We start from the raw sequence: 139897 nt of genomic DNA, 5'->3' as shown, positions 1-139897 counted from the left end.
CGTAAGTATATTGTTTACCATATGCGTGCAAGCGGTCAACCTTCATTATTTTCCCATCAGACTGCGAACTGTCTTCCGTTGTTTTCTTAATTAAATTTTTGAGATGATAAACTTGCGTCATATTGTGATAAATATATATTTGTTTAAATCTTGTCCGTCTAATAACAATAAATTCTTATGAAATATTAAAATATTACAATAATTAACATTGAAAAATGATGGTCTAATGTAAATCGAATATTTCAATAAAGAACATCATTTGATATATTTTAAATATTTTAAATGTTAATTATTGTAATATATTAATATTTAATAAGAATTTATTGTGATTAGACGGACAAGATTTAAAATATATATTTATTATATCACAATATGACACAACTTTACCATCTCATTTTATTTATTGTTATGGTTTGATGCTAACAAAATTGAAGAAAGTGTTTTCAATTTATTGATCTGACGTGATAAGATTACAATACAAAATATTTTATTCTCTTGTAAAATGCGGTCATTAAAATAGTCTGACTTAAATGGAAACTGATATGGCACAACAATTTATTACGAAATCATGAAACGTCAAACTCGATAAAACTTCGTTCGTCCATTATCGAGCTATTTCATGTGGAAGGAATAACGCACGGCTTAGACGCACGTAACACCACATAATTTGCCAAGAAAGATTAAAAGAAACCCCATGAACCTGGTCTCCAGGCTCAGATTTGAATGTAGGATCTCCCAAACATGAAGCAGGAATCATATTTGGCTGTGATACTTAATAATTCCTTGTTACGTCATCTCTCTCAGGTTTACATAATCCCCTCAGAACTTCATTTTTGGTATGTTCTTCCTTCACTGATATAAAGCAACAGTTAAGTAATGTGTAGGTAAAATATTTTAAGTACCAGTAGAGTTGACCGCACGTAAAGTTAATAAATGAAGGTGCCGAAAGCTCGTAAGACCTTAAATGCTCGTCAGTCAAACTCTTTGCATACCTGAACCTCAACTAATTTTCTCGAAACACCTTATTTACCTGGCCACCATTTCTTTCTCCTTCAAAGATGCGGCCCCTACGTTGCTGGCAGCAGTTGCCGCAGAGACGAAGTAATTTCTGTGAGTGCCAAAATATTTTTCCATCGATGGGAGCACTACCTGTAAAAGAAGATGAACAATTTTTTATTTATGAGATGGTAAAGTTGCGTCATATCGTGATATAATAAATATATATTTTAAATCTTCTTATTAAATATTAAAATATTTAAAATTTATCAAATGATGTTCTTTATCGAAATATTCGATTTACATTAGACCATCATTTTTTCCACGACATGTTTCAGTTCCTAAAAGAACTATCTTCAGGTGAATATAATTATATAAAGATTCAAATCAATAATAACTTAAATACAATTTCTATATATTCTTTAGCGTACATTTTTATCAGATTTTTATCAGACATCGAACGATGTTCTTTTCCAGATTTATTCCATTTTAATAATATACTCGATGTTGTTCTGTGTATGTACATCATGTTCGATATGACTTTATTCACCTGAAGATAGTTCCTTTGGAACTGACACATGTCGTGGAAAAAATGATGGTCTAATGTAAATCGAATATTTCGATAAAGAACATCATTTGATATATTTTGAATGTTAATTATTGTAATATTTTAATATTTAATAAGAATTTATTGTGATTAGACGGGACAAGTTTTAAAATATAAATTTATATTTAAATTACACATACAAATGATGTACAGTTACCAAGATAATGAACAGAATGAAAAACATTTAGTTACATAAATTTTATTTTTCAACTGAAATTGAATTAATCATATCAGATATCAGTTTTGCTGACATACATTTATGTCAGATATTTAATTAAATGGATATATAAAAGTCACATGCACGAGTATATAACGATACGCACATAAAATGATAATTTTAATTAAACTTTATAGCCCGGAATAGATTCTAATATTCTCCGTCAAATCTTTACTACCTCTTTGTTTAGTAACCTCGCTGCATGCGTTAGAGTACGACATTGACTGGACACTGTAGCGCGGTGCTTCATGGTTAATAAATCCTGCATTTCAATTTCAGCCCCGAATTTCAAAATATTAAAGACAGATGACTGCCTCCTCCCACGTCGTACGTAATTCACAATAACCACACCATTTACGCTACGAAACAAATAACTGAGAAGACACTTTTTAACGTAACATTATAGAAACAAGGCAGTACAGAACCTCATGACTTACGCGGATTAGTTAGGGCACGTACCGAATGTGATATCCACGATTAATATCAATGCAAAGAGCAAAACATTGTTATAGACATACAATTGATTTTTCTAAAAATATTCTTCATATTAAAATCCACTGTGCCAGTCATTTACCATCAGCTGGCTGAATTTTCTTGCTAAAACTTTGTGTAACCCTGGAACTGGGACATTTAAGGCTATTAGAAACCAATGTCTGCCGCTGTGAAAGAGAACTGTTTCGCTGTGTAGTCGAATCCTCTCGTTAGATACTATATAATCGAAGCTATTGAAAATATTAATAATTTGTAGGTACAAGTATCTTTTATACGATTATTAAGTACCTTTGAGAAAAATTTAATGTCTCTAGTGGACGTTTTGAAGCTGTGTCCAGGTACTGAATAAGTTTCTACAGAAGCAGCAGCCTGCTCTGGATTCAGTTCCACCACCAACGGATTGGCCTCAACAGAAGAATCATTTGAGATATTAACGTCATATAATTTTTTTTACAAGATATAAACAGAATTTAAGAATTTATTTTTAAAAAACGACGACGACTGTTTGTGTAATATCATATTCGTTTCGAGGAACGAAATAACTCGAAGTCTCTCTTACTATTACAGTTTAAATGATTAAGAAAAGTCCTCACGAAACGCTGTTTTCTTTCGGACAACATTTCAATGTGAGATTGAAAAAAAAGTATTTCCAATTTGATATCTGAGATTTTGGATGTCATAAGAATATGGAACGCGATCTTCTGGATTACATTACAGCGCAGTCTACGTTAGGTTACCAATGTTCAGAGATAGAAGGCAATCGTCGTGCTAACGTAGCTTTATTACATTTATTGAAACGAATTTATCAATAACGTCGTAAACATTTTTCTATGCATTGCCAACAAAACAGCGCATGACAATTTTCATGTGTTTTTAGGATTTATGTGGTGGTACACTGGTAAAGAGAATTACTGTGGAATGACATTTCTTCCGACACGTCGTGCCACGTTCCACCCAAAGGAGACTGAGTGGTGTTGGCGATTTATAAACCTTAGTGACATTCTTATTTTCTCGGACCCTTATAAATGATTGGTGACTAGAAAGAGAAATTTTAAAGAAAAAGGAAAACAGACAGGGAATTTCTTTATTAGTTCAGAAAACTGTTAGCTTCTCAAGAAGCCCTTTGCTCCGTAGCAGTGAGACGTGCGTCATCTTCGCAAGTGGATAATTACATGAAAGTTTCTGTTACGAAAGTAACTTGCTGGTAATGGAGCATCAAGATGATAAACTCCACGTCCATAAGTCACCTTCTAATTCAGTTATTTTTAATAGTTTCACGCACGTTATACAAAAATATTAATTTTCGACAAAAATATTCCTCTTATATACACAAAAAATACTTGGGAGAGGTTAATTTCAGTCTCACACAATAATTCTAAGTAATAAATACCTAATTCTATGCAAGCCTGAAAGTAAGGTGGAGAAAGGTGGTAATATTCCAGATTAAGTTCAGTGAATTACTTACGTATGTAACTTACAGCCTTGGTACTTCAGAAATTCCTGTGAACGCTCTGTCCTTTTCCTTCTCCTTGTCAGTCAGTAAATCATACGGCCCCTCCTATTATTATTATTCAGTGTTCTGTCTTACGACTGGTCCATTGCTCCGCCCAAAAAGAGCTCTCCAGTTTTCCCTATTCTCAGCTTCTCGTTTAAATTCCTGGAACTTCATCTCCTGTACGGCAGCAAAATTATTTATTTAGTTCATTCATTCATTTCATTAGGATTTAAAAGCTGAGACTAGATATAATAAAAAATGATATATTTTTTCTGTCCGTGTAGCAAATGAATATCTTGAATTTAGGTTTATTCTACGGTGATAAATATATTTGCAGAACAGGTTGAACAAAGATCTTGAATCTCTCGCATAATGCCTAAAATTTTATTTAAAGTCTTTTATTTCGAGACTTGTCGGAACAAAAGTTTCAAGGCTAATTTACACAAGTGGCTTTACGTGCAAGTTGCATCCTCAAAATTATAATTTGGATAGTAATTTTGAAAACAGAGTCACAGTGCATTCCTGTTGGATATTTCTGATTCTCAGTTTATTTCTCAGCTGTACAGGTTATGGGATAATGAGTACCTATAACGAGTCGAGGAGGAGGAGGATATGGAAGAAAGCGAATGTGGCCGATTTTAAGGCAACTGTCACAGGATTCAACTGGAAGGACTACAGAACTTCAAGAAAATATAAATACGTAAGAACAGTCTGACCTCAGGCATTTAAACCCAGAATCTTCAAACACAAATATAAATAAAAGTACCAAATACTTAACAGTATTTGATTTATGATTTACGGAGTAAGATATTAAATATATAACATTTAATACTGCGACAGTTAGTAAATAAAACAGTTATAGTAAGAGACAACTACAGTTCTAAGTTTGAAAAAAAAGTTAATGAAATACTAAGATTTCCATGTATCTGTGTCAATTCAGAAAAAATAATATCAAGTTATGGTAGGCGACATACAGAAAAATTACATTCTTTTATGTCCAAGAAGAACAAATTTTTAATAAGATGATAATGTTGCGTCATATTGTGTTGAGATATATACTTGTTCAATTTTATCAGTCTAAACACAATAAAATATTATTATTAAATATTAAAATATTATTACAATTAACATTTAAATACCATTCGATTTGCAACACGTTACATTACAGGCAAATGTTACAAGTCAGTCGCCACCTTATAAGAAGCTTCTAACCTGTGGGTTACAAGATATGTTGCTGTACCAATTGCTTTGAGAAACGTTTCATATGCCTTTACTTTTCAACTTTCCCTTGCAGATATCAATCACTATGTTTTTTTCATCACAAAAAATTCTTCTTAACCTTGTCTCAAAACTATGGTGTACTGTATAACCACTTACTTTATCATAAAAGCTGTTTCTTTCAAGATGCTTTCTGGTCATTGTCTTCCACTTGCAAAGTATTGGCAGCCTTCTATTACGTTTCGTTTGATTTCGATTGTACAATTAATCTGTAATACTTCTATTTAGTTTCTAAGCATATTTTTCTGTGGTATTCCTGAAATAAATAAATACAAATACCATAATAAATGTTTAACACTGGCTATAAGTACCACGCCATACTATAAAGCTGTCAGGGGTATGGCAGATATTTTGCAAAACTTGTCTGTGAGACAGGACAGCAGATATATCAGACCATAAATGATGAGATCACTGATATTTTTAAAACTTCCAGTAACATTATGATAACCTCTTATACATTAGTTATCATGCTCCAAGGTAAAGATGCAATTAAAATAAGGAACCTACAGCACATGTAGATGACACTAAACCAGCAGAGAAAATGTACCAAGTTTATGAAGATTGGAAAAAGCAGTGTGAAACCAAGAAATAAAATACAATACTTTTATTTTCCGTCGTTACACAAGCTTGTTGTTAAAAATCATATAAAATTTCACATAAAATTGTTACATTTTAAAATTGACGACATGTTTCGATATACAATTCTATCATCGTCAGGTCTATCAAAATTAAAATTAAAATCTGGTGTATCTGTTGCTCTGCTTATATTGCTTTTGTTTTTATCCGTTTTTATTACATCTCAGGCTTCTTCCATTTAATTTTGGAGACGCGCCTGGGTGCCTATATCGGGTTGTGTGTGAGGTGCAACTCTGTTGCTGTCTGCCATTCAATAACAACGGACACGCACCTCACACACAACCCGATATAGGCACCCAGGCGCGTCTCCAAAATTAAATGGAAGAAGCCTGAGATGTAATAAAAACGGATAAAAACAAAAGCAATATAAGCAGAGCAACAGATACACCAGATTTTAATTTTAATTTTGATAGACCTGACGATGATAGAATTGTATATCGAAACATGTCGTCAATTTTAAAATGTAACAATTTTATGTGAAATTTTATATGATTTTTAACAACAAGCTTGTGTAACGACGGAAAATAAAAGTATTGTATTGAGGAACACAAGCATGATGCAATTAAGATATAAAGAAATAAAATGTTTCTAATCCAGTAGAAACATTTAATTTGTCCAAATCAATTAGCCAAGAAATTAAGAGTATTTCTCCCTATATGGAACGTCATTTATAGAACAATTTTCAACTAAACTAGAATGTCAATTCCTTTATAAGGAAAATTACAGATATGAGATCACCATCAACTTCTGAATAGGTTTAAAATTCTTTTACAAAACTTTATATGATCAGTCACTGGATGCCATCACAGCCTTACACCTTAATTTCCTACAATCAGTAATAACATCCACATACAATCACTCTGAAGGTGGAAAGTGCTTGCCAAAAAGCTGGAAGATCTTTAACAACTGAGGCAGGTTGTGCCCAAAAGTCAAAGTTACACATTGAACTTCATTCTCAAATGTCTGTCATCTGGGATGTGCTGTATAGTCTGGTAGATACTGACATTTCAGAGGTGCTTACTACTTCCAGGGTACAGCCATATTCATGTTCGTCACCATCAGAATCTTTATCTCGCAAATGGATTGTGTTTTCTCAAACATTTCTTTTCACATACCTTACAGTTCTGCAATTCAAAATTCCATTTCCTATGACACTTCTTTCCTTAGCCTGAAGCACTGAGACCAAGTCTAAATGCAATTTCAACCATATTTTGTGGGGCAGAGTCATGGTAACACACATAAACCTCCCTTGGATGAGGGGTAAAGGAGAGTCGTCTGGAACAAGAAAATAATTCCTTATTGTATAATTCTTACTTCATGTTATCATGAGATGAGGCATAAAAGGGTTGATAATAATAAAATGGATCATAAAGAACCAGGGTTTTTGACTATGTGTTGAATTGAACTGTCTCAGGACAGAATCCAGTGGCAGGCTCTAGTAATAAACTTTCAGGTCAGGAATTTCTTGATCTGCTAAGTGCCATCAGCTTCTCAAAGAAGACTGTTCCATGGAGTTGGTCAGGGTATACACAATGCCTACAGCATGACTCTCACTATGCTACCCTTCACATATATGAAAGCAGTCATTAACAAATTATTTACAAAATGGTCCTAAGAACTTCCATTCAATGTCAAATTTACAACTCCACAAAGCAGTACACAGGGGTCATTAAGGCTTTCCATACTATTTAAATACCGTACAGATTTACTTCATTTCCAAACATATGAATTTTAAAAAACTACATTAACAAAACAACCTAAACATTTTTGATGACAAAATTTGTTTTGGGCATTGTCTGTCATCTTAAGATTTATAACTACATTTCAGAAACTGGATCTGTTTCTGCCATCAGGTAATACAGCCCAAAGGTTCCTACTCAGTTAAAGCCCTTGATCCCTGGGTGATCCAGAGCTATGCCACTGTATCATGTGTTGGACACACAAGACTCACCGCAGCCAATTATTTAAGAAAAACTACTTATGTAAATCGCAGTTTATAAAAGTAAATATTTTTAGTTTCCCATTTGTGAATTAGCCACTGAGCCATGTGTGAACTATTTCTCACCACTGAATTGAACCAAAATATTCATTCACTCCACACAATTTGCTTCTTATAGGTTAAATATTAACTCACCCAACAACCCAATATGTAAGTGGTACAGACTTTTTGGTGCACTCTCCGTCATTTGTTGTGCACTCAAAAAGAACTCCATGCTCTTTAATTGCAACCAAAGACTTGTTAATTAAAGACTTGGATACTTCTTGGCCCATAAGCTTCTGAAATGAAGTAAGATAGTGTAATTGCGTCATATTGTGAATATTCTAACAATTATTTAGTTTAATCCGTCTTATCACAATATTTTAAAATTTCTTATAATTAAGATAATAAAATATCATTGATGTTCCATATCGATTGATCGATTTACATTTTGGAACATTTTACACGACATGTTTCAGTTTTTATAAAACCATCATCAGGTGTAAAATATCTACGAACTTAAAACTCAAATATGATTCCATTTGGTGATGTTTTCATTACGTTTGTTTTTTCATTTTTGGGCGAGGTGTTGTCTTTTCTTAAATTTTATCAGATGTACATATCGGTCAAAGATGTAGGAGTGATTGTTCCAATATGTCCAGAAGTACTACTGTCTTCATATAGGTATTGATGATGGTTTTATAAAAACTGAAACATGTTGTGTAAAAGATGTTCCAAAATGTAAATCGATCAATCGATATGGAACATCAATGATATTTTATTATCTTAATTATAAGAAATTTTAAATATTGTGATAAGATGGATTAAAGTAAACAATTGTTCTGAAATGAATCATAGTTACAATATGTTTATAAACAACAGTATCCAGAAATTTATATGGAATAGCACATTATAGCCTTGAAAATTATTACAAATCAGATTTATTCTATACAGAAGAACTTTCTTGAGAGCCAGTGCAGCAACTGTTTCTTGAAGATGTCTAAAATGTCCTCAACAGTTCCTGCTTGCAACTCTGCACAAATGTGGGAAGATCAATCGCAGTACAAGTATTGGTGAATCAAAATACAAGTTGTCAACGTACATTCTATAAAAGCATTTTTTTTATGGAAACGAAAATGCATTTTCAGGTTTAAATTTGAATTCTGTGATGCATTCAGAATACAATACAAACAGTAATCAGATTTCTACGCAGACAATACAGCAGGTCATGTATCGCTTGACAACTGCGTCTGAAGTTACGAAGGATCTCTTGCAACCTCTCTGACTGCACCTACTCTCTGCTTGGACTGTATACCATTCAACGCACAAAGTAATCCATGCCCACTGATCTTACAATTAGGCCACCATACATGTTTGAACCCTCGATCTAGGCATATAGATGACCTGTGTTATACCTCGGCTCATCTGTAGACCTGCAAAGAAACTGCAATAACTTTGGAATTATCCAAGATTAAGGTTCCCACAGCAGTGAAGATGTGTCAACTGTGCCATGTATTTTTGTATACTTTTTTTATGAATCTCATGCTACTTGGAATGGAGACACTGACATAATTATTTTATGATGTGGAATTCACAAAATTTATAAGTTAAATTTGAGGTGAAATGCCTCGAAACAGTTTTCAAGACACAGAACAACTTCACGACCTCGGCACAAATCAGTGGTGTCGTTTATTTTTTTTTTGGTGGCCTTGATACTGCTAACTGGGCAAGAGTTTGTAATGAGCATTCTGTAGAACCTCTGTAGTACTGGATTTATGAAGGACCTGTCTACGCTTGCACTGAACAGTAAAGTAGCTTTTTCCTCTATGTCTGAACTATGGCAATCTGAATTTCAGATTATGAAACTTCCCCTGTGATGAGTTGTACACTATGTATGCAACATGTACTGTTATGCAAGATCTGTACTATTTTAATCCCCTTTCCCTTCCAATCAGGGATGATTCTATATTTTAATCACTAAAGCCTACCTCTCCCAAGGTGTGGTTATAGTTAACTGCACATCTTGGTTCAATATTACACTCCATTTTGATTTCTCGGCCACCACTTTCAAATCATGAAATGATATGATGTAACAGAAATGTCCTTTTTATCTTTCCAATCCAGGACATGCACTTACTTTGAAGGTAATATATCACTGATGTCATTAAGCAAAGACTGTCCCATGTCAGACAAGTCAAACTGGCTATTCAGAGTCCACCGTAAAATTAGACAAAATTATTAAATTATTTTTAGTAACATTACTACTGAAGACAGTGATCAAGTTCCAAGTAGAAAGAACACTGTCAATGTCAGGCGCACAAACAACCAAAATGCAAATTAGAACTCAAAATTAAAAACAGCTAACAATGACAGGAAGCTGACTAACAACTGAATTCTCAAGGCAAGTAGAATCCATTAACCTTAGAATTTTGTTCTGTGGCAATAAAACAAAAAATTAAATTTCATACATGCCTGTTACGGCTTCTGCTCAATTTATTTCAACAATAAACACGTTAAAATCAGATTGTTCCAAAAATTAATCAAGACCATTTTACTGAAACACTTCACAAAACCAAAAAACAATTAATCTTAGCAACATCAGTGCTAAAAAGTAATTTCATATCAGAATAGCAAATTGAAAGATTTCATGGACAGAATTAAGTTCAAACAGCAATTTTAGTATAAGTCCACAAATAAAGAAGTTTATCTGCACAAGTACTGCAATCCTTGTGCAACTGTGGCTGTAATCACTACACACCTGCCGCAGCTCCCAGTCTGAATCTGAGTTGTCAGATCGTTCTGAATGTGAGCGTGGCACTTGTATCACTACCACGGCGACTACCCTGCTCTCTCTCTCTGCTCGTCGACCTAGTATAGGAACAGCCTCTTCACTCACTACACTGGTCGCCTGGCTGGCTGAATCCTCCGAAGTTGAGCCTTGTACATGTCAGCATCTTAACAGTCTTTCATATTAAGTCCATTTTATTTTCATTAAACTAGGAATCATCGTGACTTAAGTATTTCCTATGTTCAAGCATCTTCAGATGAAGTTATATGAACATGGAGATAAAAGTTCCATACCAATAGTGAGGCGTGAGTGATCAAGTTCACACTCCATCTAATTTATAACTGAAAAAAGAGCACCTAATACATACTAGATAAACTAGATCAGTAAGTGCAAATACCTGAAGGAGTGAATACCAGTCCTCTGTCCGATGCTCGAGTATTGATGTCACTTCCACTGGTTTCTTGCCATAAGGAGAACCAAGAGATATAGAACTACCACCTACAGAGAAAACAGATTACTAATAAAAGTAGCTGATTCTACAGTTTCTAGAGAGATGGAATTAAGAGGCAAACCTTCTACACATTTTTCTCAATTTCTCCCTTAGGAGCCATGACCAGTTTCTTTCACATTTTTTCCAATTCATCATTCACAGATCATCCTGGTATCTGAAACTACATAACCTAACAAGTTAAAAATATGGCATTAAATAAAATGGGATTCAAACTCTAACCCTCATGAATGGAGAGAAACGACAAGAGTTAAGAACAGTGTGAGATACTGAAACCACAAACAAGAAATTTAATGGTGGAGCAAGAGAGAAATTTCACCTCTAAAATAGCAGACACAAAAAAAGTACGTAAAACAATATCAATTTTACACTGTACGTGTGTGTGTTTTTGCACTGTTTGTACTATAAATTTATCACAAAATGTTTATCTTGGAGCCAGGAAAAGTCATAGTAAAGTCAAAGTAAAGAAATTCTCACATAAGGTTCCTCTATCACAGTAATATGAGCTGTAAAATGAGCAAAACTTTAAACAAAAGATATTCCAAAACTGAGAGAATTCAGTTGCAATCCCTAGAAGAAAGCCTTTACACTGAAGCAGGTCCCACTGTAATTAAACTGCAGTATATATTAGTATAATTACAAAATTCAACTTAATGTTTTTCTACTTGTAGTACATTACATAACAAAATAGACTGGATGAGAATGAGTCATGGGGTAATTAATATAAGATACTACTTTATGATTAAACCAATTTTCATACAAATGTGGATAAAGATAAATAACTGTACACTCACTCACTAGTGATGCATGTTTAGATGGAGTTGATGGATCAGCAGACCGAACAAACTCAAGAAAATTGGGTGATGTTTTGCGCACAGGAACCATTTCAGGCTGTATCACCTGTGGACGTGGCCCTGATGCCAACCTAAATATTTTTTTTTATATTATGTGGTAACACTGTCAGTAATTACTTATGGACTGTCAACTCCTGCCTGTTTTATCCACTTATTACCAAGAATGTTTAAAATGGAAATCAATTAAAATAATTATGAAAAATAAATCTCCAACAGGCTACTTCTTTCCATGTAAAACTCTGATGAGCCATTGCTTGGTTATTATTATTAAGTGTTCTGTCTTACGACAGGTCCATTGCTCTGCCCAAAAAGAGCTTTCCAGTTGTCCCTATTCTCGGCTTCTCGCTTTAATTCCTGGAACGTCATCTTCTTTCCTTGTTTAAGGTCGTCGGTTAGCTGTATCAGTCTTCTTCCCAGTCCTCGCTTTCCTTCAACCTGGCCTTCGATGATATCACTCATTAATCCATTCCTTCTCATAATATGTCCCAGCCAGTTAGCTTTCCTTCGTGTAATCTTTGCTCGTTGACTCTCCTCAATACTTCTTCGTTGGTCACTCGATCCGTCCACCTGATCTTCTCTATTCTTCTCCAACACCACATTTCAAAACTCTCCAGGTATTTCTGTTCCTTCTTCCTGAGTGTCCAAGTCTCTGCTCCATACAGCGCGACACTCCATACGTAACACTTCACTAGTTTCTTCCATTTCTTGGTGGCAGACATAAAATTAGGCAAGTAGTACTGACGCAAATTTTCCCATCTAAAGATTCTGTATTATATAAAAGCCAATATGATATATATAAATATTTATTTTGATGTTTTTCTGTGAATAAAGGTTGCTCTCAAAGAGCGAAGAGGTGCAGACTTTGTTGAAAATGTTCAACAAGTACCATAGTTATAACACTGATACATGAAGTTCTCAGTAATGTTATTAAAGTGCATATTTATTTAACATCATTGTTTACCATTTGACAGCTACAGCTGGAATACCAAGCTTTTGAATATGTGCAAGTGTGTCTTGAGCCTGTTCAACATAACATACATCTGGTCCAGTGCATCCTTCCAATCTGTAACAGAACCATAACAATCACAGTTCACTAATATGCATCACGAAGAATTAATCATACATGCTGGAAATTCAATAGCATGAGAACTATGTTTCTTCCAAATTTGAGAATGAATTTGTTGAAACACAAACTATTTTAACCTGCTTAATCTACAGCCTACTGTATCTCTACAGTCATTCCTTTCATACACTGGGAACAGAATATCGTATCACTTTGTTAATAAATATTAAAGAGAGTTCAGAAAGTCACTCACGAAAAGAGTTTTAGGCGTCTCAATTTTTTAACTAAATACACACTGAAGAAACAGAATATTGAAATGAAAATTTAACCAAAAGCTTGAGCCAATTACAAAGTAATGTGTTCCTGCATCAGACTTACATACATGATGATATGCTTTGGTACAAAAGGACAGCCCACAAGTGAAATCACAATGCATGCTGTGGTTAACTGAATTTAAGTCTGTTACTAGCAGGGCTGTGGAGTCGGTACTAAAATCTGTGATTCCGACTCTGACCTCCTTCATAAAAGATCAATATGTATTAATAAGGGTAAACTTACTAAAATGGTAAATGACACCATAACAGATTTCATCACCACCATGTGTATCATCAGCCTACGTTTTAGACTTATAACCTATATTTATATACATGTCTAATGGCCATTGCAGAAATCAGTTGATTTGTAGACAGATTGTATTCTTAAGGTATCGGAGCCAAAGTTACAAAGCATTATTCCCACATCACGTGGCTGAACGCGACGTTGAATCTCCCTAAGTGTGAGGCCGCCTGCGGCTCACATGGTATAGAAATTGTTCATAAGATTTTATATCGAGATTGGAGTCCTTGTTACTAGTGTGCAAATGAACATTTTGGCAAACATACCACCAAGATCCACCTAGCAGCAAAAACAAAACTGGACGAGAGATTGGTACGAGAAATCTGAACAAATGAGTAATGGCATGCCTACAAAAAGGTCAACAAAGCATTCAAAGAAGATATCAAATAAGACAGCCGTTATATAACTGCAAATACCAAAACCAACAATACACTCAGTCTTACACAAAGATTTTGATTGCAATGCCTAGAAATTGCAGTTTGTGTGGTGTGGCATATGGGGCTACGAAGTACCACGTACCCGTGAAATGGGCAAGTGGCCAACTTAGATTACTCAGTTGCTGAAACAATAACTCCAGCGATGCTGCTGAATGTAAGGGCTGAAATCAGTTATTAACTAGAGGCTACAAAACAGACATGTAAAAAATTTACTAATACATTCTTTCTCAGCATTTGTTCCTTAATATGTTCTAAGTGTTAAGAGTTTCTAGACTTCTAAAACCACAGTGACTTTCAGGTCATCCTGCATAGCAAAATGTAAAGTCAACAAAGTTTTGTGGACTGTAAAATCATATTTGTCAGTTAAAGAAATGAAAAATCAATGAACAGAAACAAATTATATGCAATGATCACTAAAAATCACTGACCATTCTTTGCAACTGATGCCAGTGTTCTAAGAAGCACATGCCTCATGGATATCCATCACTGTTCTCATATTTCCCTATGACCTGTAAATGCAATTTCTCTTTCTTTTTAACCAGCACACATTTCATGGAATCATGTCGCACTGCCCATATGAATGACCAGAGGATTTTGCTTGCTCACACAACAGTCCTGAACAATGAAAGGTTTTGAATCTGTTATTCTTATAGAACAGATTTAGCAGACTCACTATATCTGTGTATATTTGTATATTGTATTTTTTGTATATCGAGTATGTTTGTGCATGAAAGTTAAAGTATCCTGTACATACCTAACTGTGCATCCTCCAGATTCCAACAGAACCACCAGCATTTCTTGTCCCTTTAATAAAAGTTAAGTATCAGAATATAAAATATATGGTTCTACCAATTATTATTCAAATAAGACCAAATTAAGGGTAACATCACATCTCCATAAGCTTTTGTAAAACATTACACCAAAATAGGATGCAAAAAACAGATATTAAACATCTCTGGTTATCTTATTTTGATAGTCATAAGTATACATTAAATATGAAGATAACCAACTACAGAGGAATCTGATGATACAGTGTCTACCATAAGATAATGAATCTTGCCAGGGACATACATACATAATCCAGCCCCTTAACACTTTCCTGTCCAAAAAAAGATAAGACCTACAATTAACTATGCTACAACCAGACTACACAGCGCAGTAACCCAGAAGACACAAATCTTCATACTCACCATTTGTTAAAAACTCAAATCTTACAAATATCAGTTCATTTATCATCTCCAGTTCGTACACTTTCCCCAGGGATATTCTGTATAATAAATAAGGGTAGCAACTGTTGATTATACTTACCGTGAAAGGGTCTGATAGTTGAACTGTAAGCTGTGCACCAAATCAGCTGTTACTTGCACAGCTTCACGCAAGGGACACCTATAAGAAACATTTCAAAAGCACAAAATAAAAGTTGAATTACTAACTTTCAAGTCCAGTCAAGCACTGACTCAGAGGTGAAACTGGCACTATTTAACGAAAAGGAATCTTTCCTAAGTCACTATATAAATTATTCTACTGCTTATAGTATTAGTTTAGTATACAAAAGATCCTAGGTTCAGTAGTAAGTGCTGTCATTAATCTTGAAACAGAGAAATAATAAAAAACCTGTCAATATTTTGACTTGAAGAAAAGGTGACTTTATTTTCTGAAAATAGTAGACTTTTCCCAAACACCACAAAAATCTTATCTTCGGGGTCGTGACTCCATGCAGTATCATCGGTCACATACAATCCAGAACACTACTGATTCAACTGACACCTTCACCACTATGAGATACCCAAATCTCAGATAAAATAACAACATTTCTGAATGCAAGATATGTAATATGACCAACCTGCTATGTGCCAGTGTGCAAGAAGCATGACTTCCTTCCCTTGAGCTGTGCACACTACATGAGTTAACTCACCACGCAGCAGAACAGTTGAACTGGAACAAATAAAATGGAACAACATTTTCTGACATCATTCTAATTTACTTATTGTTGTCTATAATTTTAAAGAATTTAAGTTTTATTAATGTCAAAACTATATGAATAAACTAAGAAATTGTAAGTTTCCAAGCACAACTACTTTCACAGTCTTTTGTTGTAGTGTTTCAGAACACGTAACTGCCCCACACTTGTCAGGGGAGCAATAAATTTTCATAAACTATTACAACTGGGCTATATACGAGGCGCGTCCACAAAGTAGGTTTCCCTGGGGCCGTTTACAGAAACAAAACACAATTTCATGGAAATATTTATTGCAACAGATACAGCAGGTGTCCAGCTATTTTTCAACATATTCGCCACCGGAATTGAGACATTGGTCATACCGTGGGACCAACTTTTGAATACCTGTGTCGTAGAAGTCTGCCGCCTGCGATTGGAACCACTGTGTGACAACCATCTCCGCCTCTCTGTCATTCTCAAAACGCTGACGCTGACCGGACAGGGATTTCTTGAGGTGTAGGAAAAGATGGAAATCACTGGGAGCGAGGTCCGGGCTGTAGGGTGGATGATTAAACACCTCCCAGCTGAACTCCTGCAGGAGACTTGCTGTCCGTCGAGCCGTGTGCGGCCTAGCGTTATCACTGACCGCACTTCACAGTCGGCGGGAGCTGGAATAAGAACCTCCATCTTCAACAGCTGCAACGATGCTACTGTGAGAACGCGGGAAGTGCCGTTAGTGCATGCGCCATGCTGCGTCATTGCTCTATCACGTACGCACAGTCGCTTCGCGCAATATAAGGTTTGCTAGCTGTGGGACGAGTGGGAAACTTACTTTTGGGACGCGCCTCGTATATTAAATTAAATGGACGGATTTAAAAAGTTAAATGTCCTTGTGATTAAGCATCAAGCCACGAAGGCATGAAAGGAAGTAAATATGTAACTCGTGCTTTCTTAATCTTGGCAATGGAACTTCACATTATGGCTGCTTTACCCACTACCCATTAGATAAGAGGTCAGTAAGTGGACCCCAGAGCCAATATGAACATGGTGACAAAGAGAGAAATCCTTGCCCATGCTTAAGGCTGACTATCCAGTCCACGGCCAGTCACTTTATTAACTGAGCTATCCTGGCTATCTGAAGGGACATAGCAGGTGATACTAATAAAACACATACTTAGTAGGAACACACACTTGGTGTTTAATACGATGAGAAGATAAAAATTAATGCTGAGTATATAAGAATATGGAAATATGCAATTGTGGTCTATTTGAAGTTACTACCCTGACATTACCAAGAATGAGAAAAAAAAAATAAAAATGTAGTAAGATTTCAGGTATTCACAGTGGCAAGTATGAAGAAGGCTGTCTTCTGGGTTGCTGAATCATTGTCCTGATGACAGAGACAGTGTGCACCTCTGAAACATCAGTAAACTTCTACCAGACCACACAGTGAAACAGCCCAGACGACAGCCATCTTCATTAAAAATGTTAATCGGGATAACAAGTAACAGAGTGTAATATTCGAAGTGGGCACCAAATGTACACAAGTCTAAAATGATACCAGTACCAAATATGCTTGGTTCCTCTTCAAGGATGTTCCCACCTCAGTAGTGGATTACGTCTCTTAAACAGGAGCCAGGATAAAAGGAGTGAGGGAGGGAGGGAAGGCCAGAAATACCAAAAATGGTAAGGAAGAAATAATTCTCTCACTTACTACTGAACTTCAATATAGTTGATTGCTGCAGTATGGACATTCACCTCACTGGCGGAGATGGGGCCACATCAGGAAGAAGATGCTGCAATGTAATGAAGGCTCCTCGTGCAGAACACAGCGTATTGCTCTGCATAGGAGCTGGGTAGCAATACAGAACACCCTGGTTCTCAGGACCTCCTTCAGTAAGACCTTCTTGTGTGAGGTATAACACTCCTACTGGGAGTTCCTGTAGAACACAGCTCAGTTCACCAGCACCAGTGGTCCCTAATAGCTGTTTCACCAAATCTGACTGCTGGATTCCCTGCATGTAATAGTAAGTTTCGGTTTCGTGATTAAAATACATACATAAAAGTGTGCAGATGTTTGTAGCAGTACATAACAAATTTTGTATACATTTATGTGCCACCTTCAAAAATTAAGAGCCTCGACGGAAATCAAATATAAACGCTGAAAGTAATTATTTTGCTCCAAAATTATAAAATGCAGTCTTTCCACAGAAATTACACACTACTGCAAGATATATTTTCGAACAAGTTCTTACACAAGTCCAGTACTATTTTTACTAGTGGTATGTGACTCAAGATGAAATGGAAAAGGCTTTGACCTCTTAATATGGATTGAAGTACATGTGCAAAAAACTGTTCAGCAAATATTTGGAGCAATGTGTTTACAACAGCCACCATAAAGGGACAATACAAGATCCAATAATAAACAACAAGACAGATGTTTCTGTGTAGCAATTAGTAATGCTGGTGAGCTGGAACCTGCTGCTATCACATGACTGCATCATTCAGAAGTTGTCTGTCTTAGAAATTGTTAGTTTTCTGGCTGAAGTCTGTATTGGCATAGTGCCTTGTTTCTTTATGAAAAAGTATGGATGATAAACTGTTAGAACAGAGCATCAAATTTTTTTTTTGTAAAAAAATACTGACTACTTCTAAGAATTCAGTCTACCAGTACAACCCAGAAACCAAACTCCAAATTTCCAAATATCAAAACCATGTTCAACTGCTTGCTTTACTGACATCAAACAAATGACTCATTACAAATCTCCTGCTTCAAAAATTCAATTAAGTATTCTACCTTCAAGTTCTGAAATGCTTATGGCAGCACATTCACTGATAAATACCAGTCTCAGTCTCCCACACAACACTTATATTAAAATTATTTTTGGCCAAAGACAAATACATGCATTGGGATATGTACCGAGTTTGACACATGCAACTTTTCATGTTTCCAACACATCTGTTTCTCTCTCATTATGAATCACTTGGGAACATCTTGCACAGACGACGTAACTAATACTTGTATCTGGCACTCACATTTTCAGAAAAACAGTTTTATCAACAGTACTGGGCACTCTGATCAAATTAAGGACGAGATACAAGATGAAATTGAACACGTAGCACATAAAAGAAATAAATAATTCATACAAAATATTAGTCAGAAAGAATAAGGAATAAACCTTCTGAAAAATACAGGCCTAGATGGAATGGTAAAGTTAGAATGGAACTTCAAGAAACGGTGTGAAGAGAATTCCTCTAGCTCACCATCACAGTGACAGGTCCTTGTAAACATCCAGGTTCCATAAAGGTAGTAAATTTCTTGACTAGCTGAGCAACTATCAGTCCTCAAAGAGGACTCTGGTCCATGAATGTTAATTTCAAAGCCCTGTATGCAATACTCTTCCAAAATGTTACAATGCCTGAGCATATAAGATACAAACCTTGGGCGGGCTTTCAACTGACAACTGTGCTGTAACATCACGACCTGCAACTCGCTGCAACTTCAGCTCTACCTGTAAGGGAAACATGAACTGTTAACATAAATTAACATCAGATTCTTAGCAGTTCCACATGCTATACAAAACACTACAGCTTGCCTTACCAGGAGTGCTGAGATTTGTTAGAACTGAGTCGATGGTTTGGAATGTAACTTCACGTCCATCCACACTACGCAACCGATCACCTACACATCATATGAAATTATTACTACTTTCAATATACATTATATTTACTTATCACTTCTCAATTATACACCTAAAGGTTATGAAACTCAGACATTATCTATCAAAAAATCTGACCACACTATATGAAGGCCTATCAAAAGTCCTGGTCCAATAACACATGCAATATAAGTCCTGACACACTACTGGAATTTTCTCACTTCAAAATAGTCTCTCTGCAACTGAACAGATAAATTCCAATGATCCTACCATGTTTGGCTACTCCACAAAATAGATTAAAATTGCAAAGAAAGAATCAAATGCATACAAAACAATAAAATGAAATAAGATATGACATTAAAGTTTTATGAAATGGTGGCGATATCAAATGAATAATATGGTGTGTGAAGGTATCAAAAACAACACTAATATTGTACTTCATCACATAATTCACATTCTCATTTTTATGTTAAAGCAACACCAAAATTGAAAAGTAATACTCTTTGGAAGACACAAAGGTTCCAAAGGTGTACTCTACACCACACACTGCTTAACATTATCTCCTTAATCATATATAGGAATAGTAATTGATCCTTCCATTTGCTATAACTATTCTTTTCACACACACTCATATTTATCGTCTTAATCCACAAAAGTGATACAGTTACGGATTACACCACAGAAATACTATACTTAATTTTTAAAAAGCTCACTAATTCACTTCCATCCACAGAAGATACTTTCTTCTGATGTCACTATAACAACAAATTAACCTAATACATTACGCTGGGCTGCCAAGCCACTGACAGTTTGCAGCTTAAATAATTCATATTACTGATATTAGTATAGACAATTATGTCATCGGTGCTGCTATGGACATCATAACAAATAATTCATGTGACCACTGATAGGAGGCAGCATGAGGAGTTTGTTTGATCACTGATCACATAAATGCCATCGTGGCTTAACAGCATCTTGAGACAGGACCATCCTCCTACTTTGTGACTTCAACCATTCATCAGGTTCATAATACTCATTACAAGAACGTGTATTGTACGAATATGAAATGGCCTTAATCATAATTCACTCCATGACAAATTATGATCAGAACATAAAAGTTCATTCAATAAGAGATACATGGAACAATGATCTTTGCTAAAAAACATGCCATACAGATGCCCACAAATTCAACTTCAAGGACAAGATTGGGTTTGGGTTAGACCATGGACTGAAGCTTGGTGAGAAAGCCCAAGGGCATCCTCAGGGGGAGTACACCCCACAGGTTCTCCACAACTTTCCAGCTGATTAGATGTGTGAGCACACATAATGTCCAGATCTGGGGTACCAAAAAGCCACACGCTATTTATCCAGAACAAAGGTTTATGGTCAGATCTTTTTTTGCAGAAGGCACAATTACAGGCATCATGTATCTCATCAAATTGCAACAGTGGTTAATGCCACAACTGTCAGAAGATTTTCCACAACAGGATTCTTAGTTCCAGCAGGATTGTGTACTGCAACTCTGGCGTTTGGAAGTCGGTGACTACCTTTATGAAAACCTGCCTTGCACGTGGCCTCCCAGAACCCCTGACCCGACACTAATGGGGTTACGCAAGGGATGCAGTTTACTAACCTCCTCGGCCAACACATTCTTCATGAATTAAATACACATATCCAAATTCAGTGGAAGTTGTGACACCTTGGACAAAGTGACGCAAGAACTTAAAATAATTCTTTTATGTTTGCCATGTGGCAAATGGCTTCCATATCGTAAACCTCTACCTTGATGCAAACTAGAAGGTTACCTTTTTCATCTGTATGTCGTTTCATTGTGTGTCACTTGTAGTATTTGTTCAATAAATTTATGAAATGGTGTCCAACATACAAATAGTCCAATATAGGTAAGAAAATATTGGCACAATGAATGTGTTTTGTGCTCCTCATTACACAACACTTTCTTAATTGCACAGTTTATATAGAGAATATAGTGCTTAATGAGGAGATAAAGACTTTTGAATTGTGAAGGATGTGGAAGTAACCAGTCATGGCCTTGTCTTAAAACACTATCCCAGCACTTACCTGGAGAAGTTGAAGAGAATTACTAAAATCTCAAACCACAATAGCTAGGCCTTGGACCAAGAACCTCCCAAATATTCAGCAGAAGTACTAATCACCCAATTTTGACGTCTGGTGCGTGAGTTTCATTTTATGAACATGATAACTAAATGTGTGTTCATGTCATGTACAAAGCAAAAATTCAGATTGCAAGACATACTGGAAGTAATTTAACAAAATAAAGAAAACAATATCAGCTACAGTAAGAAAGACAACCAAGATAACATACCATGTCCATTATTTTTTGTTTTCTCGTATCAGTGCTTGTTGCAGTATGCCTTATCATTGCAGAAGTCTGTCTGTTACTCACACAACTGTAAAAAAAGAACTGCATTTCAATGCATGATCAGAGCAGATTCATAATATCATGAAATTTATCAATGCATGTTCATGTAAATTACAGGTTTCAAGCAAAGTGAAATCATTTAATTATATGCCCAAAACGTAAATCTTAAAAAAATACTGCTTTCCAAGAGTATCCCAAATAAAATTCTGCTTATATTTCTTGCTTCCCCAACAAATCTACTTTTCAGCCCCCTGTAACCAGTGCCTTCTTTGTGGCAGCATGCACCAGTAAGGAATACCAGCAATTTTGCTTTAAAATATAAAAAATAAAGATTGTCAAAACATGTTAAAATTGTCAGACATGCCATAAAAGCACTGCCAATTCTTTCTAGAAATATGTCCTGGTTTTAACTAACCTAACAATACAGAAACTCTATAAATCATTGTATAACTCAGTTCACAAATCACTAAATATATTTTTCTTACATCTGATACTCTTAGAACTCTGTTTTTAAATATTTGAAATTAAGCACTGTAAATATGAGTAAAAAAACACAAACACATGCAAAATAAGTAAATTAATTCTTTATAATCTAAACCTTCCAGTGATTTGAGAAACAGACTGAGAGACCAAGCATGAGGACAGACTAAGTAAATTAAGACATACAGATACAAGAGGAGAGCGAAGAATGGAGAAGGCTTTGTTATAAGACAGTCCACACCAATGAGAGGAAATCCAAGGAAGAATCAAATACAATAAATGGAAAAACAAAATTTACCATCTGTATGGAAAGGAAAATTCCCTTCTACTACATAAAATGACAATAATGTCAGCTGTATTAAGAAACAGTCCAAATACAGTCACGGAGTAATCAGTCCCACCCTGTTCTATAGGGGCTGATTTACAGTGCATAAAGAACCATACATCTATTCAAAATAAGGTTTCTTACAGTGTAAGACTGTAATCTTGAGACTTGCGGTGTGGGGAATTGAGGTGGAGGAGGAAAAATGGCGTCAGCCTTTAACACTTCGGACTTCCTGCATTCCTTGCAAGTCTCAAGATTACAGTCGCGTACTCTACCTCTGGTGGAAGATATACTGGCTTTTCTCTCTTAAGTGAACCAACATGAAGGCATGGAAGAAGTGGAAATCTCAGTTGTATACGCTTGACATGGGCAAAATAATCTTGAACTGATATCCTTTGACCATCATCCAACTGAAATCTTTATAATCAAAAAACATTACATGTAAAGCAAAATATTCCTATAACATCATAAAATATACTCATAATGCAATCTCAGGGAAACTGAATTTTTACCACTTTAAAGAATTTTCTGTTTAACACAGATACCTATTTCCAGGGAAAAAATTCAAAGAGATTTCAGCAGATGGTAGAAATTATGAAGGCAAACTTGTAGCTAACATATTCCTCATTTCATATAACTGCACATGTGAAGTCAGAAACATGCCTGTACATTCAAAGCTATCTACTGATGAAAAACATGTAGCTCACAAAAGATTGAACGTACCGTAATTTTGCTGGACATTCAGCAATTGCGTTTACCCTGAATGTTCGCTTGCTGGTTGGGTTGTTAGTGATCGTGTAATCAACCTTTAAGTCTGAAACAAACAAAATTGAAGACCGACAACCTGTATACTTTTAGACTGTTACACATACAATGAAAATAAACTCCCCACCACACACAATGAAGGCACTTGACAGGACAGGACATAAAGCTGGTATTTGTCCTTGACCTCTGCATTACATGGGAATGATTTGTTCAGCGGCATGCCCTATCCAAGCTTTACCCCTGCAGAAAGGCCTATCTACTACCCACGCGAAAGAAGTCTGGGTGGGCTGGTCTGGATGCAGGGACTTGTAGAAAAATCCTCTGCCTCTGCTGGGAATCTAACACTAGTCATCCAGTCCATAGTCATACTGAGCTAACTGGCTATATTAATTTCTAAAATAAGTTTCTTTTAATAGAAGCCTCTGACTGCAGGTTCATTAAGCTTTTAGAAATGCTATTTAAACTAGAAGTCAAAACCTTCATGCACAAAGGAAATAACTCCTATGGATCAAATCATGTTGCTGGTTAGTAGGACTTAAGATTTTCAAGGTGATGAGCATGAAGATGACTGTCTTCTGGGTTATAGTGCCATGCAGTCTGGCAGAAGTTCCCAGAAAACAGCCATCTTCATGTTATGTTATTCAAATAGCTAAACCAACAGTCAGATGTTATAGTGTGAGGACACAAATCTGTATGTACGTTAACAAAATATAAATAAATTAACAATAGGCCTACACACAATGCTGAATATTTAAAATAACTTTGTCCCTCCTGAGAAAAGTATATAATGTCACTTCTCCTCTTATGCCCACAATTTAAAAGACCAGCATATAGTTAGCACAGACCCCATAGTTCAAACACCTTACTTGAAAAGGCCACATTTGAAAACCTTACGAAGTGAATTTTAAAGGGACATAATGGTCCCTGATCAACAGAGTTTTCAACCATATTATTTTCTTCATAACGTTAAGTCTTTGAAGTTCAGTGTTAACTACATGTTCCACCTTTTTTAACAATCAATAACTTTTATAATTTGCATTTATGGTTTTCATGATTCTCAGAATAAACAGCAATTATTTCCTTAAACAGCGTTATCCATCTGATCTCTGTAATGCTTTTGCTGTGAATAACAATGCTGACAATGAATTTGTTGTGGTTTCCTACCAACTTGTATTAATTGTGTTCATAACTTTTTCATCTTTGAAGAACATTATTTTATATGTGAAAATTCAATGTTAATTTGAAAATGTATTTTGCAAAACGAAAGTTTTACTTGCTTTTAACAGCTCATATACGAACACAGTTCTCTTGAAAGTTTAAACTACATTTCCAAAGAAAAATATATCTCTTAACTACAGGTCTTCCTTTTCAAACAAAATGGCTTCGCAGTCTTATGGCAGAGTTCCATGTACTGGCTCGGTACTAAAAGGGATAATGCAGTGTTTCAGTAACTATTCTCAACCTTACCACTGATATAGCTCTTGAAATCCTCCTTCTGATTGTAGTTCAACTCACAGTCATACTTCAGTATTCATACTCTTCAACTGATTTCACAGTTCCACTGAAGGGTTCTACATACCAGATGGCCCATTTTTAAAAATGTACGTGACTATAAATTATTTTATTTTACACAACTCTGCAAACTTTATCAATCTTCTCAAAATGAGTATTACACAAGTAATACATATATCCCATACACATCTACAACTTTTATTTCAAATCTTTTTTCAATATGATATAATTTTAATTCAATACAAGGAAAAATAATTTACAACATTACGCAGAAAACCTGTAATGTAATTAAAAAATCATGCCAAGTTCCGTATTCAGAGCTGAAATCTGGACCACCAGCCCAAAGCTTTTGATAAAAAAATGCCTTATTTCTGCTTAACCCCTTTGGTGACAAATTATTTTAAAGCAATTGTACAAACTAATGATAATGAGAATGATTTGAGGTTTTCACAGTGGTGAGTATGAAGATTTCCGTCTTCTGGATAATGAATTTCAGCATTGGAAACAAATTTATGGCCTGGATTATTTAAAAATAAAGTGATAGAACTTTTTCACAATTAACTTTTATGAAATAAAATGGTCTCACAATAACAAACAAAAATGAAAAAGAGAACAAATACCAATAATTGATAAGAATGGAAAAAATATTGCTCGTTTTTCATAAAAACCTCATATATATTCTGTTTTCAATGCCTGATGTATTTTGTTTCCCAGAGAATGTTCAGCGGCCCGTAGTACACATGACCCATTAACAAAATCCATTACCATAAATCTTGGCACACCTCATCTGAGGCAAACAGAAAAGTGTCTTTTTCAGTACCTGGTTATGTATTTTGGTGCACATGTGATTCTGATTATAGTTGACATTTAACTTTCAAATATGCCTACTGACAATATCTGCAATAAATATTTCAGGGGTTTGAGGAATGTTGTCCAACTAAACAAGGTACCTAAAAATATAGAGGGTAATGCTAACACTAAGACAAGCCCCTGTATTAAGTACCAAGTATTACCAACCATTAAATATACTGACCATCAATGTTCACAAATGGCTTCCAGCCCAAAGTGGCACTTTGGAACACTCCATACCACATTTCTAGTCCATCACCCAGTTTCAAAATACTACCGCTTGGAGGAGTATAGAATGAGCGTCCAACTTGCACAAACCTAACAAAATAAACATTAATACCATTATCTTATCAAACACAGAAAAACAGTCTCAAATTAAATTCTTCATGCACCTCAACAAAACAGTGACATGCAATAAAATCATCACTAAAGTAAACTTCAGGGCTGAAGTCCCAACAGGTATGAGACTGATAATATCCTGCATAGTCACACACTGCACTGATATTATGGAACACTGTTTAATCAATAACTGACAGGATACGACAAAAGAACTCAGAAAAAACCAACTCCAGTAACACTTTATCCACCATAAATCCCATGCAGACCAAGCCTCCATAACGAAAAGACAGCATTCTACTTTCAAAGTGAAACACAGAATTATCTTCATGCTAAATGCCTCATGAACTGCACATGTTAGACAGCGTTCAGTGAAAGAATTAAGGAAATTTGGAAGTAGTAGTTCTGGCATATTTTAATGCATTATATCAGAATTTTGGTGGAGAAACTCAGGAAAACCGCAAATAACTTAGTAAGAAACCAGGCTAAAGACTCATTATGAACTCACTTCAAACTCTAATGGATTTATTTATTTCTCATACTCCTGCACTTCACGACTACCGCACAATTTACAGAATTATACTGCGATCACATCATGAATTGTAGATGATTAATAGGAAGCACTAAGGCCCTATTTTTAAGTACCTTGTTGAGAAAATGAAAGAAAAATATTAATGACACGCCAATAATAAGCTGATTTCTGGTACTTCGTGCAATTCTTGTTTCTAGTTTGACATCCGAAAAAGCAGAGCTAAATTTTAGAACATAAATTTAAGCCTTACACTTATATGCTAAAACTAAATTCAAACAAAATTATACTCCAAGATAAAACTGACATATAGCTGAAGCAAGGAACAAATAAACAGAAAAATTAGCAGTTTGCAAATACACTTCAAAAAAGGGAATCTCCTTTCAGAATTCTAATAATATATAGTCACATAAGATTTGGAGAGATAAAACAGTTTATAACTGGTCTAGCCAATGTGTATGCCATGGACCCCAGAGTTCAAGCCCAGGGCGCAAGCACACACAACTAAGCTGTAAAACGCAGGTATCCACATGCATATACCTGCTACTCCTTTGAAAAACCCAAGTACTGAGCAGTTATTTTCCCGGAATCTTTCAGTAAAAAGAGGGTAGGGAAGTGGCAACTTGTAGAAACAGTCCCAAACACTTGGGAATAACGGAGTTGCAAAGTGGCCTAGTTGGCAGCAATCCGAGAAATTAGAGTGGATTCATTCTCTTCGTAAAGCTGCCTGTGTTCTTTCTGATAAACATTGTGTTGTACGTACGAGAATCATCTTCATCAACATTAATAAACCATATACTATATAGTATATACCAGTGTTAACAACTGTGGCAAAACTTGACACTCCTGCAACCTCACCACTTCACAGCAATTGTCTACAATCCAGCTGGTGATCATCCATGTTAACCCTGACAGGAAAAGAGATCTCACCAGTAACCCCTTTTCACCCAAACATACCTACCAAAGACCCATCCGACCCTGCACAAACAGCACTGTTGTAAGTTAAAAATTAACAACTCGTCGCTAATTCATAAAAAATGTACTGATCACAGTAAAAATACTTTGGACAGAATCAATTTCAATTTTATATCACAGACTATTATTTAAAAATGCCATAAAAATTTGGGATGAAAAAGTCCAGTTTTATCATCCAGTAGATTAACCCTTAAACCAAAAAATCTCTCTGCCAATAACATCTAAATACATGCAGAGTTTTTACAATACTCATATCCATTTTAATCAACATTCATAATTATTTTTAAGTTTAAAAATTAACGAACAATTATCATGTCACAATCCTCCTCAAGATCATGATCAAATCTCAGCCAGGTTTTCTGGTTACCATGATTCAGTGCTTTCTAGGTCTTCCTTGGTCCCTGCAGGCAACACCAGTGAGAATCTTGAAGTAGACATCTTTCAAGACTTTACATACTTTCATTTCATTATCTACCCACTTCATTTGACACTACACAATCTCTGTAACTGACACAGTATTGATGAATACCTTACAGACCAATCAGATGTTTCTGGTACACCAAGAGTCACAAAATAGCTAATTAACTACGTACCCATGAAAAGATGGTGCATTGCACAGCACAATATATACAACTGAATAAAAATTTACTTGGATATTATCCATCGTCTAGTAAATATAAAACGTAAAACGACGTTTCGGACATGGGACTCTATCTCCGTCTTCAGGTTCCTACACAGTTGGGCCCACTAGATAGAGCTAATCCCTATCTCCGGACAAAGTAAAAAAGTGAAAGTCCCGGAATAAAAAGGCATTAACACACCATCCATCCGTGGGACGTAAAAGAATAGAAGTAGAAATCAAAATTCATTGAACACGATAAAGCCAAAAAACAAAAACTCACAAAAGGTGGGAATAAATACACAAGAATATTAACTTGAAACTCAATGCCCAACTTGGATTTCTTCAGAGATGACAGGTATCCAAATAGGAGATAAATCCAAACTAGGCTGGCTGATAGGATTGGCGAGTAGTGCCATGTGTGCCGCCTCCTTGTATTTTCTGTAGATGGTATTGGGTTCTGTTAATAATACTCTGGCTCCTATTTGGATACCTGTCATCTCTGAAGAAATCCAAGTTGGGCATCGAGTTTCGAAGTAATATTCATGTGTATTTATTCCCACCTTTTGTGAGTTTTTTTTATCGTGTTCAATGAATTTTGATTTCTACTTCTATTCTTTTACGTCCCACGGATGGATGGTGTGTTAATGCCTTTTTATTCCGGGACTTTTACTTTTTTACTTTGTCCGGAGATAGGGATTAGCTCTATCTAGTGGGCCCAACTGTGTAGGAACCTGAAGACGGAGATAGAGTCCCATCTCCGAAACGTTGTTTTACGTTTTATATTTACTAGACGATGGATAATATCCAAGTAAATTTTTATTCAATTGACTCTTCACCATCGTCAAGAAGTTTTAGATTTGAATTACAATATCTACAGCCTGAATACATTTCTGTGGGATTTCCAGTGTACGTTCACTGCTCATGCATGTAGAGAGGGATCCAAAATCAACTTGGGGTGTGTATTTGATGGTAATCTCACACTCTTTAACCCTAACAGATTCATCATCATGCACCATGAGACTTTCAGTTTTCTGAAGAAAAAAACACTTTAGTTCTTTGCTACAGAGTATCACAGTATCACTTTCAATAGCTGTATGTACCATAATGTTCAGAACTGAACACTTATAAATTTTACAACACATACACTGGAAGACAAAGTTACAGTGATACAAAGGGAAACTAACTTTTTAAATTAACTCTGACATGGCAAAACTTGAGACTTTCACAACGATAAGTATGAAGATGGCTGTCATCTGGGATGTTGCACTGTGTAGTCTGGTACAAGATGATCAATGTTTCAAAGGAACGTACTGCCTCCATCACAAGTTGTATGTCTTTACATCCACATCAACATTACCAGCAGCAACAGCTTACACTTGTTAAATTAAACCAAACATACCTCTGGCAGCTCTCGAGTACTGTACAAGTTTTTCCTCCCATTAAAAGCTGGATATCGATCAGGAAAATTTTTCCGCCTGAATTCTTCCTTTGCACGTCTGAAATAAGGAATTATGTATAATTACACAAAATGTTATACAGTTTCAACAGCAGTTCTAACAAAACTAGAAACATACAGAAACATGATATATTTATAAGCATAAAAATTCAATACAACATACACAATCTGCATAACATACATGTTTATAATAGAAGCAACCTAGTCTTCTACACTGTGCAATAACATTTTAACAGCAAGATTTTTTGACATTACAGACCAAACTACTTGAGTCTTAACAATGCTAGTACCTGGAAATGTCATTAACTTCAAGAAAGCTAGATGTTACATACCATAAGTTTACATTTCAACTTATATAATTTGAATATTTATTGTTATACAAAACAATGTACATAACCTCAAAACAAAATATCTCTTATGACAAATAAACATAGTTTATATAAAGCTCATGCAATGGACCCAAACCTGTAAATGAACAGGTCAATCCTATCTTTGTTGTAAGAATTATCATACATTTAGTATTTACTGCCTTAAGATCACCTGGTATAGTAGAAACATGTCAAAACAGAAAAATGTCATGAAAGTCTGACTGAATAAAGCTGTGCAAACAGTTTATCATTAATAGTTTTATTAAATAATTGAACTGTTCTTATCAGATCACTACAGTTCATACACTAACCAAAGATCCTGATTGTATCCTCCAAGTGTGGTTACAAATGCAACAAATAATGCTATAATGGAGGCAGCAGTCATTAATTCATAATCACAATGAGAAAAGACCTGATTGCAATGTACTCTTAAATGCAGCAACATTACGTTTGGTCCCCAAAGTCTTGGCTAGCTCCTAAAATTGTAATGAATTTTACCAACACTGACAATGTTGACAATAACAAACTTTAATCAAAATCTACCTGTAAGTATATAAGCAATGCATTGATTCTACCAAATTGTATAAATACAAAACATAACATTTAGCCTCCTACGTATTAACAACATACAAATTAATGTGAGAAAATTAACATCATATTATTCTGAGTTATCAGAGTAGCAAAAGGTCTTTATTACATGAAAGTCATTAAAAGTTTTAATATTATTCAAACTGACCTAAACAAGATAGACAACAGGTAAAAGCCAAGAAGAAATTCATTTTTGCTGCTAGCTACACAAATATCCATGGATGTCCAAAGTCTTTGAAGGCAGAAAAGTTCAGTATTTGTTGGATTCAAATGTATTGCTATTATAGCACACACATTTTCACATGCAACATATCTTCAAAACATCGTAAAAACTGATTTAGTTCTTAGGAATGTTTCAAAATGAAGTTCAGAACCCGAATAACTTGACCTAAGAGAGATAAAGTGACGACTGAGACCAGAAAACTGCGTAATAAAGATTCAGAATTATTTATTTTCAACGGGCACTGATACTGTTGCAGTGACTAAATAGAAATCTGATTGGTTGTTGGATGTAATAAATACTGGCACTTCAAGATATGGCTCACTTCAGTTCACAGTTGTACTAATACAGTCCTTGTTCTGTAACAACTCACTAAAGCTGACGAAACATATCCGCCATGTTGTGACGTCACAGTCAACGCCCAGTGAACGCGAATGCATGATCAGCACACAATGGAATAAAATTTTCTAGGCTTTGAAGACTTTCGATTTGTTTGCTACAGTCCTGCAAAAGAAGAGAACACATTACATGATGGCCAGCGGCCATATTCCTGCGATTTGTGTAACAAGTCATTCATCGATCAGCATAACCTGAAGACCCATCAGCGTACGCACAGTGGTGAAAGGCTATATTCCTGTGATGTAACAAATCATTCAGTTTTCAGGGTAATCTGAAAACAACATCTGCTCATCCACAGTGGATCATGTTAAAACCTCTATATAATATTAAAGAATAACTACAGAATAAACTTTATATACTATAATCAATAAACTGAATGTTTATTTAAATTCTCATTCATCAAAACCAAAAGTAAATAAAATATTTTCAGACACACTGTGACCAAGAGATGGACTTTCATCATCTGAGCTTGAACTGTCATTCAGTTCAAGAGGAGGTTCACCATCATCAGTCTCTTTGTCATTCCCATAGAAACTCTTGCAGTCATCTCTTAACTCTACTGCAGCAGTGTTACATGAAGGATTTGGGTCACTAAAGTTGCCAAATATTTCGTATGTTTTAGACACTTCAATTTCCTTTTTAAGAATTAATTCTTTTAGATCAGTAGATGTGTTATGTTCAGATCTTTGTCCAACTTCTATAACAGCAAACTGTGAAGATCTACCCACTATTTTCAAACCGCTGTCAGCATGTGAAATCTGTCTGTTAGTTGGATCTAGAATTACATATTCAGAATGACGCCATGCAGTTACAGTGATCTCTTCTGTTTTGTTGATTCTGTCCATCATCTGAAGGCAGAGTGAAAGTAGGTTATCACTTGAGGTTGCATGCATTTTCACACAGTAACCAGGATTGGACACTTTACGTGGGGAATCATTCAATTTATCAACTGATTCTGCTTGAAGCTGAATTAGACGGAGACATGCAGTTGGATCACTACTAGCAACTGCACTCACCCTGATAATTTCTTCATCTGATAATCGTTGAGATCGTGGTTGCTCAACATTTTCCAGTGATAATCTAGCAATTTTTTTGTTAGAGATAATTGTCAAAGTAGCATCTCCCTGAACATCATGCAACATCTTCCTTGTGTCTCCTTGGACATTAGTTGATTTAACAGGTGACTCAGAATCAGTCTCTGGTGCAGACTCCTCAGGTTTCGTTTCAGCGTCCTCAACGATTTCCAACATTTCAACGGAATGGGGGCCAAACTCTTACCATTGTTTCTATGCTTCTGCTGGGGTAGACCACATGCTTAATGGGTTCCAAAGAAGATACTACTAACTAACTAACTAGATGGCTTACCGAACCCGAAGGTTCATCACCGAACTAACCAAAGCCCTCCACCGGACCCTGTCCTGGGCCAACAAAATCCAGTCTCCTTCAACTCCTATCTCCCATAGATCCCGCCTGAGATTATCCTCCCATCTACGTCTAGGTCTCCCCAGCGGTCTCTTCCCTTCAAGTTTCCCAACCAGTACCCGGTGCACACCTCTTGTCCCATCCATTCGCGCTACATGCCCGGCCCATCTCAATCTTCTCGACTTAATCACCCTGACAATACTGGGGGAGGAGTACAGATTTTTAAGCTCGTCATTGTGCAGTTTTCTCCACGCCCCATCGTCTTCCCTCTTAGGCCCAAATATCCTCCTCAATACCCGATTCTCAAACACCTGCAATCTGTGTTCCTCCCTCTGAGTGAGAGACCATGTTTCGCACCCATACAAAACAACAGGCAAGATTATTGTTTTGTATACTTTAATTTTCAGGTTCTTAGAAATCAGACGGGAAGACAAAATATTTTGAACTGAGAAGTAGCAAGCATTTCCGGAATTTAGTCTCATGGTCACCAAAATTGCTTGTATTATTGTATTTATATCGTCCCCCAATAAATTAACATCATCAGCAAATGCCAACAGCTGATGTGTCCCATTCAATTGCAAACCCTCCTGCCTACCTTGGACCTTCCTGATGGCAAATTCTGACGCAAAGTTAAAGAGCAATGGAGATAAAGCATCTCCTTGTTTCAGACCGTTCTTGATGGAAAATGACTCAGATACATAATTACCTACTCGAATTTTGCTACAGGTTTCATTTAAGCACATTTTTATTAGACTCACTAGCTTCTTTGGTATACCAAATTCAATAAGAATATTATATAGCACTTCTCTCTTCACAGAGTCATAGGCTTTTTTGAAATCTATAAATAACTGATGTACGGTCCCACCGAACTCCCATTTTTTCTCTAGTATCTGACGAATGCAAAAGATCTGATCAATCGTTGATCTGTTTCGTCTGAACCCACACTGATGATCCCCAATAATTTCATTCGCACATGGAATTAATCTTGCCAAAAGAATGTTTGATAGAATTTTGTATGAGGTTGATAGCAGCGATATTCCTCGGTAATTACCACACTCAGTCTTGTCCCCCTTCTTATGAACAGGAATAATTATGGATTCCTTCCACTGTTGTGGCATCTCTTGCTTATCCCAAATTAACTGAATAAGCTTATGGATCCTCATATGCAACCCTTTGCCACCTGCTTTAATTAATTCTGCTGGAATCTGATCAATTCCTGGAGATTTATAACTTTTCAACTTCCCAATGGCTAGTTCCACTTCATCTAAGCTAGGTTCTGGCACCAACAGTTCAGCTGTATGCATTTTAATCTGTCTAATATCACCAGTCTCATGAACATTTAAGAGCTCGCTAAAGAAATTTTTCCACCTATTCACAATTTTTATTGGATCTGCAAGCAAACTGCCACCTTCATCCTTTACCAAATAGGTCTGGGGTTGATATCCTTTCTTAAAGTTATTAATGCCTCTGTACAGGTCTCTGATGTTTTTTTCCTTATTATTTGTCTCAAGTTCAGCAATTTTGCCCTTCAGGTATTCCCTTTTCTTAGTCCTAAAGGTTCTACTAGCCTCACGTCTCACGTTACATAGATTATCCGCATTTGTTTTGTTTGGGTTCTGCAACCATTGAAATTTTGTTTGCTTCCTTTGGGTTATTTCTTGTAAATTCGAAACATGTCGTAAAAAAGCGCTAAATAATGTAAAATCGTATTTACGATAAAAAGCGCCAAAATATAATATTTTATACTACATAATGTTTTAATATTATATAATTTTAACAACATCATTTAATTACAACGTTTGTGTATAGACTGTGAAAATAAATATATACTTGTGTTCACTGTTTCCACACTGCACGGCAATAATCGGTGTCAAAATCATTCAGATATTTGCACCCATAACACTAAGGACTCTTCCACAAACACTTATGTATGTCCATTAATAATTCTGGAGAGGAACTTCAAAGGTTCGTGTTCGAGTTGAACATTTCATGTGCATGGCACAACTTTAAAATTTCAGTACAGAAAAGTAAGATATGGGTTTTACAGGAATTACCCCACACGACCTGAAACAGTTACTGACAGGACTAAATTACTAGCTTCATACTTACAAGGACACTGAAGACAAAATCAAGGAAGAAATGCTAACAAAGTTTTGTAATGAAATGTCTGTCTTGGTGTTACAGTACAGAAGTGAAGCGAGGGCATTAAGGAAGGTAGAATATTCAAAAAGAGAATCCAAAGAAATTAAGATTAAAGGAAGCACAATTCACATATCTTATCAACTACTTACCCATTCATTAACTTTGAAATACTAGTCAGCCAAGAGGTAGAAGATCGCTGACATGGAGCGAGGCAACTGACTACGAGCATCTCCCAACACGGGAAAAGACGGGCTCGTCCCATCGATATATGCCATCACTTTTTCCACCAGATGTGCTGAAAGCAACACAAATTCATATCAGTTCTGTACGTGCTCGCAGTAGCCGATATAGATGGGGCAGAAGCAGGTACGTCAACATTGTGGAGCCCCTTGCGTGTGGTCGCTGTTACGACTAACAGCTGTTACCGGTACCGAAGTGTCAGAATGGAATACCATGCACGGTGGGCTAGCCAGCTCTTGGCAGATGTGGGCACAGAATTCTGCAGATGCTGCGATATTGTATGGCGAACAGACGGTATCCCGATCCGAGACACTTTGAGTGTCGCCGTGGGTTCGGGACCATTTGTGAAATATGTAAAGACGCAGCAGGGGGCTGCGCACGCTGATCGTTCTCAGATGGTGAAGACGGCCGGAGGCAAACTGGAGTTCCGTTTACAGTCTGCCTTAAAATCCTTCGAATATGGCCTTACAGTACGACCCAACATGAAGATGTTCCTTCTGCATTTCACGAAGTCAACCACGTCATTGAAGTGGCTATCACAGACAGCAGATATTGTCCTACAAAATTGCTTTTCTTTTTAAAAATCAGAGTAATAGTAAATATATCACCTGGATTATAATGAGGAGGTATCAGAGAGGCAATCCTTTTCAGCAGACATTCAACATCAGCTGTGATGCTAGTGACACGGTAGGAATCAAATTCTGTCAGTTCATCAGGCAGGTAGAACTGATATAACTGCATGCCCCGCACCCAAGTCAAGGGGACTTGAGGGACTCCGTGGTCCTGAAGGTAGCGCGCCTGTTGGGAGAAGAATGCCTTAGGACCTCAGTTTTGAAAAAAACATTTATGATGAAGTTAAGTATGATACAGCTTGTATTTTTGATTCCCTAAACGTCTGTGATAATAATGGATTCTTTATAAGAACGTTACTTCCGACAGTCATGTTTCACATTTACTGCGTATGCTGTTTTTTTTTGTCTTACTTCTGTCTTTCGTTTGCTGGTCTAGTCTTTGAGAGTACAAACTTTTTCATGATTCAAACACAGTTCTAATATCTGTCGTATCCTAATTACGTTAGGTTAGTAGGTACCTTTCCCTGGTGACTTTATAAACAAGTGACTATCAGAGTTCTTTCTTCACTCATGCAAGTGGCTGTTCTACGCAATGGACTGTTCCTTGTTCTGTACTGTGCAGGGAGCTGCAAGTGCACTGTAGGTTCAGTGTCCTGACACCTAAAATCACATGATGAATCTACTCTGAACATAATTCTGGACGATGCAAATAAACAAAAATGAATAAACTATACAGTGAACAATCCAGTCAACGAAAGAGACACGTGACTAAAACACGGCCTTGATGAGCTGATAAACAGAACCAACAAAATTATCGCAAGTAGTTGAATCTGTTAGAGAAAACATTTTACCTTGGTTTTCTTATTCGGATGTGCATACAAGCAAAAGAACACCTGTTCCAGGCCTTGACTTTGTCTGTCCCTAACAGAAGCTAACTTCTCATCTCTCAGCCTTGGAATTACCACATCCAACGTGTGTAAGAGGAGTGCCCCTTCACTGCCGCAGCACCAAGACCTCCTGCACGACAAGAAGGAAGTTACACGCAGCAGAAGTCCATTACAACAAAGAATGGTAAAAACTGCTCCGGGACTAAAACAACAAATGCTTTATTTTATTTCAAGTAAAATTTTACTCTTTACGCCACCCGTGTAAATGTATTACGCTCAACCGCATTCACATCGCTGCTCTTTTCCCCGATCAGTGTTACGGATTGCATTACATTGATCAAATTTATAAGGAAACAAACAAGGATTCAAGGAAACATAATGAAAAGATCAGTTCTGGAATTTGTTCATTTCAAGATTTTATCAATCTCCACCACTGACACAGCAGTTCAGGAATTACCACTGGGTCTCGCTTAGGGCCGACATCTTACCTCCCAAGAAAGTCATGGGCAGTAAAGAGAACCGAGATGTGGCCCGGCAAATCCTCACTTTCATGAATCTCCTGCTCCTCGTCCGAGCCAGAAGACGACTTCCCTCCCTCCTCCTTCCTCCTGCCACAAGAAAACGCTTGTCACGTGTCAGCAGCAGACAGTAAAACCACAGTTTACACAGTCAGTTGGTTTCATGCAAAATAAGTACAGAAACATAATGAGAAGTGACAGACCATTTGTCAACTTCTTCTGTTTAGATTGTTTCTAAAGGCTTTTGATGTTTAAAGAAAACTTTTCTTCAAGGGGCTGAATAATACGACTTGCTTCAGGTGGTAATTAAAAACAGTTATGAAATTCTCACTGCTCTTAGGGAAAGATAGCGAGCGTGATTGTTACATAACTTCCATAGGTTTTATGCCGAGCCAGACAATAATAAGTTCTGAAACACAGGGCAGCATTCCAACTGGAATATTCATGAGTGATTGAGGCTCCAGCAAATGCAATATGTAACATATCAGTATGGAACCTTTGTCCAAGAAATTTAGATGCTAAAGTTCAAAATTTATTACATAAAGAAAGACGCTCCGTGCAATACTCACTGTTGCAGGATCTGTTGGAGCAGAATCCACGGACAGATAGATTCTACTGGCATCTCCACAGCTGTTTCTGGGGCATCCAGTTGGTGACACACTATGTGGGTCAAATTTTGGACCAGGCGGGCCAATCTGCCATTTGGAATATTATCGACTGCAACACCACATGGTATGCGTGAGGAAGAAAAGCACTTCATACAACATTTTGGTTGGAAAATCTGAAGGAAAGAGACCACTCACAAGACCTAGGCATAGAAGGGAGGATAATTTCAAAGTAAAACTGAAGGAAACAGAGTGGGTTCATCTGGCTCAGGACTGGGACCAGTGGCAGCCTCTTTTAAACACTGAAATAATCCTTAGGGTCCCATAAAGATCGGAAATTGACGAGCCGAGAGACTGATAACCGCGTATAAATGATCTTTATTTGAAGACCAGCCAAGTGCCAGAAGAGATATGAAGCCAAGGGTATGATAACGCGCTGCTTGGTCAGGGCCATCTCATACCTCGTACACAACACTTACTGTGCACACCTTGCACAAGCAATTAATGACACCTTCCACAAAATTAAATATAAAAACATAATCAGTGCTATGAAATTAATTTCTAAAACAACTAATCACATACGACATAAACACAAAGCGTGCGTCATCTTTCTTCCCATGCAGGTGCACTCTGTCGGAAGAGTTTTGTAAGGAAGCTCAGATAAGATGAGTCTCGTATATTTATGTACAAGAAATGCCACCTACGAGCAGACAGCACTTCAAACCCACAATGCCACTGTGTTATGCTCTTTTTCAATCAACACTTACCAACTGACGGACCAGCCTTCTTCACACAGGATTCCAGACCAGAAAGGAGTTTCTAAACAGTGGAAGCCCACTTGCTCTGTTCCTTGTCTTCAGAATTTAAGTATTTGTGTAGTGCTTCATTACAGCACTCCTCTCCCCAGTAGAAACAGTCCTATGGAACAGCACACACACACACCAGTGCCATATTTACTCAGACGGAAGATGGCCGGTTTCCACATTGTCCAAATTACAAACTGAAAAGCTATCTTGAATTGAAGTGTGAAGTACACACCTGTGTTTTCTGAACATTTTAAGCTCTTATCAATTTAGCACTGCCACTGTAACGATAAGCGGGCACCATATTCTTCAAACGTCGTGACCTGGCACATTTCCCCATTAATTTTCACGCGGCAGCTTTCCCTTCGTTGACGATATTCCTGCTACGGCACGGTCCTCCCCTAACAGAAGTGTTTACCAAGGAAGAAGGCCGAATAAGATGCAGATTTCATCAGCATGAAGTGCGTCTTTTGACTCGCAGCATTCCAAACTCTTTTGCCCACTTGCATTCTCTTTATACATATTTTTCTATGTAAGCCCACACACCAAGATATGGGGAAACCACTAATGCTTATAGTTGGCTTCAGGCAGGACCAGAAAAAATATTCACTAAATCAGGTCTTCACCACATAGGCCTATTACAAGAAGACTGAAGTGAGAAAAAAAATTGTTCTATAGGAACAAATACTGTAATCGAAATACAAGGTCAGCTGTTCCACCTGAAGTCTGAGTGGATCCTCAACCAATCTCCAAGTAAGAAAAGTCTAAATTAAGAGCACAGGTACAAGTACCTGGTACCTCCTGAGTTGCCACAGACCATCCATTAACATAGCAAGCTGAGTAGCCCGATCAGGACAAGCGGCGTTACAGCTTAAAGCTGATGGAAGCTGCATTTGTTGCGAGTAGTGAAAAGTTTCCTGATGAATTTTTACCAGTTCTTCATAATTCTGTACATCATAGAGATGTTGAACTTCATACAGCCTCTGGTTTCTGAAAGAACATATACACAAATAAATACAAGGTGATTCTTCAATACATGCAATAAATATAAGAATTGTTTTCTACTCACGAAATTAATCAAAAAAGTTCTAATAAACATTCTGTCACACTGCACTGTTAGCAAGAATTAGTTAATGAAATTAAAACAAGTAATGCTGTGCTCTAGGAGCGCATTTATTTAACACAATTAATGTTTACTAACAGTTGCTTAAGATGCTGGTTCGTTACGGCTACCTGACGCAGCTGATCGCCCAACAAGGCTTAACTGAATTTAGTCGCCACAAGAACAACAGCCCACACATCAGATGTTGCATGTTCATGTATATTTACCTTGTCAGAGCTGCGAGCAATTTCTCTGCCTCTTCCTTGTTGATATGATCGTGGTGCTTGCAGTTTGGTAGAAAAACTGTTCCTGTGTTGTCACATCTGTCATTAAGGTACCCCAAAATCTATAAGACACAACACAATAATATTAAAACTAGCAGTGTGAAGTAAAATGGAAAGAAAATAACACCCTCACACGATATTTTAACAGTATCACCCTTTCTGAAGTTAAAAGGGGAGGCTCTTAGTGTCATTACACCCATTGGCGATCCCATCTTATGTACACTGGATGTAAATGAACAATGATAAGGAGATATAAAGAATCGAACATGGGCACACATTTACAAGTTCAAAACCACGACAACGAAGACTCAACCAATATCTCAACCTCTCACAAGACATAAATAAAACACTCTCAAAAAATAAACTGAAAGCTGACAAATAATCCACGTGAGAAATACATTGCCCAAAGTATATCAAAATGAAGATAATACTTGGAATAAATAGCTTTGACTGTAATACTTTACATATGCCTATCGTAGCAACTTACAGCTGTGAATCACAAGCAGATATTGTAGAATTTGAGGTTTTCACAGCAGCTAGTACGGAGATTCGTCTTCTGGGTTGTTGCGCCGCGTAGTATGGTAGGTATTTGTATTGATATTGTTTATATTGTCTAGAAAACATGAATTTTGTACAGTCACCACCAAAATATACACAACACATTTTTTAAAGTCACTATATACACATATTTAATAACCAATAAGAATTATGGCAATGAAAACAGTTTTTTTTTAAATTCACCTGAAGCATTTGAACTGTGGTGCTATAGAAGGATGTTGAAAATTAAGTGAACTGATAAAGTACAAAATGAGGATAGGTGAAGGAAGAATATGGAAAAATCTTACGAGAAGAAGAGATAGGACACATTCTGAGGCACCCAGGATTGGTTAATTTGGTAATGGAAGGAACAGTTGAAGGGAAGAATCGTAGGGGGAGACAAAGATTGGAATATGTGACGCAGATTTTTGAGGATGTGAGCTGCAAAAAATGTGTGGAAATGAAGAGATTGGCGCAAGATAGGCGAAAATGGAGGACCGCATCAAACCAGTCGGAACACTGACGACAAACAAACAAACAGTACACCTTAATGTTGAGTAAGGAGACTTATAGAATACTAATTGTTTATTATCAAATTCAATACTGATGACATATAGTTATATATAATAATGTTAAAAATAATTGCACTTTGCAGCAAGTTCAACAGTATAAAACTAATCTATATCATACAAGTACTTAACATATTAAAATGGACAATTAAAAACACAAAGTCATTAAATAACATCTCAACCAGCAGTCTTTCATAGTTAATTAATTGAGGAGAACGTTTTGTTGTACAAAGTTGTAACAAGTAATATACTCTCCATATAAGAATTAAAAACAACAAAAGCCAGCACAATTAATGTTAGTAAGGACAACACACTATGAAGTTTAAAAATATTACTGTCCAGGAATCTTACACAAAATGTTAAAAAAAATGGTCAGGAAGAACACGCAGTATTTCCAGTGTGTGAACAAAGTTACAAACCGCTGAGGACAAAATTTACAATACTTTAAATTAAATATATGCATTACTGCACTTCACATAAAATATTCCTATACCGACAAACATCATACCACCACAGAACACAACTAATTTCAAATGACATCTACTCAATTTCACAGACAGTATTTCCGTAGTCTTAGCAAGTTACCCTAAAGAGGAAGAAACAAATATACAATATATTAACAGGGAACTATTTGTACAAGACATTCACACCACAAATCACATAATTATCGGGAGCTGTCATCTACGAGTCGTTAAATGGCACGTTACTGCTGTGCCTCTTTGATTCATTGGGGTTTTCGGTGTGCCCCAGGAAGTTTGCACAGTCTTGATGAAGACCCCTGAGCTGCAACATTTTTCCGCAGAGGTTTCACGAGTGTTACTCGTGCCTATGACATCTTCTTCGTGCTACGTGGCAGTAAAATCTTTGAAGGTATTTTAGACAGGGTTCTAGCAGGGGTGTTACGCTCACGGAGGCAGTGACCTGCGACCACGGAGCTTCTGCATGTCTCTTGTTGCTTTAACACTTCCAGATGTTCCTATAACAAGTATCATTCAATTTAATACATCTACACCTACAATATGAGCATACTAGCAAAAGGCGGCAAGGACATTATGTAAGCAAACTTAGTATTAGTAGCATCAATATTCACAGTACACCAAACTCCTACTTAATAATGTAATAACATGCCTCATTATAATTATTTTTCTTGCAAAGAACCTGATGTTTGTACTTCTAACAAGATCTAGGTTGTCAAGATGGGGAAAGGGATGAAACTGCTCAGTATTATCATCATTGGGCTCTGCTGTTAGAAATACAGAAACATTAGGATCTATTACCAAAAAAATAATGTTTCAGGGGGATCTGTGACATAAAACAATTTTATACTAATTGACATACATTTTAAAACAATCACCAATATTTGTAGGGAAATGCTCGTCAGCCTTTATCACATGGGATTTAAACCTTCATTCTACACAGCTGCCAACCAGACCTTAATCCAAAGTTAAACTGTTTATAAGTATGCTACTGCAATACACAGACAGTTGGACCGTGTGTAGGATGTGAAGCACAGCCAATAGAGGTTAAGTATTACACACATTGTAAGAACTGAACAAAGTAGAGACACTTATTTATATCATCATATAATTATCACTAACATGACACAGCAAACACAGGTTGAAATCGCAGTTAACAACAAGAATAAAGACAGACGCTACGTTCCTCATAAAACATCGGTAATCACCTTCAAGATTACAAGGAGTCAAAAAAAGACCATGATATGAACTCTCCACACCGTATAAATTTTATGTAAAAATTGCATACAGTGAGAATTTTTAAAAACTGTCTATGGACCTCCAATTATTTAAAGAAACTAGTTCTGTTCATTTCACCCCATATAGCATATTCACCCACAATTACAGATAAACTGCTACACCTACAGTGAAACCTCGATGCATCATTTTCGGTGGGGGTGGGAAATAAAAACGATGAATACGGGAAAACGATAGATGCAGGAAAGCATTAAAAAAATTTAAAAAACTGAACGTTTCTCTTTCAAAGTTACTTCTTTTTACCAAAAAAGTCTTTGATGGACAACTGGTTTGTCGAAACTTCACGTTTTAGGCCAAACAGAGCCCTTTCCACGTTCAAAATGTTTTCCTCGTCACGTTCACTAATATTACGCGCATAAAAGAACGACTTCACTTTTGCCAATGCTTCGGCAAAACTCGGCACAGCTTTGGGCTCGCATTCGTCGTCTTCCTCTTCCTCACCACTCCCACCCCCTTCGCGGACAATAACAGGAAGAATGGAAATACTATTACTGCCGAACTCAACGAAACGTAGCTGTAGAAGACCCTGAACCGCTGGAAACGAGATGAACCAGAAGAATGAAAAGTGCCGCCCGCCTTTCCTTTGTACTTGTAATAAAAGCATTTGTGAAGAAATTCACACTGCTCATGCCATCTGGCGTCGCTGGAACGAAATATGAGTGCACCCTAATTAAATTCGTAAAATATCTGACAATGGGCACCGCCATTCACTCCAACTATCACCCCTCATTCCAAAAGAATGGTTGGGCGACATAACAGGTTACCGCTACTGTGTATTCCAAAAACATTGTGCGTCTTTCGGTATTAATTTATCTCAAAACCCAGCATTTTAATTTCTCAGAAACGATCATTGCGGGAAAATTGTGGGCCGGGACTAAAATTTTTGAACGATCGATGCGATAAAACGATAGTTCGAGGAACGATAGAAGCAGGAAAGCGTAACATTATTTTATCTGGGGTGTATCCGGGACCGAACAAAACGGACGATGCATCCGGGAACGATGGATAGACGTTTCACTGTACAACCATTATTTCTATCTGCCACCAGTAAACAGGAATAGTATCTGAAATTATAAACTAACCACATGCAAGAGCATCAGAAGTACAAGCAGTGGCACCATCAGAAGTTGGCAGTAGATTATTCTGAAAGCAGAAACACTGGTGCCAACAGGTCAGACAGAACAGGCAGGTTTATACATTCTGTGCCAAGCGAATAAAGACACTGATTTCCCAAATAATCATTTACCACAAACCTGGAAGTCTGTATACGTCGTCATATTCGAAGCTTCTGTATCATTATTTGTTCCTACTCGAGCAAAAATAATCCTAGGAACCTAAAAAATAAACAGTAACACAGTACAATGTGTGCCAAATTATTCAGTTTTAAAAAATATTCTGATCTGAATGTCACAAAAGTATAAGTACTTCATTACATGAATGCAGAAAACACATTTACATTTTGAGGTTTTAAGGATATCAAAGACAGAACACATGTCTCAAGACTAGAAGAAATCTTTGTAGTGTTTGAATCTGTTTATTACACATTTATTTTTTGTATTATTCACGGTGACTGCAAGATATCTGGTGATTAGAATACCTGCTTCAAGAAAATATCACACATTTTGTATCACCAGAATTGTGCTAGAACTCAACCTCAAACAATTTTTTATTTTAATAATCTGTATGAGGTGGATTGTTCTCAGCTGCAAATGTTCCGAAAATATACGACATGCAATTTTTAAGTCTGATATATTTAGTAACGTCTTGCGTTATGTCGAACGGTTATCAGCAGGCGCTTCCATTATCCAGATGGCAGCACTCTCTGAGAAACTCAAAAAGTTTGTCACCATCTGTCTCACAGATGATGTACTGGATGCAAATCAACAAAAAAATTTAAATAAACCCTGCTCTTCATGAAGTGTAACAACAAAGTTGGCCTAAATCTGCCTTGACAGCATCACACAAACCCACCACATCAAAAAAGCAGTACATAAGATTATTCACAAGTTCCTGCATTTACACACATATAACCTTAAGCAGCTTTGATTCTCGACTGCATCGACAGAGATGAGTTACGCCTACGTGTGCAAAGTGCTTGTTTCAGATGAGTCAACTTTCCACATTAGCAATCAAATTAATAAGTCCACGGTTAGCATCTGGTGTTCACAGCATCTACATGTGATCCAGGAAATGAAAAGGTACTGTCCCTAGAAAACAGTAGTAAAGGTGATGACCAGAAATAAAACAAGCATTGGGGGAGGGGGGGGGGGGGTGGAAAAATAAATAAATTAACATACCACAGTTTGCTGAATAGGACGAGCGATGGTCCCTAAGGTAGCAGTCCTTTCAATTCTGGCCACCTTCCGTAATTTATGTGAACCGAGGAGGAGGAGTTCCTGGTGCATTCTTACGTTTAGGAGCTCTTAATTGAGATCCCATTTTTGGATTCAATATCAAACAGCATCTCTTGCAAATTTCTGCAAAATAAAATAAAGAAATGACAGACATTATTTTTATATGTAATCAACTTCATGGCACAGGGTCATTTTCATGCAACTCACTGTTATTCATCCCACCAAAGATCAGCGTCATCATAAAACCTTACCACTGGGCCCTATCTTGAGCCACGTGACTTTTCATTTCTAACCGTACTTTCAAATCAACAATCAGAATCACTCCCATGATTAAAACATCTACTCTAAGCTGACACATATTCTTGGGCATCAACGATGAGTTCAGCCGTCAATCGGCTGTTCTTGATCGTCGAAACCGCCGCATCGTCTGCCGGACGCAGCTGAACCAGCCCATCGCAGCAGTTTCATAATCTCAATAGATTAAAACAATCAGTAAATCTAGATGTCAAGTCAGTTACTCACCTTTGCGTTCTTTTTTTCTTCTTTATGCTCTTTGTGCAATGCCCACCGACTATTAATTACATCTGAGACTGGTTGGCCATGTATCTTGAAAGGTTTCTTGTGTTGTTCCTCGTAAAGGCTGACATACTTCATAAGCTCCTTTTCAACCTTCGGCAAATCCTAACGAGAGGGAAGACGACCAAAATTCAGCAACATATCAACTTAATTCTCTGACGGAACCCCAAACCTTGCCACTGATAAATGATCATTTGTAGATCATGAAAAAAGACAAGTGCTCCACCTTCCTCGACCAACAGTGTGACGGATTCTAAGGAAGTGTTTGCAAGCGAAGCGAACTGAGGAAAAGTTTAACATCTCAGAAATGCACTGGCAGATGTGTACGTACAGATTCAAACCCCCAGGTCTATGAACTTCAAGCCACCATTTTTTTTAAATCAACATTTATACTTCAAAATTATTGGCCTCACTCAGAACTGATGTTAGAAATTACAAAATGTATTTATTTATTTAAGAGGCACTTTATCAGATTACCTTTTTGATTGCCTTCCTTTCTTTCTCTTCGACTAGCAGCAGGCCTCCACGGTTATGGAATAGCCGGTTTGGGTCATTTTCTCTATTTTCTAAATCCAACATCTTGTCCCAAAGTTCCTGGCGCTGGTAAGCCAATTCAAAAATCTCACTGAAAGCAAAAGCAGTAAGTTTTATAAATTAAAAAAATAAAAGCCTACTGCAAAAGTGACAATTTTAAATGTTCGTACTGATATTCTCCTATACTTCATGCAAGGAATTCGGTACCTATTGGAATTGCTAACACCTTGAATTCCAAACTGCATAAAAAGTCATACATTACAACTATTTGCTCACTCCAAAAATTTGATGATCACGAATCACTTACTTACTTTGCTCATAGTGAGCCTGAAACTTCTGGACTTCAAGTTCATGTAGTTCCAAGAGATCTTCAGTGAAACACTCGCAAGAATATGGTCGAAACTGCGCGCGCTCTTCTTCGCTAATCAAACACTTATCAAACCAGTGTTTGAGCTCTTCTCGAATCTTCTCGACGAAGCGTTTGATGTTCTGGCGTTTCAGTACTTCGCATCTCTTTACTTCATCCTTCAACTGTAATTATGAAAATGTTAAAACTGTATGAAGTGTTGGACACCTCTTACTTCATACAAACACAAGAACAATCAATATATACAATAAGATACAGTTAATGACTGTTTTGTTTGTGCTCCCGGAGGCACCTAACAGTTTTTCATAATGATGCTAGATCTCAAAACATTCTAGTTTACAGGAGCTGCTACCATTATGCAGCTTCTAGAAGTGCTTCTAATATGAGAGGTAAGAATGATAAAATAACAGGGATGCAGAAGAAACACAGAGGAAAGGACGTACAGACATGTAATGAATAAATGGAAGAAGAAAGGGGAAGATATTGTAACCGATCTCCCTTTTTTAATTTGTTCTTGGTTATTTTGTTGGGCGCCAGTGGACCTCTTGTGTCCACGAGAGATGGTTGCTCAGGGTAGCTCCAGCCGATAAAACACGCCGTCTGTACACTCAGGTTAGTGTAACAGCCGGACTCACGGTGATGCAGCGGACGCTCGGACTTATGACACAGTTGTAGGTTTTAACAAGCCCAGCTTTATTGTTATAAATTGGAATTAAACTGTACACAAATGTTCACACTGTCTATATAACTTACTAAATCACCCAAGTACACTTCTTCACCTCGCCTTTGCCGATGTATGCAGTCCCAATATATTTTATCAAATTTTTATAAATTTTGGTAGTTATAGAATTTGGTACAATATCCAATATATAGGCCGAATTGTGGCTGAGCAGTTTGCCACCGAATTACTTGATGTCCAAAAGGGAAGAGCCTAGAAGCATCTGCACACAGGACTAAAAAACCCTCAGCTCTCCAAAACCAGGGGTACCTGCAGCACATCCTTGCTTTTGATTGGATCCCCTAATTTTGAGACCCAAGCCTAAATTTTGTAACAAAGGGGTCTCAAAGGCCATCAGTCAACCTGGTTATTACAGGTAGTGCCATTAGACATTGCCCTACCTTAAGATTTAACAATAGGGCTTAGCTCTTAAGGGAAATGCTATACAAAGGAATTTCTGTAGTGTAGTGTCCTAGCATTCCTAGGCAATTGAACAAAAGAGGCCTTCCATTAAGGTAGCTTCTTTTGTCCTCACCCAGATGTGCTACAGGGGCATGTATAGAACATCATTTTATTTTCTTAAAGAACAGAAGTTACACATACAGCTTTCAAAGTAGCAGAAGAGTGGTCTCCATGAGTAGAGAGGAAGTTTTCTCTGTGCCTGTATTCTTCAGGGAGACGGTCCCAAAGTTGCGTGAGTTTTCCACGCAACTCAGCGACTTCAGCTTTTTTATCTTCCAGTTGTTGTTTTAACCTCATTTCATTTTCATAAGATGGTGGAAATGACATTTGAGGAGGATGGTTATGATCACTGCTGTCATCACGAAAAATTCCACTGTCTCTTCATCCCCTGAAACTGGGAATTTTAGCTCACTTCTGTATTCTTTAACACATGCTCTCAGCTTATATACAGAATCTCCCTGGAGGTAAAAAGATTTTGAGACAGGAAATAACACAAAAATGAGTGAAGTGTTTCCTTAAGAGGGAGCTGCAACCCCCCCCCCCCACCCCCCAGGGGTTCATTGAAACTTTTTCCATGGGGACTAACAGCCCAATTAAAAAAACACAGTCTTCCTTGAAAACAGAGTAGACCTAGATGGACAAACACAATAAAGTCTCTTATGCACAAAAACACACAATGAAGAATTACAAATTTTATACAACACTGGAAAGATGTCGAAATAATGAGATTGGATAGATTGCCCACAGCAGAGAAAAAGATAAGACCAACCAGCAGGAGGAAAATATTTAGGAAGGTCTAAAAACACATCTTGTATTGGCCTAATACTGGGTTAAAGAATATTTCTGCAGGTTTGAAAATTATTTAAAAAATTCTAATTCCCAAATCAAGAACTGCTTAAATTAACAAGTAGACAGTAAAGCTACATACGTTCAGTGCAGCCATATTCTCCCTAGTTGGTCTGAAGGCCGCATCCTTTCCACATACAAGTTACTTCACACAGGAGAAAGATGACAAACATCAGTTCAAATAAACTTGCACGCTCTGGCAATATAAGAGAGTGAAGCTGCACTCGACTGAGCATGCATCCTACCATCACACCGTCCGAAGGAAACAATACCAGCACAAGAGCTGCGCCATTTTCTCGTACGCAGGGACGCCAACGTCAGAGAAACAGCGAACACATCCCGCCACCGCCTGGAGCACGAGGGATATTCGATGATCATTATGTGCGCACCCTGACGACCTCTCCTTTCATCTGCCGACAATTCCTCTGAGGTACATGACCGTCAACGAACACTACACGACACTGCCGAACCAAATGCTGCCTGAAATACCACTCCACAGATTGTAAACTTATAAGCATCTGAAACTTACTTCTGTGACTACCATTAGTGACATCTTCTCACTTAATAATGGCAGGAACTAAAGTACTGAAAATGAAGGAGAAACTAGCCTACCAACGTCGCCTATAAGAAACCAACTACCAAACACTTCCATAACCTCAAAAATCTTAAAATAATTTACGAAACCAACCACACCCAATAAACTACAGCTCAATCAACTTAGCACGAAGCACTATGAAATTACTACTACTACTACTATGGCGTAACAGCCCAAAATCGAGCCCTAGCCTCCTCTATCTTCTTCCTCCAATCCTCTCTATCCAACGCTATCCTTCTCCAAGCTGCTGTTCCAAGGAGATTTCTGGAGTCAGTCGTCACTGCATCCAGCCATCTACCTTTAGGTCTTCCCACTGGCCTTCTCCCATATATTGTTCCTTCCAATATTTTTTTGGGTATCCTATACTCTTCCATCCTGTAAACATGTCCAGCCCATTCCAACCTTCTCAGTTTAATGTGAGTTACTATATCATCACTTTTATATAGTCTATATAGCTCATGATTGTAGCGTATCCTCCACTTCGAGTTTTCCTGAACTGGTCCAAAGATTCTTCTCAAAATCTTCCTCTCAAGTGCGCCCAGCATCATTTCTGTTTTCTTTGTCAGTGTCCAGAGCTCACTTGCATAGCAGAGGATACTCCTGATGATGGTCTTATGTATCCTTATTTTACTGCTTTTATGTACACAATTAGATTTCATAATCCTTTTTAACGCAAAATATATTTTATTTGCTGCTGTTATTCTACTTTGTACTTCAGTCAACTCATCATTATTACTTGTCAGGATTGTTCCAAGATATTTAAATTCTTGTACTTCTTGGAATATCTCCAATGTCATGTTAGGCTGGATCGTTATTCTTTGTCTATCTCTACTTTGTATCATCCATTTAGTCTTCCTTTCATTAACATGTAGCCCTACTTTAGCAGCTCCTAATTCCAGATCCTTATATATTCCTTCTAATGCTGGTAGCGTTCGACCCATTATATCGAGGTCATCGGCATATCCTACTATTTGGGCATTTTTATACAATAATGTGCTATTGAGATCCACCTTGGTTTGTTTAACAACCCAGTGCAGAGCAAGATTAAAGAGCATTGGTGCTAGACCATCCCCTTGTTTAAGTCCCGATCCAACTTCAAATAGGTCAGTCATACCGCCACAGATCTTAACCCGGGCCTTGGAGCCAGACATAGTCATTTTTACCAGTCGTATCATCTTTGAATGTATCCCTTGTTCCGCCATGATTTTATATAGTCCTTCTCTACTTATGCTATCATATGCCGTTCGAAAATCAATAAATAGATGATAGAGATTGAGATCAAATTCCCAAAATTTTTCAGCTATACCTTTCACAGTATAGATTTGATCTATTGTCGACCTTCCAGTGCGGAAGCCTGATTGGTATTCCCCTATAATTTTATTATAATCTTCCTCCAGTCTTTTCCGCAGTAAATAAGTAAATATTTTATAGACCGTACATAATAGGGTTATACCTCTATAGTTCTGGCAATTCAACCTGTCCCCTTTTTTATATATTGGACATATCAATCCGATTTTCCATTCTTCGGGTATTTGCTCTCTTTGCCATATCTGCTTCACGAGAGTATATATTATGTTTTCCAATGCTGTTCCACCCGATTTAATTAACTCTGCTGGTATATTATCTATGCCCGGGGCCTTACCTCTTTTTTTGGGCTTTTATGGCCAGGGACACATCCAGTCTATCTGGTGGCTCTAGTTCCATTTCCTCTACCTCAATGATGCTCCTTCCGGTCTCTTCCTTACTTGCCTCGGTGTTAAGTAGCTGTTGGAAATGTTCCTTCCATTTATTCAGGATCCCTTCCGTTGTACCAATAATTTCATCTCCAATTCTAATCAGGTTTGTTTTGGGGGCATAGCCTTTCCTATTATAGTTCACTTCTTTATAAGCTTGTTTAAGGTTGTTCTCTTTGAAGTTATTTTCCATTTCTTCCAAGCGTTTATTGTATACTGCTCTTTTTTTCCGTCTACATATATGATTCGCTATTCTATGTTTCTCCTGATACTCTTTGTATTTAATTCTTGTTGGGCGCCCCAGATATATTTTACGCGCTACATTCCTTTCCTCGAGACTTGCTGCACATTCATCATCATACCATTCATTCCTTGGTATCCTTTCCTCATATCCGATATTTTTTTCCGTTGCTCTCTTAATCACTGCTTTCAACTCTTCCCAACAAGTCTCGACTCCTTCCTCCATTTTATCTTTCCGGTCTTCAAATTCTCTTACAATGGATTGTTGGTAGTTAAATTTAATTTCTTGTTCTTCCAAAGCCACCACCTTTATTTTAGGAATTTTAGGAATTTTTTCCAAATTCTGTCTAGGTATCCTGGTTATCTTACACAGGTATCTTGCTCTAACGAGGTAGTGATCTGTATCTCCGTCAGCCCCTCTAAATGACCTCACATCTTGTATTCCCGAAGCTCTTCTCTTATCTATTAATACATGATCTATTTGATTAAACACTTGACCATTTGGTGACCTCCATGTCTGCTTATGTATGTTCTTATGTGCGAACTGTGTTGAACTTACTACCATATTCTTACTCTCAGCAAAGTCTATCAGTCTTCTCCCATTATCATTGGAGATATCATGTAAGCTGTTCCTCCCAATGATGCTTCTAAATTCCTCTTCCTTTCCTATCTTGGCGTTAAAGTCGCCTAAAATTATTTTAACATCATTCGATGGTAAGGCATCTAACACCCTTTCCAGTTTATGGTAGAATTCATCTTTCTCGTTCGGCTCTGTCTCTTCTGTTGGGGCATATATGTTAATCATTGCTACATTGTAGAATTTCATCTTAAGTCTCATCACACACATTCTCTCATTGATGGCTTGATAATCTAAAATGTTATTTTTAAATCTTGGTCCTACGATAAATGCTACTCCATATTCATGCCTACCTTCATTCTTCCCACTATATAGCACAGTGTGCTTCTTAACATCACTAATTCCACTCCCATGCCACCTGGTTTCTTGGACAGCTGTTACTGATATATTATATTTTTGTATTTGTGAGATAACTGATAGTAGGGCTCCAGTTTTATAAAGGGTTCTGACGTTCCAAGTACCAAATTCGAAAGCCATATTCCGTCGCCAAGGTCGTTGCCGTACATTCTTTTTCCCATTCATCCGAGGCTTCAATAGAGGCTTCTCAACATATATAATTTTTTTACAGATGTAGGGGTGTTGGCCCTACGATCCAACCCCCAACCTGGAGGACCAGGGTATTTCTCTTAGTCTGGTCCCTACCCTTGACCTGTCCGGCTTGGGAGACCCTACCGGTAGCAAAGCTACCGCCGGCATAGCTCTCGGGATTATCGGGACACCCAAGCCCCCCCACCACGCCAAGGTGGAAATACCTGCGGGGGAGACTATGAAACAAATAACCAAAATTTCGCCACTGGATGACCTACATCCTAGCGCACATTTATCACATAACCTCTCGGTCACCGGATTGTTACTGAACCCAGCAACCTTCGACACCCTGCTCAGATCGATACCAGACACAAATCTTGAATACCTGCACGTCTACCTATAAATCACTCAGTGAAATCGTCCACGTCCTTTCCAACACGAACTTATCCTCGTCACATTTCATGTTGACACTCAAGACATCACGCAAATTCAGCAGCGACATTTTCCCTGCTCGATAATTTCTCACAACTAAATTTGCAGGAGGGCGTAGACGACTCGCGAGCTGCGTCATTTGAAAAGTCCGACCAACATCACCTATAAGACACAAACTACCAAACATTTCCATAACCTAAATATCTTCCATCATTTATGAAAACAGGTGGGATTTTGTAAATTACAGCTCAATGAAGGAAGCACTATAAACGATTATTGCATATGTCGCCACTACACAGCCCCTCTGCCACCAGGTTTTACTTCACGAGCATCTATAACACACCCAATGACCAAGTCCCCTGGTAACCATACTTAAGAACACGAACTTACCTTCGTCAGACTTCATTTTGGCACATGCAGCAATCAACACTTAATACCTCCCGCTTTGACATCTCTTTACAGATTTACATAGAGAAAATACAAACTAAGTAATGCGTGGTCAGCACACTTTTAAAGTCCTCCTGGGTCAGAGAACCGACATCCACTATTATCAAAACTGTCCGGTATAGCTATGCCAGAGATCTTCATCACCGCATTTCCTAAATGAGTGAAACTGCAGAGCCCCCCCCCCCCCATCTGCTTCCAAACAGATTCAGAATGACTGACGTTTTGAAATTCTTCCTGTGGCATTAGTTTGAACTGAGAATGAAGCTGATAAAAGGAAATACCATATTCTTTCCAGGAAGAGGAATCACATCTTTGGTGACAAGCTGCGGCCAAAGCCAAGAGTACCTGCAACTTAGAGCCTTTCAAACATGACAAACTCTCTCTTTCCAAGATGTGTTGGCCACCACACTATGAAGCAGTCTCTTCGCAATGTGATTGCGGCAGACATTTTTACTATTTTACTACACTCCGTAGAACACCCTACACACATAACTAGACATCCACCCCTACAAAAATATCCACACCTTACACGGACACACACACCCATAACTAACTAACTAACTAGATGGCTTACCGAACCCGAAGGTTCATCACCGAATTAACCAAAGCCCTCCACCGGACCTTGTCCTGGGCCAACAAAATCCAGTTTCCTTCAACTCCTATCTCCCATAGATCCCGCCTGAGATTATCCTCCCATCTACGTCTAGGTCTCCCCAGCGGTCTCTTCCCTTCAGGTTTCCCAACCAGTACCCGGTGCACACCTCTTGTCCCATCCATGCGCGCTACATGTCCCGCCCATCTCACTCTTCTCGACTTAATCACCCTCACAATACTGGGGGAGCAGTACAGATTTTTAAGCTCGTCATTGTGCAGTTTTCTCCACGCCCCATCGTCTTCTCTCTTAGGCCCAAATATCCTCCTCAACACCCGATTCTCAAACACCTGCAATCTGTGTTCCTACCTCTGAGTGAGAGACCATGTTTCGCACCCATACAAAACAACAGGCAAGATTATTGTTTTGTATACTTTAATTTTCAGGTTCTTAGAAATCAGACGGGAAGACAAAATATTTTGGACTGAGAAGTAGCAAGCATTTCCGGAATTTAGTCTCCTCCTAACTTCCTCACAAGTATCGTTTTGATTTGTTATTGTTGTTCCCAAATATTTGAACTTTGTAACCCTTTAAAAGGACTTATTGGCTACCCTAAGATAATTTTGCCCGCCTGTCTTCTGATTACGAGATACTAACATGTACTTAGTTTTTTCTGAATTTACTTCCAGCCCCTACTTGTCTACCAGCCTCTAGTAAAACTTCTGCGTTCCTCTTTATTGTACTTATATCGTCCCCCAATAAATTAACATCATCAGCAAATGCCAATAGCTGATGTGTCCCATTCAATTGTAAACCCTCCTGCCTACCTTGGACCTTCCTGATGGCGTATTCTAGCGCAAAGTTAAAGAGCAAGGGAGACAAAGCATCTCCTTGTTTTAGACCGTTCTTGATGAGGAATGTCTCAGATACATACGAGGGTCGCTCATTAAGTAATGCCCCACATTTTTTTTCTCAGCCAATAATGAAGATAGAAAAGTGTACTTTTACATGCTTGAGATTTGATGTTTCCCGCGTTCGTGTACGGAGTTTCAAATGATTCCAACCGATAGCGGAGCTGTAGTGAACTGTTAAAATGGCGTCTGTGAACGACTCTCGTTACAAGCAACGAGCTGTAATTGAATTCCTTGTTGCTGAAAAAGAAACGGTGGTGAACATTCATAAACGTTTGTGTGCTGTGTATGGAAGCTGTGCAGTCGATAGGAGCACCGTTGGTCGCTGGGCTAAGAGAGTTAAAGCTTCAGGAAGTGAAGAAACCGAGCTCCGTGATCTGCCGCGCTCTGGGCGTCCTGCCACAGCCACTACTCCAGACATGTTGAACCGCGCGGATGCCATTATTCGTGAGGATCGGCGCATCACAACTCGACAATTGGCCCAACAGCTTTCAGTCAGCAATGGAAGTGTGATTGCAATTATCCAGGCTCTCGCATATTCGAAGGTGTGCGCAAGATGGGTTCCACGAAGTCTCACAGCAGACCACAGGATTCAAAGGAAAACGATTTCTTCTGAATTGTTGGAGCGTTTTGATGCTGAGGGAGAGGTCTTTCTGTCCCGGATCATTACAGGTGACGAAACCTGGATACACCACTTTGAGCCAGAGACAAAAAGGCAGTCAATGGAGTGGCATCATCCTCAATCACCGAGAAAGAAGAAATTCAAGACAACTCCCTCCGCCGGAAAAGTCATGATGACTGTCTTTTGGGACAGTGATGGGGTCATTCTTGTGGATGTGATGCCAAGAGGTGCGACCATCAATTCAGACGCGTACATCAGGACCCTGAAAACCCTCAAGAAGCGTTTTCGACGAGTTCGGCCTCACAAGCATCCAGCAGAAATTTTGCTCCTGCACGACAATGCACGCCCTCACACAAGTCTGAGAACCCGGGAAGAAATCACCAAATTGGGTTGGACGGTGCTACCCCATCCACCCTACAGTCCAGATCTGGCACCCTCCGACTTCCATCTCTTTGGGCCACTTAAAGATGCTATCCGCGGAACAAGATTTGAAGATGACGAGAGCGTGATTCAAGCATGGCTACGTGCACAGGACAAGAGCTGGTACCGGCAAGGCATGCATGCACTTGTTCCACGCTGGCGTAAAACCGTACAAGTTGATGGGGACTATGTGGAAAAATAGTATGTGTAAAGGAAACATTGATTTATATTGTCACTAAATTTGAGCCATCTTGAATAAATATGTTCTGAGGAAAAAAATGTGGGGCATTACTTAATGAGCGACCCTCGTATTTACCTACTCGAATTTTGCTACAGGTTTCATTTAAGCAGATTTGTATTAGACCCACTAGCTTCTTTGGTGCACCAAATTCAATAAGAATATTATATAGCACTTCTCTCTTCACAGAGTCATAGGCTTTTTTGAAATCTATAAATAACTGATGTACGGTCCCACCGAACTCCCATTTTTTCTCTAGTATCTGACGAATGCAAAAGATCTGATCAATCGTTGATCTGTTTCGTCTGAACCCACACTGATGATCCCCAATAATTTCATTCGCATATGGGGTTAATCTTGCCAAAAGAATGTTGGATAGAATTTTGTATGAGGTTGATAGCAGCGAAATTCCTCGGTAATTACCACACTCAGTCTTGTCCCCCTTCTTATGAATAGGAATAATTATGGATTCCTTCCATTGTTGTGGCATCTCTTCCTTATCCCAAATTAACTGAATAAGCTTATGGATCCTCATATGCAACCCTTTGCCACCTGCTTTAATTAATTCGGCCAGAATCTGATCAATTCCTGGAGATTTATAACTTTTCAACTTCCCAATGGCTAGTTCCACTTCATCTAAGCTAGGTTCTGGCACCAACAGTTCAGCTGTATGCATTTTAATCTGTCTAATATCACCAGTATCATGAACATTTAAGAGCTCGCTAAAGAAATTTTTCCACCTATTCACAATTTTTATTGGATCTGCAAGCAAATTGCCACTATCATCCTCTACCAAATTGGTCTGGGGTTGATATCCTTTCTTAAAGTTATTAATGCCTCTGTACAGGTCTCTGATGTTTTTTTCCCTTATTATTTGTCTCAAGTTCAGCAATTTTGCCCTTCAGGTATTCCCTTTTCTTAGTCCTAAAGGTTCTACTAGCCTCACGTCTCACGTTACATAGATTATTCGCATTTGTTTTGTTTGGGTTCTGCAACCATTGAAATTTTGTTTGCTTCCTTCGATCTATTAATTTTGAACATTCTTCATCAAACCATGGCTTATTTTGCTTTCTCCTGTAGTATCCTAGTTTCTCTTTTGCTGAAATGTTGATGCAGTTTCTGACATTTTCCCACTCCCTGTTGATGTCCACACTTTCATTATCCTCATTTGTCTCTAAAATTTGAAACCTATTCGAAATTTCAACTTGATATTGTTCCTTTGCCTCTCCCTCACTTAATTTTTTCAAATCAAATCTTTCTGTGTCAAAATTTTGTTTAGTTCGTCTGCTTACTGAAAGCCGCTCCCTCACTTTTGCTACCACCAGATAATGATCAGTGTCGCAATCTGCTCCTCTGAATGATCTCACATCAATTACATTTGTCTGCCTTCTCTTATCTACTAAAACATGATCTATTTGATTGTGTGTTCTGCCATCTGGAGAAGTCCAAGTGTATTTATGAACATCACGGTGTGGAAATTTTGTACTTTTTATAATTAAATCTTTTGACGTAGCAAAGGTTACTGCTCTAACACCGTTATCATTACTAAGTGCATGGAGACTCTCGCTGCCTATTGTGGGTTTGAAGATATCCTCCCTCCCAATTTTTGCATTGAAATCTCCTAGCAGAATTTTCATGTGATACTTGCCAAATGTATCAAATACTGATTCCAATTCTTTATAAAACCTATCCTTGATATCATCGCTTTTGTCTTCAGTTGGGGCATGAACATTAAGGACAATGATGTCGCACCAACGTCCTTCCAAAATTACGTAAGACAACCTGTCACTAACAAATTCTACTCTCTTAACTGCTGCCCTAATTCTGCTATGAACAAAAAAACCCGTCCCTAGCTGATGATTGTCATTCCCCTTTCCATAGAAAAATGTAAAATTGTCCACTGGGATCATGCCCTCCCCCTCCCATCGCACTTCCTGCACTGCCACTAAGTCTAACTTATAATTCCCTAATTCCCTACACACTGATTTCAGTGCCCCAGCCCTATAGAGGCTCCTAATGTTCCAAGTACCAAATCTCATGTCCTTTTTCAATTGCTGTGGTCGTGCCAAAGAGTCCGTCCTGATCCGAGGCTTGGTTGATTTTTTCGTAACACATATTTTTTTAAAGGTGAAAGGTTGTTAGCCCTACACCCAACCCCCAACCTGGAGGACCAGGGTATCACTCTTAGTCTAGCGCATCTCCTTAGACCTGTCCGGCTTGGGTAACCCTACCATGAGCCAAAGCTCCGGCCGGCATAGCCCTAAGGGTCATTTGAGCACGCAAGCCTCCTCACCCGGCAGATTGCCTTCGACAAGGTGGTGATACCTTCGAGGCATATTAATCTGGTTTATATAAACGAAGGAGGCGTGATTTGATATTTGATACTTCTTACTGTATCCGAATTGATCGAGTTTATTAATTTTGGCTTTGTTAATTTATTGAATCGGAAGAGAGAGGCGACACTCAGTGGCTTGAACGTCTTTCTTCCAGACTTTCCGTGTAGCGACGACGTGACGTAAAAGTTATTTATGAGACGAAATCTTAATTCCTTCCAGATTTGAGACGCATCGGATCGCCGTATTCGATTTAAAATTTGAAAACAATTACAGAATGCCATTGTTATTCTAGCCGCGCTTGTGTTGTTCTGCTTGCAGACCATGTTTCGCACGCACCCATACAAAACAACAGGCAGAATTATTGTTTTTGTATATTTTAAGAGATACTAGTGGATATTGCAACGTCGGAATGAGCCGCTGTTGGTACCGCGATGAGGGGTGCACCAGAGGTCAATTTTCCCTAAAAGGGAGAAGTCTTGTGCAGGCTAATTTTTCCTTTAAAGACTTTTCTACGTCAGCAGCCGTCACGTGACAATAAGGGCCTTGGACCTTTCGCTTTTTGATACAATGGTTAAGGGTTTGACCGGGATGTTCTTTTGTTAAATCTTATGTGGTACCGCCTGATTCGACTTCTAATGGTTAAGTGAAGTGTTTTCTTCGCGGTACGGTCTGGATTCGTAAATATTATGAAGACGAGCTTCGGAACAACTCCCCCCTTCCCTATTTCTTACCCCATCCCGTCTCCTAAATCCCTTGTCCTCACTATACTTATTCATACCAGAAGGACGAGCGGGCACTGCCTGGGAACCTTCGTAGCCCACAACCAACTTTATACCCCTCCCCCATTTATAACAGTAGTGCCTCTCACTTCTCCCCCACCAATTTCCTCTTTCTCTCTCTCTCTTCTTCGGCTTCAAAGGGTTAGCCAGCTGAATTTCGTAATGGTGAGGTGTAGTGTTTTCTTCGCGGTACGGACTGAATTCATAAATAATATTCAGACGATCTTCGGCTTCAAAGGGTTAAGGAGGCAGAGTTTCTCGCCATTGACTGTTGACCGAGGGGGGCCTAGAAATGGGCTTCTTTTTACAACTTGCTGTTCTGGATGGACGTTTTCAATGTAGCCGACAAGAAGTCTTTTATGATTTGGATCTCCTGTCACTGTCAGTGGAAGCAGAGGCTTTGTGTGCCATTTCGTTGTAAACTAAGGCACTTGAACCCTGGAAGGATGGTTTCATTGCAGATGCTATCAGAGTAGGTGCACCAGAAGCGACTTAGATCAAATGATACTTGAGATATTCGTTGTCTTTCCGAAGTAGCTGCACATGTAAGATTTGAGGTTTTCACAGCGGCGAGTATGTGTCCAGAAGTGTCGTTGACCTGACTAATCAAAACGAAGACTACACTTTCGATTAAGTAATACGCATGTAGCAGTCTCCACGTCATGTCCTGTAGACGGCGGCGTTTAGGAGAGCCATCTGGATTTGCTCACAGGAATCTTATTTCATTCAATACCAATTACATGATTATTTCTTTTGGTCAGTATGGTGATATTTATATAAATGATCATTCCTTAAAAACATTTTAAAGCTTTCCTATTCAGACACTTTAGGACGTCGTAATTAATTATCTGTCGCGCATGCGTATGCATTTTTGAGCTGCGTTGAAAAATCGCAGAGCGAGCTTTGTTTATTGCCTAGTTTCGTTCTTCTAGAAGAATAGGGGGAAGCCACATGACCGATATGGATTTACAGACTACCTGATCTGAAGTACGAGGTTTTATGTACGTGTCTGTTTCTTAGAACCCGCAAGTGTTCTGTTTAGCCTCGGCATCTCAGCCTGCCCCATTCAAGAACAGAACAGAATAGTGTAGTGTAAGTTTTCAAATTATGCAAGCCTTTATTTATATCACGAACAGCAACCGAGATAAGCATTTTTTTGAATCTAATTTTAGGTATATTTTGCGGTCTGTGTGTATACAAAATTTCGCGTGTTTCTTTGCACCGATTTTGGTATAAATTTCGTGATTCTTCGACGTTTCGTGGAATGCTTGCTTACTGCTAGCTTGCACTTCAGAATATTTGGTCTTCCCGTCGATTATATTAAATCTATTTTTGCCTGTTCTTCGTATCGGCGTGTAACGTGATCCCTGACGTGGTGGAAAGAGCTCATATTGAGGGCGCTGAGGGGAAAATGTAGCCCTGAGTGGGCTGGGGAAGCTGCATAATGAGAAGGTCCAAAATTTGAGATCTTCGCCGTATATTATTAGGAGCCGTCACTGTGGCCGCGCGGTCTGAGGCCTGGGCCTTGTGCCGCTGGGACCGTGGGTTCGAATCCCACTCAAGCCATGGATGTTGTGCTGTCCTGTGTACAGGAAGAGGACAGGTAGACGGGCCGATCCCTCGTCCAAGGAGTCCTACCTAAATATCCCATAGATCAAGCAAAACCTCCAAAGAGAGGGGAAAAGCAGACCCTGCCAAAGCTGGACAAATACTAAAGAGGAAAAAAGTTGTCAGTGGAACTAAGGTTCCGGAGAATTTGACGTAAATACGTCTATACGGAAAGGAAGTTTATATATTGGCTTTATTCTAAATATTTCCTTTATACATGCCTTACAATTGAGTAAAGTTTGATTAAGACTTTGCTTAATCAACTTGAATTAGTTACGCTTAAGATGGATCTGTGGTAGCTGAATGTAATGTAAGGTAATGTAATGAAATGTTTTATACGAGGGTCGCTCATTAAATAATGCCCCACATTTTTTTTCTCAGCCAATAATGAAGATAGAAAAGTGTACTTTTACATGCTTGAGATTTGATGTTTCTCGCGTTCGTGTACGGAGTTTCAAATGATTCCAACCGATGGCGGAGCTGTAGTGAACTGTTAAAATGGCGTCTGTGAACGACTCTCGTTACAAGCAACGAGCTGTAATTGAATTCTTTTTTGCTGAAAAAGAAACTGTGGTGAACATTCATAAACGTTTGTGTGCTGTGTATGGAAGCTGTGCAGTCGATAGGAGCACCGTTGGTCGCTGGGCTAAGAGAGTTAAAGCTTCAGGAAGTGAAGAAACCGAGCTCCATGATCTGCCGCGCTCTGGGCGTCCTGCCACAGCCACCACTCCAGACATGTTGAACCGCGCGGATGCCATTATTCGTGAGGATCGGCGCGTCACAACTCGACAATTGGCCCAACAGCTTTCAGTCAGCAATGGAAGTGTAATTGCAATTATCCGGGCTCTTGCATATTCGAAGGTGTGCGCAAGATGGGCTCCACGAAGTCTCACAGCAGACCGCAGGATTCAAAGGAAAACAATTTCTTCTGAATTGTTGGAAGCGTTTTGATGCTGAGGGATCATTACAGGTGACGAAACCTGGATACACCACTTTGAGCCGGAGACAAAAAGGCAGTCAATGGAGTGGATTCACCCTCAATCACCGAGAAAGAAGAAATTCAAGACAACTCCCTCCGCCGGAAAAGTCATGATGACTGTCTTTTGGGACAGTGATGGGTTCATTCTTGTGGATGTAATGCCAAGAGGTGCGAGACGCGTACATCGGGACCCTGAAACCCTCAAGAAGCGTTTCCGACGAGTTCGGCCTCACAAGCATCCAGCAGAAATTTTGCTCCTGCACGACAATGCACTCCCTCACACAAGTCCGAGAACCCGGGAAGAAATCACCAAATTGGGTTGGACGGTGCTGCCCCATCCACCCTCCGACTTTCATCTCTTTGGGCCACTCAAAGATGCTATCCGCGGAACAAGATTTGAAGATGACGAGAGCGTGATTCAAGCAGTGAGGACATGGCTACGTGCACAGGACAAGAGCTGGTACCGGCAAGGCATGCACGCACTTGTTCCACGATGGCGTAAAGCCGTACAAGTTGATGGGGACTATGTGGAAAAATAGTATGTGTGAGGGAAACATTGATTTATATTGTCACCAAATTTCAGCCATCTTGAATAAATATATTCTGAGGAAAAAAATGTGGGGCATTACTTAATGAGCGACCCTCGTAGGTAACGACAATGCCGAGTAAACAGATGACGTTTCCTAGGTAACATAACAATGCAGTTTCACTTTTTCGTGTAACGTATCCTAGGTAACAATAATATTGACTAAACAGGTGACGTTTGCAAGATAACAATAATGCCGAGTAAACAATTGACGTTTCCAAGGTAACATAACAATGCAGTTAGACTTTTTCGTTTCACTTTTTGCCGAATGGCACTGACCCGAAAATATAGACGTATTTACAACATATTATTAGGGTAATCAAATAAAGGAATGTGAGGTTGGTGGTTGGCTGGCAAACAGCATATCATTCACTCTGATAATTACGGTTATGAAGATGTGAGGGCGATATGACATACACTAGTGGTCCCCAACGCGGTGCCCGCGGGCGTCCGCGTTGATACGGAAAGAAGTTTTACTGAATAATGAAGGCCGTTCAACCATTAACATTATTAAATCAAAGCACAGATCTCGACTTACTGACGCCCATCTTGATGATTGTTTGCGAGCAGCAACATCATCCTACACTCCCAAATTTGAAAAAATGGCCGATGAAATGCAGCGCCAAACATCACACTAACTTCCCACTTGAGTAATAATAATTGTACTTTTAGACAGTACGTATTTTTGATTGCACAGTTTCTTGTATCATTTAACGTCGTGTTGTTTTGTGTATTATTTGGCGTCCATATCTTATTTGTCCAGAGAAAAGAAAATTTGGCTTTGTTAATTAGTTGGTGCCCGCCACGATCTCATTAACAGTCAAATGTTCCCATAGGCACAAAGAGGTTGGGGACCACTCACTTATGGTCTAAGTGGAAGAAATGTCTCGGTAAGCGCAAGATCTTGATTGAAAGGCCGGACATAATAATCAGGCGAGGGAGGTATTTAGTGAATACTACAACGCTTCGCAATGAAGGAAGACAAATATTCTACCTAGATGAAGGCGGGGTAGATAGCAATATGGTGCGTGTAACTGCAAGGCTGTCGGTGTGCTTAAAACCCGCGCTGAACGAGTGTGCTCCACACTTCCTAGCTCAGATGGATGTGGGTGGTTAACTTGTCGTTGCCGGGAGCTTCATACTCGAATAAAAGAATCTCTTGTAACTTAACAACTGGAATGCAGAATGACAAATGCATGGATGATGTAGCTAAGAGAGAAATCTCTGTCCATTACGCATGTGCAGTTAGGTCACTGAATGAACTGTCCTTGTATATACACTGCGAGGTGTACAGTCATGCACAAAACTACCCCATCCAACCGCTTGTCTGCAGGTTAGCCCAGCTTCAGAGACTAGCTAAAGGATCGGCATAAAAGATAGGTGAAAAGGAAAAGATTGACAGTGGAACCACGGTTTCCGGAGAATCTGACGTAAATACGGCTTTGTAATTGAATTATATTTAGGCAATGAATACAATGAAAGGAAGTTTATATATTGGCTTTATTCTAAATACTCCCTTTATACATGCTTTACAATTGAGTATCTCTGCATAGTATGACGGAACTGCGCAGACGCAGAAGTAGCGTGAGGTGCGATGCGCCTTTGTTCGTTTAAATAAATGTTTGTAGAATCTAAACCGTTCGTGATATGTAAAATCTGGAAACAGATTTGGAAAGCTCAAGTAAAGTAGCGAAGCGATCCCCCCCCCCCCCCCCCCCCCCGGTCAGCTGACTTGGTGATTCATGTGCGCAGAGCAGTTTACCTTAACACGTGTTGCAACAACTCTGGGCTTTGCCAGCCGTGGGATAAAATCTGGCTGAAAACTAAGTACCATGTATACAGACCCAACAAAGCAGAAGACCACCAACTTCAATTTAGCACGATGTAAATTTGAAAGCAGTAGTGAAATGAAACGGAAAGCAATTGTAAATGAAATGGTTTTAATCTGTGTATGTCTATTTAGACCGCTGCGAAATGAAGTTTGTAGTACAAGCACGTCGCCATCATGACTGTACAGTAGGGCCCCGCTTTTCGGCGCTCCGCTTTATGGCGATCCGCTAATACGGCGCTCAACAGCTGAGTTCTCTTTGTTATCGCGACTCTTAAAACTCTCAATTGAAGCTGATAAAAAAATAAACCACATACATACATTCAGTTATTCTTTTCCGGGTAACTTTTTCCGTACTTCGCCGGCCCTTAGTCCGTCCTGTTTAAACCATAGAACAGGGGTGATCAATCTTTTCCAATCATATAGCAACATTGAATATTTAAAGCTCGAGCGGATCAAATATATTATTATTTAAGCTTCTTTATTAAAAATCATCTTCACGCAATCGAAATAAGAGCCACAAGTTTACGATTGAGGAAAATGAAAATGTATTGGAACTTCGAAGATTTCTGTCTTCTGGGTTGTTGCGCCGTGTAGTATGGTCGATGAATCGCCCTGATGACGGAGGCAGTATGACCTCCGAAACGTTGGTTAACATCAACCAGACTACACAGCGCAGCAACCCAGAAGACAGAAATCTTCACACTCACCGCTGTGAGAACCTCACATCTTACATATTGGAAATTTGTTGTCATTTTTTTTTCAAGATGCTACTACTGTTCCAGACAGGTTCATATTAATCAGTAGTTTTCTTTACCAAAACCGGTCTGTGCTGATATATTTGGCACTGGATTTGCCTGAGTAATCTTTCATTGTGGGGTTTAATTTCTGTTGTTGCAGTTTTTAATCGTATTTCCCATTAGTGACTTGTGTCCTATTTTTGATTTGACATTGTTAGTGAGTATGTAGAACAATTGCTCACAGTAATAGTCACTGTGAAATACTGCCGATGTTGTTTTCTCGTATTAGGTAACAATATTTTCTGTCAACAGGGTGACACATAATATATATGCACATACATACCAGGGCGCGCCCAAGCGACGGTTTGAGCACCCCTGCCATAGAGTGAGGTGAACTTAATCTGGCTTAGGTTAGGTAGGGTTCACCGGGGGATGAACTTTCGTGTTCCATAAAGAGCTGGAAATGTCTTGACCAGATGAGCCTCAGTCATGTTCTTACGATGTCATCTGAACAGTGGAGTTGTCGAAAGGTAGTTAAAAATGTTTCAAAACTTGAAATGTGTGAAGTTGCTTTGAGATCGCTCCGTGTTTGCATTGCGGAGAATAATGCTTTTCTTTTGTGACTCGTTATTTTACAGTCGTGTTTAAACACGGGCAGTTCCCAGTCGCTGTAGGATGAGGCGGTTGCCTGTAATCGACCTCCGTTAGTTGCGTCGTAAAATGGGGGTGATGGTTCATTATACGGCGCGAGGAGGCTCAATGTCATCTCATGCAAAATTAAGTTCCGTCTGAACAGCTCCTGGAACTGTATTTATAATCAGAGTTACAAAAAAATAAACCCGCGCCTACACACTGCACACGTGATAGCTTGTCACGGCTTGAAGCTACTTCATAATTATAGATTAAAACGCCTCTTCAAAGAAATTAAACCAGCCCTGCCTTTGTGTAAGGTATACTTGGCGTTCTGTTTCTTGTAGTCTGATGCACTTACGTTCTGCTCTGTCCGGAGTATTTCTCCTTTCTTTAGTGCCGAGGTTAAGATGTGGGTGGGACATGTAACACGCTGCGAGTCGCGGCTTCCGAGGTAGCCAGACACATCAGAACCCTGATGATGGGGACAGAGTTGGTTCCCGAAACGTCGGTTTACTACGGTGACCACTTGACGCGGCTGATTGCCCGAGAAGATTTTATTGATTGTACTCGCCGCGAAAGTCTCAAATCCTATATGAAACCAAACCAGATTTGATGTATTGTTCGTGGACGAATTTGTAGATGCAAGTGGTCGAAAGTACTACCGGATAAACAATTCAGGCTATGTTAAACGTCGTCGTCAGTGAGGCGCCGTGTACCGCACCTCATGCTTCGAATGCATGAGAAGCATCCGTTGGTTGTTAAGTGTTAGGAGCCCCATAATCGGGCAATAGTTCGTTTCCTTTAATGAATTTGCCTCTCCAAGTGGCCTTCGTTTCAATTAGTATTAATTAACCGAAGTTCATGCGGCATTATTTTAAGACACTGCCTTTGATTCTAATTAGAGTCATTGTGCACCCGCAGTACTAACCACAGACAGTAGGCCTACTTTTGAAATCGGTCGAAATGAGTTTCATTCGAGCAGTGCTATTGGTTCAGCCTCTTTATAGCCTGAACTGCGTGCTGTGGCATTGAACGTTCACTGTCGTTTTCATTCATGGATTGTTATGAAGATGAAAATTGTAAATACTCTTTTTATTAAAACATAAAAATCTGTTTCTGCATTATTCATTGCGAAAGCCGTTTTGTCTGCACTTGTTTAACTGTGGATGGACTCTCATCCGCACTTGTTCCAGAATTCAGCCCAGCACTGCCATGAAACATTCTTGTATTGATAACGTGTGGTATCTCTAGTTGGTGTGTGTCAAAGTGGCATATGTTACTTTCCGAAGGAGGAATGTTTTTGGCGTGTTCTGGTAGTGCCCACTTTGGCATTAAATTGTATAATCATGAACGTTTCAGTCATGTAGATACATGCAAACGCCGGTATTGTTTTGTGAAGATTTAGGTTAGAGTTTGCGTTTGGAGTCCGTGATAAAACAGGTTTGGGTGGTGTTAAAATCACGGGCGTTATCGTGTCTTGCCCCCCCCCCCCCCCCACCGCTTTTGATATGTTGACGTGTATGTAACATGGAAGTGTTTCTGATTAGATTCAGCGATCGGTTGTAAGGTAACTCACAGAGGATAGGTCCTACCGACCTCTCTGTATTGTGTGTGAAATGGGTAGTCAGCGAGTGCTTTCGTTGCTTTAATCTTGTTCATCGCCGTGCTGTGTTTGTGTGGCTTTGATTGATGCGTCCAAAGAGACGGACAGGCCATGCATGCAAGGATGACTCAGTTGACTTGTTCAAACCAGTTTGGACAAGGAACATCGCGGGGACTGATCTTGGGCCTGGAGGCTGGCAGAATCTGCTGAGGCTGCTCGTAGTTTTCCTCAGTCCCTCCGGCATAATGCTGGGGTTGTGGTTTAAATCGGGTCACAACCGCGTTCCATAACCCCGCAAGTGAGCACTGTTAGAGCATTGTAACTTGCTGATTCGTTGCCAAAGGATCGATCGACAAGCCATGTTTGAATACAGAACTTCTCAGGACCCTGGCACAAATCCATAAATATTAGAAAGGCTGCTGAACTCTGACACGGACAGAATCAGTTGGCCTCGTAGCAAGCTCGTATCCAACCGGACGGTCATACTAAATATTCCTCCTTTCTCAGCCTTCGGCTGTAGCAACGTTTTAACAGATTTCAGAAGCCTATCCTCCCGTTTGGTCGCAGTTCAGAATCAGGCAAGCGAATGTTTGTAGCCGACAAGCAGGAAGGAGTTCACGAAGAGTGCATTCCGAAGGCTTATAAAAGTTTATGTCATACCACAGTGCTGCGTTTGTTGCAACACCGTTTCAACATTTCACTGTCTATTACAATTGTAGTTCGCGAACGCAACGTTCTGGAACAATGCTAATTGTTCAGCGTTCAAACAGTGCGCAGATCTACTGAAGTAAACTGCGGAAAATTACTTGCTTCCTATTTCCGTCAAGACCAGCTTAATAAAGAGCTGAATATGGTGCAATTACGGCAAGAACCCCACCCCGCACAGACACTGAGGCGATCAGCGTTCTTATTCCACCCAGTTAACACATTTCGAAACACAGGCACCGGCTGCTTCAACAATGGGACACGATAATCAGCGTCCTGCATTTGCCCAACAACAATGGACAAATATTTCAATAACAACAAAGACAAAGCTCTTTTTGAGAATCTGACAATGTTATCAAAGCATTGTTGCTTTCTATCTCCTACCTAACCTAACCTATAACAAACTCCTCGAGAAACTCAAGGCTGACAAAGAAATTCCCCGCTGTTCGTGGTGCCAGAACGTTCCCTACCGTGTTCAATAAACCACACTGCCAGATTAATCCACTCCACACTCTCCCGCCCATTTCCCTGAGACTCATTTTAATATTATCTTTCAATCCAGAGTAGTCTCTTCCGTTCATTTTTCGGTACTCTCATTCGTACTATGTACCCTGCCCATCCCATCCTCCTTTATATCATTATCGCAGCAATATTTGGTGAAGACTAAAAAAACAAGTGATGGTTGTTTCGTCGTTTCTGCAAAATCTGAATTTCTTCACAATATTATTCATTAGCTACCTTTAAATCATGATTTCGTCTTGTAGTATGACGACGAGACATGAAAATACGACGTTTCCTCTGTGTTTAATTCTGGACGAACATCCTTACTGGTATTTCGTAGGGCTTCTGTGTTTCTGTTTGTGATATTTATGTCCTCGCCCAGTAAGAGAAGCCGTACTCGAAAAATGGTTAAGACCGGATGCTTTCGAAATCCTGCCACAAAAGCTTCACATTCTGGCTACAGAATGGCAAACAACCAAAACCAGAAAACGACGACATGGAATGTTAACGATCTGCGTAAGCCCTACTCCAAAATTCCAGAAGTGACCACGGGTTACAGGAAGCTTGCCTGTGGCATCGCCCTGAATCGTCGGTCAGTTTCTACCAGACTACGCGGCAGACTCCAAACCTGCCATCGTGAGAACCTGAAAACTCACATTTTCAAAGCCTGGTCACCCGGACTGCAGAGGAACATACGCCGACTTTAAAATGATTGAATGTGTTGTGAAGAGAATGAGGGCAAGTTTGATGGTGGCTACCGTTGTTACCGACCAAGATCTTGGCAGCGGCACATGCCGTCAATTAATAATAGATGCTACCGCCAGATCGATCGTCTTATAGTAATTTTACAATCACTGGAGGTAGGTAGCAGCACAATACAGTAAACGGGACAACACACGCCGCCTATCTGCCTACATAACTAACACCCTGGTAGTAGAACCTTCAAGTCCAATAACGTAGCACCAAAGCCTGTCACCGGCCACGATCCTGAGCCAACTCCATCCATTTGCCGTCCTCACAGCCCACCTACCATCTACTTCTTGGTCTGCCCAGTGGTTGTTTTTAAAAAGAATTCACCACCAAAATTCTGTATACACCCCTTGCGTGCTCCATGTCCAGCCCATCAGAACCTCCTAGATTTCACTATTCTGGGTGACCTGTACAATTCATGCAGCTCCTCGCTAAGTAATATTCTAAATTGCCCACTTATTTCTTCCTCCTGGGTCCAAATATCATCCTGAGCATTCTGGCTTCAAACACTTGTAATCTACGTTTTTCCTTCGAGGTAAGAGTCCATGTTTCACAACCATACAAGACAACAGGCAAAATTATTATTTTATAAATCCTGATCTTTAGTGTTTAGGATAATAAACAAGATGACAACAGTTTTTGAATTGAATAAAAACAAGCGGTCCCCGAATGTGTTCTACTCTTAATTTCATCATGGACCTGATTTCTACTGCGGACCCAAAATTGAACAAAGCTATAAGAATTTATGTTATGTCTCACTTCTATGCCACTAATTTTTTTAAAATTCTCTTGAGGTGTGTACTCCATATCATACAGATAGAGAATGGGCTCACAGCCCTTTGCCTGTAGCTAAGACATAAAAATTTGACACCCCTCTTCTACAGAAGTACCAGTGGTACTCACATCAATGGAAGCAGACCAGAAGTCTGCCCTGACTGCCCCTTTTGCCTTGAATTTCAGATACTGTGGAAATGTTAAATGTTGACTAGAATATAATTTAGGTACATTCCAACAGATCAGTCATAGGCCTAAGACAAGAGTGTAAAACATATCACAGCACAAATACAATAATTGTTTCTAATATAAATACAAATTATATAGTTATAACAGTAATTTACAGTCAGCTGTAGCATTATTACAAAAATAAATACACAAGAAAGCATAACCACTATTGTTTACTTTATTTATAGTAACTGAGAATTTTTGGTTGAGATAAATTCCTCTGCGGAGTAGGAGTGAGATAGGAGACACTATCTGTATTAGAGACAAGTACTGTAAGTTGTGCTATGACATCTTCTATATCCTCGGCTTGGGCCCATGGAGGATGTGTGAAATGTAAATAAATTCTATTCATAATAACTGTGCTGTGTTAAATTGAAGAAAGACTGTATTCGAGCTGTAGCAAAATTTAAATGGAGGCGGTTATAACATCACATACAGCCACAAACCCCAGAACATTTTAAAGTCACTTACCCTTGAATCATTTCAACGACGCAGAGGAGTTCCCAAGTATTAGAACTTTCTCTGAAGTGTCGTATAGAGGCGTTTGCACACGATAGTCCCATGTTGAGTGAACAGTCTTTCGTTTCGTTTCTGTTTCCACACATCCACTTTAAAAATTAAATACTGTATTCGTATTCATCTCTCTTCATGAAATACTGAATACGATTACTTGTTAAGATAGGTTTAATACGATCATATATCGGAGTTATAATAACTGCACTGCGTTAGAGTACGTGAAGACAGTATTATGAGCTTATACAAATTTTAAATGTCGGCTGCTATAATCTCACAGAGTAACAAACCCGTCAGCAGCAAATGATCACCGTGGTTCGGCAACAGGTGAGACAAAGAATATATTAAATGATGTATGACCTAAATGAGTTAAGCCGGACGTCACGGCCAGTGTTTGGTTTAGATAGATCACGTATTCTTGTAGGTAAACCAAATTCTTTTCGTTTCGAAAATTTTGCCATCACGAAACTGAGGGTTAATTTATTGTACACTTTCAAGCAGGCATTAAAACGACTTACGGAGGTCTAAGGGCGGCCGCACACCAACTGCGTCAAGACATGAGACAAAAGACGCAGTCTTGCTTCATTCGTGATTCAGACTCGAGTCCGCACACCTAAGTAGCACGTATCTGCGTCTTATCACATCTTCTCTAGTTGATGACATGACGTCGTCCAGTGAGGAAGATATTTTATTGTACATGTGGCTTAAATTACGTAAAAGATGGAAAAGGAAGTGGATTCATGACTTTAATGAGTCGTGTGCTCAGCATGGTGCGTATGTTTTAGCGCGCGACTTGTTAAACGATCCGGTGAAATTCCAGTCTTATTATCGAATGTCCCCCAGAATCCTGTAAGGAACTTCTTCGGAGAGTTTCTCAACCGTCTGCACTATTTTAATATTTGTTTACTCTTCACTCATGTCGATAACGTACACTGTGCTGTTCCTTGAGTACAGATGTCTCAGTCTTGACGCACAGAAAAGGAACATGCCGAGTCTTGCTCAACGTGTCTGCAGCATGAAGCTGACGTCAGTATCATGACTCAGACCGGTGTGCGGCGGTTTACATAATCTCATTCGTTTCAACTGTGCTCCTTTCTTTGCGTCATGTCGCAAACATCGTGTCTTGACGCTAATCAATCACATGAGTTTCATTATTAGAAGCCAATTTACAACAATCCTAACTTGTAAATCAGGCCTTTCCACAGAAAATTAAGCTAATGTTAAAAACTTACATTTGCCCTTAAAAGCACTGAAAATATAAGTAGCGTTCATAAATCACCCACTCAACTGTTGCCATGTAGTATGCATTAATGTAAATCTCTTTTTATTTTTATCTTCAATTCAAATTCTTTGAAATTAATAAATACATACTTCCATGATAAAAATAAAGAAATTTTCATGTAACTGAGCAACATCTGATTTCTATTACATGAAAATTTGTATGTGATCTTCAAACAGACATTTTCATCATCCCAATTTAGCCAAAAACTATTTAATTTATTATTAAAATTCAAAATTTTTTGTGTAATGGTTATTAATATAATTTGACACTCTAAATTAATATATAGCATGCACAAAGCCAATTAAAGTATAACAATCTATTGCCAAAACTTTGAAACTTACAATCCATCACTGGAACCTGAAATCCTAACTTCTAAGAATTCATATTATGGACACACAAAAAAGAAATCTATCCTGCTATGCTGGGGCTCTTCTGTCGTATTTTTAGTCTTCCCCGGTATTTTCAGGCATATTTAGGACAAAGCCTTGAAATCAACTACTATTTCTTCTGTGTAGATATTTCCTAATTAACCTCATAAAATTTTTACCAAAGTCACTTGAGGCCACACAATCTAAGCAGATGATGGAGATTAATAACCTACGTGATTAAAATCAAAATCTGAACACTTAAAAATGATTTAATATTTACTACAATAAAACAAGTATGTCTTGTATGCTAATATAGGAAGTTAAATAAATGACAAAAGCTTCCAAAATCATATTACTCAATAATAAAATCAGACTTGAAACAGATCTATTATTTATAATATGTCTGAGGTATTTAAGACTGCAATATATTAACACAGCACATAAACACAAGGTATGGTATAAATATCACAATTCTCTCACAAGGCACAACCAACTTGAACCTCATTAAGTTCAGTTAACTGTCAGTAACCTCACCCAGAACCTTTATTATTCGGAGAGGCACTTCATTTCTGGAAACCAAAGTGTTGTGAACGCCCACAAGCAAGAATGAACGATATAAGTTTACAATGTAACATCATTTCCACTCTGCTACGTGAACAAAATGGTCTCATTTAAATGAAATATTACTTGGACAAAATTAACTTGGTATGTGCATGAGTGCTTTATCCTCCAAATTATTTTTCCCAAGGCCAACATGGTCTACTCAGACAGCGATATTTCTTTTCATTAAAACAAAAGAAAATAAAAAGAAGTTATGAGGTCACTGTTCTCAGAATGGCTAGACATTTCCTTTCTATGGTATGGCTCAAATAATTCTTCAGTGGGACATGTCACCTCAATTTATTCAAACCAAAGTTTTCTATATGGACAGCCTGCAAGTCACAGCCAACCTTAAGAGAAGTTAGTTTGACCCACAGCATCCAGAAACCTCTGATTCTAGTATTTTAATGCTCAAACAAATCCAGATATTTTTCCTTATATTAAAAAACTTAGAGATTTATGCTCAATTCAAGAAATGTAGGCTGCCTAGCACTAAAAAATAATTTGGTTCAAAACATTTGTTTGATTGGTCTTAAAAACAGAATTCATACTTCTTTAAAGCTACCGTCTTGACATTAATTCTTGCAAAATTTATTTGCCCACTATATTACTATTTTTTTGTAGCTGCATGAACATTAAAAGTGATTTATTCTTGTTTATAAAAATGGTGTTACATGTAACCACCGCATTCTACTGCAATAATTTTAAAACTGTTTGTATAATGCCACATCTTTGTTCACCAGCACCAACTTATGAAAATGGAAGACCCATGTATAATTCATCAACTGAAATACACAGATATAATGCAAGCTTTTTTCCGTAAAAGGTAAGACAGATAAAAAAATACTTTTCTTTGAAAGAAAACAAATTATGTTCTGGGGAAGGTACCCATGTTCACAATTTAAAAAATAAATACTAATTTTGGTACACAAACAAAAGGAACAACAGTAAGCCAATGGGTTAAGAGCCACATGTGTCAGCTTTATGAAGACACCTCATTTATGTATTTACTTTATACCAGACTGAAGCAGATGAGATGTAAATAAATTCCATGTTATGGAATATAAATTATGTCTGACCTTTTTTCATTATACTAACTGCAACTAGAGACTATACTAACTAACTAACTAACTAGATGGCTTACCGAACCCGAAGGTTCATCACCGAGTTAACCAAAGCCCTCCACCGGACCCTGTCCTGGGCCAACAAAATCCAGTTTCCTTCAACTCCTATCTCCCATAGATCCCGCCTGAGATTATCCTCCCATCTACGTCTAGGTCTCCCCAGCGGTCTCTTCCCTTCAGGTTTCCCAACCAGTACCCGGTGCACACCTCTTGTCCCATCCATGCGCACTACATGTCCCGCCCATCTCACTCTTCTCGACTTAATCACCCTCACAATACTGGGGGAGCAGTACAGATTTTTAAGCTCGTCATTGTGCAGTTTTCTCCACGCCCCATCGTCTTCCCTCTTAGGCCCAAATATCCTCCTCAACACCCGATTCTCAAACACCTGCAATCTGTGTTCCTCCCTCTGAGTGAGAGACCATGTTTCGCACCCATACAAAACAACAGGCAAGATTATTGTTTTGTATACTTTAATTTTCAGGTTCTTAGAAATCAGACGGGAAGACAAAATATTTTGGACTGAGAAGTAGCAAGCATTTCCGGAATTTAGTCTCCTCCTAACTTCCTCACAAGTATCGTTTTGATTTGTTATTGTTGTTCCCAAATATTTGAACTTTGTAACCCTTTCAAAGGATTTATTAGCCACCCTAAGATAATTTTGCCCGCCTGTCTTCTGATTACGAGATACTAACATGTACTTAGTTTTTTCTGAATTTACTTCCAGCCCCTACTTGTCTACCAGCCTCTAGTAAAACTTCTGCGTTCCTCTTTATTGTACTTATATCGTCCCCCAATAAATTAACATCATCAGCATATGCCAATAGCTGATGTGTCCCATTCAATTGTAAACCCTCCTGCCTACCTTGGACCTTCCTGATGGCGTATTCTAGCGCAAAGTTAAAGAGCAAGGGAGACAAAGCATCTCCTTGTTTTAGACCGTTCTTGATGAGGAATGTCTCAGATACATATTTACCTACTCGAATTTTGCTACAGGTTTCATTTAAGCACATTTTTATTAGACCCACTAGCTTCTTTGGTATACCAAATTCAATAAGAATATTATATAGCACTTCTCTCTTCACAGAGTCATAGGCTTTTTTGAAATCTATAAATAACTGATGTACGGTCCCACCGAACTCCCATTTTTTCTCTAGTATCTGACGAATGCAAAAGATCTGATCAATCGTTGATCTGTTTCGTCTGAACCCACACTGATGATCCCCAATAATTTCATTCGCATATGGGGTTAATCTTGCCAAAAGAATGTTGGATAGAATTTTGTATGAGGTTGATAGCAGCGAAATTCCTCGGTAATTACCACACTCAGTCTTGTCCCCCTTCTTATGAATAGGAATAATTATGGATTCCTTCCATTGTTGTGGCATCTCTTCCTTATCCCAAATTAACTGAATAAGCTTATGGATCCTCATATGCAACCCTTTGCCACCTGCTTTAATTAATTCGGCCAGAATCTGATCAATTCCTGGAGATTTATAACTTTTCAACTTCCCAATGGCTAGTTCCACTTCATCTAAGCTAGGTTCTGGCACCAACAGTTCAGCTGTATGCATTTTAATCTGTCTAATATCACCAGTATCATGAACATTTAAGAGCTCGCTAAAGAAATTTTTCCACCTATTCACAATTTTTATTGGATCTGCAAGCAAATTGCCACTATCATCCTCTACCAAATTGGTCTGGGGTTGATATCCTTTCTTAAAGTTATTAATGCCTCTGTACAGGTCTCTGATGTTTTTTTCCCTTATTATTTGTCTCAAGTTCAGCAATTTTGCCCTTCAGGTATTCCCTTTTCTTAGTCCTAAAGGTTCTACTAGCCTCACGTCTCACGTTACATAAATTATTCGCATTTGTTTTGTTTGGGTTCTGCAAACATTGAAATTTTGTTTGCTTCCTTCGATCTATTAATTTTGAACATTCTTCATCAAACCACGGTTTATTTTGCTTTCTCCTGTAGTATCCTAGTTTCTCTTTTGCTGAAATGTTGATGCAGTTTCTGACATTTTCCCACTCCCTGTTGATGTCCACACTTTCATTATCCTCATTTGTCTCTAAAATTTGAAACCTATTCGAAATTTCAACTTGATATTGTTCCTTTGCCTCTCCCTCACTTAATTTTTTCAAATCAAATCTTTCTGTGTCAAAATTTTGTTTAGTTCGTCTGCTTACTGAAAGCCGCTCCCTCACTTTTGCTACCACCAGATAATGATCAGTGTCGCAATCTGCTCCTCTGAATGATCTCACATCAATTACATTTGTCTGCCTTCTCTTATCTACTAAAACATGATCTATTTGATTGTGTGTTCTGCCATCTGGAGAAGTCCAAGTGTATTTATGAACATCACGGTGTGGAAATTTTGTACTTTTTATAATTAAATCTTTTGACGTAGCAAAGGTTACTGCTCTAACACCGTTATCATTACTAAGTGCATGGAGACTCTCGCTGCCTATTGTGGGTTTGAAGATATCCTCCCTCCCAATTTTTGCATTGAAATCTCCTAGCAGAATTTTCATGTGATACTTGCCAAATGTATCAAATACTGATTCCAATTCTTCATAAAAGCTATCCTTGATATCATCGCTTTTGTCTTCAGTTGGGGCATGAACATTAAGGACAATGATGTCGCACCAACGTCCTTCCAAAATTACGTAAGACAACCTGTCACTAACAAATTCTACTCTCTTAACTGCTGCCCTAATTCTGCTATGAACAAAAAAACCCGTCCCTAGCTGATGATTGTCATTCCCCTTTCCATAGAAAAATGTAAAATTGTCCACTGGGATCGTGCCCTCCCCCTCCCATCGCACTTCCTGCACTGCCACTAAGTCTAACTTATAATTCCCTAATTCCCTACACACTGATTTCAGTGCCCCAGCCCTATAGAGGCTCCTAATGTTCCAAGTACCAAATCTCATGTCCTTTTTCAATTGCTGTGGTCGTGCCAAAGAGTCCGTCCTGATCCGAGGCTTGGTTGATTTTTTCGTAACACATATTTTTTTAAAGGTGAAAGGTTGTTAGCCCTACACCCAACCCCCAACCTGGAGGACCAGAGTATCACTCTTAGTCTAGCGCATCTATACAAATAATATAAAGTATTGTTATGGACTTCTGCATATGAATTATCAGCATTCTATACAAATAAAATTATTTTATTAGTAATTCTATAATATAGATGCTAAAATTTAAAAATAACAATTAAAACGGTATGTTACAGTTATTAAAATCATCTAAAAGAGAATATTTGTGTTTTAGTTACAAAATTAATATAATCCAAATCACACAACCTTGCAGTTGTTTCTAACTTTTAAAATTTTTCAGAAGGTAACAGTGGAACATAATGAGTATTAATGTGGTCCCAAAAAATCTTTTGTTCACAACACATCACAATGGACTTCTTGGTTTCTTGCATGCAGCAACAATGTGAGATCAGTATGAGACAAGTCACCTCATGAAATGCTGCACACACGATGATGCTGTGATGTTGACTGTAAGGCGATGGACACCAGATTAGTCTCTGAAAGTTAGCAGGGTTTCAGATGTCATCACCGGCATCCGGAGATATGTCATCGTGGCTGCAAAGCTTCCAGAAACGGATGGCACAATTACTGAAAGGAAAACACGCTGTTATGTTTGTACAAAATTTACATCAGTAATGAGATTCTCAACCTGGTTAGAAACATACATGTTAAGCATTCATTATCTGTCTTAGTAATAGCATCAATTCAATCTCATCTTTAAATACACTTCACCACACTCTCCTAATCAATAGGCATTATTACACAACTGTGAAACTCACAAAAATAACTATAAGAAATACATAATTATAAGTTATTATGTGCTCTTTGCATGAAGTGCATAGGGAGAACACATTATGGGTTGACTCTGTCTGTCTGCCCATCCAGTCGATTCTACCACAGAACCATTGGATGGATTGGGATGAAATTTGATGTGGAGGTTGTGCTATTCTGTATGACCTCAAAATCATATTTTTGAATATTCTACGAGCATCAGTGATAACAGAATGATGGAAGTCATGAGGTAGACAATGAGATGCTGTAGCCTGGCGGACAAAGTAGAAATTATTGAACAAATTTAATTCCTCTAAATGCATGTTGCAGAGAACACACGAGGATATTGTGTATTCCGGTACGGAATACACTTTCCTCAGTTGTGTGCACATTACGAGAATGTGAACTGCAAGTTGATTCAGTTGAAGAATACTTAACAAATCTTATACTACTTGCCGACAAATTACTAGATTACCTGAATTAAATGCTATATATATTTTTAAAATTGGCATATTTTTGAAGCTCAAGTCACAGATCTTAAGGATGGCAGGCACACATATTTTCTTATAATGAACAGTTTCCTTTCCAGGGGTGGGGGGGTGGTTTGAGTATGTAACACAAATTCAACTGAGAAACTAGACTCACATGGGTTTTCACCTTATTTTCAAGTAAAAATTTCACATTCAAAGATTAATAATATATAACTTAAAACACACTTGATAAATTTACACCCTTTTAATTGTTTCATTGTAAACATATACACAAACAACAATGATGGAACCAAAAATATTAGTATATAAAAGATGCAAGTAAATACACAGCACTCACATGCCCATGAACTGCAGGAACACAAAATTAAAAATAAGACAAAATGACACAACACTGCACTAATTCTAAAAGCTATTTTGGTCCTTGAGTTATTATCTTAAATGCATCCTGAGTTGCCATTATAAAAGCAGTAATAGTGTTTAATTCTTGTTAAGTGATATATGTGGTAATATTTATATCATCTCTATGTGGATTTTATGAAAAATTGTAAGTCTTACATTATTGCCAACAATTTCATTATTTCCTATGCATAAAGCTTAACTTTTTACATGTAACACAAATGGCTATACCAGTCTTAAAAGAAAACAAAGCAAGACTGCTTAACCATCAATTCTATACACTTGAAGAATATTATCTAAAAATATGGTAACATAAATAAAACCAAAGAAGCTACATAAAAAGCCAGCATTGGAAAACGTTTCCCTGTTTTATTGCACTGTCTTCTATAGATAGTGTATCTTCATAACAATTGTACTACAATTTGGGCAAACCTATCTCATATCTCAGTAACCAGATGCCACATGTGCCACTTCTCTTATGAGATTACTGATTCTACACATGGCATATAAGATAGTAACATGAAATAAAACTCTTGTATCAGTACAACATAAATAATAGCAAAATACAACTGTTACATGAACAACACAAGTTAAACAACAGAAAAGTCCCAGACTTCGGTACTTCCACTGTGGCCTTGGTATTCGAGCACATCAAAACAAAAGCAAAACTGAGGTAAAGCTATACAGAACTGTTACCTGTTATTAATGCTAATTGTTCCTTGGCCTGTCATGTACAGCTTGTTCCACTGACGAAAAGATGCAAATGCATTCTGCTGACAGACAATGAACTGCCCAACTATGCATGCTCTGTGCTAAGTTTCATTTGAAAAATGCAAGTCCCTTACCTTGTCAAAGGAACTAATACCCTCCTTACCAAGACGTCCATCCCAACCACAGATCAGTATGTCTACACACAGTTCACATAATGAGACATGAGACTGTCATTGCAGCAAATATGTCCATGGTTCCATGGTGGACTTCTAGGTTAGATAACAAACTTCCCCAACGATAAGCTCCTCTAAACTGTTGATACTACCTCCACGTACACATGGTATCGTACACCAGAACACCACGATGGACAAAGTTTACTGTAATTGTTCTTTCAAGAACTTACTCTGAGCTACAAATGTCTTTCAAATTCAGTACACTGTAGGGTAACTAGTGCATGATAATGGCAATAAGGACATTTTCACCAATTTAACTGGCAGGAAATATTAAACTATAATTTCACTTTTGGAGCATGGGACAGCGCATCTAGACTCACAGTTGTCTTACATATTCTCAGAGCCTGTCTGGCATATCGATATATTCATAGGGCCCGGAGACAAATGAAAATTACATTTATACCACAGCCTGGGAAAACAAGTTTCAAAGAGATTAATGCTTATCACCAAATCAATCCAGCACATTTCTCATTCAAGACAATGGAGAAAGAAGCAGAAAAGCCATTTTAGCAAAACTGTATTGAGGGATGAACCCATACATTAAAACCAGCCTGCCCTTACCGAGCTCGTAAATCTATTAAAACTGCACTGCAAAATGTAGTAACACAATGTGGAACACAAGAGAATAACTAGAAGCCTTCCTTCTTATCAACTGGCAAGTGGAAGGTTCCACAGGCCTCTAGGACAGACCAGAACTTATATGCACTTATAAAAGGCGAGCGTAGTTGAGGGACAGGGTATATTTGTTGTAAGAACAACAACCTAAGTGTGAGGTGCAACGTGAATCAAATAGCTACCAGAAACAGACAAAGACAGAAGAACGATGTGAGGTATGTAAATACGAGCAGTGGTCAAGAGAACAAATGTGATTTAGAGACCGACAAACTGAAAGACATGAAAAGTAACTACTGGAGAACGATAATTTCGAGTGATATTCCTTCAGTTGCTTTGAATGCAGTCAAGAAGAAGTTCGTATTAATTACAATTGAGTGTTTAATAAATCCATCTTTGTAAAGAACAAGCAAGAAATTGAGACTCATTACAATGCAAGCACATTTGTTGTGCAGATGGCAACGGTATTTTAATTTATAATATTACAAAAGGATGTCTCACCTTAAAATCAGACAAATACTGTGCCCTCATTTCCATAAAGAGACCTTATTTACAGTTGGAGAAGCTGGCAGGCATAACCACAATATATGCAGGGCACTTCTGACAAGATCTGCATGCTTTTGGCATGGTTATTCTTAAAGAACTGTACATATTTAAACCAAAATAATGTATATCTGTTGAAACTGGTAAAAGATAATCTATACCTCAATGCCCCAGGCACATACTGCATTCCATGTACATGTGGTAAGTTTACATTGCAGAGATGGACTGAGCCACTGAGACACGGTGCAAGAACCATGCAAAGGACATGTCTGTACCAACTGGACAACAGCACGGAGGCTATGGATTGTAACAATTTCAAGGGCACCATTGTATTAGCTACATGGATTCCTTTGTGAAGGAGGCCATCAAGACATGGTCACGCTCCAATGATTTAAACAGACATCAAATTCACTCAAAGTCAATCATGGAATACAGCTACTGACCATTTAAGAGAAGTAGAGGGAAGAAGCAATGGCACCAATCATCCGAAATTGTACAGATTAAGAAACAGAGATTACGAGATGACTGAGTTCCAAACTCCTGTCACTGTATCGCTGCTGTAGTACTCTAAGATAAGGACAAGGACACTGGGCTCTAAGAGCTGTAAGTACAAATACAATAGGCCATCATATCAACCCTGATAATAGAAGAATAGGAAGCCTCTAAAACATTGGATATTAATCACATTCTCACATGCCTGATCTCCTAAGAAGACTTCATCGCATTCAGCTGCCATGAAAGCTGTTAAAATTATAAAATTAAACATATTTGTGGCTTTGTTTTATAGTAACATTATGGTTATACTTTACACCTATGACACCCATTGTAACAGAATGCTAAATTACTTTACTTAGAGGTGACACTTATAGCAGATATTAAAATATGAATACACTGATAACAAGCCCTTCTTTTCTCCAATGTAGAATTTTCTATGGCAAATTTTGTGCTTCACGTACTCAGTGTAGTCATGATTAAAAGCAACTCTAAAGATTCAACAAACTGCATAACAAGTATAAATTAGTAAAGCCAACATGAACGACAGCAACACAGATGCAGATCTGCAAGAAAAATGAAAATTTGAAAACATGCACAAAAATATTACACAGATTTAAAATGAAACCAATCACCTGGCACAAGATGCTGGCCTCTCAGCTGTCGGCTGTTTCTCAAGGAAATGGACGTGCCATATGGAAGGATCACATGATACGGACAAACAAGATTTAAAATAGCTTCCTCGGTGTTATGTATGTTAAGATATCAGATCTATGAGATGCTATGAGAACATATGTATCGTCTAAATTTCTACGTCATACCAACTCATACAGACACTGTTCAATAATTGGCTGAAGGACAAGACAAATGCGTGACTTCAGACCTATATGGTGGCAATAGTTCAGGAACTGATGGTTCTGCACCAAAAAACTTGATGTTTTCAAATAAAGTGGTGGAAAACCAAAAACATTGTTATCTGCCAGCAGGAAAACAAGCAAATGTTCTTAACAAGTACACACTGATAGCTCATAATTCCAATTTCCCTTCATGACTCAGAAACAATGGAGAATCTTCTGATCAATATGGTATGATACTGACAGCACATCTGAACTGGATAATGATTTCAAATCACATTTCTGATGGACTTGAGATGCGTTTTCCTTTATCACCAGCAGAATGCCTGCAGTGTTACAGAGGGAAAACTTAACATGTGTTTGAATTTATCAGGTTTTCTTACCCACAAGCTTATCACAGGCCTGCTCATCTGACGGGCATTGTTAATTTCAAAACAAAAATCTGTTATCCTTAAATATCTGCATTTGTAGTGTTATCTATAACAATAAGTTTCAAAGATATTTGTAAAGATTTTGCCCATTTCTTCTGTATGAATATAAATAATAATTGGAACTGTTCTTCCTCCTCTTGTTAGTTGTGCGAAAATCTTCTTAAATTCTGAATTGTACAAACAGTAGCAAACTGCCAGATAGAGTAATTACATATTCATGCAACAGTTTTATTTCATATTAATTACTAGAATCTTTAAGAGAGAAGATTACATCTGACAAGAACTTATATTTAAAATCCCTAAATGATGAGCTTAAAAAAATATTCTTGAGAATGGAATTATAACGTATCTTCCTCGTCTTCTACAGAGGACCACATCATGACAAAGTCTCAAAAAAGAACTTCTTCATAAACATTTGGTGTATTTCCTGTGAGTGCCACACATATAAGCCTTTTGCATAACTTGAAGAACTTCATGACCAGAACAAGAAAACAAAATACAGACACAAGATATTCAATACATTAATATGAATTATGAGCTCTTGCAGGCCATACTGAAACTGGACATAGGTCAGGTTTTGCAAGGCCATGGTTTAATGCACAAAGTGAAAATTATGCAGTGTCATAAATGCAAATAACAGAATATTGGCCAATGGGAATATTATATTGCATAACAACCTATGTACCATCAAAGCTGATGGAAATTAAGATTTTTTGTGTTGAACAGTAATATAATTTATTGCAGCATTATCTTTGCAAATTGCACCTAAATTACATTAATTTGTAACATTACTTTATAAACTAAACTAAATGTGAAAACATCTCATTGGCAGCAAGCTGAAATATCCTGCATCACGCTCTTGACACAAAAAACCAACCACGTTAACTTCAGACTTCTGCCATAGGCAAGTTTTTTTCTACATCTCACAAATGGTGCAGCGAAAACAGATGATGCACCATCAATGGAGGAATGATTTCCAGTTCAGTTCTGTACCACCTGACAATCTTCATTGGCTTTGGGAGTGGGTAACAGGAAGCAAAGCGAAGTAAAAACTCTTCTGCCATGCCTGCTGAACCATGATGATGTACACAAGATACAAATTAGGCACTGTCACCGACATCCGTTGATTCAAGAAACTTATGACTGAATTGGCCAGTTATCTTTATAGCTAAAGTGACCCGGATTTTAACATTTAACAATGGAGTCTGTGCTGTCTTCTTAGCAACTTCATCTCTGCTGTTTTACAAAATTTTGGCTCTGGACTGGTCAGACACTAAGATTTAAGTATATATGATATGTCAGAGAGAGAGAGCGAGAGAGCACAAGTGAAATTGTGCAAATCCAAATGTATGTGCTAGTATTCAGCTGTGCCAAGATGTTCATTTCCTTTAAGTTCCTTCACAAAAAAATGTAATTTTAAAATATCAAATCCAGGTATGTTGAATTTCATGGATGACAGCCACACGGAAAACTACTTATTATTCGGTATTTTAATTATTATAGCATGAGATTTCAATTTTTACACATGTATTACAAATAGTTATTGGTTAAAAACACCGACGTGAAATGCAAAAATAATCCTACATAAACACACACAATGACTTGAAAGTGTGACCATAACAATAATCTTCAAATCAGCATGCCTTCTGGTGCAATAACATTCAAACGTCATGACAGAGTATTTATTAATGCTTCGAAACAACAGATAAGCATTTATGTGGGAAAGATCAAAGCAGAAGGAAAAGGGGTCCCTCAGAGCAGGACTGACAATAATGCAATATGTATAATGAAAAGAATAGTTGCATACCAAATTTTAAATAATATTTGAAACTTAATGTCTTTTGCGTAAATATTTCAATAAGAAATCAAGAAAGGAAGGAAACAATTTATCACAGCGGCTTCTATTCTGTGCAATAATCTACCTGGTTGCTACATAACAATGAAAACATCGGAATATTCTAGTGTTTAAAGTAAGATGGTGCCCATATTGGGGGGGGGGGACTCAGAATGATTATTTTTCTCATTACTTACAGGTATTAAACAGAGAAAGAGAGGATCAAAGATTAGTAATGGATGATCAATGACTGAGCAGTTCACCATAAGCCAGAATTTAATTTTTAGCATGAAAGTAACGTGAGGATTTCTTATTTTAAAAGGGGAGAGTAAAGTAGTGGGTGCTTATTTCGCGACAGGGAACGAGGTAAGGGTTCTGATTCTTCGTTGTGTGATGAGACATTTGCCTCTTATACAACTTTCTGGAGACTGAGTGACCGGCTGTGTGCATCTCAGCCTGCAAAGACGCAGCTTCCAAAACATTGAGGTTTAATCACTTATCAAAACAGATGGTCACTTGAGAAGATAATTTCTGTATCAGTCATAGAAATTTCATATTTTACACCTTCCTCCCATTTCCCACCTGAAAATCTTAAGGTCAGAACACTCATAACAACTTTTGTGTATATTCTGGACACGTTATAACAAATCAATGCAGACAGAACTTTCTTTAAGGTATTACATTTTCTATTCTGGTTTTCAATGAGTGTGTATCTAAACAAATTATAATACAGGCCTTCCAAGTTATAACAATCCTCTGGAGACCCAAGAAAGGAACCAACAAAAAAATAGGTCTCTATAATAACTTCAATTATGAACTTTATTACCTAATTTTACAACGTGATTTCATTCTGTACACTGACATATTCCAAACTTTTCAATTGCAAAGGATAAGCTTGGACTACATTAGCAAGCTGACTGTAAGGGGCACGTGTCTACATTCATTTAGCATGAAAATCCTAATTTTGGGGTTCTGACATGTGACCCTACACAAAAATAAAACAGGTCAGTCCAAGTCCCTCTGAAGAAATTCACAGCATTGTGACAATTTCAGTAATTCCAATCTCCACTACCACTCACTATGATCTGTCCAAAATTAAAACATGGCTATAACAAGGTTTTGAGTCATTATCAGTGTTGCATATAATAAGGCTAACCAGCATTATCACGTTGATTACAAACTTCAATATCGTAACATCAAAGACTACTATAGAGACAACCATCTTTTAGTATGCAGCTAGAAACACCCATAAAAAGTTGAGAGTTCATCATCTACAACATAAAAATCAACATGAAATAAAGCATTCCTGCTCAGCTACACAGTAGAATTTAAAACTAACAAGAAATTAAGATGGAATCCACCAATTCAACTGGAAAAGAAGGTAATTTCGCACCAGTGACAAGGTTTTAATTTTACTCACATGGACCCTGGCTTGCCCAAGAGGTTGCCCTGCACAAGATTCATGTTGCGTCGACCAAGACGGGGAGAGATTGATTCCTATCGGTCATACACTTTGCGTGCTGCCACTGGTGATGGTTTCAGCTGATCTGGCCTACTGGCTACTAGTGTTCTGCTGAAATGACACAAGGTTATAGTATTTCAACTTTCATCAAAAATTACTGAATGAAGCACAAGAATCATTCCTTCCAACTCTAAACTTTGGAAAAAAACCCTACAAGTCAAATATGTGTGTGTAGCCCAAGCACAACACCAACATCAGGTAACAACTGAACATGTTGCTGCAGAACTCGTACCGCAAAGAAAGGGAGCTATCTATATCTTCACTTTCAGCTATACCATGTAGCTATTCACATAACAAGTACTAAGGAAGTAAACAGCTGTTTAAATAAAAATGCATAAAATTGGTCAATACCACATGGAAATATTAAAGATTTATCATGGTAATGTCCAAGGCTAACACGCGTAGACACACTGCAAGCAATCAAAATTACCAAACTCTCTCTCTCTTAGAGTAGTTAGAAGGTTAGTGTGTGTATAATTTCAGAAGGTTCCAAAAAAGTATATTTCCTAAAATACACATATTTAATTCAAGACATGGAAAATTTGATATGTAATAGGACTGATAATACCACAAATATTGAAATTTTGGAGACAGTAAAGACAGGACATTTCAGGTATTGGCTAGGAAAAAATTAACAGTACTGCTGACTTCACACCAAACACACATCTCAGCCTAATAACAACAAAAATATGGTTAACATACATGCTCCAGACTAATGCTGCTGTCTTGTTCACATGACTCTTATTTAATGACAAAGAATGTTGAATTCTTCATTTTATGAAAATGGATGGATAATTCCCAAATTAAACAGGCAATGGAAGGCTGTCTGTACATCCAAATTTAACTTTTACTAAGCTGGAAGTGGTGAAAAATATAAGAAACTTGAAAGTTGGCATAAATGTCTTTTCAATGGCAGCAAGGAAGAGCAAGAGGGGTCCGACTGCATATTTAAAGGATGCTAGGAAGAGGGACACACAGCCTTCTTTGAGGAACACAACCTGATAGTGAATGGGCAGGCATATGGTTTGGAGAACCCATTGCAACATTCATATAAGAACAGAAGATGTGCTGGGAGACTCCATATGACTCTAAGTCTCAAGGGGAGGAAGCCGTCTTCTTGTCTATCTCACGAGAGGGCCCAGAGGACGTCACTGGTAATGATACCTAAACCTGGGCATTTGAGTTATGTTCAGGCAAAATATTTTCATCATATCAGTTTCAAGCTTTTCCTCTTGAAAACAATGAAAGGGCTCATGGATAGATATATAAAATACAGAGCCTTGGTGGAATAACCATTGTGCTCCCAACAACATGCATACCACACCGGCAGGTCCGTAGAGACAGCTCTTCAGTCTTCTTTACAAGACTGAGAGGGCACTCAAGGGTGGGCTTAGCACTCTGGAAATATTTCTGGACAGAGGGTCCATTTGACAATACCACATTTCAATGTACAAGGTAAGTAAACAGCAGGGGGTGGACTGGGCTGTAATAAAATGGACGCTTGGAAGCTAGAAAACTGTGACAGCCCGAATGAGTTATTGGTTGAGGGTGTCTGTAGGGGAGGGGTTCGTCCTCACTAATGTGCACCCTGGTGAGGGATGGACATCTTGCATGGCTCAAGAGGGAGGGTCAGTGCACAAGGCTGCACTGATGACCTGGCCTTGTTGATAACTGGGAAATTTGCAAGTACTGTCTCAGAGCTCATGCAAAGGGTTAAGACATTAACATTCTACCAAAAGGCATGCATTTCTTTGTCTGCCAACATCTGAACCAGATTTAACTGGAGGAAAACACATTTCTGAAGCAAACAGGGACTTGTGACAAGGGTGCAACACCCTGTATTATGAAGACTGATATTTTAGCTGCAATTTATATCACAAAAATATTAGAATAAGCTAAAGATTCACATACTTGAGAGCACCTGGTGCACTGGGCACCCTCACAATGCCACCAGCTAATGGCGGTGGCATCAAATTTGAGTCTGTCATCTCCTCTCGAATGGCTGTGGTGCCAAGTAATTCTGTGCAAGTCAGCCGGTCCTGGTTGGTGGTTAATGAAATAATGGGATACAGCAGTTCCTCTGGTAATGCCGTTAAGCGTCGAATCTTGTGCGGTATTGTAACACTCATTCGTTGCGCATTATCATTAGAGCTGCGGACACAAAAAACATTAAACAATATTATGTACAACTGAAAGTGACTTAGGCAAAGTCACTTAACATTACATTATGACATATCAGAAGGATATACATAACTTGTAACAAACAGGCCTAAGAATACACCAACAATGTCTACTGATACTCGATGGGGAAACCAAAAAAAGTTTAAAATAAACTTTAGTGTGCGCTTCACCTTTACCTTTTCAAATTATTTGCTGCTTGGAGCACAGATTAGCTTTTTTAAAGTTAACTGTGAAATAGTACATATATATATATATATATATATATATATATATATATATATATATATATATATATATATAACTATACACATCAAAAAATCACTTGGAGAGACAATAATGGAATTAAATACAAATCATAAAATAAATAATCTTGCTGCTATCATGAGCTACTAATAAAGCATTAAAGGCTATTTCATATTATCTGAGACAAAAGAATAAATTATTTACCAAGAGTTATTTTTGAATGTGGAATATTTTCCTTGTATTCATCACTTTTTGGTGTTTCTCACACTTCAGTGTAAAACGAAGAACACCTTATAGGAACATGCACATCTGTCTGATCTTTCAACTAACCCCATGCAAGGCTAACCGCCCCTCCCCCCACCAAAGTATCCACAAGGGGTGAAGTGAACCCAGGGGCTTGTACTTATATCTCCCTGGGGGTTCCACCCTGGGGTTTGTCCCAGCAGGGCTCTTTCCCAATTGGCCTTCATCCCATTAAAGTTTGGCCACCCTTTAGGGATTTTCCTCCCCTCGAGCATTACCTCACTAGCTTTCCCACCATATTTACTCCTTATGGCTTGGATCCCAATTTTTTAAATATCTTTTCAAACACTTCAATTAAGTACAGCATACTGCAGGTGAGAGGATGTAGTTAATGGAATAGTGAATTTTATATTACTTCTGGATTACTGGGAGATGATAAGCACAGATAAAAAAGCAAAAACTTCCAACTCTTAGGTAGAATCTGAACCCACATCCAAATAACATGGAGATATAATTGCATAACCTTCATTAATCCCTTTTCCATTTGAGAAAAAAGTTGCCTCTGTCTCAACAAGAAATGTTGTTTTGTTCATACAATACCACAGACACAACAAAGGTTTCACATGTAAGACTTGAGGTTCTCACAGCGGTGAGTATGAAGATATCCGTCTTCTGGGTTATTGCGCTGTGTAGTCTGGTCGATGCTAACCAACGTTTCAGAGGTCATACTGCCTCCGTCATCAGGGCAATAACCCAGAAGATGGATATCTTCAAGGTTTCACATGCTTCTAATAAAATAAAACATAGCAGATTTCTCTAAATAATCATTATTCAAATCTTTGCTTAGATTCTGTGTTCTTCTATCTTGGAAGGCAAGGAGATGGAGCCCTGAAGACAGGAACAGTTTGTTTCTCTGAAATGAAACTTCCAGAACAGATTCTGAAGGAGGGACAGTATCTCAGAAGGTGACTGTAATATTATTTTCATGTGCCAATTTAAAGATGAAGTCCATGCAAAACTTTAATACTGTATAAGAAATTGCTTACGTGTCTGTAGGAGAGTTAGACCTTGAAGACTTTGCAGAACTATCTGATGATAATACTGCAATGTTGTCATTATCAGCACGCTCATTCAACAGATGCTCCAGTAGCTGCTGCTGTGTGCTATTCTCCTGTTTGAGCTGGCAACATGCAGACAAAAACCAGTGTTAGAGGAACAGAAAATTATAAAAACCTTCATGACAGATACAACTTAAGATCACATATCTGAGCTCAAACCAGTTCTTTTAAAAAATTTTAGAACACAACTTGAAAATGGTTACATAAACAATAGAAGTACAATTTCACGCTCTAATGGCAGCAGGTACAAAGACGACCGCCTTCTGGGTTGTAGCGCTGTGTAGCGTGGTAGAAGTTTACCAATGTCTCTGATGTATTTGCTGCCTGTATCATCAGGATGATCAGGAAGCTGTAATCTGGCCCTGCTGTTGGCTACCTCGCCATCGTCAATGCTCACCCACGTCCCCGCTGGTCTGGCCGAGGTTCTGCCTTCACTGACTGGTTCCTACACCTCAAACCCAATCTCACATGCAGCTTACTCACTGCCCTGATGATGGAGACAGTAAGTACCCACCTTCACTTCTCACATTGGAAGCACCAATGCTCATGAACACCATAAAGTGTACAAGGTAGCACATAAAATGATACCTGATTAAAACATTAAATAAAAGCTGTAATATCCATATAACTGTACATATAAACACACAAACAGATTCATCCTTTATGGATCATATGCTCAGTATGACCAACATTCTATTATGTATCCTCCAAAACATGTATGGCTACATTTGACAATACAAATCCTCCATAATTTCGCCACACATCTGAATGTCCACAGCCCTGCATTGCATTATCAAAGCTGTTCTTTCAAACAGTTTTTCCTTAAGGTAACTCCAAAAGAAAAAGTCAAAGGGGTGTATATCCAGGCTACTGGGTGGCCACTTCTGTCCACATACATGGCAAGCAGGATGTCCATGGGAAATCACATGTGGACTGAAAGTGTCTTGTGTGAAGTCCAAGACAACATTTGCTGTGTGTGTGTGTGTGGTGTAGACCCATCTAGCTTTAATCATTGTGTACTCAATGGCAAACCAGTTTTGATAAGATGGAGCACAAAACTGTTGTGCAGTATAAACGTTAAAGAAATTCTCCTTAAAATCTTTCTTCTATCTAAAACCATATTTATTTATTCTTATAGTCATCCATGTACTTGGATGATATGCTGCATGTCTGGAGATAAAAAATAATATTCCAATCACATTTATATTTAGATGAACACTGATACTCTACTCTTCCTTTTTGACTGCTGTGAACTTCATTGCTCTCTGCTATAATGACCACAGCCGACACACTACTGAACACAGTAATAATTCACTGCATTCTATACGATGCATTTCAAAATTCACAAGTAAATTGGAAAATATACATGTATCAAAACCACGGCTGGTGGATGTAACAAGCATGACGAAGTAAATACGACTGGTAATAAATGTATCAACTTTCCTTACCCACAGCTTGACATCATGCTAAGACTTGTCTGTCCAGCTCGTACGACCTTTGTTTGACTTCGTGCCAAGTGTTCTTTCTGGGTGCTATTAGTATCTCTATAGCAGTACTTAAATTAAAAGAACTTGGAAATCCGAAGTTAAAGCGTCTTTTAATATATTTATTCTGCTAACAACAGAATAATTAATCGTCCACCCAGTGTGCCACGTAAAGAGTTAAAAGTTAATACACTACCTCGTTTGGCTTGGCTTCCATCTCTTTGACAGCAAGTTCTTTCTGTGCAGCCAAGAAACTTTGGTTGATAGCCATGTTACACAGTTTCTCAATCAGGTATCTTGAGTCCATCTCTGTCAGGCCTTGTACCAAGCTTGCTACATCCAGAGTATCCAAGTTCTCCTGCAAGTTTCATGTCAGTATGAACACAATCGTAACAGCTATAAAACCACGTTGAACAGAATGTGTGGTCACAGATCTGGAAAGATGCAAATCTTCCTTCCTCCAGAAATGTAACTTCATATTCTGAAAACGTGGCACTAGGGTAAACAGTACATGAGGAAATAATTCATATCAATATAAACATTTACTAAGAAAGAATAAAGATCTTACAATCAGAGAAACAGTGACTGAAGGAAAGAAAGGAATCGTTTTTCACATGCCCACGTTACAGTTATAGCAGTTACAGTCACTGGACTAACATGTCCATCCATGTGATAAATACACACACATACATATATATGCACACATTCACACATACATAAGTATATGTGTGCATTCTCTCATTTTAACACAAAAAAAAGATTCAAACAAAATGTATATCATGTTTAATAGGCTATACACTAAGCAGTGAAGTACTAATTATGACAGTGGTCACCATTTTTAATAGTTATTAACTGTAACCTTTGTTCAAAGATAAAATTTTCAATTTAAATATGTACTGATGCATCTGTCTCTCATAGTTTATGTGGTGACATCTCAGTAACAGTTCATCAAAAATGAATGTGTTGTGTAAACGTCTCAAATCTGGCAGTAATTCTAGATTAAAAATAATTCTATTTAAAAAAGAGATGGTATCCTTGATAACTTCATAACAACGATTCCATAATCAATATTTTATTGGTTAATGTATACCCCATTAGACACTGTGTACATTTTAATGTTATTGTTTTGTAAACTTTAAAATGATAAAATTTAGGTTCCAAAGTTAGGTGGGACAACCTGTGTGTGTGTATATATGTGTATGTGTGTGTGTGTGTATATATATATGGCAATAAGCACATAAACTTGCATAAAAATCATCTGACAGTTGGAACACAAGTAAAAATTGAATTAATGTGTGTATCCTAAGTTAATGTTGGTCTTCCTAGTTGTAACACAATGTGGATTTGCAGGAACATACCAAAGTTTCAGGACTGACGTGGGACAGCCCTCTCATCAATTTGAGTATCAACTAACATAAAATATGTTGGACTTGAAGTTTTCATAGTAATGTGAGAATGGATGTTGACCCAAAGGGCTACTTCACCATACAGACCTTAGATTGAATATCAGCATTTCAGATGAATATATTATTGCCTCCATTATGTGAGCTGAAGTGAGTAAGTGGACAGCTTATTTAGTGTTATGAGAAGGCCAGGCCAGGTGGACTGGTTCTGAATGAGAATAACCTAACCACTTCCTCACAAAGATAATAAGACAGCTGTAACATGATTCCAGAGTAAGTGTGAAAGGAAATAAAAATCCAGCCCAAACCTTGCTCTCCTCAATCTGCATTATGTTTGCCTGAGATTCTGCAATGCTTTCCTGCACATAATCAATGTTGGCTTTCATGCGCTCTATCTGATCCTCCAAGTCACGAATCACTGAGAAATCCTGGCGACTTATAAGAGCATGGTCTCTACGATGCATCAGCTGGTCCAGAGATCGTCCAAGTTCCTCCCGATATCGTAGCTGCCTGCACACCAACATCACCAAGATCAGCCATCTACACAGAATTCTAAGAATGTCAAGCATTTTGAAGTATGACAATGGCAAACATTCAAAATCAAGAAAGTAAATACAGCAAACTTCAAATTATCTGGGCTAATGAAGAGGAGAAGATGCACAAATAATCACAAAACATGGATAATCCATGCATTCACAACACATCAAAAATAGCTTTACTTTTTTTATATAAGTGACTTAAATTTTGAGAAACAGCTTTTAACAGCCACTTATTTTTCAAGAACTGTCCAGATGTACTTGCAGCAAATCATTTTTCCTGGCAGCCGCAAAGTCACTGTATTGAGACTGTCTCAACCCATGCCGTCTAGTGAAGTGACGACACACTGCAGTGCCATGCTATGACTGTCAGTACCACCAAGAAACAAAATAGAGGTGGGGAGGAAGAAGAATGTAGTGAGTGCATCAATGCCAGTGTCTGCCACATGCTGGAAGCTCATTTTACACACATCACTCTGTACCTATTACTCAATATTATTAAACAGCACGTGACTGCAGCTATAAAGACAAGTACGCACTTTAGTCTTCAGCTGTATGAAACAACTGATGTCAGTGACAACGCACAGCTCATAGCATAAGTATGCTATCCTGGGATAATAGACATGGAAGAAGAATTTCTGTTTTGCCAGCCACTGACTACGACCACAACAGGGGAAGATATTAAAAAAAAAGACTAATTTTTCAATTAATAAAGTATGATCTTGAATCTGTGTTTCAGTTTGTGTACTGACTGACGTTACACAAACAAAGTCTGGAGCACGCTATGGCTTTTGTGCCAGAGCAAAGGAAGTGAATCTGGTGAAAATTCTTTGCCTCCTGCACTGTGGCAATACTGATTCTAAGAAGCTATTGGAGGAGCTTGATATTATAATGAAAGAAGTCATTCAAGTTTTAATTTTATAAAATTTAGGTTGGTCAACAACAGGACTTTTAGCCAGATGCACTGACATTGGTTCTGACTACATGTATGTACTTCATCATCGTGAAGTCTGGTGGCTGTCACAAGGAAAGATGCCTGAATGAGTTGACATTTTGCAATGAGGTCAAAATCTTTGTCTGAAAAAAAAGTTCTGATCCCCTCCAAACACTTTCCTAAGCCCTATTTATGTCAGCATTACCATCTAAATTCTGGAAAGCCACAAACCAGCTCAAGATTTTAACCTGATACTCTTCATAATTTAGCTTTCTGAGACTGAAACTCTTGTTTGTATTGCTTGTTTACTTACCAATAATCTATCTAACTTTTGCTACCACCAAATGATGGTCAGCATCACAGTCAGCCCCTCTAAAAGAACAGCTACCAAGCATACCTTTCCATGAGTTAAAGTCCAAATGCATCAACAAATTCTGTGATGTGGGCACAGTGTAACGTTGACAATTACATTTTTCACATGGCAAAATTCACTAACCTCATTACATTATCATTACTATTTTCATGTAAACTCTCATTATCAATTGGCAATTGCATTGCAATCTTGTAAAAAAAAATGTTCATTTGTTTATGGAACTGAGAAAATACAAGCTCTATCTCCTCATAAAATGTGTTCTTTGTATCAACACTTTTATCCTCAGTTGATACACCCATGTTCAGAACAATAACATCACTCCACAACTTCTGAATATTATATAAATATTACATCGTATCTCTAACAGACTCTACCTTCTTAACTGATATGACTGCTGTCTGCACAAAAAAGCATGTTCTTAAGCAACAATTAGAATTCCCACGTCCACAAAAAGAGTATAATCGACTGTTTATTTAGTGTTTCCCTTTTCCTACCTGACATAAAGCTCTGACAAACCTAATTCATACTTTGCTAATTCTCTTAAAACTGTTTCAAGAGAACAGACCCTATACAGACTCCGGGTATTCCATTTAAAAATACTATATGCTTCAGTACCTGTCCATGTCACGTTCCATGGATGCAACAATTTGTTTGCTAGTTGCAGTCTTTCTGATATTATTCTCCAACTGCTGCCATCTATGTTTAACTTGCTTTGGAGAAACACCAAGTCGTTTCGAAGCTGTTTATCAAAAAAAAAAATGCAGCTCAGAAATAATAAATTATACTGACTGCAAACAATGCTACAACTTAAGACTATGAATTGAAAGATAGCAGAATTCACTTGGTATTAAGTCCACATTTGTATTGAGTTCGTGTAAGTTCACTAAACATTTATAACCTCTGCACCTACAGCACAATACTTGAGAGTACAAACAGCCAAATACCTTATGTCACATAACTACAACACATAACATACTACTTTATAAATTCAGCATTACATATCACCTATACCACACTAGAGTGTGTATGATTTACAAAATTCAACAAAATTTTATTATTTAGTCCCACATATGGCACTACAGGCAGCTGTGGATGCTGATAAATTTTGCTGCACAAAGCAGTAACTCAGAGTAATATGTCATTTAATACAATGGATCTAACTGGAAGGAAATAGAAGAATAAAAATTTATAACATGCCATAACCTTCAATAAACATGTATATATAATATCAAATAACCATAAATACTCCAACAACCTACCGTGCCTAGGTCCGATTCTGCCAACGGCCTTATTGCTGAGTGGTCCACGATGCATTTTGCGCAAAGCAGTAACTTCCTCGTGCTTGCGTTTCAAAACTGCTTCTTTTACCCGTTTCTCTGCCTCCAAGGATCGAATCGTGTTTTCCCTTTTGCGAGATTCCTTTCGCAATTGTGCAATTTCACGATTCCTTCGTACTTCCACATCCTTGTGCTTTGCTGATTCTTCTTTCATCTTATTCAAGAGTTTTACCTGAGAATGAAAGGCCAGATACAGTCCCATTTTCAAAAGTGCTATAAATTGTAATCTAACGCACAGGCCTAATCAAATTCTTCGCAGAAAGAACAATATGTAATCTGATTTTTCTGAAGACAGAATGTTTCCTTTATCTAGTTTATTTAAAAACTCTGTCAGCAGTCAGACTCTACTGTGCTGAAGAAGTGATCAACAGAAAATGACATGCTGTGGTGATGGCTGTACTCAACCAATGAATATCAACTACACTGCCTAGCATTTTCTGAGAGCAGTGTGGATCACCAGTGGGACAGTAATATTCTCTGATGAATCTACCTCTCTGAATAGTTAAAAAGCAGAAGCCATTTCTTTTTTTAAAAAAATATAATAATAATAATAATTTATATATGTCCAACTACAGAGTAAAAATTGTCAAAACTTATAATAAAGCTGCCCTTAAGTTTTCATTTACTTTTATGCATTAACTACGTACTCTAACAGTTCAAGATTTGAAATTCTCATAGCAGTAAAGATGTCAACGGTGGTCCTCTGGGTTATGATGCTGTGTAAAACTGTACTTGGCTACCAACTTTTCAGAGACACCCAGTAGATGGAGGTGACATAATCCTCCAAATCACTGATAGCCACCTACAAGACTGTGCAGCATTCAAACTTAAAAGACAACAACTTACACAGTCTGACAATATCAAGAACGGTAATTTTAAATGGCATTGCTAAGTGTAGTTTATTTTCAGAAGAAAGAAAAACCTTAGTCTGATTGTTATAATGTAACACACACAAGTTTCAAAGATCTTAAAAATACGTAAAGTATCAGAACAAGCTCACCTTTGCAAGTTTCATTTCAGCCAAGTCATTCTTCAGTGCCTTCACCTGGTTTTCATGCTGGGTCTGGTTGCGAAGTAATCTTGCATGTTCTTTCTTTGCCGACTGAAGTCTTTTCATCTCCTTTTGCATTTCTGATAGTTTACGTTCATACTCATCACGTACTTTCCGCTCTTTCTCAGTTGGTTTGTTGGTTTGATTAGCTGTGAACATGGCATGCACCATAGCTTGGTTGACAAATAAGGTCTGTTCTCTTTGCTATTCATTATTATTATGCATTATGGTGTCGACTGTACACACACATACACACATCAAGGGTCTTCAACCTATGAACCACAATCTATATGAAACCTGTCACTAGAAAGAGGTGGTCAAGACCTCACAAAGATTTAGTGAGGCAGTGGTCAGTTACCTCAAACAAGAGCATGACTGCCGATAACAACAAATATTAGTACTTATTCTACACGTGCCACCTAGTTTGGGGAGTGAGAATTTCCTAACCGGTTCTCCAAGAGAAATGCAGTACTTAGGGTTGACAGTAATCTTCAAAGTTACTGCCAGAACACGTTCAAGTCAAAATGCATTTCTCAAGTAGGCCTATTAGTCAGCCAACATCTACAGATGTTCACGGTGTGTTTATTGCAGAATTGAGACCATAAATTTTCATGCTCACTGCAATGTGCATTGTTGACACAACCGAATTTACAGTAAAGATGGATTCTCCTGGGTTGTTATGCTGTATTATCTGAAGTTTACTGACGTTTCAAACGTGCTTGCTGCCTCCATAACCAGGGTGACAGATGCAGCAAGCATCTCTGAAATGTAGGCAAACTTCTACCAGACTACACGGTACAGCAATCCAGAAGACAGCCATCTTCAGACTTCCTACCATGAGAACCTGAAACCTCGAGACTTTACTGTTGTTTGCTTCAAGACAGAAATGTGGCATTTCCTTCTCAGACATAAATATCATTCTTTGCAAAATTTATATGAGTTCTTTTCTCTGGTATGTAATTTTCAAAGTGTATGCAGAACGCACATTTCTTTGGCATTAGTTGCTTTGGGGAACCATAATTAAAGAAAATTGAGCTACATTAAAGAAAATACCATACATAACATTTTTATCAAAAACAGTAAAGCGCAATCTGAATTTGTTTCTACAAATGGGAGAGTACTGTTGTTTTGAAAGAATACAATACTGTCAGACATTAAAATTAAAAGCACAAATAAACATACAAAAACTGTATCAGTGCTCTGAAAAAAGAACAAGTGGTGGTTTTAAAAAGGGGGCCTGAGTAACAACAATGGAGTGATAGTTCCTCTGCACTGCAAGCAAATTATTTTGCTACTCACTTGCCGATTAACGAGCAAACTTCTTTCTGATGGGAAATTCATAAGAAAATATTTTCAACACACAGCGCAAGAAATATGTTCAAAAAAGAATTTTTTCCTCACATTATAAGTTTGTCTGTGCAACAATGATATTAGTAGTGACTTACTTAATGAACTCAGAAACAAAGCAAAACAATTTGAAAGCTTTTGTTTAGTACTGATGAGAGTAATGACACAAACAATATTGCTCAGTTATTATGCGTTACTTGCACGAAGCACATGGGAAAAATGCATTATGGGCTGGTCACATCTATCCGTCTGTCCAGTTGATTACACCTGAGAACCACTGGATGGACTGGAAAGAAATCTGGTACGGAGGTTGTGCCATTCTGCAGAATGTCAAAATCGTACTTATGAATGTTCCAATAGTAGTCATAAAAAAGACATAGAAAATCGTGAGGTACACACACACAGTAGGCCACTGTGGTGCTGCAAGCTGGTGGCCAACTTGAGAACTACTTAAATATGAATTCATTACTTTTCAATGATTACCATAATTACCATGGTTATGCATTATTTGAATATTTTCCTTGGTTACCATGATAACCATGGTTCATACTGATATAAGTGGAGAATCAGCTGAAGTGTTCATATATGTTAGGCCATATTAGTTCAGGTTGTGTTAAGAGAAGTCCATTTAGGAAAGGTTAGGTTAGCTTAAAACCACATGGAGTATGCAAGCACATTTGTAAGTTACGCTTGCCTGTGTGTGTGGATGTGTGCATGCCAACCCACTTACACACACTACAAAACAACTAAAACTGTCAACCTCCTATTTTGGTTTGTTACTGCAGCAGAATGAAATCAGTTTTCATCTTTTCCTCATATAATAAATCACCCTCCTTATGTAGCCAAAACACATAATTAAAATTACAGATAAAGAAAATGAGAAAACAATATATGTTCCTACCTCATCACTGTTCAGCCAAAGTTAATGTTACAGACTAATCTGGAGACATATGAGTTATTCCCCCTAAGTTCCTACAAATTAACATGCACAGGGAAAAATTTTAAATCTCTCAACAGATTCTGACACGGGACAGAAAAGAAATGCAGGGAACTCGCAAACAAAAGTGTGGTGAGAGTATGCAATTAAGTGTTTAATGTTTTATGAATTTCTATGATACTATCTCCAGTCAGAATGAAGCAGTCTGTTTGCTTTTATCAATTACTCACTGAAGGACAAAAGAACAGTATCACGCTCCTCTTGAGTGGCTCTGATTCGTTCATGTAAAAGCTGAAGTTTGTCCTCGTAGTGTTGTCGCATAAACTGGATTCGCTTCTGAGACCGTTCCAGTTCCTCTATCAGCTTCTGTTTGATGTTGATCTCTGAGGTCAACTCCGCCAGCTCCAAACCGTAACGTGCAGTTTCTTCATCTGAAAAGTTACCACAGACGTAATTCAAATGTTTCATTTATAATTGTAATACACATAACAAATCATGAAAAATTATGGATGCTTTGAGCCCAAAGTTTGAATAAATGGAATGCTTACCTTTATCCTCTGTGTCTGTGTCGCTGTCACTGTCTTCTTCATTTTCACCAGCTGCAATAATAAATAAAAATATTCAATCATCAAAATTAAAAGTAATATGACAATTTAAAGACATAATAATGGAATGAGAGGGAAATTCTTTTGTAACCCAAAATACAATAGAAAAACAAAAATACGCAAAACATATTCTAAATACAGGACATGCATATAATACAATAAACGAAACAATGGACATATTAAAAATAGTACAAAACAAAAAACATAGGAATACAATAGAAAAATATTACATACAACAAACATATAAACAAAACATTTGTCTAAATGACAATAACATATTCCTTAATAACCCCATCTTCAATGCACTACAGATCATTAACCCCAACCCCGACAGCCACCTTTCACTTACTCCTTCCACAAGCAACCACAGTCAGTATTGACCCACACCTATACGATGACAGTCGTACTTCTGGACATATCGGAACATACAATCAATCCTACATCTAAGGTATGTTTTATTTGTTTTTATTTATATCTTACTGCTACTTTTATCTATAATTTATATATTTTGCATTTTATTCTCTAAATTCTTTTATAAATTCTTTCAAATTCTTTAGTGTTTCTTTCAATCTTCTACTTACAGACCGATATGTACATCTGATTAAATTTAAGAAAAGACAACACCTCGCCCAAATTCGAAAAACAAATGGCATAAAACATCACCAAATGGAATAATATTTGAGTTTTAAGTTCGAAAATCTTATACACCTGAAGATGGTTTTATAAAAACTGAAACATGTTGTGTAAAGGATGTTCCAAAGTGTAAATCGATCAATCGATATGGAACATCAATAATATTTTATTATCTTAATTATAAGAAATTTTAAATATTGTGATAAGACGGATGAAAATAAATAATTGTTAAACAAAAATAAGAAAAATATATGTAGTGACAAGTAACCTTTGGTTTGAAAATTAAAGTAATATTTATCATCATATTGTGTTAAATACTCGAGTTAAAGTATCTTCATTATTCTAAAAGGATTCTTTAAATGAATGACCTCAACCAGTGGTCCATGAACTGCTGGTGGTCAGTGACTGTAGTTGAACTGCAAATTATAGTCAGCATTATAATAACACAACAGAAAAATCACATTTTTCTGATTAGTTACTTTTACATTTCCTGTCGATCATCAAACCACTTGTGTTTAACATTTCTTTCTCTTTCTGGCCAAGCGGGAAGGAAAGAGTATTGGAGCCAGTCAATGCATACCTCAAAAATGGGAAAATACAAACATACAAACACATAACAAATTATCTTTGTGGATTATTTTTTTAAATGCAAACATTCAGTGAAAGTTATTATGGCATCTAATTAAAGTAAAACCACATAAACATACTGATTTTATATTGTAAATAAAAATGTGTTAATATGCTAGTATTTAGTAGGTTTGGAGACTCTTATTTGTGGGACAGACAGGATACCTATCAGTCCTGAGGAAATACATGACTGTTTTATTGGTCCGTGACTCAGCAAAGATGAAGAAGCACTACACTAAGACATGCATTCCAAGCGTGGGAACATTTGTAAGAATCATGATTACAGATGTTTCAGAGGTCCTTGCTGCCTCCATCATCTGATTGATGAGTCTCTTGATGATGGACACAGCAAATACCTCTGAAACATCAGTAAACTTCTACCAGACTACATGGTGCATCTACCCAGAAGAGAGCCATCCTTAGACTGACCGCCATGAAAACCTCAGATCCTACATACTAACCCTTCTCTTCACTATCAGTATTATCACTTTCACCCTCTGCATCATCTTCCACACCATTTTTCTTGCCATCATCACCTTCCCCTTGCTGGCCTCTACTGCTTCTAGACAGCAGTTCCATGTCCTTTTGTAGCCCTTTCTTTGCTTCAGCAATCAGGCTGCCCACAGAAGATGTATCGCCTAGTGCTATGTCAAAATTGCCTGCCAACAGAACATTTATAATATTAATTACATTTCTCTCAATTACCTAACAGTGCAGGAAAACACAGATGAGTAAATTATAAAAGATTTATCTAGAGTAATGCAGTGAACCAATCACTTGCCACACCAACATAAGGAGCAATGTTACTAGAAGATCAGCAGGCAACTCACCTGTCATGGCCACATGAGGACTAAGTGGGACTCGTGCAGGAAAACATGAAGACGCCCTCCGCAGCTGCTGACACATGTTAACAACTTGTAATGCCAAACTTGGCCATTTCCTCTTTCCATCTTCCTTTCTCCCTACCTTTTCCTTTCTCTTTCCCTTCCTGTGACACTTGCCTTCCTGCTGCTGGCGTGGTCAGTTCTTTCAGACCTAAACTCTGTGTGCATTCTTAGTGGTTCGAAAATCTGTGCTGCTCTGGTTAAGTTACTCTGCCCGGCATACGCTACCTCGGCATATACGGTTCCCACTGTGGCTGTCTGGTCATCCATCTGACCTAATTTTATGGAGGCTACCATTTTGTGTTTCCTCCTGTACTGAAAGGATCCTCAAGTTTCATTTTGTGCTTGAGTTTGTTGCCTTTTTGGGTATGTTATTCTGATTAAAACATTGTAATATAGTATTTGTTGTCAAGGATTTAACATTCTGTTTCATATTAAACCTTTATTGATGTACGGTTGTCGCACTGAATTTGGGACATACGAATTATTGTTTGGGCTGAGTTAGAAACTGTGAGTAATCGTATAGCATGTCTTCCCCATTGATCCTACCCTTCTCTCCCCTTCATTATCCTATTATTCAAGTGAGGATTCATCTATAAGGCCCTTGTAATGACTGTCAGCCTATTGCATATGCCTCCATGACTGTGTCTCCTCAGGACAGAAAACTTCTGGCCTTTGAACTTTGACTGTCTTGCTCTCTCATTTGGCCTGGAAAGGTTTAGGTCATATCATGAACACGTTGAATTTGACCTTGAAACCAACAATCAGGCCCAAAAGTGGTGTCTTCTGCACCACCATCAGCTCGGTACAATAGCTCACCGGGTAATCAAACTTTTGCCATTTAAGTTTGCGGTTCATCATATTCATGGCACTCAAAATGTTGTTACTGACACCCTTTCTCCTTTGGTTGCTCCTATTTTACTAGATTTTTCATGCTGCATTTCGATACTAGCTCTCATCAGAGGTCGGACGATACTCTAAGGCTGTCTAAGTCTGACAGTCATGAGACCATACTCGGGTATTCTATCTCAAAAGACATTCTCCAACATAAAGCCCGTATGCTGGGTTCAGATATTGCTAGCCAACCTCTTGAAAAGTTATTCATTGATTTTGTTGGTAAATTTCCCAATTCATAGTCTATCAACTCTTAAGCTCTCATGTGTATCAAAGCCTTTTTCCATGTTTGTATGGATATATCCACTGCGAGAGGCATCAACTGTAATGGCTATTAAATCCCTGAACCTGAATTTTGGTGTTTGTGATATTTTGGTTTCTTATAATGTAAACCGATTTGTAGTTTCCATAACATGTGTTTCTCAAGAGGCAATCGCCATGTTACTGCACCCCTCTCATGTGAAAAAATTCAACAGGAATCAGAGCCATTCTTATCACCTACCACCATCAGAGTCAATCCCACTGGGATAGAAAAATTTTGTAGTTACAAATTGTTCTTAATTCTGACAGCCATGATTCTAATAGGTTAACTTCCTTACTTACACTCAAAAGTCTCCTTTGTTGGCTCTTTGGTCCATTATCTCTTCCTGAGTGGAAAACGGATATATCCAGACCTGACCAGTGCCTCACATGTAGAAATCACATATATACACCCAGAGCTTACGAGATGTTCCAACAGACCAATTTCTCTGCCATAAGAAGTTGTATGCCATGACAGATGACTCTAATGTTCAGAGGAAGTATTTGTAGTACCACAGAGTGTAACAGATGGCAGGACTTTTGTGTTACGAGATTGCAGGAACTAAAGTTATATGTAAATGTCACATGGCAACAATGTTTTTTAAAGTTTCATATCTTCAAGATGATTTTGATACTTGAGGCAATATTTTTCAATTTTTAGCAACAATAACACTGTGCAAAAGTAATTTTAAGTAAACACTTTTATTTACTTCAATTTACTTTGGAACATAAATGACAACCCCCACGACATCCAAATCTCGTGATCACCAAGTGTGTGGAAATGGGTAGATCTAAGTGGGAAGACATTCGGAAGCCAATGTAATTAAACTGGACTCTGTGCAGTTACAGCAGAACATAAGTGAAATGAGTGAAAGAAAGAAGAATATAATGACTCAAATACAAGAGAAATTTTGGAATGTTCAGAGCATCGACATGTTATGACAGCTCACCTAGAGGCAAATTGACTGACAAACTCAGACACTTCAGTTTACCTGCTTGTATCCAGCCACCAACAGCCCTTTCAGCCAGAAGGTGGGTGTTCATACTGCTGAGCACATCGATCGTTTCTTGCATGGCCTTTACTCTAGTTCTCAGATTGTTATTTTCTGTCTGCAGCATAGTATTTTCATGAAACATGTCATTTACGGTCTCAACGCCATCTTCGCCGAGCATCCTTTTGCCCTAAACAAAAAACAACTTTGTGAATCACACATACTACGCAACACTACATTCTTACATGCTTATGTTTACTTTTCCACAAAAAACAAAACTGTACTTTCACTATACAGGATATACACAAAAGAATGGTGCAACTGTGACTGGTGACTCATTTTTGGACATGTTGGAAAGCTGGTTGTTACCCCAACTGAATACCAATTATGACGATTACATTCTACAACTGGACGGAGCCACGAGGCAGATGAGGATCAGATAAATCTTGAAAGTAAAATCTTCCCATCAAATGACAAAATGCAAATTTCAGCAGTCAGTTTGCAATAAAATGTATTATAACATGGAAAAACACTGTCGCATTATGTGCAAAGAAATCAAAAGAAGTTCCATTTGTTCAGATTGTTAGAATTGTATGTTCTCAACAATACAGACCCCTTCAATCTAACTGTAGATTCAAAACACACACGTGACAACAAAAAAATATATCAGAAAATTACAGTCCAAATATTAGAGAAGACTATGCACTTTCTGGAATTTATTCTTTCTGAATTTCCTTGCAGCGTATCACTTCCCGAGTGAAACATCGGGAACATTTGTGGCCACTGTTCCTAAGGAATAACTTCTTTGAAAATACTTTATTTTTGTATTAGATTGCAATAAATATTTAATGGGGGGCCAGTAACAATGCCTTATTCTAACCCTCTCTTTCCAATAGTTAGTATCTATAATATTCAAGAACCACTAGGTCTTGTATTACACACCTTCAGTCTCTAAGAATTCCACTTATTTCAATGTACATTACACCAGATCCAATTTATTTTATCTTAATTTAAAACTGTAAGACTTATGAGAGATTTCTGGTTCTCATGTTGGTGAGTATGAAGAGGACAACATTCTGCTGGGAATCATCCTGTAGAAGTTGACTGATGTTTCAGAGGTGCTTACTGACTCCATCATCAGGGTGATCATCCTGCTTGATGCAATATCCCAGAAGACTGTCATCTTCATTTATAGGACTTATAATGGACTGAAGCAGTTTTAATGTCCCTTTGAATACATTTATCTGAACACATGACACAAAACAAGGTCCGACTTCATTTTAAAACTGCTGCACTCAATCATACACTGGAAAGGAACATAATTTCATGCATGTCTGAGAAGATGTGAAAGGTTTGGTTCAATAACTGCTACTGATAATGTAACTTTGAAATAAACCTGTTTGTATTCCAGCAGTTCCAGCTGCAACTGCTGTATCTCTTGTCGTAAGAGAACGATGGTCCGAGATGATTTATCCTGATTTATGGCAACCCTGTTCTTGATATTTCGTGCCCTGTTAGCATAATTGAGCGTATTCAGTGTTTCAATGAAGTCACAATCACTGGGTGACACACATGCTATCATTATTGTTCGGCTGTTACCTGCAAACAGTCGAGCATTGTTCATTTCTATGATTTCATATATCATTCAGATAATAGATCAGATTACTGGTTACATTAAAGTTAATAACACTCACAAAAAAACTCTGTGTTCTATGAGTCATAAGTTACATTTTATTTAATGCCTTTGTTTTGAAAATAATAATTAACTACAATGGAAGGATTAGCTTGAACAGAGTAGAGTATTGGACATTATATACTAATTATAACATTTTCTTAATTTCTAATATAATAATATTCAAATTTTAATAATACATGCTGTAACCCTGGACTACTGTAAACATTTATGGTGCTCAATCTTCATTTTATGCAAGACCCACATGCTGGGCTTTTAAATCCTAGTACCCCATCCTACAAATGACCCATACGCTGGGCTTCATGCATTTCACTCACCAGAACACATTGCAAAATACATTAGATGTTCTGTTACATTTATGTTTTATGAGATTTTTTATGGCTTCAAAAGCTACCAGCACTCTTCAATATGTTACACTTTTGTGTTTTTTATGGTACACTTCAAAACACCAATGCGCTGCCCCATATAACACTCCCCACATTTTATTAGCATGCTCTTGTGTATCCCACATTCAAAACGGGCGTGACAATTCACTCTGGAGGAATGCAGTGGTAAGTGACTGCTGAAATTTACCTCGAGTCAAGTCTCTCCATGGGAACACGGTAAACTCCCAGCATTTTCAGTCAAGTTTTGCAGAAGAACTAGCTGCACATTTCTATGTTCAACTGTGGCATCACATGATCTAAAGAGGAATAAGCTGTTTAGAATAGTAAGGTCCAACAGGTGGAAAAAGGTTTTTATCCATTTCCATATCTGCCATTGAACTCACTAACTCTTCATCATTATGTCTCCTTTGCCCAAGTATCCCACATGCAACTTATAGTCCTGCACAATTTGTAGCTTGAAAGCATTTCCATTTAAGTTTAAAGTTCCATGTTTGTCGTAAAAGTTGTCTTCTGTTGCTGGTGTATTATGTGTACTTATCAGCACATACACATTACATGTACCTCTGCAGACCACTGTCTTCAAGTCATCTCATGTCCTGGACCAAATATCACGTTCTATTGGTTTGTTTGGCCATGTCTTGTGTCATTCCCATTCTCTCACGTTATCTAATTTTCTGTTTAGTCAGAACAAGAAGTCATGAGAGGAAATAAAGTTATCTGTGTTCAGCTTACATCTGTGTTCTGCCCTTTTTGAAAAGCGCTTAACTGTAACGCGTGTTGTCGTATTTGTGGTAACTCATATTCCGTTTTGTCTAAAATCCATCCTTCCCTTAAGAAGTACTAAACTTTGTTCACAGCCAGATATTCAGAAGTCCTGTCTGAGCAAGAGTCGTTCAGTAAGCAGAAAGGCAGTCTGGTAATCCAAATTCTTGCTGCCATAAAAGCCAGTCTTATATCACTACATCCATAACTAACTCAGAACACATAAGAAGATAAGTTGGTTAAAAAATAGAGAGGAGGAGGAGAAGTGCAACACATGAGCATTCTTACCTCCAAGTGAGTCCTGAAGCAACCTTGTAAGCTTTGAATCTCTGTATGGCACATGAAGCGCCTTTCTTGACTTGTCACCGAGAGCTGATATCACATTTCCCAAAGCCAACTGTAAAAGCAAAGTCAAAAAATGCACAAAGAATTGTGACGGGCCTATAATTAATTCTGAATATATGAAACATGAAAGTTATACCAGAAAAGTAAAGACATGCAACCAAAATTTAATCAAACACTGACCAAAGTCCACAATCTTCTCAATGGTGAATTACAATAACCCTTGCATTTTGAAATAGTGAAGGCTAGCAGCTTAGATACTGGTAGTTAAAATAAATTTATAAAAGTATTTCACACACTTGATAACGTGCAGAACTATAAGTAATAACGGTACAGATGTTCTTATAATGTGCACGAGGATGAAAAAGCTAGAAAATGTAAGAATAGCATAATTCTAGTTCATGTGTTCTGTTATTGCATCCAAATTTTGAACTTATGAATGCAAATTTTAGGGGTTATCTTACAAATCTTGTCAGTCAGTCGGTACAGATAACACAATGAAGATAAGTCTAGCTGAATTATCTTGAAAACCATAAGACTTATGGAAACAGCATATTTAGCATAAAATGCATGTTTCTATACAGATTTTGTTAAAGAAATGTACAAGTAATTATTCTGGATGTAAAGAGCAACAAGATCTCACAGCATCATGACCCAGAAGGCCTGAATCAACATACAGATAAAATTATTATATGGTACAAATAAAAACTTACGAGACCACAGTTTATTGAGATTCCCTCTTTTGCACGTTCACCAGTGGCTCCGGTCCTCTTCAGGCGTTCTGACCCTGCTAGGTCAACAAAATGGAATTTGGCTGAAAGGGTTTCAAACTCACTAGATGGATCAGTTGCTACCACACAGTCCCCATCATCTACATTCTGAAACAAAGTAAATAAATGCAAGAACTGTACTAGCACCGGCAACAAATTTAAAATTCTTTTGACGTGGGCTGGTGAGCACAGGCAGACTGAATCTCTTTGTCTGATTTGCCACTGAGGACACTGCAACTACTGACTTGCTGGAAAGATTTGAGTGATGAGTCTCTCTCCACCAGAACAGAGGAAGACCCGAGAAGATTAGCACTTAGGAGAAGATGCAATTCACATCATTTCTACCCCAAGTGTATTCCAGAAATGAGGTTAGTGAAATTCCATTGCAGTTCACATAATCAATTTTAGATTTAACCACAGAGATCAATTCTGGTGGCAATGAGACACACCTCAGCACTCTGAGCAGCAGGTACTCACTTCCACTTTCACCATCCATTGTTGTTTAATGTGAAGTGTGAATATTGCATGTGAGCGTGAAGACTGAGAATTCATCTGGGTGCTGGCCGTTGTCCTCGAGAGTGCTCCCATGCGCAAGCACTGAAGAGCATCCTCAGCCGACATGATGGGCTTCATAGTTACTCCCATTACATAAATGCCTCCAGAAGCATCTTCGTGGATTTTAATTCCGCCCTTCCCCTGAAATTAAAGAATCTGAATGTTAATTAAAACACCCCAAAGCAATGAACATTGCAGTTGAGTATTGGGAATTCCTGGGTTACCTATCAGCCAGGAGTACAGATGTCCTGAGACAAGTACTTTATGCTCAACCTCAGTCCTTCAAGGCAACACCTCACACTAAGCCACAACCACTTCCTTCCATCATGTGTGCCTATGGCTTTCAGAAATAAGCCACGATGACTTTCGCATGTTCTCAAACATTCAGCGTGCACTGCAATTGGCATATTCATTTTGAATGTCTGAGAGTGTAAGGGTTCCCTTACAAAGATCTGGAAGAGACAATTAACTGAGCAAGGGTGGAGAGTGCAGCCTGCCTCTTTGCTGGATGCTGCTTAGCAATTCCCAGCATTGTCACTTTAGTCCTGAAGATGAAGACATGATACTTCTCCAAAAAGTTGGCTTTTATTGGCTAGTCCACATAGCAAAAGAACCAAATACAACATCTTCAACATTGTCAATGCAGTGAAAACCTAAAATCTCACATAGTACAGACTACGTTCACGTACGATCTAAAACAGACGATGCTCATCACCGTGGATGAAGACCAGCAGCTGCTGACTGACGAAGGTGGTCAAGCAGATAGTTTGGGTGGGAAGACAAACACCAGGCTTTGCTTAGTCTGTATCCTTCCATCTTTGTCTTAATAGGCTATCTTCACTTTATGTTCCATCATAGGCCAGTCACCAGTGTCAGGCTAACGTTGAAGTAAATATTGCATTAGAGTTAAAATCCTGAGGTCTGCATCTCTTTGTCTTGTATGTTGTACTTGCACAAACACTAATTAAAATGGGGCACGCGTATAATATACAACTACGAGGTGCGATCGAAAGGTTTCCAGACTGTGCGTATAAAAACCCGTACACTTATCTCAGGTATTAAATTCATCCATCACCCTCGAATTAGTTCCCCTGGGAGTGAACACAACGATCCCAGCGCCGCTGCCAAGCCTGGAAGCATCCCTGGAAATCTTTCTTTGTCAGCCTGTCAAGCACCATCTGCGATTCTGCCTCAATCTCTTCTATCGTCTCAAATCTCCTTCCCTTTAGCTGAATTTTCATCTTTGGCATGATGAAGAAGTCACACGGAGCTTAGAAAGGAAGTTGGGGTCGGTTCTTGCAAGATCTTTGAGCTCCTGACAAACGAGAAGTCGATTCTGCTTCTGGTGCTCAGACAGGATGCGTCGCATGTGGAGTTCTTCCTTTAGAATCAGCTGACAGGTCCCATAGCCTATCCCAACAATGTCGCACAAGTCGTTGATGGTACGACGTCGATCTTCGTGAATGGCCTGCCGAATCTTCGTAACATTTTCGGGCGTTGTGCTCGAAGATGGTCGTCCAGAACGCTCGTCATCATCGACAGAGGTTCGGCCATTTTTAAAACGTGAATGCCACACAAAAGTTTGTGCACGACCCATTGCAGACTCCCCAAATGCTTGCTTTAGCATTTCATAGGTTTCCGTAGCCGTTTTGGCGAGTCTTTGGCAAAATTTGATGTACACTCTTTGTTCATGAAAATCCGCCATTCCGAAATCGCAGGAGGGTCGGTGTAATGCACTACCAAAACGCCCGTAACTAAGAAACAAATGCTAATTCGATGATGCCGGCTGGCACACTGATTCACTATGAATGTAGGCCGCACCCCCTAGCGGCAGAAGCTCGTACTACATCTGGTTCGCCCTCTATTGACACAGTCTTGAAACTTTCCGATCGCACCTCGTATATGTTTTAAAACTTCTATGTGGAACTCATACCAGAAATGGATATTGAAGCAAGCAGATCATCATATTTAAAACAAAACATCTAACTGTTGTTTCTCTGTAAATCTCATCAAGTCCAGTAACTTGTCGTTAACAAGCAATATGTAAATCTCAGTATTATCGTTCATATTATTACCATATTATGTCACATTAGTGAGGAGAGAACTGTGAGGGTGGCGGTTACTTACTCTATTTTTCCATTATTTGTTGTTTGCTGACATTCTAACTTTTGTGTTCAAATCTGACTGCAGACAAATAGTTTTATTTGTTAAACCTTAGAAGCATTTTTGTTTTTGTTAAACCTTAGAAGCATTTTTGTTTTTGTAAAATACTCAAATTACTTATACAAAATACGATTCAATATATTTGCCCTTAAAGTGACTCGTTTTAAGGCCTGACATCTGTAATTAGATATCCAGAATCTGTGAGCCTCAACCATGGATCTCATTTGTCGGCATGGACTCAATTATAAATCAAACATTACACTGAGATCAACCAACGTCACCGTTAACCAAATTTAATTAAATTCATCGTGGGTTACATTTGTGATTTCTGACTTGTTATTTGAATTGCACATCAGTAGACCTATGGTTGTTGATGTAAATGAGAAACACAAATGATTTTGTATAGCATACTTTGAGTCACCCAGTGTATTTTGTCCATTTATGTTCGCCAGTCAATCTTCTATAATATAGCTGACATATCAGGTTTGAACCATTACCAACAAAAATTCTGTCCATGAACAAGTCATCACTCTTGTTGAAGATGGCAGGCTAAGTGCTAGTGCTAGAGGTGGACAGTATAGTGGACCAGGGCGCACAGCAAGAGCATGAGTACAGAAATATCATGTAGATGGACAACTATAAAGATGTCGAGGAACCGGGTAATGGCGCATTCCAGCGTAGCTCAGGAAGCTGTGTTAGCAGCCGAAGCTCAAAGGAACCTTTTCGCCAGTGCAAGCACGTTTGAGGCTGCTACCGGCATTGCCGGAGAGAACGGCGTAGCTGGTTGCTTTGAGACTAAAATACACTGGTCAGTGAAGGCTGTAATTAGCGATGAACATAAACTAAACCGCCCAGCATTTGCCGAAGGCAGCGTGGATCACCAGTCGGATGTCATTTTCTCTGATAACTCTACATTCAGCTCTGCAAATGATGGGCCGGTTCTAGTTTACGGACCATGAAGGAAACCTGTCCTGACCTCCCTCTAAGAAAAAGAGATGATCTTTTGACCCTTGTCTTAGCAACTTCAGATGAAGTTGCTTCACCTCAGCATTATGTGCAATCTATAACTGAGTCCACGTGAAGATGAATGAGATCCATGGTTGGGGCTCAGAGATTCTGAACATCTTACTGAAAATGTCAGCTCTTAAAAGAATCCTGTACAAGGGCCAGAATATCAAAGTATATTTTGAGTCTGTAGCACGTAGATGAATAATATACAAGAGAAAAATTCCAACAATTATTTTTACAAATACAACACAATCATTAAAAGAAAAAATGCAGACATCAGGATCAAAATTCATACACGTAATCTCCATTCCAACAATAACTCTCTTCCCTAGAGAACTGACTATGACGGACCATGGACGACTGAGCAGAGACAGACAGAAACATAAATTCTCATTTTTCCTAAAATAAGCAGACATATTGGTGTCTTTGTTTAAAGGCCATCAGGAATAAGTCATCGTAGTTAATGGAAGATACAAAAAAAAGTCACATACAAACAAATACAAAAAGATTACGAATGATCGGAGTTATGATGTCAGCTGTACATTTACGTTACTTCTGGTTTGGCACTTAAAAAAATTCATGCGCCTGGTTTCTATTGTACAGAGTATACGAGTATAATCAACAGTGTACAACGCAAAAGGCACCTTGCTGAACCAAGAGACAGACCACATAATTGTGATATTCCTAGACACTTTTCAGGAACTTGACTGTTCTACTACTACTACTACATACTAAGCATTACATTCTTCTGGTATGGCAACTCTGCACCTATTGTCTACTCTTCTTTGAAAAACTGAACACCTTAAAAAGTAAGTTTACAACTTTTTTTCAGAATCAGACTCCAATTTTAGAAATACAATGTTATTAGTGTTACTAAAATATCAACCTGAATCACTTCATGTAAACAGACATAATAAATGTTTGTGAAATAAGATGTGAACGCCATGAGAGATAGTGGACGAATATGATCAGTAAATCTGACTGAATTGATTCACACCACACGGAGTCCTTGCTACACCGCACCTTGTTTAAATCTTCAACAGACCTTTTTTATATTCACCCTTACCGCATATTGTCCCCTTGAATGATCAAATAAATCAATAATATCTTCATTGTACAGTTCCATAAACTGTGCTACTATTTTGAATTCTGGCGCTGGCTGACCAGCTTCCTGAGCCTGGTTTGCGCGGTTCTGAATTCCATGGAAGAGGTGACGTATTGCCCGTGGGACGATTCCAATCTGCTCCGACTCGACTTCCACATCAAATCCGGTGCCCATAGTATATGTTTTTCCAGATCCTGTCTGCAAAACAAATATAAAACAAACATATGAGATCTGAGGTTTTCGTGGTAGTGAGGATGATAACGTTCTTCTGAATTTTGGCACAATGTAGGCTCGGTGCCAAAACAAAGAAAAACAACGTAATAAAACAAACATATCACAACATGATGATGACATTCTTCTGGGTTGTTGTGCTGTGAATTCTGGTAGACATCTATGCTACCTCCACTATCATCGCCCTGATGATGAAGGCAGAAAGGACCTCTGAAATGTTAGTAAACTACCAAATTACACGGCGCAACAACCCAGAAGGCAGCCGTCTTCAGACTCCCCGCAGCAGAAACCTCAAATCCTACATATCATAACATACTAATGACAAAACATGTTTTTCACAGAAGATACTGTTCAAAACCAAGAATTCAACCAGAATAATATTTTGATTGTGTCCTTGGACGCAACACCATGTAGTCTTTGAGGTGCTTCCCAGCGTTTAGAAGGAATCTACTGCCTACTTTCAATCTGATGTGGAAATGGGGTTGCTATTTGGACATAACCCTGATAAGGTAGGCATCACTCAGAAAAACAAGAATGCGTGAACTGCAGCAGAAGACACGTAGCTATTACTAACAAGATGCAGACACAACAAACAAGGCTCTGACACACACACAGGAGGCCCATGAGTTACAAATGCAGAATGTGTGGTGTAGCCAGATTTATGTATGACGCAGAGTCCATGAGGATAAAGAAAACGAATTCTGAAATGTAGGTTACTTTAATCTAAAGTGATAAACACAGTCTGTGAAGAATTTCCCAAAAAATGCTTTCATAATAACAAATTCTCACCTGTCCATATGCCAAAACAGTTGCATTGTAACCTTCGAGAGATCCGTTCACAAGAGCTTCTACACAGGTTGTGTACACATCCTCTTGCTGGACATTCGTGTCAAAGACATAATCATATGTGAAGGCCTTGTCTGAGCCCAGCGTCACCTGGGGTTTGCCTGGCGTAACACTGGTACAAATCCGACACATGTCGATGAGTTCCCGTGCTATCTGCGGTCTGATCCTGTAACAATGAACAGATGAATTTCGTTTCAACTACTGAAGTTCTGAAATTTAAAATAATGACGATGTGACACATAATATTATTTCTGGTACTTGTGGGTTATTGGGACACATCGCTTTAAAAATAGGTTAGGTTAGTTGTAATTTATTTAAATAAAATATAATAACTTTCAAGTATGTGTCATTTATCCACACACATTAACCTAACCTAACCTAACCTACTTTTAAAGTGATGTGTGCTGATAACTCACAAGTACCTTATTTTTGAACACAGTTGCTTAAAGGAGTAGAAAAGAAAATTATGGAGGAGCTAAGATTTAAAGTCTGAAAAAAAACTTTGTTGTTCTCCAATCGGTTTAGAAAAATGAATAACATACATTCACCATTTCAATTTATAGGCTGTATAAAATCAGAGAGGTTGTGTAAGTTGTGTATGTAATTCTGAGAAACATTCTGGTTTCAAAACCAGGAAAGCACCCTGATGAAGGATTTATCAGACTTCTAATTGTTTTATCCAAAACTATTACTGCACACAACTAAATGTGGGAAAATCCGACAAATACTTCCATTTCTTATCAGTCCATTGCCCCAAGGCTTATCATATGCCTGATCATGCATTACACATTACTCATTACCACACGAAAGCTTTATTCCCTGGAATTGTAGTAGGAATAGTTCCTTCTGCTGTGGAGGGGCAGATAGAGAAAACGTATTATGGCCGTGTTTAAGGTCAATAATCATGAATGAAACGCATTTCGGATACACCCACAATTTCTGGCTTTCGCAGCCGTTCATTTCCAACACTGATCCTGTTTTTGTGATGGCACAGTATAGAACTGGGTTGTATCGCCGACGTTTCGGATATCTGTAATCCTTCCATACGCAAACCCAAACATGTACTTCGCCTATAAGATTGAGATGTCCGAAGCCTCGGCGATACTCAGCCCGTCATCGCACCGTGTCGACACGTGATAAAAACTGGATCGACTTTATTTTTCTGTTACAATACAACTTATATATTTTCGTGGAATATCGAACGATTGTTTGTTTGGTTTGGGGTGGCAGACGCTGCGGGGTGAGTGAGGTTATCCCAAAATCGCCAGCGTGCACCCCGTGTCAGCCTCCCTGCCTGGCCGGTTGATTCCGGAGCTTCCGCCCTCCCACGCAAACAAAGGGCTCTTTCTGGAGCCAGTCATCTGGACGGCAAAAACGTTAGCACACTTATGAGGCAGGAAGTGCCGACTAACTGGCAATGGGAAATGTTAGTTAGTTGCTGGCCCCACGCGCAAGTGGGCTGCGTCGCCGGCGTTTCAAAAAATAACATGCGAAGTGCGGGATCACTGCCCTTCACACTTCCCCCTGAAGATCGGGTAAGCAGGTTCCTTCGAAATATCGGCAACAAAGACCAATTCTGCACTGTGCCAGCATCCCAAAACATGTATACACATTACAATACGGAATATTAGCCTTGTCAGTCAGCTGCTCTCTGCTGTGGACTGTACCGGGAAGGTGCCTTACACGACTAGATTCGCCAAGTGCCAATGCCGACGTATGCAATGGTTTAGTTTCTTAAAATATCTCAATTTCATTCACTGAATGCGTGCGAACAACTTTTTAGGACTCCCTGTATATGAAAATGTTTTCTTTTAGCTTCCGTTGTCTGATTGCGGGGACTCGCACGAAGCACGCGGAAATCAGCTGATCGCACGGCGAGGTAACGTTTCAGCACATTCTGTGTACATTGTCGAAGCATTTCACGATGACTTTTCAAAAGACGTTTATTACAAGAGATCCTGACAGAATCACGATGTGAACAATTCTCAGGGCTGGTGTTAGAAATGCCCACAGTTCGTGGTTGAAGCAACGAAACCAGAGAACATAATCAATCCATCGGCAAATTCGACGAAACTAAACAGAAGTTATTATCTATGTATCTTAAAGAACTAAGCAGTTCACGCTCGCCTACGAATATTCTTTTTGACGATGGCTTCGATGTATCACGCGGCCATTTCACTTAGCGAAATCCACGTAAGCTAACAGAAACATCAGTTCCGTGTTTTATTTCCCGAGTGGCCTTGGCCGACAACTGAACAGCCAAGGATGTACAACTTATTTGATGATGTAATTATGAAAGTTACGTCGTAACAGAAGAGATTATGTACGATCTACGTCACCTTTCGAGCCTTAGTCCAGACGCGTGAACGGAGTCACGTTTGAAATGCATCCGTGGACAAGGCGGCTATCGCGTTCTGACCACCTTCTGGCGACATCGGAGCAGCCCCCTTACCTGCTGTACGCCAAACTGCTCCAAAACGGAGCGTCCAGCGCATCGGAATGAACGCAATCCTTACCTACATTTTGTAATCATTCGGATGTATCTCAATTAACGGTGCAGAAACAGCCTTTACGGCAGTAACTTAAAGAACTAGTGGCTCACTTAGTTTGTAACTGACGGCGTGGGTTTAATTTTGAGATTGTAATTACACATACATTATGAAATCATCATATCGAATTTATAACTTGTGTTGGGCAAGGCCGTGGTCTAGGCAACACGGAGTTTTCCTCCGGGGGCTTCCCCGGTTTCTCCGTGGCACCCCAACAATTACTCCATTCACACACAGAAGAAGGCAATGGCAAACCACTTCTGGATCATCTGCCAAGAACGTATATGAACAGGTCCCAGTCCGAGAAGAGAAAAGGATGGAAGGATCCTGTATATATGGACCTGTCCTCAGACAGAACACTAAATAAATAAATAATAAGATATTAGCAGTGTCGTCTGGCATGTGCTATGGTTTGTCGTCGGTTCCAGATCATTCACATTTGTGATATAAAAGTTATCAGAAATTTCTACACACTGTTCTGTGGACAATGGAGGTGATCAAGGTACAAAGAACACAAGATAATAACAGAAAGAAAAAATAAAAGAGGTGGGGGGGGGAGAAAAGGTGAGCAGAGAGATTGGATTATGAGACGAAGCGACAATTAATTCCACACAGCACATCCCTGCAGCCTCTGCTTGGGCTGGTGACGTTTTAGAAACAGCTTCGCATAGAACTCGGTGTTGAGACAATCATCTGTGAAGGTTTGACGTAGTTAGCATCTCGAAACTCGCGTGTGACCTCATAAGGTAACATCGTGTAGGCGAGGTACGCGTTTCCTTCGACAGCGTCAACAAATGAGAATACAAAAACGCGGCCAAAGAGCGTAGGTTGCAGAAAGAAAAACACTGTCCCGCTAGCAAATAGTCCGCTGTTGTGCAGGCACGAATTGCCAACTCCTCTTGTCACTTCCGCCCGACTAACTTCTGACGGAAACTGCGTGCAGAAATTTGTTTCCCTCTTTAATTTCTGGGTCGACGTGAAGCTCCAGTATTTCATGGAAGTGAAATAGCGAAAAAGGAAATTGGTTAAGAATCAACTGGAGTCAATATTCGGCCACTGAAATATCACTTTTTATTCTTAACGGTGAACCTCTCTGTTTAACGACGCTGTTTCACTGCATGGGTCGACTGGAATGAGACGATCATGAATGGTACGCCCTATTTGAAAGTATAATAACGACACCCCCCCCGAAGAGACACCTCGGCACTCTCAGAATAGCCAACACCTCGGCCGGGATTCGAAACGGGTGCCTTCGACCTTCTACTGCGGAGTATTCGCCTTCGCAAAACAATCCTTCCGCGTTCTTATAAAACTGAGGAGGACGACAGATGCGTCAAAGATTTAATTCAGTTTTCTCCTTGCAGCGTATTGGCCTATTAAATATCTTTAAAAACTTTACACGCAATAGATTTTACCTTTCTTTATTAAAAGTGGTACTGGTAACGGGTTCGCTCGTGGCTCTGAGTGGCGGCGAATTTAAGAAACATTAAATCAGAATCGGGTCCACCCCCTCGCAAACGACTCACGTGACTCTCCGCTCACGACAACCGATGTTGGTAAGCCGCTGGAAAAGCTCAGTGGGTACAAACATGACGTGTTCACTCTGGAACACTAATTCGCATCTAAATCGTCTGCTCCTGTTCGCGAAACGTTTGGCAACGCGTGACCTGACGAGGAAGCAACGAACAAGACATTGATACTTCAGGTAACAGGGAAGGTCTGTGCGTCTTCTATGAGACGCTGCTCTGCAAGTCGCTATAAGAAATTAAAACTGCTTATCAACTGATTCCCTCGCCGATTTTCAACCATCACGGTCGCGGAGAAGGCACGACAGCCGTTCTTAAGCCCGGCCCACATTTCTACATCTTGCCTTAACGCAACGAACGTGTCGTAACAGCGAATGCGCGTATGTGGGCGATGTTGCTGTCGACATTAGCTGATGTTCGGTTTTTAAGCGAACGGCGAAGGACGTTGTAGGCGTTCGCCAAAATTGCGCGCCGCCTCGCCCACACACGATTCTCAGCGCTGAGTTGTTTCGTTACGGCAGAACGCGGAGTGTGGACGGGGCGCATCAGCTGCCTGGGCGGCATGGTCGGTATTCCGGCTACGACTTGCTTGTTTTAGCGACTGGCTTTCTGCGTGGTTTTTCCACAACACCCGAAAAAATGATGCCTGGATTTTACCTCCGGACAGGCCTCGACTATTCCAAGCACCACGAGTTAAATAAATACTGTTCAAATACTGAGAGACGGGAAGACAGTTTCACTTAACCTCCCGCCAATACTACGTATGCCGAAACAACGATGCCGACCTTCACACAGAAGCGACGACCTTCACGGTTGCTGGTAAACGAAATATTTGGTCTAGCGGAGTGGCCGCGGCATCGCAGATCTTCTGTTTTACCCGAGGCTTCGATTTGCCTACGTCTTATTGCTTCTAAGCAAACTCTAAAGTACACAAGCTGAGTGCAATTACGTGAAGGTCGAAAGAGAAAAAAACACTTTTCTTTAACAGATGGAACAAACGCAAACTCCCACAAGAATTCCAAGGGACAGACAACGTGAATACTTCGTTGTACGCGGTGGTTATGGTTCCTCTTACAAAATTACTCGGCTGAATAACATCTTTAAAGTTACGGGTGGAATTTCGAAAACATTTTATTGCAATGAAGATTTCTGTCTTCTGGGTTATTGCGCAATAACCCAGAAGACAGAAATCTTCATACTCACCGCTGTGAGAACCTCAAGTCTTACATTTTATTGCAATGTTCGTAGCACCAGATAAGAGCAGGATCCATCTGCAAGACAGCAGCAGAATTCCGACGTGCCGTGTCGCAATGCTCCATTTTACTCAAAACACAGCGGGATGAATCGCTCTCCCCACATCACGCACCTTCTACATTTCGTGCAATCAACGGCTGCAGGCGCAGGCATGACCTTGCCGCAAACGAAAAGGAAGGAGGCTCAGTAGCAAATACCAGTTTCTTTTCTTAAAAAAAAATTACCTTCTTCATTCGTAAGTTTATTTTCCCATTAAATACTCTTTTCGTTTGTGAGCACTGCCCCCACTCCCACTCGCAACCTTTTACCCTCCGCGTTCTCACGTGACGATCTGCACAAGAAGGCTTCAGGGCCTGTAACAATGCAACATCGTATTTCTGACAAAAGAGAAACTGCAGCCGGTAGAAATTCTCCGCAGGTCGAGCGCTTAAAATGGCGAAGATCCGTCCGTGAACACGTGCAAGTCCGTATGATTGGTGCAATATTACCGAAGGCCGAGAGAAAGCCGCTGACCGACCATTTGCTCACGTGCATCTGACAGCTGTCGAGTTGCGTGTCGATGAGGCTATTGGGAAACCGCGATATTTCAGACTGATACTGCATCCAAGGCGTGCACAAGCACTGGAACTGCAGACAATTGTCCATAAACACTAACTGTTCAGGAAAGTGTGCGCACGGTGTTTCCATTACGTGGCAAAAAGTGTTTCTGTGTATGCCAAACATGTGAACCGGTTTGACCTGGTGGAAAATTAATTTCTGTACCGAATAATGACTTGTACTACTGTTCTGGACGACCCACGATCGCTTGCTTATGTCACCCGATTATTCTGCCTAATCCCTCCACACGTCACGGCAGGGAAAACCCTGGTGTTTACAACCTTGCGGAGAAAAATGGCTCGTGCTGCTGTACGTGCCAGTAACATACGTCCGCCGCGTTTTTGAACGATTTCGTCGTCAGACAGATCAACTGTAGTGCAAGCAAGGCGTGGCTGACATTTCAAGAGGCGTAATAAGCCGCCTTGACACACAGAACGGCATTCTGTTTCACCGCGAAGCGGCGGGCCGGGCTCAGCCCTCCCGCTTCTCTGCAGAGTCAGCTTTCGGCCAAAGTGCCGCCATCTTGACCGTAAACTATCACGGTGAGAATGAAGTTGGTACAGACTCTTTTTCCCCCCTTCTGTAACTGCTGGAGACTGTGGTGACAAGAGGCAGGTGGCCCACTTGAAATCAATGGGACGGCACATCACGACTGCTGTCAAAGAACAGGGCGTGCTGACTTTAACCGCATTGGGTCTACAAGTTGTTCATTTCGCTACAAACGATTAATGGGACATCACTAGAAATAAAAGATTGAGTGAAGCAACCATGAAGAAGAGAGCACGAGAGCAACAAAGATTCTGGCACATCAGATGGAAATTCTTGCCTCGGAACTTCCTGTCCACCGGACAACGCGCCAATTAACCAAGAGGTGGAACTATGAGGGCGAGAGTGAGAGAGAATGGCTGGGCGTGACGGAGGGGCATTGCAACTTCCGCTCCGAAGACGTGCGGGTCGTCGAGCTGTGCGTGGAAAATACGATCTTTTCCTTCAATTTTGGACAGCTATGAAACTGAAAGCTGGGTTCTAAAATCCAAGAAGGTGTTTAAAAATTATACGCTTATGCACCCAAAATGCTAATGTAACGTTATATTTTGGATAGATTTATTTAGGTATAGTCCTACTAATGTGGTAGCGTGGCTTGGAATGGAGCAAGGCAAGTTCACAAGGATGCTGTCGTCAGCTTAAACATACTCAGCTGATATGATATTTCGTCTATGAGGCTACAGCTTGCTCCCTAAGACTATAGACATTTATTTCCAACACTAAGTACTACATAAATTTCACATTAGTATTAAAACATTACCATCCTAATTCAGGCTAACATTAATTGTTTTTACCTTAAACCACAAAAGATGTTCAAAGTGACTTCCTTGTGCTTGCAGGCAACTTCACATCTCGTTAACATGTTTCGAAATACTCGACGAAGCTCTTCTTGGGAAATTGTCGAATATTTTCTTTAAGTGTTTCTGCAGTGTGCGGATAAATTGTGAACGTTATGTAAATTTAATAGTTAGACCCTTTTTCCGAGAAAATACCGATGAAGAAATTACTTGCGGTTTCTTCATGCAAGACAATGCTACAGCTCACACAGCTGATCGGTCGATGTCAGCATTAAGAGAAGTGCTTGGTGAACAAGTTATCGATCTGTGGCCTCCGCGTTCCCCAGACTTAAAAACTCGTGATTTTTACCTGTGGGGCATGCTGAAGAACAAAGTTTATGTAAACAATTCGCACACTGCAGAAGCACTTAAAGGAAATATTAGGCAATTTCCCAAGAAGAGCTTCGTCGAGTATTTCGAAACATGTTAACGAGATGTGAAGCTTGCCTGCAAGCACAAGTAAGTCACTTTGAACCTTTTGTGATTTAAAGTAAGAATAATTAATGTAATAGCATGTATTAGTGACGAGAAATATTCGTAGTTCGCTGTTACTAGCGGCACTGAAACTGATTCGCCGGTCACCCACCGGAAGAACGGGCACAACACCCGCCCACCCATATCAACGGAGCACCAGCCGACCACGCAATGCAAGCACGACCGCAGCCACATAAAATGTAGACCAGGTAGTAGGTGTTTTTTGCTTTGAGGAAGTAATATTCTCTGATTTACTGACATTTTCTCTTGTTCAAAACTGGCAAACGTGTGAAATTACATCTGCGAACTTTTGTTTTACTGCTTGTTACATATAATTTATTTTTAATTACAGTACCTGAAAAACAGTGTTTTGTGTGAACTAAGTTCTGAGGTTGAACACAGACATTGATTATCTTACTGAAAAGTTGCCACAGATTTGTCTGAACTCCCTACTAACATCACTTAATAATGATAATGTTTTATAAACAGTTTCAGGAAAAATCATATTTCTGTTGGATGAGTGGTAAATGGGCTACATGATCACGATGTTCATCTTCTGGTCATGAAAAACATAAAAATCAATTTCCAACGGTCACAATTATTGGATACAAAATAAGACTTATAAATAATAACACTATTAAAGAATTTACAACAGTCTAAGTAATGAAAATTGGGAATCAGTATCAAGCAAACATGATGCAGATTGAAATATAACACATTCCTGAACATCTTAAGAACTTATGAAACAAGTTTTCCCACCAAAACAGAACAAAGGGTGTTTGATAATAATGAATGAATAACAAAACGCAGCAGAACATCTTGTAAACATAAACAAAGTCTAAATCTAGCAGCAACATAACAAGGAAAATTCACTTCAGGAAATATTTCAAAATTTTAACTGGCGTCATTAAAGACGCCAAATGTATGCATTACAACAGACAGGCACCGGAGTCTGATGATCAAGTAAAATCGGTCTGGAAAATTGTTAAAAGGGAACAAAGTAAATATTCAACAGAACACCCCATCAATAAATAAAAATGACAATGTAATAAAGAGTCATAAACTCATAGCAAACTCTTCTTAACAATCATAGAAAAAATAAACTTTAAAATTAATCTAATTTGCTTCCATTCCATTGTGTCATATGGATTAATATTCTGGGAAAATTCACCAGACAGAAAAAAGTATTTCATGTCCAAAAGAAAGTCATTACAATAATGACAGATGTTAAAAGGAGAGTCTCTTGTAGAGAATTATTTAAGAAGTTTAATATTCTCCCACTTGCCAGAAAATTCTTATTTTCATTATCATTTGTTGTGGACAACACGGAAATTTTTCAAACGAACTCAGATGTGCATAATGAAAATACAAGACATAACCTTCATGTGCCAAAAACTAACCTCAGCAAATATGAAAAAGGAGTTTACTACACTGGAATTAAATTATTCAATAATCTTCCTCCTAGCATAAAAAGTTTACATTGTGACATAAAAGTATTTAGGCTAAGTATCACTTACAGTATCTACACAGTAGAATAATTTACTTTAAACAACAATTGTCAGCTATTACATACATACATGATGATTTATTGATACAATTATTTTATAGTATAATACTGTATTATATCAGACATGTTTGTAAACAGCTGTTAAAAATTTGTATTTAATCTGCTGTATTGTATTTGTATTATGACATATTCTACATCCTTGGCTTAGGCCTATGAAGAATAAATGGAATGTAAATAAATACTATTCTATTCTAATACTCTGGGTGTCCTACAACTTTATGCTGGCAAATGGAGTTCTCTGAACAGGTAATCTTCATGATGTACTTAAATTTTGCAGAACCAATCTCCTAGAGATGGATCAGAATTCATTGATTATTTGCAACAGTACCTGGACCACAACACCCAATATCCATCATCCATGTAATCCAGATTAAAATTAACAAAAAGCTGATGAACCAACCTGACAGCCACTCGAACACTTGAGTCTTCATCTCCTGCTGTTGTAGACATGGTATTCCTTGTTGATGCAGCAGAAAATTCACTAGTTCAAATTGAGCCCTGCATAAAGTTTAAACATTTGTAACAACCTATCACACTCACTTAATAAAGCAGATTACACAATCACTGAAACACGAACTTGTCGTACAACCATCACAGCCACTGAAAATCTGCAGAGTTCACACAATTTAACTTTTATTGCAATCTGTAATTCTTAAAATGTAGTATGGTTTACACATAAAAAGTAATTTAACTAATCACAACCAGCAGAGCTCTTCTCATGAACCTAAAAGATGCTTAGTTACTGGAGAAATTCTACTTTCTGTAATGTGAAAAGTTCATTAGTTTTCATAAAAGCCCACAAATGCACCCTATCCTGAGTCACAGGAATTCAATTAATACCCTGCATCCTATTTCTTTAATTTCCATTTTAATACTCTCCCATCTATGCCTAGGACTTCCAAGTCATCCCTTCAGATTTAGCAAAACCCTGTTATGTATTATACATACCTCAACTACCTCCTCCTCCTCCAACAATTTCTTTTCACTTAGCTCCAAACATTCTCATCAGTATCCCATTCTCACTCATAATCCATGTTTTAACCTAAGTGACAGACAAAGTTAAAAACTGTCGTAAAAAACGCCTAAAATAAATGTCCATAAAATGTTCAAGTTTTCTAGCAGTAGGAATGCAAAAGAATCTGAACCGAATGGTGGAAAGTCTTACCGAAATTTATTCTGCTCTTAATTTCTTCATGAATTAAATTCTGATTTGTTACTGTCGCTCCATTTCTTCGCGAAGTATTGATTTATTACTGAACTTGGCCACGTTTTCTAAGGACTTGTATTTTCTTTTGCTATTTATTCTGATGACGAAACATAATCGCTATCTTTGCGTTTATATCAAGAACAGTATCCTCAGCGCAAACTGTCCATTTAAATTACAACCCCTTCTTGCCTTGGGCCTACTTAATGGCGTATACAAAGGCAAGAAAATAGCTACTCGGAATAAGAAAATATGAAGATTTATATAACCAACTGCTTTTTCGACTATTCCAATCTACAAAATACGATCCGAAATTCACAAATACCCAATCCCTAAATTCTACAGGCACAAGCACAACTAAACACACTGAGCTGACATTAAAGACTGTTAGTCTCTAAAACCACACAACCGTCACTGGTGGACTACGAATAATCGCACAGAATAATCCCCACAGCCATACTAACTCCATCTGTGAACCTGTTCAAAGTGCACCCGGGTTTTGCCTAAATTTACAAACCTCACAGCAATGTTCTGCATTGACCAATATGCAAGCAGTTAATAGAATCATCATAAAATGAAATGCAAACACACTTAACATATTTCGCACAGACTGCCCAACATACAAAACGATAACACAACCTCAAATCCTACTACCTAAAAAGTTGCCAACGAATGTAGCTACGATATAATGTAATTCTGCTGCCATCTATCCACATTCATTGTAAAACTACTGTCTGTAACAACATTCTGACGGTCAGTCAGGAGCACTACTTACCATCCAAGTTCCTTTACCTATCCTCCTTCTCCTGCCCCTTTCTTAAGACATAACGTTAGCTACAAATCAATTTAAGAAACCTGAAAATGGTGGTCTTTTAGGATACAGCGATCCGGTAGAAATTGACAGATGTTTCAGAGTTGTGCTTCTGAAATGTCAGTCAATTTCTACCGGACTAAACAGTGCAATATCTCAGAATACAATTACCTTCTTGTCAGCACTGAAAGCTCAGATTTACGAACTACACAAATGATAATGCAAAGAAACATCTCCACTTTTGAAAGTGTATGAATGTAAAGTGATTGTACTTTTGAATGGAACTGCTGAGAAACTTTCTACTCATGTGAAAGTCTGACGTGACATTGGTTTTAATCACTTTACATTTCGTCTAAACAAATCAATCCAGCATTCCCTTGCTGAAATGCATATTGAACAGTTACGATTGGGTAAACTTCAATGAAAAATGTCCTGTGTTGAACCTCATGGAATGAAAATCAAAGCACAAAATAGGTTGCTTGTCCAGATATCAAATAAACTGAATAGAAGTTACCATGAAAGCCACAAAAATTTAGATTCTACACTTGAAATGACATTATAAACAAACACAGCATATACGTAAACTTCCTCATTTATTTTCTGTTGTTTATGAATCATCTGCATTTACCCCAAAACCACAGACTAATATAATAATTCTACAAGATTTGTGCACATGTACAAGATTTGTAAACTGAAAATCACATTTTTGAAAATATTGATTTTAATGATATCATTCATAATTATTTCAGGTCAAAATGTGAAAGAAAGAAAAAACAGCTATTTAATGCCTTTACAGGGGTATTGATACTACCGGTTCCATTTAAAATGTGGTGGTATGACACATTACCTTTGTAATCTCCAACGATGTGGCCCCATGAGATTTGACCTAACCTCAGTTTTATAAACTGTATATTTTGCATTTTGTTTCCACACTGCTGTCCTTAATATTTATAAATCCATAATTTTAATGAAATAAGGTGTTGCTAATCAAGATGACAATCACAATATACATGATTATAGAATTTGTACAGTCTGAGACAACATATGCGACCTGTGCTCTGTTAAAAGCAATGGTATTATCATAATATGTACATAAATAATGATCACTTTATTAATAAATTATCTATACTTGTATTTCAAAATATATCCATCATAGTACATTGTAACAGTATTTTAAATGAGATTCATTTTCTGATATTGCATTTGCATATTATATTAAAATGGCAAGTACACAAAACACTTTTCCAAGTATGCCGGTGGCCCAAAGAGTTCTTGTAATGTCCCTGGTCCACCTACTAAATATACACTTCATGATAAAACTGTAGTGCACTGAAGTCAGGCACTCAAAACAGTTTCTGTTTTTGTAACATATTTCATTTTTAAATCAAGCATCATTTCAACTTCACATTGAAATTAGTGTGAATTTTATCATGGAAACCCTTTATTTATTAAATATCTTTATATTTCTTTCAAACTAACATGACTCACTGACTTTTCCAAATTAACCAACACACAAAGACTGCCAGACTCCTCCTGCATCACTTTGAAGAACTGGTGTTTATCCATGACATTACTTGGTAAGCAAAATTCCCTTCTCATGCTGTGTTGTGTTCACATTGCATTAGTCCATCCTCTCATTCCAACTTTAATTAATTTCTTCTTTTTCCCCTTTTCACTCCTATGTGAGGCATAAGGCCTCTATTTTTAAAAGGTTTCAGTAATCAGTTAGACCAGTGGTTCCCAACCTTTTTGTGCCTAAGGGCACATTTGAGAGTTTATGAGATCGTGGCGGGCACCAACCAATCAACAAAGCCAAGTTTTCTTTTCTCTGGACAAATAAGATATGGACACCAAGAAATACACAAAACAACACGTTTAATGATACAAGAAACCATGCAAACAAAAATACGTACTTTTATAAGTACAATTATTATTATTATTACTCAAGTGGGAAGTTAGTGTGATGTTTGGCGCTGCATTTGATTGGCCAGTTTTTCAAATTTGGGAGTGTAGGATGATGTTGCTACTCACAAACAATCATCAAGATTGGCGTCAGTAAGTCGAGATCTGTGCTTTGATTTTATGATGTTCATGGTTGAACGGCCTTCATTATTCAGTATAACCTCTTTCCGTAGCAATGCGGGCACCCAAAAAACCCTTGGTGGGAGCCATGGTGCCCGGGGGCACCGCGTTGGGGACCACTGAGTTAGACATTTGGTAGGACTCCTTGGACAAGCGATCGGCCTGTCACAAGGCCTTTACCTGCACACAGGACATCACAACACAGAAAGACACTGACAAACATCCGTGCCTTGAGTGTGATTTGAACCCACAAATCCCAGTGTCCAAGAGCACGAGGCCCACGCCTCAGACGGTGCGATCACTGTGACCAACTTAATTTCACTGGACACTAATTAATTGCCTCATCGTACATGCTAATGTCTCTGATTCTGTGGTTTGGTAATTCAGTTTTTCCCATATGAAGTGTGGCAGCTTTGTCAGTACAACATACACCGATTCTATGAATGGTCATTACTGACTTCATATTGGCATTTTGCATTCTGAATGTTGTTAACTTAAGAATTCCCACCACCTTTAGCACAACGTCAGACCCAACTACGATGGTTTATGGGGTGTCCCATTAACTCGTTCCACCAATAAGCTGGACAGGTACTCAACAACTGCATACTGCTTGGCTTCTTGGGCAACTTGCATCGGCGTGACTCCATCTTGATTTCTTAGCATCAGGTCTGCTCCAGCAGATATCAGCCGTTTCACTATCGGAACATGGCCAAACAGGGCCGCTGCATGCAGAGCACTTTCCCCATTCTGATACAAAGTAAGTGACATTTTAGTGCGTTTGTCTTCTTACAACAAATATCTCTGGTGATCGTAAGGGTTCGGTTACAGGCGGTTTATCACAGAATTAAAACTTGTTTGCAACAGGACCACATGAAGTCAGGTTTATGGACCTCATGCAGTCTGTGTGCAATTCAGTACTCGACAGAAGGGCAGGTGACAATTAAACTGTTCCCCCTCTAACTCAAGAAGTTTACATAGTCTAGAAATAAGCAAAGAATTGAGGTCATTAAATGAATAGCCAAAGGGGTAGTATGTTGTCTCAAGGGTACATATCCTGCTGGCAGATATGTACCATTAAAAACTTAGGAAATGCCATTCATTCCTACAAAGTCCAATGCGTGCATGTCCAAGTTGGGACCGGCCAGCTAAGGGAGACAACCCCGACAGAAAAACATCACTCCCTCAGGATTGTTGAGGGTTGGACGCGAGGCTGACAACCTCAATCCGTAAAACAAAGATTTGTTTCGAAACTTCAAGCTAAGCCTCGGGTGAAAGATTGAAGAGGCCAAGGTTCAACTTTGAACTGTAGTTCCAAGAAGAAGAAGAAGAAGAAGAAGAAGAAGAAATGAATAACTAATGAATAATTTAATGACATTATTTCAATGCACAAGCTACATAATGCCAAATGAGATGAAAAAACGATTATCATGTATGATAACTGGTAAAGATTTGGAAAAAGATTATTATGTCCTATGCGAAGGTGTATACCCAATCTTCACCTGTAGAGACTGAGGAAAATTATGAAAACAATAGGACAGCCGACAGTCCAACTGAAATTGAAATCATATGCCTCCTGAATACAAATCTACAGCACCGATGTTATATCTTATTAATATACATGTTTTGTGTGCACGTAACCTCAGCAACGTTTATTTTGCTACTTACAGGCAGAAGTCCAAGAGATGGCTGGTACTTCAGTAATTCTTCTACAACACTGGAGTGTCCTTTGTGTGAGGCTTTGAACAGTGCTGTGGCACCATCCTGCAAAGCACATGCAGATATCCACATGTCAGAGCAAAGCTCTGTTTCAAATGTAGGTATAAACATTTAAAATATTTCAAATAAGAGACATGAGGAGGCAAATACAGAATGGTCCTGAAATATATGGCCAAACTTTGGGAGCCTGTTCCATTAATTCTAAGGATGAATGAAGGTCATATAGACATTGGTCCAGAAATGCTTCCTATCCGAGTTATAGCCCTTCAAATCTGTGCATCAGAGAAAGTGTTCAACTTTTCCTTGCAGCAGAAGATAGGGACGTAAATGGAAGGGGAATACAATGAGAGGAAATAAAATCCAAATCCAAAATTATCCCAGTTGTCCCATCTGGAGCAAAAGCACATGGAACACAAAGCAATGGCAGTGTTGCTTTACTGTGGGTTTCTATGTGTCGGAAACTGGACCAAGAGAAACTTACCCTCAAATGGCAGACGGCAGTATGGGGGAGAAAAATTGGTCTAACCTATCTTTGTGAGCATGTATGGCAGGAACAAAGATATCTCCAGTTGCTTGTGAGGGAAGAGAAACGTTTACACGATGCATTCAGATTTTAAGGTAAACACATTAATAATATCAAAATATGTTTCAAAATAAGAATCCAATGATAGCTGAAAATATAAATACAGTGATATTCCTTCACAATGAAAGAAATCTTGCAGAATAATTGCTCGAGCAATGGTTTCCAGTGGTGACATAAATTCTCCTGAACTATGTCTAATTTATTTCATTGCTGTAAGTGGGTTCTCAAGAAAGATATGTTTTATCAAATAACATGCACTGCATAGTGCAACTGGGATTTATGTTAGGCCAAAAAGGGATAAAGGGATTTTAAAACCTGGTACTGTACAGATTAATAGAAGATTCTTCAATGGAAAAACACACAAACACACATTCCTAATACTGTTGCAATAAAGAAGCACTTTCATTATTCCAGTACAGTTTGTTTCACGAAAAGCCCAGATTAAGAATAAACACAACTTTTGAAAAGTCATTTCAAGATCCTTCAATTCGTATGAAAATTAACTTCTGAACAGCATCACCAAATTAAACTAAATCAGTAGATTGAAATTTGCATATTTTCTTTGGAGTGACTTCATTATCATAACACACAAATGTGAGAATAACGCCAAAGATATAAAAGACTAAAGAAACAACTTTCTTTAACACATCATATTTCTAATTCTGTGGAAATAAAACAAATTACTATTTTTAAGTGTACGGACTGGCCACCATCTTCCCCTTAATGGTCCCGGACAAAAACAGAGATACAGGCTGTTGAAGATGGTGACGGATCATTTACGGATTTAAATTCTGCTAAACGCTTCTCTGCATTCCACCTCATATCAAAATGTCAATGTATGCTCTGTTCATTTAATTATATTAAAATATAAGGTAACAAAGTCATGTTATTGAAATCCAAAAGTGAAACTTAAAAACGATGTTCTTAAAGAGCAAGGACGCTAGAGGTTCTTACATATTCTCATCCTGCCCTTAAATAGACCGATTCATGGTCAGCGGTTAACGAGACACGACAACACGTTGTTGTTAGTTCAATAGTTTGTCACCGTCAGATCATCGCACTGGCATCTGGCGGGCCATTCAACATCTGCACCAAAAACTTAAATTTAATTACAAAAAACTTACATAGCGATAAGCATCAACACTAGCGCCAACCTTGAGCAGTTGCCTCACCACATGATCATGTCCCATCTGCGCTGCAATCCACAGTGGAGTGGCACCATCCGTGCGCCTTGAGTCTGGAACTGCTCCGTGGGCCAGCAGCAACAAAAGTATTTTGAAATGGCCATTCTGCGATGCAATGAACAATGGGGTGGCACGATCCTGTTTGCACACACACAGCATTCTTATCATCACAGCGGCATCGTCTTGTAGCACCTTCCCTAACAGCTACTTTCATTTTGAATTCCAACCTAACATGTGGGTTTTATAAAATTACAAATCTCAAAATCGAAACCTCAATCAAAGCCTCGGACAGACAGACCTAACAGAGGACCGAATGGAAGAGGAGAATTGAGGAGGCCATGGACCGAAGATACGGTCATCATTCTAGAGTACACTAAAATTGTTTTTATGGATTAGAACCCAACATGGTGATCACAAAGCCATTTTACATGATGCAATGTGTGCCACGTCTACTGTACACCATCTAGGTATACCAGTGACATGCTTAAAAAACAGCCTGACTTTTAAAAGTCAATGTCTGCTAAGAAATTAGATGAGCGTAGTAAAAAAGTTAGCTTATGACCATGCAGTCTATGGCCCTTCCTACAATTACATTTACGCAGACTATGACTAGGTTTTAACTGCGCCTCTATTAGTCAAGTTATATTTTGATAGGCAGTATCAAATTATTTTTTGACTGTCAAATGTGGAATTAATTTTTACTTTTGGAAGATCAACACACATTTGTGGCTGTTTGACAGGGGCAAATAACCCCACATACTGATGTGTTTACACACTCAACCAAATTTATTTCATTTTAGCCCTTTCAAGTCTTATGTATAGGACAGTTTTCTGTTGAGGAGTATTCTGCAGCAGAAACAAAGAACTCTAGGATCTTACAAACTACTTTTTACCTCAAATAAGTACAGTGTATGTGAAGGAACAAAACATTGCACTGATACCCAAATTCTGACTTCTTCTTTATTACACCGTCTCCTTTACAGGAGGTTGGCGACATATTATGAACAGGATCCTTCCATCCTTTTCTCGGACTGAGACCTGTTCATATATGTTTTTTTAGGCAGGTGATACAGATAATTATCTGCACAAACAGCGCAAGGGCTGGAAACATGTACCTTCATGTGACTGTTGACTTTCGCTCCTCGAGCGACAAGCTCCTTGACCACGTCCATGTGACCACACTGGCAGGCCACAAACAGCGGAGTTCCGCCGTCCTGCGCACAGATAAACCTCTTGAAGTGATATGAAAACCGAGTGCTGACGGAAGTACTTGGGCACACATAAAATTAAGTGGGGACTGAATATATTAGCATAAAATCATAGAATTATGTCATAGGGTTAGTTTAATGTAAGTGGTTGAGGGAAAGACTGGAATAAATTTAAAAAAGTGCATACATAATTCTGTAGGAATCTCCAAGAAACTAGCCACTTGTAAGGCAGAAAAGGGACTTTGATTCTGAATTGATTTAATGACACTGTCTCAGCTGCAAACGTTATATAGTACTGAAAAGAGCTTGGAAGGTGACATGGCTGTTGTAAAAAGTAAAAAAGAAAATGTATCCCTGTGCCTAAGCACAATGCGAGAGGATCACAGAGTCTACAAAGGTAAATACAGTGTTCTATACTGCATGGAGATGTGTAGCAAGTTTCAGAATTTCAAATTAAGGTTATTTTTTACGTCTGCACTCACCATACTTGATGAATCCACAGGCGCACCTCTGTCCAGCAGGATTTGAACAATGTCAAGGAAGCCACCCTGAGCAGCAAAGAACAGTGCAGTGGTACCTGTCTGAGCACAACAAAACGCCTTCAGGCAGCTGCATCGAACCCCAATGTCTAAAGCAGTAGTCTCACAATTTGCATGTATTCACTAACTCCAAAGGGCAATTGATAATTCTTTGAAAAGTTCTATTTCGGAACATAAAGGTTCCTCGTGCACTTTATTATCTTTATTATTCATGTATTGGCGACAGAAATCTTGCAGTGGCATAATCACGAGGTTTCGGGGATGCATCGTATTGCGTATTGAACGTCAGATTGACAATTTGTCTACACAACGATTCATGATTATAGTTTCAATGTTTACTTAGAATCCACTGCATGCTTCTACCTTCACTGGTCATCTTCAGGTGGTTCTCTTTAAGTGTTCAAAATTATTAGATTTTACTGCTAATTTATTCTGTTGTTAACTTCGCCAGGTGATGGAGTATGTCTTAAACAGCTTGCCTCTTTTAGAAGAGCGGACTATGCGGGCGTAGTTACCGGTGGAAAACTTGGCTTAACTGAAGAGGTTGGTTGATGTTGAGGGGAAGAGCTAGGTGGTTGGGGGGGTTACGTAGGATGGTAACATACAGGCCTAAAAATGAGCTACATTTACTTATATGGGACAGCAGACCAGAAAAATCACAAAACTCTTAATAAAACAAAGGAATCAATATTAGTTTTAGAACATCCAACATTATATAGCTACAACTTTAACACTGGTAACCACACCTACAGATTCCACTTTACTAAAAGACATAAGCTTCCTAAGACCCAGTCCAATACATGACGAAGTCAACAACAGAAAATGTGTAGTCAAACCGATTAATTTCCAACACGTAAAGAGAACCGAGTGAAGATGACAAACTAAGGTTGAAACATCTGGTGGATTCTTAAAAAGCATTGAAACTATAATCAAGAATAGTTGTGCAGATAGACTGTCAACCTAAATGCACAATTACATTTTCTTTCATCCTCTTATAATTAAATGTATAACCTCCCTGAGATAAATCTTGCACATGATAACTCTCTGAAACAGTTCCAGCTCTTTCAGATCAATGGACTCTTTACTTAATGCATGGTCACTGCACATTGTCACCATACATACAGTGCGATATTTAAATTTTCACTGAATATTGAATTGCATCGACTTAAAAAACTTTCCAACAGAACTTAAATTATTTTAGAAATTCACGTGTGTCCACAAGTGACTTGATGCTCAGGCCAAAACAAGTCTTAGCTCTGCTTCTGTTGTAGAGGTCCTCTAAATCCTTGCAGCAGAATGGACACCTTTGGGGTCAGCAGAAAAGAATGGTCACATTCCACCCGACAATTCACAAGTCAGGTCCTTTATGGTACTTACTACTCTCCTGGCCTTGGGGTCAGCCCCCTGATCCAGCAGTTCCACCACACAGTCCACATAGCCACTGGCAGCTGCGAGGATGAGGGGCGTCATGCCATCCTGAGTAAAAACACACACCAAGCGTAGCTACAACCTCCATTCCTCCTAAACTTACTCATTAGGTGGCGCTCAGCCACAATTAATTCTCTTTCCTTTGCCTTCATTTGTTCATTTCCACCGAATGCACCAAGCACAGTTCACGTGCCCTTACTATAATAGACATTTCTACGTCGTAATAGAGAATTAGACCGTTCTTCTGTTGTGCGATCTGCGACCTTGACACAGACCAGAATTTAACTGGTGTTGTGTGGACTACGACCTTCGCGATCAGTGACGCACATGAACGAGTTTAATTCAGACAACATCAGAGGGCTTGAGCCAACACAGGCTCATCAGCTACTGGAAAATAGCAAGGCATTTTCTGATCCTACTCGCACGTACGACGCGACGCGCCTGGCACAGCGATACGTACCTTGTCCCTGCTGTCGACGTGCACCTTGCCGCTGTCCAGAACGCGCCCCAAGAGCTGTACGTCACCCTGGATAGCCGCCAGGTGAAGCTGCACGTCGGACGGCGTCTCCTTCTGCAAAAGAATCGCATGAAGATGAAAGTCGATCGACTGGTCAATATGTTACACGTATTTTCGGTCTACTTGCATTTCCCGTTCAATCCCTGGTGCTAAATGTCACTGAAATTCCCGATCAGTTAACGAAACACAGCAAGGCACTTGGAACAAGCGAAACACAGGACATTTTAATACGCGATTTTGTACTGATTCAGTCTGCAACGAAGACAACCCAAGTCCCGTTTTTTGAAGAAAAAAAATATAAGAAAAGTAAGGCAAGGCCTTCAGAGTGAAATTTGTGCACAGACGCCGTAAAACGTAAAACAAGATGACGTCAGTGAAACAAAGAGGAATGGCTTTTCTGGACGGACAGTTCGCAATGAGGCAATGAAATGTTTTCGACCAGATTGCGAGTTCTTCAATGAAAACAAAATCATAATCAAAGGGGATACACACATGTATAGGCTGTTTGCTGGGACATGAGCTATGGCCTTGAGATGTGCAGTGCATTTCCACCCCGAACAGTGGATGGGGTGAACTCAGAGCTCAGTTACAAGGCAGAAGCGACCGAGTTCACTTCGTGTGGTAAATTCCATTTCAAAAACATTGACCCATTTTTAATAGGCATTTCATATTCATCGCTGTTTCTACTCAGCACGAACAGAATGCAAAGCGTGGGCAGAGGTGTAAAGAAAATAGGGGGACGTAAAGTAATACACAGCCATAGTAGAGAAATGGTGATAAGTGTTTACAGTTTTATGAAGAAAGAAGCGGACAGCGGCAATGTGATTAACGTTAATCAAATACAAAATCGTGTTTCTGAAGCTACTGGTGTGTCCATAAGTACTCTGAAACGCATTCTGAAAGAGTACGAACATAATAAACGAGTGGGAAAAGAATTCAGCACACCTCACAAGAAACGGCCAAGAAGGAAAATTAAAACAGATGTAGATGATTTTGACAATTGCGTAATTCGAAGAACGATTAACGAATTTCACACTACACAAGGCGAGCGTCCTACTTTAAAATCGTTGTTGGCAGTAATTAAGAAAAAGATAAACTTCAGTGGCGGGAAGTGGGCTCTTTGGAAAATAATTAAAAATTTAGGCTTCAGGTGGAGGAAATCGGAAAGTAATAGGAAAGTTCTCATCGAAAAGGATGATATTCGTGCAGCAAGACTGTCTTATTTGAGAAATATAAGTCATTACAGAAATGAGGGGCGACCTATTATCTACATGGACGAAACGTACATTCACTCCTCACACACGAAAGGACATGCCTGGGGTGATGGTACAAATGCAGGTCTACTTGCACCCGTCTCCAAAGGACAGCGAGTCATCATCGTACACGCTGGCAATGAAAATGGCTTCATTCCAAATGCTTTGTTAATGTTTAAATCGGGGACAAAATCTGGAGATTATCATCATGATATGAATTTTGACAACTATGAAAGATGGCTCAAAACGAAGTTAATTCCAAACCTTCCACCAAATTCGGTATTGGTAGTGGACAATGCAGCTTACCATAACGTACAACTTAATCCGGCTCCAACTTCTTCATCTCGAAAAAGTGCTATGATCGACTGGCTTTCAGATCGTAGCATTCCTTTCAGTGACGGAATGTGTAAGCCCGAATTGTATTCTCTAATTAAACTGCGTAAGCCACGATTCAAAACATTCAAAATTGACGCTCTACTGTCTGAACATGGCCACTCTGCCCTTCGCTTGCCGCCATATCATCCAGATCTGAATCCGATTGAACTGATATGGGGATTGGTCAAAGAATGTGTCGCCAGAAAGAATGTCAGTTTACGTCTAGATGATGCTATGAAACTAGCTGAGGAAAAGTTTAGTAGCATCACAAAGGAAGAATGGACCTCGAGGTGCAACAAATCCCGTCAGTGCGAACAGAATTACTTGCGGTTGGAACCTGTTCTTGACGACATTTCGGAACAAATTACAGTTAATTTACAAGATGGCAGTGATACCAACAGTTGTAGCAGTAGTGAGGGAGAGGAGAGGGAGGAAGAAGATGATGGGGAATTATGTGGAATAGAAGCTTTGTAAAATATCTTCAGCCGCTGTAAGTAATTCAGTCTGCATTGATGTTTTTGTGTTCAGTAGTACAGAGAAAGGTGTTCTCCTCCGTTCCCCACTATCACTAGGAGACAGCGTCAGTACCCTCCCTTACGTGCATATCCACAGCTCATGTCTGAGCGAACGACTAATAACTTAAAATACAAATGAAAAGGGAAGAATACAAGAGCCGAGAGGGTTTACAATGATCCGAGCTGTGCAATAAACAATCATACTGTCGTCTACATAGGGATTTTAATTCTGTTATTATAATCATCGCTTTTCCAATTTCCATTAAGGAGTGTTGACAACTTAATATATTTCACTAAAATAATTAACACTTTAAAATAAGCACGGTACGCTTCCGTGATAAGAGAAATAATCTAAAATACTTCATCCAAGTATAAAAAGTAATCAAGTATATCAAACTGCTTACATGAATATGAAATATATCTTAGTGCGAAACAATTCATATTTCACAGAATTTATTACAAACTTTTCTCGACTTACTGCGAGCAGGCAACAATTTTTTTAATAGTGGCCAGGCTCATCACTGCGTAATATCAGTCGGACTACATTTTTCAGTCCCAAACTTTAGGGACAAACATAACCTTAGATACCCACAAATGCTCAGGTAGAATAGAAGAAATTTAATGAACAAATCAAAATTATTGTTCTCTGGCCAGAATACATTCTGTAATTAATTAGTCTTTATGGAAATATTATCTAAAAATTATACCGCTTCGACTGATTTAATTGAATGAGTTATGAAAATAATTATCGATAGTAAAAAGAAAATTTGGAGAAAAACCATGAAAGTCCATGTTTAAATAAGCAACTTTTATTTTTGTATTATTATCATTCTTATGCCCCACTACACACCATGTAGGCACTTGGCGTTAACCTCGACACTAGATAGGGGCAGGCAGCCCTCGGAGGAGGAAAAACCCTTTGTCCATGTTGGGGATCAAGTCTATACTGACTCAGCTACCCCCAGATCCCCTTTCTATCAATGAAGATTATTAATTATAAACAAGTCTGTAGCGTATCGTCCCAGCGAATTATGTTGATTCTGTGTGTGAAATTGATGGGTAGGAATAAACAAATGTGTCTGTAGTCTTAAGTAAATGCCTGGAATTATAGGGTAGCATGCAGAACTTAAATCCAGTTATATTTTTTTTCCCCCTTAAAATACATCTGCTACGTGTGGAGCTGAATCCTACCTTCAATGTGTCTATTCCTCATATTCACGGCGATTCAAATTCAGTAGATTTAAGAATACGCGTGTAAAATTGCCTGTGTAATTACAAACCTTCGTTGTCTTCATCTGACAGCTCATGTTTTAGGTAGTATAAAAGTAAGTCATGGATCCCATACTCATTCCGCTCGGACATTGCAAGCGATTTCTTAATAAACTCACTCGTCATATCTATTTCGTGACCAAAGAGTTCCCAGCACCTGCGATAAGTATAAATTTATAAAATGAACAAACACGATTAAATCCACGTTTACGGATCACTAATTTGTGTCTGTAAGCGTATACTGTATTCAGATCAACCAAAATTCAAATTGATTTAATTATTATAATGCAATTTAGATTTTAGTTAATAAATAAACTACAATACTGTAACAAGAGTTTAACTCTTAATGACAAGAAATGCAGTAGAATCTTATGATCTGTCACACCTGATATACTTAAATATAAAACAGCTTTAAATCACTGGGAGAAAAAGTTCAAAATTCAGTCCTGCAAGCAAAGTCTGAAAATTACATGTTAATGACAATAAACAAAGAATAATGACTTAACCTCAATTTTGATTCGACAAAGAGAGCAAAGTCCTGATGGTAGCATTTCATTTCATCTGGCAAGTTCTCTATAACAAAGTCCAATTGCACCTGCTATGCCATTCTCTTGAGAAATACTAATTTTAATTTAAATTTCTGGAACATGAAAATTTGAAATTGTTCCCATACGTGGGCACCTCTAGTGACAGGATACATATTCAAATGTCTGCACAAATACTACATATCTGTTCCTTCATTTCAGTAAATTCTGATGACAACTGTGAAATTGTAGACACATTTCTTTGAATACCCCCCAAAAGAATATAACAGGGTAAGCCTGAGAGACTTCACCAACCCTTCTGGAGTAACAAAGGAACTGACGCCAATGGCACATGGCAGAAGGGGTAGAGATCTGACTTGTTGAAACCTTTCAAATTTCATTCTGTATCATCTTCAAACAACTACCAGAAATAAACACATCATATTTTCTTGTGGAGTAACGTTCTGTAACTTCGATATAATTGTCGATGGTGAAACAAATGCAATATATCGTAACAAATGTATACTTTCACTGGTCTTATTAAAAGAGAAATGGTTTTCAGATCACGTCATACAATATTTATAAGGAACATATTCAAAATGTAAACAAACTGATATTAAAGTGATAATTAGATATGTGCACAGGTCCAATTTGTTTTAACTCAAACCCAAATACTTAAGTAAGATGACAAACTTAAAATTCGTCAGTCAAAATAAGAATCAAGCTTGTTTCGTATAACAGGTTGTAACCGTCCCACTCCCGTCTGCTGTTGGAGTTGCCCGGCTCGGTTGCAGTCTTGTCGATCCTTGTCGTATGTGATGTAATTCGGGATTTCTGCTCATGTAGGCATGGAACTTTTCTCAGGGAATATTACATGGAGGTGTATAAGCTGAAGGTTTCGGTAATGGCTTCGAGACTGAAGTGCGTAGTTTTTTGCAAGCACAATTTATTTCTTTTACGATTCACATCCACTGGCCGAATCGAGCTACAAAACAATTTAGGATGTTGCTTCCTCTGAATTCCAGAAAAGAGTGTCCTCACAAGAAAACTTTCCTGTCCTTTAGTCATAGGACTTCCCCCTTAACTTTCACAAAAAATGATGTATTTGGGCAGTAATGATGCCCTAGCTCACGTGGACCATTAAAAAAAACCTTTAGCCGGCGGGTGCCCCCTGCAAGAATTTTGGGGGTCACACGGTGCGATAATTCTTTCCTTTACAGTCGTAACAAGTGAAACTCGTAAATCTTTATTACTTGTTTCCAATTTATTTTTATTTGTGCCTCACCGGGACTCGAACCCAGAACGCGCGGTCACAAGGTGTAACACGCACGTTACTTTGTGATTATAAAACATATAAGCAAGTGTGACAATTATGATGCTGAAGAGCTCTGTTGACATA

At 38.4% G+C, this 139897-nt stretch overlaps 9 protein-coding genes and 1 long non-coding RNA gene across 21 annotated transcripts; 2 read left to right on the top strand and 8 right to left on the bottom strand.

Moving 5' to 3' along the window:
- Positions 1-1024: 1024 nt before the first annotated feature.
- Positions 1025-11144, bottom strand: LOC147871774 (protein inturned-like). The gene is made up of 7 exons (XM_087360137.1): positions 11138-11144; positions 10885-10985; positions 7856-7998; positions 6837-6996; positions 5185-5341; positions 3778-3984; positions 1025-1149 (listed from the first exon to the last, which is right to left on the bottom strand). The coding sequence occupies exons 1-4, from the start codon at positions 11142-11144 to the stop codon at positions 6885-6887; spliced, it is 363 nt and encodes a 120-aa protein (XP_087216263.1). The 3' UTR covers positions 1025-1149; positions 3778-3984; positions 5185-5341; positions 6837-6884.
- On the bottom strand, positions 10994-23582 carry LOC110841015 (uncharacterized). The gene is made up of 10 exons (XM_087360136.1): positions 23492-23582; positions 23044-23185; positions 21907-21991; positions 19344-19415; positions 17662-17918; positions 15808-15899; positions 15273-15316; positions 14719-14768; positions 12811-12912; positions 10994-11920 (listed from the first exon to the last, which is right to left on the bottom strand). The coding sequence occupies exons 2-10, from the start codon at positions 23088-23090 to the stop codon at positions 11671-11673; spliced, it is 999 nt and encodes a 332-aa protein (XP_087216262.1). The 5' UTR covers positions 23091-23185; positions 23492-23582; the 3' UTR covers positions 10994-11670.
- A 2482-nt stretch (positions 23583-26064) lies between these two features.
- Positions 26065-30327, bottom strand: LOC147871773 (protein argonaute-2-like). The gene is made up of 5 exons (XM_087360135.1): positions 30278-30327; positions 29756-29852; positions 29223-29387; positions 27721-27737; positions 26065-26212 (listed from the first exon to the last, which is right to left on the bottom strand). Exons 1-5 carry the CDS (start codon positions 30325-30327, stop codon positions 26065-26067), a joined length of 477 nt encoding a protein of 158 aa, XP_087216261.1.
- A 1164-nt stretch (positions 30328-31491) lies between these two features.
- LOC147871771 (uncharacterized) lies at positions 31492-38319 on the top strand. The gene is made up of 3 exons (XR_015538305.1): positions 31492-31606; positions 34994-36834; positions 37746-38319. It is a non-coding gene; the product is annotated as an uncharacterized LOC147871771 (long non-coding RNA).
- LOC147871772 (calcineurin-binding protein cabin-1-like) lies at positions 34543-37928 on the bottom strand. 2 transcript variants are annotated; one of them, XM_087360139.1, is made up of 5 exons: positions 37738-37928; positions 37139-37258; positions 36615-36780; positions 35800-35989; positions 34543-35246 (listed from the first exon to the last, which is right to left on the bottom strand). In XM_087360139.1, the coding sequence occupies exons 1-5, from the start codon at positions 37926-37928 to the stop codon at positions 35122-35124; spliced, it is 792 nt and encodes a 263-aa protein (XP_087216265.1). In that variant the 3' UTR covers positions 34543-35121. The 2 variants fall into 2 exon arrangements, with proteins under 2 accessions (XP_087216265.1, XP_087216266.1); XM_087360140.1 differs by having other exon boundaries at positions 35111-35246; positions 37139-37255.
- Positions 38320-41066: 2747 nt separating the features above from the next.
- LOC147871770 (protein regulator of cytokinesis 1-like) lies at positions 41067-49009 on the bottom strand. Of its 5 annotated transcripts, none has more exons than XM_087360144.1 (8): positions 48780-49002; positions 47993-48239; positions 46612-46835; positions 46248-46395; positions 45717-45875; positions 45138-45317; positions 44094-44174; positions 41067-42044 (listed from the first exon to the last, which is right to left on the bottom strand). In XM_087360144.1, exons 2-6 carry the CDS (start codon positions 48176-48178, stop codon positions 45294-45296), a joined length of 741 nt encoding a protein of 246 aa, XP_087216270.1. In that variant the 5' UTR covers positions 48179-48239; positions 48780-49002; the 3' UTR covers positions 41067-42044; positions 44094-44174; positions 45138-45293. The 5 variants fall into 5 exon arrangements, with proteins under 5 accessions (XP_087216270.1, XP_087216267.1, XP_087216271.1 ...); XM_087360141.1 differs by having other exon boundaries at positions 47993-48245; positions 48780-49001; XM_087360143.1 differs by lacking the exon at positions 44094-44174 and adding an exon at positions 43923-43983 and having other exon boundaries at positions 41965-42044; positions 47993-48245; positions 48780-49001.
- A 1921-nt stretch (positions 49010-50930) lies between these two features.
- LOC147871769 (uncharacterized) lies at positions 50931-52091 on the bottom strand. The gene has a single exon (XM_087360165.1). It carries the CDS (start codon positions 52089-52091, stop codon positions 50931-50933), a length of 1161 nt encoding a protein of 386 aa, XP_087216291.1.
- Positions 52092-72556: 20465 nt separating this feature from the next.
- On the bottom strand, positions 72557-125162 carry LOC110839564 (kinesin-like protein KIF21A). 4 transcript variants are annotated; one of them, XR_015538309.1, is made up of 22 exons: positions 124456-125161; positions 124239-124332; positions 123691-123788; positions 113885-114107; positions 112826-113062; positions 108511-108729; positions 107977-108141; positions 107210-107318; positions 105477-105679; positions 104081-104270; positions 101472-101669; positions 99694-99744; positions 99376-99576; positions 96811-97010; positions 95733-95982; positions 95089-95212; positions 92939-93170; positions 91424-91585; positions 89672-89805; positions 87870-88109; positions 85857-86009; positions 72557-77656 (listed from the first exon to the last, which is right to left on the bottom strand). XR_015538309.1 is itself a non-coding variant. In XM_087360151.1 (21 exons), exons 3-21 carry the CDS (start codon positions 123738-123740, stop codon positions 85934-85936), a joined length of 3261 nt encoding a protein of 1086 aa, XP_087216277.1. In that variant the 5' UTR covers positions 123741-123788; positions 124239-124332; positions 124456-125162; the 3' UTR covers positions 82817-85933. The 4 variants fall into 4 exon arrangements, 2 of the variants coding, with proteins under 2 accessions (XP_087216277.1, XP_087216276.1); XR_015538310.1 differs by lacking the exon at positions 72557-77656 and adding an exon at positions 82817-85707; XM_087360151.1 differs by lacking the exon at positions 72557-77656 and having other exon boundaries at positions 82817-86006; positions 124456-125162.
- A 719-nt stretch (positions 125163-125881) lies between these two features.
- On the bottom strand, positions 125882-138197 carry LOC147871768 (uncharacterized). Of its 4 annotated transcripts, none has more exons than XM_087360154.1 (8): positions 137986-138197; positions 134506-134616; positions 133995-134093; positions 132561-132659; positions 131986-132084; positions 130811-131008; positions 129053-129148; positions 125882-128134 (listed from the first exon to the last, which is right to left on the bottom strand). In XM_087360154.1, exons 1-8 carry the CDS (start codon positions 138010-138012, stop codon positions 127922-127924), a joined length of 942 nt encoding a protein of 313 aa, XP_087216280.1. In that variant the 5' UTR covers positions 138013-138197; the 3' UTR covers positions 125882-127921. The 4 variants fall into 4 exon arrangements, with proteins under 4 accessions (XP_087216280.1, XP_087216279.1, XP_087216281.1 ...); XM_087360153.1 differs by lacking the exon at positions 137986-138197 and adding an exon at positions 135055-135126; XM_087360155.1 differs by lacking the exon at positions 137986-138197 and adding an exon at positions 135055-135126 and having other exon boundaries at positions 130841-131008.
- Positions 135078-139885, top strand: LOC147871767 (uncharacterized). The gene is made up of 2 exons (XM_087360152.1): positions 135078-136680; positions 138721-139885. The coding sequence occupies exon 1, from the start codon at positions 135078-135080 to the stop codon at positions 136662-136664; it is 1587 nt and encodes a 528-aa protein (XP_087216278.1). The 3' UTR covers positions 136665-136680; positions 138721-139885.
- Positions 139886-139897: the final 12 nt, after the last annotated feature.

This window comes from Zootermopsis nevadensis, unplaced genomic scaffold (assembly GCF_977971745.1).
Source record: "Zootermopsis nevadensis isolate Lab colony 2312 unplaced genomic scaffold, Znev_1.0 Znev_ptg000039l, whole genome shotgun sequence".
NCBI classification, from domain to species: domain Eukaryota; kingdom Metazoa; phylum Arthropoda; class Insecta; order Blattodea; family Termopsidae; genus Zootermopsis; species Zootermopsis nevadensis.
Note: the sequence above shows the minus strand (reverse complement) of the source record. Positions and strands in the feature narration are given on the sequence as shown.

Excerpts from the sequence above, each read along its gene's own strand:
- LOC147871769 (XM_087360165.1), bottom strand. The coding sequence starts at position 52,091 with ATGAAATTCTACAATGTAGCAATGATTAACATATATGCCCCAACAGAA.
- LOC147871770 (XM_087360144.1), bottom strand. The coding sequence starts at position 48,178 with ATGTCATTTCCACCATCTTATGAAAATGAAATGAGGTTAAAACAACAA. Across the intron at positions 46,836-47,992 it reads CTTCTGCTACTTTGAAAGCT|TTGAAGGATGAAGTAAAGAG; the intron begins GTATGTGTAACT and ends TCATAATTACAG. Across the intron at positions 45,318-45,716 it reads AAGAAAAAAAGAACGCAAAG|AAATTTGCAAGAGATGCTGT; the intron begins GTGAGTAACTGA and ends TTTATTTTGCAG.
- LOC110839564 (XM_087360150.1), bottom strand. The coding sequence starts at position 123,740 with ATGTCTACAACAGCAGGAGATGAAGACTCAAGTGTTCGAGTGGCTGTC. Across the intron at positions 104,271-105,476 it reads AACTGCTGGAATACAAACAG|GGCAAAAGGATGCTCGGCGA; the intron begins GTTTATTTCAAA and ends TTTTTTGTTTAG. Across the intron at positions 89,806-91,423 it reads TGGAAGCCAAGCCAAACGAG|CTCAAACAGGAGAATAGCAC; the intron begins GTAGTGTATTAA and ends GCATGTTGCCAG.
- LOC147871767 (XM_087360152.1), top strand. The coding sequence starts at position 135,078 with ATGAGCTATGGCCTTGAGATGTGCAGTGCATTTCCACCCCGAACAGTG.
- LOC147871773 (XM_087360135.1), bottom strand. The coding sequence starts at position 30,327 with ATGTATGATAATTCTTACAACAAAGATAGGATTGACCTGTTCATTTAC. Across the intron at positions 29,853-30,277 it reads ATTGACCTGTTCATTTACAG|ACGTGCAAAGGAAGAATTCA; the intron begins GTTTGGGTCCAT and ends TCCTTATTTCAG. Across the intron at positions 29,388-29,755 it reads GTACTCGAGAGCTGCCAGAG|AAAACTGAAAGTCTCATGGT; the intron begins GTATGTTTGGTT and ends TTTTTTCTTCAG.
- LOC147871774 (XM_087360137.1), bottom strand. Across the intron at positions 7,999-10,884 it reads ACTGGTATTCACTCCTTCAG|AAGCTTATGGGCCAAGAAGT; the intron begins GTATTTGCACTT and ends ACTTCATTTCAG. Across the intron at positions 6,997-7,855 it reads CTTACATATTGGGTTGTTGG|ACGACTCTCCTTTACCCCTC; the intron begins GTGAGTTAATAT and ends TTCTTGTTCCAG.
- LOC110841015 (XM_087360136.1), bottom strand. The coding sequence starts at position 23,090 with ATGTTGGTTCACTTAAGAGAGAAAAGCCAGTATATCTTCCACCAGAG. Across the intron at positions 17,919-19,343 it reads CAGTTGAAAGCCCGCCCAAG|GGAATCCAGCAGTCAGATTT; the intron begins GTTTGTATCTTA and ends TATTACATGCAG. Across the intron at positions 15,317-15,807 it reads TGCACACTGGCACATAGCAG|GATTTGGTGCACAGCTTACA; the intron begins GTTGGTCATATT and ends CAAGTAACAGCT.
- LOC147871768 (XM_087360153.1), bottom strand. The coding sequence starts at position 135,108 with ATGCACTGCACATCTCAAGGCCATAGCTCATGTCCCAGCAAACAGCCT. Across the intron at positions 134,617-135,054 it reads CCAGCAAACAGCCTATACAT|AAGGAGACGCCGTCCGACGT; the intron begins GTGTGTATCCCC and ends ATTCTTTTGCAG. Across the intron at positions 132,660-133,994 it reads ACCCCAAGGCCAGGAGAGTA|ACAGGTACCACTGCACTGTT; the intron begins GTAAGTACCATA and ends TGTTGTGCTCAG.
- LOC147871772 (XM_087360139.1), bottom strand. The coding sequence starts at position 37,928 with ATGAAGTGCTTTTCTTCCTCACGCATACCATGTGGTGTTGCAGTCGAT. Across the intron at positions 37,259-37,737 it reads CTCCAACAGATCCTGCAACA|GAGGAAGGAGGAGGGAGGGA; the intron begins GTGAGTATTGCA and ends TTCTTGTGGCAG. Across the intron at positions 35,990-36,614 it reads ATCCGAATAAGAAAACCAAG|GCGCGCTACCTTCAGGACCA; the intron begins GTAAAATGTTTT and ends TTCTCCCAACAG.